We start from the raw sequence: 139,844 nt of genomic DNA, 5'->3' as shown, positions 1-139,844 counted from the left end.
TGCTGCCTCCCTGCCCCACAAGGGACTTGAGCTTGGGCGTGTGGTGCCTGGTGGGGCAGGGCAGCGAGGGGCAGTGGGCAGAGGCAGGGCTGGCGGGCAGCCCAGGCCCTGTGGGGCTGCCCAGGCCACGGCGCTGCGGCTGCGGCACCTGCTGACAGAGCGCTCTGGGCCTGCAGCGCTGCCGCGGCCATGTGGCGGGTGCTGGTATCGAAGCCCGGAGCTGCGGAGCGGGTGCTGCGGGAGCTGGTCAGTGTGCTGGAGGACTGGCCGCTGCACAGGACAGTGACCTCGGATGGGGACGCCATGGACGTCTCTTCGCTGGCTGTGAGTTTGTGAGGAAGCCTCGCTCTCCCCTAGGGCTGCGCTCGCCCCTGCAGGCGAGAGGCAGGGAGCCCTCTGCCCTTCCCCATCCACCGCCAAGCTGTGACCTCTCCCAGGGCGCCGAGACACAGCACGGGAGGGAGGGCTGCGGCTGGCAGGGCCCTGGCCAGCACCCGACATTGGCCGCGCCAGCACGCTGGGCTGCCGCGCCTGCTCTGGGCCCTCTGTGCACAGCGCCGGAGCTTGCCTGAGCGGCTCTCTGTCTTCCTCCCTGTCTGCATCTCCCTGCCTCGCTGGGCACGCTGGCAACGTGGGCTGGGGGCAGGATGAGGGTGCGGGGCATGGTTAGGGGCAGGCAGGAGCAATGCACAGGCCAGGCAGGCCACAAGGGCTGGGTCAGGGACGCCAGGGTGGCCTGCAGGCTACATGTGGCCCTCCAAGGTGATGTTCACACCGTCCCAGGAAGGCTTGTTGTGGCCATGTGACAGAGAGGAGCTGAGCCCCAAGAGCTCCCATGGCTTTGCTCTGGCCAGACAGCCAGGGCAGGCACTGCTGCTTCTCCCAAGGCGCAGGGCAGTGCCTGAGCCTCACCCCCAAGCTCGGGCAGCGCAACAGGGACGTCTCAGCAGCGAGAGGTGTGTCTGTTTTTTTTCTGCAGGCCACCAGAGCGCTACAGGAGATCCTCCAGCAGCCGCCCTGCCTGCAGGTGCTAGAGGTGTTTTTCCCCCAGCTCTTTCTGGCGCTGCTCTTCCAGATTTCCTTCAGTGCAGAGCTGACGCTGGGAGAGGCTGACATCTTCCGGAGGGAATGCCGAGGAGAAGAGTCTGCTCCCACCAGCCCCGCCAGGTGCTCCACCGCAGCCCCGCCGTCTCTGCCGTGGACCTATAGGCAGGGCCAGGGGTGCCAGCGTGACCTGGCCTTTGCTCCGCACGCAGGTTAACAGTGCGGACCATGAAAGCACTGCTCTGCCATGCTGGCTACGAGAGCCAGGTGCTGGTCCTGGCGAGGAAGGGTGGCTGGGACCTGCTGCTCCGCGCTGAGACCTACCAGAGGGGAGTGGGTTTGCTGGCCAGGTGAGAGCCCCCTTGTCCCCGCTCTGCCCCAGCGTTTCTCCGCTGCAGACAGGGTGCCCCGCAGGGGTGCCCATCCGTGCAAGAAAGGGGCTGCAGCTTCAGCACTTGTGATGGAGACATGGCTGAGTAGAGCGGCCAAGGCAGCTCCTGCTCCAGAGCTGCTGCCCAGCTCTGCGCACTGCTGGGGGAGAGGCAGTGTTAGGAGGCCCAAGAGAGGGTGACAGGCAGCAGCAGTCCCCTCGCAAAGCCCTAGAGTGCCCTCCCGAGGGGCCTGGGCTCGTTGCACTGAGAGCCCTGAGGTGTGTGTGTGCAGGCATCCCTGGCAAGGGCAGCGTAGCAGGGAAGGGGCAGGATGCCCGGAGGAACACTAGAAGAGCCCAGGGGGCATCAATCCAAAATGGGCAGCAAATGGGTTGTGTTGGAAGTCTGGACTTCAGGGCAGGAAGGGTGTCTTTCCAGTCTGCCCCGCCAAAAGGAGCCTGATGACGCTGGGCAGTGACTTTCTCATGGCGAGGTGTGGTGGGGAGAGACCATGGCTCCCCGAGCAAATGCTGCCAGAGCTGCGCACAAACGTGGCCTTGCCCTCCGTGTGATGGCCCATGGGGGCCTGGTGAGAGGGCTTGGGAGTGCAATTGGAGAAGAGGTTTGCCTGGGCTGCTGAGAGCTGACAGTGCCTTCTTCCCTGTGCCAGAGAGATGAGGAAGACCCCAAGAGAGCTGCGTGTCTTCCTCTTCCAACGGCTGACAGCGCTGCTGGAGAGCGAGGAGTCCTGCCGGGAGATCCCCGCCATGGCTTTCCTCGTGGAGGTGAGGCTGCTGGCAGGCGGTGCCTTGCTGGGGTGCCTCTAGCTCCGGTGCTCTCTTGTACCCACGGGTGTGGGATGGCCAGCAGCGAGTGGAGGGAGCTGGGGCAGTGGGTGCCGTGCGATTAGTGCCCTTGGCCTTGGCCCCTGTGTGGTGGGGTAACTCTTGTCGCCACGTGGATTTGACGCCTCCTTTGTGCCAGCTCTCTAGTCAATGGCTCCTCAAAGGCCTGAGGATAAGAGGCTGCAGCTGGTGGCAAGGAGCAGAGGAGGAGGCGAGGGATCTGCGCAGTGCGCCATGAGGCCGAGGGCAGGGAGCGTGGCCCCGGGGGCTCTCGGCACTCAGTGCTGCATTTGGGCCGGGCTTTGTGTGTGCCTGGTGGCCTTGGCCTGAGCTGTTGGTGGGATCCAGCACTGCGTGACACAGGGAGTCCTGCCGCCATTGCCAGTTTGTGTGTGCTGTGTGTTTCAGCTGCTGGCCTGCAGTGACCTTCGTGGCGACGAAGACGCTTTCTTGGACCTCTTTCTTTGGACGTCTCTGCGGAGTCGCTGCTGCGTGATGCACGGGCTGGTGCTCAGAGGCCTCGTCCTGCTGTGTGAGAGACAGGAGATGGTGAGCAGGGGACAGCGGGGTGAAGGTGTGCAGGCAGCGTGGGTCTGGGTAGGGAGTGCTGTGGAACAGGGTGGCTTGGACTTTGCTGGGCCTCTGGAGCTGTGTTAGCTAGAGATCGTGGCGCAGCACCAAGCAAGGCAGCTCCAAAGGGCTTGTGTGGCGGGAGTGCTGTGGCCAGAGGGAGCGTCCCGCTGGGAGGTGGAGGGGAGCCTGAGCACAGGGCCAGGCTTTGGGCACAGGCAGCTTCCGGGCCGCGAGGCAGCAGCCCCCACCCTGCAGAGGCCAGCACGTGCTGAGTGCTGCCTGGGGGGGGGGGGGGGTGTCTCTGCACTGCGCCGTAGCCTCTGTGCACAAGCCGTGGGTGTCCGCAGGGCCTTGGCAATGGGGCCCTGAGCCCCGGCGGGACAGGAGCCGGCTAGGGTTAGGACTGCTCATGGCCAGGGCAGGTTTCCAGGCAGCCTTGGTTACTAAGCACGGTGCCCATTCAAGTCTGGTGGAGAAGAGGGCCACTGGTCAGGTGCAGAGGAGCCTGTGCTGTGCTCTCCTCCCTCCCTATGCCTCAGACCCCCCCAGGCCCATGGCTGTGCCGATAAGCCCAGGCAGCCAGGAGGTTGCTGCAGTGATTGCCGTGCCAGCTTCTGGGAAGCCAGCGGGGAAGCTGGTGTCTGACAAGGCAGGCCTTTTGGCCAGGGCAGTCTTTATTTCTTCAGGAAATGAGGTTGTGTTTCCCCCAGGTAAGAGAACTGCAGTACCTGTTGCCGCTGCTCATGAGGTACCTGCAGGATGTGGACAGGGACATGAGCACCAAGGCCTTGCTGGTGCTCAGCCATGTGGTCCCTGTGATGGAGGGAGAGAGGATCACCCACGCGGCTCCGCTGCTGGCCGAGAAGCTCCTGCCACTCTTTGATGACGTAAGGCTGTGGGGAGAGCCGGGGGTGCTGCTGGTGTGCGTGTGAGGCTGTGTGCGGGGTCACGGCTGTGGTGTGTTCCCCTGCGCGTGTGAATTTGTGCTTCCCACCACAGGCCATTTTGCAGTGTCTGCAGAGCTGGCCCACAGCTCCTTGGTGCAGAGGGAGGCTCCGAAACCTTCATCTCCCTATCAGCCACACTGCCCCCCGTGCTCCATGTGGGCTTGGAGCAGCCAGTGCTGAGGTGCCGCCTCTTCCTTCCCCCCAGGAGTCTGACTGCGTGCGGAAGCTCTCCATCCAGCTCTTCGGAGATGTGATGGAGACTGTAGCGGGCACCAAAAACCAGCAGCTGAAGATGCAAGTGCACCGGAGCCTGCTGCCCCTGTTCTTCCACCTGCATGATGAAAGCCCAAGTGTGGCCGAGGTATGGATGTGCAACGTGAGCGGTCATTTGGGGAGGGCAATGCTGACCCCCTTTGGGTGGGCGTGAGCGTGAGGAGCAAGGGCTGCTGGCAGTGGGCCCCTTTGAACGTGGGTCACCTTGAGGCCCAGGCTGCTGAGTGCCTGAGGAGGTGCAGAGCCCCAGCTTCCCAGCTGTCCCTGCAGGTGTCCGAGGATGGGGTTTGACCCCCAGTCGCTGTCGCCCCTGTGCTCTGCCCAGGGCTCGTGGAGAAGTCTGGCCTGGGGCATGCCCAGAGCAGCTCAGCAGCTCTTGGGGCTCGCTGTTGTGCTGCCAAGGCAGGACGAGGTGCCTGAGGTGCTGCTTGCTCGCCGTCTCTGCCCGGGACGTTGAAGCCCATGGCAGACCCAGGTCCCAGCTGCTGCCTCTTCCCATGGGGGGCCAGGAAAGGCCCTGAGGCTTGCTAAGAGGAGGGGGTCGCAGGGTCTTGTCGCCTGGGCTGCGGTGGCATCTCCCAGTCTCTGCTGCTGTGCAGGTCTCTCAGGAAGCCCTCGTTGGTGCTGCCGAGTTCCTCAAGTGGCAGCAGCTCAGACACCTGGCTGAGACAGCGCAGACATGGAGGATCGGCAAGTGCCTGGTAAGGACGGCCACAAAGCGCCCAGACCCAGCCCGGACAAGGCCTGTTCGCCTCCATGGCCAGCACGTGGGGCAGGCAGCTGTGCCCCTCACCACGGCTGCATCGCAGAGCCACCTGCCTGGAGCAGCACTCACGCTGCCCTTCTCCAGGCACACTGCCCCGGCAGGCTCTTCTCCAGGCTCCTCTCCCCTTGCTGACCCATGGGATGCTAAAGCAGCCTCTGGCCCAGCTGCGCCCTACAGCGGGAGGGCACCTCAGCGTGCCTGGGGAGCAGCCTGCCCTCTGCTCCCTCCAAAGCTCGGCACTGCCCAGCTTGTGTGTGGGAGTGACGAGTGTCCTGGCAGGGGAAGGCCGGGGAAGCTGGTCCAGGGTGGAGGGACTGCCTGGCTACATGGGGGTGTGTGCGCCAAGGCCGTGCCCTTGTGCTCTCCCCAGCTGGCGAGGGGCAGGAGAAGAGTGGACGAATACCTGCGCCAGAGCCTGTTGTACTTGGAGAGCCCCCAAGAGTCCTTGCGAGAGGCGGCTGTGAGGTTCACTGGTGAGCCCCAACCGCTGCGGTCCCTCTCTGTCCCGGGACAGCTCGGCCCCAGCCCCGGCTGCTGCGCTGGCAGCAAGAAGCAGCCTTGCGACTGTGGCTGCTGCAGCCCCGAGTGCCTGCTGGAGGGCCTGGGTGCCCGGGGGCTCCGTGTCACCCTCTGCCATCTCTGGCCACACGTGTGGGGCTGGTGGGAGCCTTGTTCAGTGCCTCACAGCAAGGCCCTTGGGTGTCCCACTGGGAAAGCGCCCTGGGGTCAGCCCAGCCCGAGGGGAGGTGGGCGCATGGCCAGGCAGGCAGGGCTGGGGGCCATGTTTGCTGCTGGGGGTGGGCTGTGGAGCAGGGTTTATGAGGGGCTGTGTGTGTGCCTAGGGCTCGTTGGGCGGCGCATGAGGGGCCGGAGCAGGCAGAAGCTGGAGGCCATCTGCGAGGGTGAGTGAGGGCAGCAGGGTGTCAGGCAGGGCTGGTGGGAGGAAGACAGATGCTGGGCAGGGAGCTGCTATGCCTGCCCCAGGCGAGGAGGGCTCTGCTCGCCGTGCAGAGCAGGGGCGGTGTGGGTAGAGTAGAGAGAAGATTTCAGGCACCTTTGGGACATTCCTGGCCAGTAACTGCCAGCCGATCCATTTGTCCCCCCTGCTCCCTCCTGGCTGTGGGAAGAGCCGGATGGGACCGGCTGTGTCAGGAGGCGATGCCTGGGGCCTGTGCAGATACAGGGCCTTGATCTCTGCTCGCCTCCTTTCCCTCTCAGCCCTTCAAGGCTTGCAGGAGGACATCAGCCCGTCCATCCATTCCCTGGCGACACAAACCATCCTGATGCTGAGAGCTCCAGGGAGGCAGTCTGCATCTGGAGGCACCCATGAAGGCTTGTGCTACCGCCTGAGGAGAGCGTGGCAGCGGTGGCACTGTCCTCTGCGAGGAAGCTGCTGGTGCTCGGCCACGTCCTGATGCCAGGGTGCTCTGCGCACAGGGGCCACCTGAGTGTGCGGGGAAGTCATGGGGCCCCTGGCCTCTCTCATTGCCTGCAGGACAGCTCCAGCCCTCTAGGCACAGCCCATTGCAGACTTGTGCTGCCCGTCCACCCTCTGCTGGCCTTTCCCCAAAGAAGCAGCCCTGTCTCTCCATCGTGTGTCAGTGTCTTTTCATTGGGCAAACGAATTGGTGGAAAAGTCAGGCCGTGAAGGAATTGGTCTCACCCTCAGAGGGGAAGGATATGCCCTCCCTGCAGCAATCTGTGGCAGCCACAACGTAATCCCCCCTCTTCCAGCAGTGAGGGAAGGCCCCCGTTTCCCCTTACAAAAGGGTCAGCAATGGCTGGAAGACTGCAGCGGTCTTGCGGAGATTCTGCCTTGAAAAGCCATGACCTCTTGTGCCTGAGGAAGGGCCTGGCGCTGGGCCCTCGCCGGCGCTGGCTTCCCCTGTTGTGGCTGAGCCCAGGAGCTAGGAGGCTGCCCAGATGCTCTGGCTCCAGCAGCCAAGTCAGCTGCCGTGCTGGGAAAGTCTCCTTCGCCAGAAGGCAAGGCTGCACCCGTTGCTGTCCCCTGCAGCCTGCCCTCCTGCGCTCAGAGAGGAAGAACCACTGGGCTCCCCTTTGAACGCCAAAGGCGGTGAGTGCCTGTGGCCAGGCACCGCAGGATTTGCCCATGCAGGCACCAGTGCCCCAGGGCGCAGAGCTCTGCACAGGCACTAGAGGCTCCAGCCCCTCTGCAAAGGGAGCTCTTCAGGCTCCCTGACTGCAAAAGCCAAATGTAACAGCAGGAACAGGCTTGAGCGTGCGCCTTCAAAACGATGATACAGTATTTGCCCAGAGAGTTTACACCTTTCAGATGAGGGTTTGACACCTGCTGATTTCTCTCCTTCAAGGCTCTTCTTCTCCATGCCCACAATAGGGGTGATCCCTGCTGTAAAACCCGCATGGCCATGACTGATCAACCCAAATTCAGCTGGGAGCCCTTAAATGGCCATGCATAAAGTAGATCAGCACAGTGCAACCTTGAGGCATCAGCCCTCTGGGCCCCTTGTGCAATCAGGGTGCTCAGTGAATGAGTGCTGCAGAGCGGATGCCTCAGTATACCCCAGCTGCAGGACATGGAGCCAGGCCCTGAGCTCAACCCAGCTTCTCCCATTGCAATCCCAATGCCCCGGAGCAGGGGCCATTGGCAGCAGCAGCAGCTCTGCACCCGAGGGCTCAGCACCATGGGCTCAGTTCAGGCAGGCGGCAGCTCGCCCAGCTCTGCGCGGCCGCTGCCCTCAACCGCTCGGCTCTGGTTCTGCGCTGGGCTGTCCCCACAGCCCTCAGGGAGGGCAGAGCCAGCACCGCCTGGGCGAGCACTCAAGGTGACACCTGCACCCCACGCGCCTTCTCTTCCCGCCTTTGCCCTCTGCTTCCCTCTTCCTGCTTTTCAGGACACCCCAGCGCCTGCTGTGTCGGTGTCCCCAGAGCCCTCTGTTGCTCTGCCCTCGCTTGACCTCTGAGTCCTGGGAGAGAGCCCTGGGCACAGGAGCATGGGCTATGTGACTGCTAAGCAGTATCCCCTCATAGACTTCAGTGGAGTTGCACCTCCCGCAACTGTACAACAGCATTTACTTCCATCACAAGGACCTTGCCCATCTCCCAGTTACTTCCACATACCCTTCTTGCCATCCAGTGCCACAAGAACAATGCCAAACTTAAAAGCAAATGACTGCTCCAGCAAACCTCACAAATCAGGTCTACAGCTCAGACAGAACAGAGATCAAAACATAACCCAGCAGGTATGCTGTAAGACACAGCTTTGCTCCCAGGGCTGAGCAAGTCCCAGGGATTTCAACAGGACATTTGTGCTCCTCCAGCTTTTTTAAAAAGCAGAGGGATCTTAAACTGTGCATCTTGGCAAACTCACAGAGTGCAAAACAAACTGATCCTCTTCTCGCCTCACATCTCTCCCATTCTAAGGAGCTTTCTGCAGTAGCACAAGAGGAACATGTGTGAATGCTGCATGTGACAGTCACAATAAATGGTTCAACTGTCCTCATTATTTCAAAAACATACCTAGAGCTAACTTGAACAAGAATTAGTTGTAAACAGCCACCTTAAGATTCAAGGCTCTGCTAAGCAGGCATTTCTGAACCCTGCTCCTATAGCCACTGCACTTCCTGGCAGTTGCAAGGCCCCTTGAACTATCAGCAAAGGAGGTCAGGAGTCACCTTCTGCATGCTTGACATCTACTCAGCAACACAGTACCTTTCAGACCTTAGCATTTGCTGGGGTGGCAGCAACACAGCTGACACTTAACCAGACAAGGAGCAACCCTGGCAGACCTCACCTTTGCTTCTCTGACAGTAGAGCCCACTCCTTAAATTAGGTCACTAACTGCAGCCACCTGGTTGCAATTAATTGTTCACACACCACACAATTACCCAATTAACACACCAAAGTTAAGTAATCCAGTAAGAAAGTTTCTGATCTAGCCAACAGTTACAAATGCCAGCATCTATGCTCCACTGTGGACACATCCTGGTGCAGATAGGAGGGGAGACAGTGACTTCTGGCGAATCTGCCACACCACCAACACTCATTGATTCTAAGCCCTGACTCATTTCTGCCATCTAGTTCTCACAAAAAGCCTGTTTAAGGTGTTTTTAGGCTGCACTTATGGTTGAACTGCTCACACTGAGAAGTAGCAAGCAGCACTGCCCTAAGCACATGCTTTTAGTTCACCAGCTGCTGGCTCATGCAGCTCCCAGGCTCTGACCACACCATTAGCCTCCTCAAGCTCCAAGGCACACTTGCATGTCAGCTCAGAGTTTGGAAATGCGATGACCACAGGTTCCTGGGGCACAGCTGGAACCCTGGACCCAATTCATCAATGAACATTCTGCACGTGCTTAGCTTTAAATAGCTATGTTGTTTGAGTGACCAGTTAAGTGTTGTCTTCAAGTGGAACCAAAGCACCTCGGCTTCTCTCTGATGTCCCTGTAGCAACAAGAGACTGCTGCTCAGTGACAGCTTCAGCAGTGGTTTTCCAGTTTCCATTCAGGAAGCTAGAGCAGACTGGGCAATACAGTCATTTTGCTAATTTGAGTCCTGGCACTACAAGGACCCATTCAGCAGAAAGCAATATACTGATTACAGCTTTCCTGCAGACAGCAGGTGCACCAGGCAGTCAACCCCACTCCCCTTCCCCTCCCCCACCCCACCCCCTTTTTTCCCCCCTTCAATTACAGTTCTCTTGTCTCATAGTAAGGCTACTTTTCAACTAATTTGGGCTTGTCTGGGAAAACAGTGGTGTTCCCTCCAGGAACTTTAGCAGAGCAAAAGCTACACACCTATGAAATCTCTCTCTGCCATTATGAAGAAAAAAAATGTTAACAGCAACATTAGCCCGAGTTACTTTATTGCACACGCAGGTGAACATTTCCTGTTGAAACATTGGCTTAAACGGCTCATTGGAAAATGTGTAGCAACTCATAAAGCACCTTCCTCTTGGTATGAAACTCATAAATTCATACTGCTCTCCTAGTGAAAAAGCTTTCTTCCATCAAATATTATGCACAGACCTGGGGGGGGGGGGCGGGGATAAGGCTGGGTCTTGTTAGGTAAATATGAGTAGTTAATTAATCATTGCAAGAGTTTGCCTGGATATTTTATAACAGAAATTAATTTTTCCACACCAACAATAGGATGCCATTGGACTGGCAGAAAAAATACCTGCTAGTCCTTCTTCACTGCTGAGAAGGACTCGGGAGCAGTCCGAGAAATAGCTGGGTGACATCCACCGAGACCTGACATACGAATGGCCTCTTAGGAGGATTTCTGGAAACAAGCAGAGCTTCATTTAATGCCTATCTGTTACTTACCAACGAGAGGTACACATTAATTTTTCCAAGCGTTTAGACTCAAAGCACAGCTTTACTTGAACATCTCGAGATCTATTTCACCCTCCCAAGAAACCTGAAAGTAACCTAAGCCTAATAATCTAAAACAAGCTTTTTAGCACCTCCCAGGAAGCAACCCCCCCCCCCCCCAACACACACACACTGAAAGCAAACCAGTGCTTAAACTGAATAAAAACGCTCCCATTTAAAAGCCCCCTCACGGGCCCTGCGAGGAAAAACTGTGCAAGAGAGCAGGAGGCCGCTCCCACGAAGCAGGACCCGGGGCGGGAAATGGCGGCGCTAACGGCCGCCGGGCGGGGGGCGGGGCCGGGGGCGGGGCGGGGGGTGTCTCAGCAGCGCGGCGGGAGGGGGCGGGGCAGGGCCCGGCGGGGCGGGGCGGGGCGGGGCGGGGCTGCGCTGCGCTGCGCTGCGCTGCGCTGAGGGGGCGCGCGGAGCGTTGGCACGTGTGTCGCGCGCGCGTGGAGCGTTGGTGCTGGCAGCTTGTGCGGCGGGTGCCGGCCTCGCTTCAGGAGCTGCTGCCGGAGCCGGGCTGCTGGCGGGGAAGGAGGAGGGAGGCCGGGGCGGGGAGGGTTGGGGTGGCGGGGCGGGGCGCAGCACACACGGGCGCCGCTGAGGGGTGTAGGCCTTTTGGCGGTTAGCAGAGGCCCAGGAGCTCCGCTGAGGCCTGTGTGGGGCTGTGCAGCTGCGGCCTTCCCGTGCTGTAAAGTGCAGTGTGCGGCACTGATGACCGCTAGCAGTGAAGCCTCAGCGCAGGGAGAAGGAGGATGCCGTGCAGGCTTGGGACTGCAGAGCGGGCCTGGGACTGAGGCAGCCTTTTGTGTGAGAGACGTGCTCTAGTTGAGGCACTGGGCTGCCAGGGGAAGGAGCTGAAGGAAGAGGTGAGCAGGCTGCACGCCATGAGGGAGGGTGAAGAGGAGCTTGATGGGGTCTTTGCAGGAAGTCTGCAGAGGCAGGAGCCTGAGCCACACAAAGCAAGGAAGGAGGGACGGCTGGAGGCACCAACCTGAGTCCTCCGCGGCAGAGCCCTCCCTGCGAGCGTGCCACAGACCGAGGCACCGATCTGCCACAGAGAAGGCTGCCAGCCCTGGGGATTGAAGAGCTACATACAGCATCGGGGTGCTGCTTGACTGCGTTCCCCAGGGGGAAAACGTATTTACGTACATAGTGACAGACATATCTATCTGTGCATACACACATATTTAATTTGTCAAAAGACTTCTCCCTTTCAAATTACCATTTGATTCCAGAGAGGCCAGCGCTGCTGCAAGACCTCAGGCTGAGTCTCCCCAAGAGGCGAGGGAGGCGGGACACTGCCGTGCTGCAGGACGAACAAGGCAGCCTCAAAGGGGTTGTGAGGAACGGGAGAGCAAAGGCTGCTGAGCACATCCCTTCCTCTGACCCACTGACACATCCTGGTGCCAAAGCCTTGCGTGAGGGAGCGCTTTCTGCCCTGACATCAAATACGTTGGCTATGGATCAGAGGAGCCAAAACCTCTCAGGTCCCCCTGTCCTGCTGTGCTGCCAATTCACGCCTGTGTTGTGCTTTGCCCCAAGAAGCAGTGCTCTTTCTTCATGACACGTGGGTGTCTTTTCTTTAAGGAGACAAAGGCGAGGAGGAAAACAGCTTTCCCGTCGCTTTGGGGTCACTGCCCTCAACATCTCCATGCCCATTTCTCCCAGGCTGGGCCCATGGCTCTTTATGTGGCCCTGCCAGTGCAAGTGCTCAAGGCAACGCCTGCATCCGCGCATCTTCGCTTCCGCCCTCTTCTCTGCCACAGCTCCCTTCACTCCAGAAACGCCCGTGCACCCTAGCAGGGAACCAAGCAGGCCCACGCATAAGAGAAACGCTCCATCTGCCAAGCTGAGTTTGAAGAGAACCACAGCTGCGATCCTTCTGGAGCTTCCTGAAACGCCAGCATTACTGCCAAGAGCCCCCTTTCACCCTGCCGCTGTGCCCTGGGTGCACAGTGCTGGGACGAGAAACCTCTGCAGAAGCTGGAGCAAAAGATGAGGTGGACAAAGAGCCACAGCAGGTGAGAGCATGGGCCGCACTTCAGAGCAGGGCACTGCAGGTGCTGTTGGTCATGGCAGCCCAGGGAAGAGATGAGGAGAGCCTGTGCCAAGGAAGAGGGCTGTCTGCCTGTGAGAAAGAGGCAGCTGCTCTGTCCCCAAGAGACTGTTATTTGGAAATAAAGCAGCTTCCAGAGACACAGGGCCAGCATGGTGACCCGATGTTGCAGCCACTCCTGAAGGACTACTGGCAGTGTATTGATGGCCATGAGAAAAAAGAGGCAGCAAAGCCTTGCAGAGAAGAAAATGAAACAGAGTCAGTTCAGTTTTGTGGAGGAGGAAACTAAAATTAGAAGGGACTTGCTTCTAGTCACATTGGAAAAGCAAGGCCAGGACATAAAAGAGTGCAGAACAGACTAACAGAGCTCCTTCCAGACGCTAGTTGAAAGACTATGGAGAGAAGGAGACTTCTCCGTGTCAGGAAATTGTTCCCCAAAAGGAAGGAAGAGAACCCCCCACCACCACCACCACCACCTCTAGTTCGTCTTCCCATGCAAGGGAACAGCCCCAGCACTCAGTGCTCACCGTCTCAGCTCAGCAAGTGCCCTTCTTGCCCAGGCCAGTCCTGGCACAATTGCAGCAGCAAATTCAGCTGCTGCAGATGGAGGAAGGGGCTGCTGCCTCCAGGCCCCGCAGCAGCAGCAGCAGCAGCAGCAGCAGCAGCACTGCTGTCTCCATCCTGATGGCTGAATCTTCCGTTTTCAGTCGTCTGCCTGTCCACAAGTAGACACGTTCACTTGTACTTAGGAATTTGTTTCGCCTAAATTGCCATCTTTGAAAAATTAGGCTTTGAGTCCAAACTCAATGTGTAGGTTCCGCTAAGAGTAAGCTGAGACAGGCCTTTCTATCCTATCCTAAGAGTCACCCATGAAGGGCCTCGCACAGCTACCCTTAAGCAGATGCCCAAATTTCTTGCATTGAAAATGGGGTTGAGATGAACCTCTGCCCAAACGTGCCAGTCTAGTTTAGATGCTTCATGTCTCAAGAGCTACAAGACTGAAGTTAAAAGTGAGCTGTAAGTATAGAGATGGAATTTATTTTCTTTCCTTATTGTGGTACTGCTGGAGATGAAGGCTGTACATGCAGGCAGCGCACATCAGTCATTAGTTCCGTGGTGGAGCAGGGACTCCGTGGAACTTCTGAGAAAAGAGAGTGGCTGGAGACAAAGGACAGATGGCCTGACCCTTGACAATTAAGTAGTTGACTGCTTGTTACAAGAGCCGTCCGGGTAGAAATTTCAGACAGTTTAAGAAATGTCCCCAGGCAACTGCTGCCGTGTCTAGCTCGGTTTGTACTCTTAAATGTGTTGGTTACCCTGGTGGGTGAAGTGTCCTCCAGACTCCTGTGGGTAGGTCTTACTGCACAAGTGACCAAATTGGACACAGTTAAGCCATTTGTAAAGAGTCGGCAGAAATTGTTCTCGCAGAAATGGTCACTTAAGACGGGGTGCTCCCAGCATTGCTGGAAAGCAAGCAGGTGAATATTTTGCTTGAAGGAGCACTAGGATGAATGGCCTTTCTTTCCGCTGATCTTTTCTAAATCTCTTTCCTTGCCTGTTTTGGGGTTTGCTTCCCTGATCTAAGGAGGGGGTCTCCTCCTGATGCCTCTGTCTCTGCCCCTGCTCCCCAAGAAAGGGGAGGCAGGGAGAGCGGAGACACACTGGCCACCCCGCGGGAGAGGGCTGGGGGCTGCAGGGCTTTGCCCTGCAGCACAGCAGGAGGGCCCGGCTGCCTGGATCCTGTCACAGATGAGGTCGGGGGTTGGGGGCAGTGGGCCCAGAGGGCAAAGGGCCCACAGTCTCACAGCGTGGGGGAGATGGGGGACACCTCGTGGAGGCCTGAGTGGTGTCAGGGTTTGGGAGGGCTCAAAGGCCCCAGGGGTGTGTGAGGGCCCTGGGGACTCCAGGCGGGCAGTAGGGACCGCTGAGTTTGGCCGTGCCCCCCAGGGGGTGGCTGGTGGTGGTGATGAAGCATCCGCCAGGGTGCCGCGTGGAGGAGAGGTTTCCTTCGGGGCTCATGCCCTTCACACCTCGTCCCACGTGTGTCCCCGTGGGGCGCTCATTAGGGTGGCTGAGGGCAGGGCCAGGGAAGAGCGGTCGGGGGGACCAGGCGAGGATGGGAGCGGCCCTGAGGGGCCCAGACGCCCATCGGGGCCCCGGGGCAGCCCGAGGGCAATCAAAGGTGTCCTGGGACGGGGGGGCGAGCCGGCCCTGCGCCCCCGAGGGGACACAGCCTGCCCCTCCCCCGGCCAGTGACAGGCCCCCCTAGGGTGACAGTGGGGCCCTTTGTGACTGTGCTCCTGTGACACCCCGCGGCGTTGCCAGGCGCCGGCACGGCCTCGGCCCCGCAGTGTCCGGGAGGACGGCGACGGGAGCGGACGGGAGCGCGTGGGGCTGGCGAAGGAGCCCCCTGAGTGCACCCAGGTCTTTCCCTGTTGCCCCGGGCAGCCCCGCGGAGCCTTTGCCACGTGGCCAGGATGGCGGAGCGACCCCCCAGCCGCCCCAGGGTGGCCGGGGAGGAGGAGGCGAAGGACGACGGGGCCCTTGCAGAGGGCAGCTGCGAGCTGGAGCCCCGCGAGGGCTGGGTGCCCCAGGCGCTGCCAGCGGGTGAGTGCGGGGGCACCGCTGGGCTGGGCAGGGCTGGGCGCTGCGAGCCCTCCTGCTCTGCCCCGGGCTCCCGGCTGCCGTGGGGGCTGCCGTGGGGGTACCGGGGCCGTGGGGCCTGAAAGTGCTGTGCTGCAGCGCTGCGCCCCGTCCGCTGGGCACCTCGCAGGCCTGGCGAGCCCGGGGCAGCCGGGGTGTCCGTGGGCCAGTGCAGGTGCCTGGCCCGGGGCTGGCTGCGTGCATGGCAGCAGGCGTGCGGCGGGGCAGAGGGCTCGGCTGTCTGCTCTGCTCCCTCTGGCAGCCCTGCAGCTCTGCCTGCTCTCTTTCTGCATCAGCTCCCGGCCTGACTGTGCCCAGAGAGGAGGCGGAAGCCCTGGGGTACATGCGCGCCTTTTTGAGACGCCGAGGGAAGGTGAGTGTCGCCATTCCCTGCTGGGCTGAGCCTGCATCTCGTGGTGGGTGCCTGGGGGTGCGCCACGCTCAGAAGCCCCCGGCGGGCTCTTGGCCGTGGAGGGCTGCTCCCTTGCAGGCGCCGCACCCGTGGCTGCAGGCCCTGCAGTGCTGCGGTGCTGCTGGCCGTGCCCCTGCCCCTCTCACGCTCTCTGTTTGTCCCTCTGCTCCTGGTACCAGGAGGCGGCTGAGAAGCTGCGGTTCCTGGCCTGCGTCCGCACCCTCTGCACAGCGGCCCCCTCCAATATCTTGTTATGGCAGGAGCTTTTGCTGTGCAGGCAGGAACTGGCGAAGTCGCTGGAGGTGAGGGGAGAGGGGACCGCCATCAGGCGTGGTGGAGGGAGGGGGCGGTGGCCCAGCAATGAGGGCAGGACGGGGGTGTCTGAGCACGGGGGGCTGTGGGGCCCTGGCTGGTGGGCAGAGCCGCTGCCAGTGTGGGGCTGCTGGAGCCTCTGAGGAGGCGGGGGAGCTGGGTCCTGGGCAAGGAGGGGGCCGCCTGGGTGTCAGTGGTGGCATGGGGCAGCTGGGCTCTGGCAGCCCTGCAGGCTGCTCGCTGGGCCCTGGCAGCTGCCATGGCCCATCGTGGTTGTGCTCTGCAGGTGCTGCTGCAAGAGGAGCCCACCGACCAGCTGGGCACTGCGGTGCGGCAGCAAGTCATGCTTGCCATCAGCGCAATGAGGTAGCTGTCGCAGCCCCTGGCTTGGCCAGGGCCTCCGCAGCAGATGTGCCGGTGGCCCCAGTCCTAGCTGGGAGGCTTCCCCCATCCTGGAGGAGTCTGCCGGTGTCATCTGCTGGGCCTGTGCTGGGCCCCAGGGTGGTGGAGACGCGAGGGCAGAGAGGGCCCTGGGGCTCTCCCACATCTCCTGAGCTTTGCCCAAGGGTGAGGCAGGAGATATGGGTCCCGATGCCCTGTGGCTGCCAGGCCTGTCCTCTGTCCCTGGCCAGCATCGTGGGGGGAAGAGGTGGCTTCCCCACGTAGTGCGGGTATCCCCCGTGGGTCTGCCACGCCCGGGTCTGCATCCCCCTTGCCAGGGCACAAAGGTCCTGCTGCCAGCTGCAGGCACTGAAAGGCCCCTCTCTGTGCTTGCAGCCAAGTCGGGCTGCTTGCGAAGAGCAAAAGGAAGAGCCTGCTGCACGCCTGCTTCTGCAGCATCTTCTGCCTGCCTCCAAGGGAGGAGCTGCGGAGCCGGGCTGCTGCCCTCGACTCCCAGGTATGCGCTGGGTGGCTTAGGGAGGCGCGCCAGGCTGCCTGGGCTGGTCCCTGGCTCCCCTGTGCCGAGAGACAAGAGGGAGCTCCAAGGCAGGGCAGGCTCTCGGCTTGGCTTTGCCACCCCCATGCCTTCTTCGCCTTGCCCTGGGCAGGGCGCCGGGCAGAGCCGCCAGGCTGGGCCCTGTGCAGCAGCTCTCCTGCCCTGGGGCCTCTCCGTGGGCTCCACAGCACCATGGGTGTCCCCCTCGGGCGGGAGGAATTCAAGGCCCTCTCGGGCAGGTAAGGGGCAATGGGGAAGAAGCACCTCAACCCTCTGTGCCCCTTGCAGACCCTGGACGCTCTGGACAGCATGCTGCAGGTGTTGGCGCTCGGCTGCCCTACCTCGGGCCTCCTGGAGATGCAGAACATCTTGCAGGTGTGGTATTTGCCAAGAGTGGGGTTCCCAGGACGAGTCCCTCATTTGTAAGGGAAGATCCCCCCTCAGGTGGACCCCTCCCTGCCCAGCAGCAGCTGCAGAGAGCACGCTGCCGGGAGGGGCCTGGCTCCCTCGTGGGAGCGGGCTTGACCACGGTGCTCTGCTGTGAGCGCCGTGTCTCCTGGCAGAGCTGCCTGCCTTGGAGCAGCCGTCAGGGCCCAGGGCAGAGCAGCAGCTTTTCTCCTCCCAGGTGCTGCTGCCCTTCGCCGCGTGCCAGCCAGCAGCTGTGCGTGAGAGGGCCGTGGGACGCATTGCGAGGCTGAGTGATCTGCTGATCGGCTCTTTCTTGCTGCCGGTAAGGAGCGTGTGGTGCAGGCAAGCTCCAGCCACCCCATGGCCCCTTGTCATCACCCCCGAGTGGCCTGCAGCTGCGGGCTCCCTCCGAGGGCAGCGTGGGCAGAGGTTAGGGCCCTCGGCAAGAGCCTGCCCTGAAGCTGAGGTCTTGGCCTGTCTCTTTGGGCTTCCCCCTGTGGTCCCTGCTCTCTCAGGAGGCAGCTGTGCCGCCAGCGCCGTGCAGGCCAGGCCTGCCCTGGGTGCATGCCGTGGGCCCAGCAGGTCTGGCAGCCGTCCCTGGCCTTGGCTGCTGCTGCGCAGCTGCTTTGGGAGCCAGGGCAGTCAGGGGCCACCAAAGCTCTGGCTCCCCTGGGAATCCAGGCCTGCATGGAGCGTGGGTTGAGGGCTTTGATGCTGAGCTCAGGCCTGGTGTCAGCGCTGCCTCCCTCCCCCAGGCCCGCGGCTGCTTTGAAGGAATCGAAGCCAGCTCTGCCAGCCTCGAGCAGAACTATGTCCCCATCGTGGGGCAGCTGGTGGGGCATCTCACCCTGTGTTGCGCCTGCGAGGACGAGGGGAGCAGTCACGGGGCAGCAGATGCTCTTTGGCACCTGTACAGATTCCTGCAGCAGGAAGAGAGTAAGAAGCTGCGTCGGGTGGGTCCTTGCAGTCACGGGCAGCCAGACAGCAGGCACTCATCCCTGTGGTGCTGAGCGGTGGCCTGGGAAACCTTTGGCAGCACCTGCTGCTCCAAGGCCTCCTGTCTTGCCTCAGACCAGAGCATCCGCTCAGAGTCATTCTGCCTTTCTGTATTCTTGCAAGCAATTTGCCCTTCCCGCGCCTTGCAATAGGCCCAGACCCTCCCTGGGCGTCCTGCTGCCCAGCCTTTTCTGGCATGCCCTCTTCATCTGCCAGGGGAGACTTCTCCCGGCCGCTTTAGTGGGCCATGTCCCCCTCTGGAGCCTTCCTGCTGACCGCCCTGCGTTTCCCCTCCTGTGCAGGCAGGGAGCTGTCGCAGGATAGCCCAGAGCACCTGCAGCTCCAGCAGGCCTGGGAAGCTGCCAACACCTTCTGGCTTTCGGGGTCTAAGGACGTCAGCGAAATGAGCAGGGTAAGGAGCGCCTCGCTGGTTGGGACTGCCAGGTGTGGGGTGAGCATGGGACTTGGACGAAGAGAGGGATGGCTAACGGGGGGGGCTGATGGGGCCTTGCGGTCACTGGGGAGAGGGCTCGCACTGTGTGTGGGCTGGGACTAGCCAAAGGCTTCCCTGCTGCCACCAGCGAGCTCTGGTTCCCTGCAGGAGCAGTGCACGGGGACCGTGACCCCAGCCATGCAGCTGCAGCCCAGTGCCGTCAGCCATCCCGGCAGAGCCCCTGCTCCTGGCCCTGCGGGGGTCGCCGTGCCAGCACTGCCGCCCGTCTCTCTGCAGGGCCGCTTGCTGCTCAGCCAGGCACCGCTGTTGGGACCCTGGGTGTGACCTATCTATCTTGGCTGCCCTCCTTTCTCCCGTAGCTCTTTGGGAAATACCTTTATCCCGCTGAGAGGACAGCCGTCATCCTCACAGCCATCGGGGGCATGAGAGCCGGCAGCACCTATGACACGCAGGCAGCTGCTGCCATGCTGGATGTGCTTGTGACAGACGATGCCTCCCTTTTGGAGCATGTAAGTAGCCTGTGGGTGGCGTGGCCGGGGCTGGAGGCCTTTGGGGAATTGCTTTTCCCCTGAGTGCAGGCGTGCCAGGGACCCGACCCCCTGTGAGGGCAGCACAGAGCGGTGGCAAGGGCAGCCGTTCTCGGTGGGAGCTGGGTGAATGGCTGCAGTGTGGCAGCAGCCCCAGTGTGAGCCGTGTCCCCCCAGGTGCCGGAGATGGTGAGGTGCATGTGGAGAAGCGTGCTGTCCATCGGGGAGGTGTCTGCGCGGCTCAGCCTGGACAGGGCTCTTCTGCTGCTGACGTGCGCATCCCCCAAGGAGGTGGTTGTGAGCCTGTTGCGCTGTTCCCCATCATGTGACAGGTATGTGCCCGGCAGCCTTTCGTGCTTGGGGCCCCGCAGCCTTTCGAGCCCATCGCATGTGGGCTGGAGGCCAGGTGGAGCTTTTCAGTACTCTGCTGAGGGGCTGGGCCCTCCCGCTGTCCCCGTGTGGCAGCCCCGGTGCAGCAGGCAGGGCTGCAGCAGGCAGAGCTGACCAAGCCTGCCTGCCTTCAGCCCCTGAGCCCGCTCGCCTTGCTGCCTCCCTGCCCCACAAGGGACTTGAGCTTGGGCGTGTGGTGCCTGGTGGGGCAGGGCAGCGAGGGGCAGTGGGCAGAGGCAGGGCTGGCGGGCAGCCCAGGCCCTGTGGGGCTGCCAGGCCACGGCGCTGCGGCTGCGGCACCTGCTGACAGAGCGCTCTGGGCCTGCAGCGCTGCCGCGGCCATGTGGCGGGTGCTGGTATCGAAGCCCGGAGCTGCGGAGCGGGTGCTGCGGGAGCTGGTCAGTGTGCTGGAGGACTGGCCGCTGCACAGGACAGTGACCTCGGATGGGGACGCCATGGACGTCTCTTCGCTGGCTGTGAGTTTGTGAGGAAGCCTCGCTCTCCCCTAGGGCTGCGCTCGCCCCTGCAGGCGAGAGGCAGGGAGCCCTCTGCCCTTCCCCATCCACCGCCAAGCTGTGACCTCTCCCAGGGCGCCGAGACACAGCACGGGAGGGAGGGCTGCGGCTGGCAGGGCCCTGGCCAGCACCCGACATTGGCCGCGCCAGCACGCTGGGCTGCCGCGCCTGCTCTGGGCCCTCTGTGCACAGCGCCGGAGCTTGCCTGAGCGGCTCTCTGTCTTCCTCCCTGTCTGCATCTCCCTGCCTCGCTGGGCACGCTGGCAACGTGGGCTGGGGGCAGGATGAGGGTGCGGGGCATGGTTAGGGGCAGGCAGGAGCAATGCACAGGCCAGGCAGGCCACAAGGGCTGGGTCAGGGACGCCAGGGTGGCCTGCAGGCTACATGTGGCCCTCCAAGGTGATGTTCACACCGTCCCAGGAAGGCTTGTTGTGGCCATGTGACAGAGAGGAGCTGAGCCCCAAGAGCTCCCATGGCTTTGCTCTGGCCAGACAGCCAGGGCAGGCACTGCTGCTTCTCCCAAGGCGCAGGGCAGTGCCTGAGCCTCACCCCCAAGCTCGGGCAGCGCAACAGGGACGTCTCAGCAGCGAGAGGTGTGTCTGTTTTTTTTCTGCAGGCCACCAGAGCGCTACAGGAGATCCTCCAGCAGCCGCCCTGCCTGCAGGTGCTAGAGGTGTTTTTCCCCCAGCTCTTCCTGGCGCTGCTCTTCCAGATTTCCTTCAGTGCAGAGCTGACGCTGGGAGAGGCTGACATCTTCCGGAGGGAATGCCGAGGAGAAGAGTCTGCTCCCACCAGCCCCGCCAGGTGCTCCACCGCAGCCCCGCCGTCTCTGCCGTGGACCTATAGGCAGGGCCAGGGGTGCCAGCGTGACCTGGCCTTTGCTCCGCACGCAGGTTAACAGTGCGGACCATGAAAGCACTGCTCTGCCATGCTGGCTACGAGAGCCAGGTGCTGGTCCTGGCGAGGAAGGGTGGCTGGGACCTGCTGCTCCGCGCTGAGACCTACCAGAGGGGAGTGGGTTTGCTGGCCAGGTGAGAGCCCCCTTGTCCCCGCTCTGCCCCAGCGTTTCTCCGCTGCAGACAGGGTGCCCCGCAGGGGTGCCCATCCGTGCAAGAAAGGGGCTGCAGCTTCAGCACTTGTGATGGAGACATGGCTGAGTAGAGCGGCCAAGGCAGCTCCTGCTCCAGAGCTGCTGCCCAGCTCTGCGCACTGCTGGGGGAGAGGCAGTGTTAGGAGGCCCAAGAGAGGGTGACAGGCAGCAGCAGTCCCCTCGCAAAGCCCTAGAGTGCCCTCCCGAGGGGCCTGGGCTCGTTGCACTGAGAGCCCTGAGGTGTGTGTGTGCAGGCATCCCTGGCAAGGGCAGCGTAGCAGGGAAGGGGCAGGATGCCCGGAGGAACACTAGAAGAGCCCAGGGGGCATCAATCCAAAATGGGCAGCAAATGGGTTGTGTTGGAAGTCTGGACTTCAGGGCAGGAAGGGTGTCTTTCCAGTCTGCCCCGCCAAAAGGAGCCTGATGACGCTGGGCAGTGACTTTCTCATGGCGAGGTGTGGTGGGGAGAGACCATGGCTCCCCGAGCAAATGCTGCCAGAGCTGCGCACAAACGTGGCCTTGCCCTCCGTGTGATGGCCCATGGGGGCCTGGTGAGAGGGCTTGGGAGTGCAATTGGAGAAGAGGTTTGCCTGGGCTGCTGAGAGCTGACAGTGCCTTCTTCCCTGTGCCAGAGAGATGAGGAAGACCCCAAGAGAGCTGCGTGTCTTCCTCTTCCAACGGCTGACAGCGCTGCTGGAGAGCGAGGAGTCCTGCCGGGAGATCCCCGCCATGGCTTTCCTCGTGGAGGTGAGGCTGCTGGCAGGCGGTGCCTTGCTGGGGTGCCTCTAGCTCCGGTGCTCTCTTGTACCCACGGGTGTGGGATGGCCAGCAGCGAGTGGAGGGAGCTGGGGCAGTGGGTGCCGTGCGATTAGTGCCCTTGGCCTTGGCCCCTGTGTGGTGGGGTAACTCTTGTCGCCACGTGGATTTGACGCCTCCTTTGTGCCAGCTCTCTAGTCAATGGCTCCTCAAAGGCCTGAGGATAAGAGGCTGCAGCTGGTGGCAAGGAGCAGAGGAGGAGGCGAGGGATCTGCGCAGTGCGCCATGAGGCCGAGGGCAGGGAGCGTGGCCCCGGGGGCTCTCGGCACTCAGTGCTGCATTTGGGCCGGGCTTTGTGTGTGCCTGGTGGCCTTGGCCTGAGCTGTTGGTGGGATCCAGCACTGCGTGACACAGGGAGTCCTGCCGCCATTGCCAGTTTGTGTGTGCTGTGTGTTTCAGCTGCTGGCCTGCAGTGACCTTCGTGGCGACGAAGACGCTTTCTTGGACCTCTTTCTTTGGACGTCTCTGCGGAGTCGCTGCTGCGTGATGCACGGGCTGGTGCTCAGAGGCCTCGTCCTGCTGTGTGAGAGACAGGAGATGGTGAGCAGGGGACAGCGGGGTGAAGGTGTGCAGGCAGCGTGGGTCTGGGTAGGGAGTGCTGTGGAACAGGGTGGCTTGGACTTTGCTGGGCCTCTGGAGCTGTGTTAGCTAGAGATCGTGGCGCAGCACCAAGCAAGGCAGCTCCAAAGGGCTTGTGTGGCGGGAGTGCTGTGGCCAGAGGGAGCGTCCCGCTGGGAGGTGGAGGGGAGCCTGAGCACAGGGCCAGGCTTTGGGCACAGGCAGCTTCCGGGCCGCGAGGCAGCAGCCCCCACCCTGCAGAGGCCAGCACGTGCTGAGTGCTGCCTGGGGGGGGGGGGGGGGGTGTCTCTGCACTGCGCCGTAGCCTCTGTGCACAAGCCGTGGGTGTCCGCAGGGCCTTGGCAATGGGGCCCTGAGCCCCGGCGGGACAGGAGCCGGCTAGGGTTAGGACTGCTCATGGCCAGGGCAGGTTTCCAGGCAGCCTTGGTTACTAAGCACGGTGCCCATTCAAGTCTGGTGGAGAAGAGGGCCACTGGTCAGGTGCAGAGGAGCCTGTGCTGTGCTCTCCTCCCTCCCTATGCCTCAGACCCCCCCAGGCCCATGGCTGTGCCGATAAGCCCAGGCAGCCAGGAGGTTGCTGCAGTGATTGCCGTGCCAGCTTCTGGGAAGCCAGCGGGGAAGCTGGTGTCTGACAAGGCAGGCCTTTTGGCCAGGGCAGTCTTTATTTCTTCAGGAAATGAGGTTGTGTTTCCCCCAGGTAAGAGAACTGCAGTACCTGTTGCCGCTGCTCATGAGGTACCTGCAGGATGTGGACAGGGACATGAGCACCAAGGCCTTGCTGGTGCTCAGCCATGTGGTCCCTGTGATGGAGGGAGAGAGGATCACCCACGCGGCTCCGCTGCTGGCCGAGAAGCTCCTGCCACTCTTTGATGACGTAAGGCTGTGGGGAGAGCCGGGGGTGCTGCTGGTGTGCGTGTGAGGCTGTGTGCGGGGTCACGGCTGTGGTGTGTTCCCCTGCGCGTGTGAATTTGTGCTTCCCACCACAGGCCATTTTGCAGTGTCTGCAGAGCTGGCCCACAGCTCCTTGGTGCAGAGGGAGGCTCCGAAACCTTCATCTCCCTATCAGCCACACTGCCCCCCGTGCTCCATGTGGGCTTGGAGCAGCCAGTGCTGAGGTGCCGCCTCTTCCTTCCCCCCAGGAGTCTGACTGCGTGCGGAAGCTCTCCATCCAGCTCTTCGGAGATGTGATGGAGACTGTAGCGGGCACCAAAAACCAGCAGCTGAAGATGCAAGTGCACCGGAGCCTGCTGCCCCTGTTCTTCCACCTGCATGATGAAAGCCCAAGTGTGGCCGAGGTATGGATGTGCAACGTGAGCGGTCATTTGGGGAGGGCAATGCTGACCCCCTTTGGGTGGGCGTGAGCGTGAGGAGCAAGGGCTGCTGGCAGTGGGCCCCTTTGAACGTGGGTCACCTTGAGGCCCAGGCTGCTGAGTGCCTGAGGAGGTGCAGAGCCCCAGCTTCCCAGCTGTCCCTGCAGGTGTCCGAGGATGGGGTTTGACCCCCAGTCGCTGTCGCCCCTGTGCTCTGCCCAGGGCTCGTGGAGAAGTCTGGCCTGGGGCATGCCCAGAGCAGCTCAGCAGCTCTTGGGGCTCGCTGTTGTGCTGCCAAGGCAGGACGAGGTGCCTGAGGTGCTGCTTGCTCGCCGTCTCTGCCCGGGACGTTGAAGCCCATGGCAGACCCAGGTCCCAGCTGCTGCCTCTTCCCATGGGGGGCCAGGAAAGGCCCTGAGGCTTGCTAAGAGGAGGGGGTCGCAGGGTCTTGTCGCCTGGGCTGCGGTGGCATCTCCCAGTCTCTGCTGCTGTGCAGGTCTCTCAGGAAGCCCTCGTTGGTGCTGCCGAGTTCCTCAAGTGGCAGCAGCTCAGACACCTGGCTGAGACAGCGCAGACATGGAGGATCGGCAAGTGCCTGGTAAGGACGGCCACAAAGCGCCCAGACCCAGCCCGGACAAGGCCTGTTCGCCTCCATGGCCAGCACGTGGGGCAGGCAGCTGTGCCCCTCACCACGGCTGCATCGCAGAGCCACCTGCCTGGAGCAGCACTCACGCTGCCCTTCTCCAGGCACACTGCCCCGGCAGGCTCTTCTCCAGGCTCCTCTCCCCTTGCTGACCCATGGGATGCTAAAGCAGCCTCTGGCCCAGCTGCGCCCTACAGCGGGAGGGCACCTCAGCGTGCCTGGGGAGCAGCCTGCCCTCTGCTCCCTCCAAAGCTCGGCACTGCCCAGCTTGTGTGTGGGAGTGACGAGTGTCCTGGCAGGGGAAGGCCGGGGAGGCTGGTCCAGGGTGGAGGGACTGCCTGGCTACATGGGGGTGTGTGCGCCAAGGCCGTGCCCTTGTGCTCTCCCCAGCTGGCGAGGGGCAGGAGAAGAGTGGACGAATACCTGCGCCAGAGCCTGTTGTACTTGGAGAGCCCCCAAGAGTCCTTGCGAGAGGCGGCTGTGAGGTTCACTGGTGAGCCCCAACCGCTGCGGTCCCTCTCTGTCCCGGGACAGCTCGGCCCCAGCCCCGGCTGCTGCGCTGGCAGCAAGAAGCAGCCTTGCGACTGTGGCTGCTGCAGCCCCGAGTGCCTGCTGGAGGGCCTGGGTGCCCGGGGGCTCCGTGTCACCCTCTGCCATCTCTGGCCACACGTGTGGGGCTGGTGGGAGCCTTGTTCAGTGCCTCACAGCAAGGCCCTTGGGTGTCCCACTGGGAAAGCGCCCTGGGGTCAGCCCAGCCCGAGGGGAGGTGGGCGCATGGCCAGGCGGGCAGGGCTGGGGGCCATGTTTGCTGCTGGGGGTGGGCTGTGGAGCAGGGTTTATGAGGGGCTGTGTGTGTGCCTAGGGCTCGTTGGGCGGCGCATGAGGGGCCGGAGCAGGCAGAAGCTGGAGGCCATCTGCGAGGGTGAGTGAGGGCAGCAGGGTGTCAGGCAGGGCTGGTGGGAGGAAGACAGATGCTGGGCAGGGAGCTGCCATGCCTGCCCCAGGCGAGGAGGGCTCTGCTCGCCGTGCAGAGCAGGGGCGGTGTGGGTAGAGTAGAGAGAAGATTTCAGGCACCTTTGGGACATTCCTGGCCAGTAACTGCCAGCCGATCCATTTGTCCCCCCTGCTCCCTCCTGGCTGTGGGAAGAGCCGGATGGGACCGGCTGTGTCAGGAGGCGATGCCTGGGGCCTGTGCAGATACAGGGCCTTGATCTCTGCTCGCCTCCTTTCCCTCTCAGCCCTTCAAGGCTTGCAGGAGGACATCAGCCCGTCCATCCATTCCCTGGCGACACAAACCATCCTGATGCTGAGAGCTCCAGGGAGGCAGTCTGCATCTGGAGGCACCCATGAAGGCTTGTGCTACCGCCTGAGGAGAGCGTGGCAGCGGTGGCACTGTCCTCTGCGAGGAAGCTGCTGGTGCTCGGCCACGTCCTGATGCCAGGGTGCTCTGCGCACAGGGGCCACCTGAGTGTGCGGGGAAGTCATGGGGTCCCTGGCCTCTCTCATTGCCTGCAGGACAGCTCCAGCCCTCTAGGCGCAGCCCGTTGCAGACTTGTGCTGCCCGTCCACCCTCTGCTGGCCTTTCCCCAAAGAAGCAGCCCTGTCTCTCCATCGTGTGTCAGTGTCTTTTCATTGGGCAAACGAATTGGTGGAAAAGTCAGGCCGTGAAGGAATTGGTCTCACCCTCAGAGGGGAAGGATATGCCCTCCCTGCAGCAGTCTGTGGCAGCCACAACGTAATCCCCCCTCTTCCAGCAGTGAGGGAAGGCCCCCGTTTCCCCTTACAAAAGGGTCAGCAATGGCTGGAAGACTGCAGCGGTCTTGCGGAGATTCTGCCTTGAAAAGCCATGACCTCTTGTGCCTGAGGAAGGGCCTGGCGCTGGGCTCTCGCCGGCGCTGGCTTCCCCTGTTGTGGCTGAGCCCAGGAGCTAGGAGGCTGCCCAGATGCTCTGGCTCCAGCAGCCAAGTCAGCTGCCGTGCTGGGAAAGTCTCCTTCGCCAGAAGGCAAGGCTGCACCCGTTGCTGTCCCCTGCAGCCTGCCCTCCTGCGCTCAGAGAGGAAGAACCACTGGGCTCCCCTTTGAACGCCAAAGGCGGTGAGTGCCTGTGGCCAGGCACCGCAGGATTTGCCCATGCAGGCACCAGTGCCCCAGGGCGCAGAGCTCTGCACAGGCACTAGAGGCTCCAGCCCCTCTGCAAAGGGAGCTCTTCAGGCTCCCTGACTGCAAAAGCCAAATGTAACAGCAGGAACAGGCTTGAGCGTGCGCCTTCAAAACGATGATACAGTATTTGCCCAGAGAGTTTACACCTTTCAGATGAGGGTTTGACACCTGCTGATTTCTCTCCTTCAAGGCTCTTCTTCTCCATGCCCACAAATAGGGGTGATCCCTGCTGTAAAACCCGCATGGCCATGACTGATCAACCCAAATTCAGCTGGGAGCCCTTAAATGGCCATGCATAAAGTAGATCAGCACAGTGCAACCTTGAGGCATCAGCCCTCTGGGCCCCTTGTGCAATCAGGGTGCTCAGTGAATGAGTGCTGCAGAGCGGATGCCTCAGTATACCCCAGCTGCAGGACATGGAGCCAGGCCCTGAGCTCAACCCAGCTTCTCCCATTGCAATCCCAATGCCCCGGAGCAGGGGCCATTGGCAGCAGCAGCAGCTCTGCACCCGAGGGCTCAGCACCATGGGCTCAGTTCAGGCAGGCGGCAGCTCGCCCAGCTCTGCGCGGCCGCTGCCCTCAACCGCTCGGCTCTGGTTCTGCGCCGGGCTGTCCCCACAGCCCTCAGGGAGGGCAGAGCCAGCACCGCCTGGGCGAGCACTCAAGGTGACACCTGCACCCCACGCGCCTTCTCTTCCCGCCTTTGCCCTCTGCTTCCCTCTTCCTGCTTTTCAGGACACCCCAGCGCCTGCTGTGTCGGTGTCCCCAGAGCCCTCTGTTGCTCTGCCCTCGCTTGACCTCTGAGTCCTGGGAGAGAGCCCTTGGCACAGGAGCATGGGCTATGTGACTGCTAAGCAGTATCCCCTCATACACTTCAGTGGAGTTGCACCTCCCGCAACTGTACAACAGCATTTACTTCTATCACAAGGACCTTGCCCATCTCCCAGTTACTTCCACATACCCTTCTTGCCATCCAGTGCCACAAGAACAATGCCAAACTTAAAAGCAAATGACTGCTCCAGCAAACCTCACAAATCAGGTCTACAGCTCAGACAGAACAGAGATCAAAACATAACCCAGCAGGTATGCTGTAAGACACAGCTTTGCTCCCAGGGCTGAGCAAGTCCCAGGGATTTCAACAGGACATTTGTGCTCCTCCAGCTTTTTTAAAAAGCAGAGGGATCTTAAACTGTGCATCTTGGCAAACTCACAGAGTGCAAAACAAACTGATCCTCTTCTCGCCTCACATCTCTCCCATTCTAAGGAGCTTTCTGCAGTAGCACAAGAGGAACATGTGTGAATGCTGCATGTGACAGTCACAATAAATGGTTCAACTGTCCTCATTATTTCAAAAACATACCTAGAGCTAACTTGAACAAGAATTAGTTGTAAACAGCCACCTTAAGATTCAAGGCTCTGCTAAGCAGGCATTTCTGAACCCTGCTCCTATAGCCACTGCACTTCCTGGCAGTTGCAAGGCCCCTTGAACTATCAGCAAAGGAGGTCAGGAGTCACCTTCTGCATGCTTGACATCTACTCAGCAACACAGTACCTTTCAGACCTTAGCATTTGCTGGGGTGGCAGCAACACAGCTGACGCTTAACCAGACAAGGAGCAACCCTGGCAGACCTCACCTTTGCTTCTCTGACAGTAGAGCCCACTCCTTAAATTAGGTCACTAACTGCAGCCACCTGGTTGCAATTAATTGTTCACACACCACACAATTACCCAATTAACACACCAAAGTTAAGTAATCCAGTAAGAAAGTTTCTGATCTAGCCAACAGTTACAAATGCCAGCATCTATGCTCCACTGTGGACACATCCTGGTGCAGATAGGAGGGGAGACAGTGACTTCTGGCGAATCTGCCACACCACCAACACTCATTGATTCTAAGCCCTGACTCATTTCTGCCATCTAGTTCTCACAAAAAGCCTGTTTAAGGTGTTTTTAGGCTGCACTTATGGTTGAACTGCTCACACTGAGAAGTAGCAAGCAGCACTGCCCTAAGCACATGCTTTTAGTTCACCAGCTGCTGGCTCATGCAGCTCCCAGGCTCTGACCACACCATTAGCCTCCTCAAGCTCCAAGGCACACTTGCATGTCAGCTCAGAGTTTGGAAATGCGATGACCACAGGTTCCTGGGGCACAGCTGGAACCCTGGACCCAATTCATCAATGAACATTCTGCACGTGCTTAGCTTTAAATAGCTATGTTGTTTGAGTGACCAGTTAAGTGTTGTCTTCAAGTGGAACCAAAGCACCTCGGCTTCTCTCTGATGTCCCTGTAGCAACAAGAGACTGCTGCTCAGTGACAGCTTCAGCAGTGGTTTTCCAGTTTCCATTCAGGAAGCTAGAGCAGACTGGGCAATACAGTCATTTTGCTAATTTGAGTCCTGGCACTACAAGGACCCATTCAGCAGAAAGCAATATACTGATTACAGCTTTCCTGCAGACAGCAGGTGCACCAGGCAGTCAACCCCACTCCCCTTCCCCTCCCCCACCCCACCCCCTTTTTTCCCCCCTTCAATTACAGTTCTCTTGTCTCATAGTAAGGCTACTTTTCAACTAATTTGGGCTTGTCTGGGAAAACAGTGGTGTTCCCTCCAGGAACTTTAGCAGAGCAAAAGCTACACACCTATGAAATCTCTCTCTGCCATTATGAAGAAAAAAAATGTTAACAGCAACATTAGCCCGAGTTACTTTATTGCACACGCAGGTGAACATTTCCTGTTGAAACATTGGCTTAAACGGCTCATTGGAAAATGTGTAGCAACTCATAAAGCACCTTCCTCTTGGTATGAAACTCATAAATTCATACTGCTCTCCTAGTGAAAAAGCTTTCTTCCATCAAATATTATGCACAGACCTGGGGGGGGGGGGGCGGGGATAAGGCTGGGTCTTGTTAGGTAAATATGAGTAGTTAATTAATCATTGCAAGAGTTTGCTTGGATATTTTATAACAGAAATTAATTTTTCCACACCAACAATAGGATGCCATTGGACTGGCAGAAAAAATACCTGCTAGTCCTTCTTCACTGCTGAGAAGGACTCGGGAGCAGTCCGAGAAATAGCTGGGTGACATCCACCGAGACCTGACATACGAATGGCCTCTTAGGAGGATTTCTGGAAACAAGCAGAGCTTCATTTAATGCCTATCTGTTACTTACCAACGAGAGGTACACATTAATTTTTCCAAGCGTTTAGACTCAAAGCACAGCTTTACTTGAACATCTCGAGATCTATTTCACCCTCCCAAGAAACCTGAAAGTAACCTAAGCCTAATAATCTAAAACAAGCTTTTTAGCACCTCCCAGGAAGCAACCCCCCCCCCCCCCAACACACACACACTGAAAGCAAACCAGTGCTTAAACTGAATAAAAACGCTCCCATTTAAAAGCCCCCTCACGGGCCCTGCGAGGAAAAACTGTGCAAGAGAGCAGGAGGCCGCTCCCACGAAGCAGGACCCGGGGCGGGAAATGGCGGCGCTAACGGCCGCCGGGCGGGGGGCGGGGCCGGGGGCGGGGCGGGGGGTGTCTCAGCAGCGCGGCGGGAGGGGGCGGGGCAGGGCCCGGCGGGGCGGGGCGGGGCGGGGCGGGGCTGCGCTGCGCTGCGCTGCGCTGAGGGGGCGCGCGGAGCGTTGGCACGTGTGTCGCGCGCGCGTGGAGCGTTGGTGCTGGCAGCTTGTGCGGCGGGTGCCGGCCTCGCTTCAGGAGCTGCTGCCGGAGCCGGGCTGCTGGCGGGGAAGGAGGAGGGAGGCCGGGGCGGGGAGGGTTGGGGTGGCGGGGCGGGGCGCAGCACACACGGGCGCCGCTGAGGGGTGTAGGCCTTTTGGCGGTTAGCAGAGGCCCAGGAGCTCCGCTGAGGCCTGTGTGGGGCTGTGCAGCTGCGGCCTTCCCGTGCTGTAAAGTGCAGTGTGCGGCACTGATGACCGCTAGCAGTGAAGCCTCAGCGCAGGGAGAAGGAGGATGCCGTGCAGGCTTGGGACTGCAGAGCGGGCCTGGGACTGAGGCAGCCTTTTGTGTGAGAGACGTGCTCTAGTTGAGGCACTGGGCTGCCAGGGGAAGGAGCTGAAGGAAGAGGTGAGCAGGCTGCACGCCATGAGGGAGGGTGAAGAGGAGCTTGATGGGGTCTTTGCAGGAAGTCTGCAGAGGCAGGAGCCTGAGCCACACAAAGCAAGGAAGGAGGGACGGCTGGAGGCACCAACCTGAGTCCTCCGCGGCAGAGCCCTCCCTGCGAGCGTGCCACAGACCGAGGCACCGATCTGCCACAGAGAAGGCTGCCAGCCCTGGGGATTGAAGAGCTACATACAGCATCGGGGTGCTGCTTGACTGCGTTCCCCAGGGGGAAAACGTATTTACGTACATACTGACAGACATATCTATCTGTGCATACACACATATTTAATTTGTCAAAAGACTTCTCCCTTTCAAATTACCATTTGATTCCAGAGAGGCCAGCGCTGCTGCAAGACCTCAGGCTGAGTCTCCCCAAGAGGCGAGGGAGGCGGGACACTGCCGTGCTGCAGGACGAACAAGGCAGCCTCAAAGGGGTTGTGAGGAACGGGAGAGCAAAGGCTGCTGAGCACATCCCTTCCTCTGACCCACTGACACATCCTGGTGCCAAAGCCTTGCGTGAGGGAGCGCTTTCTGCCCTGACATCAAATACGTTGGCTATGGATCAGAGGAGCCAAAACCTCTCAGGTCCCCCTGTCCTGCTGTGCTGCCAATTCACGCCTGTGTTGTGCTTTGCCCCAAGAAGCAGTGCTCTTTCTTCATGACACGTGGGTGTCTTTTCTTTAAGGAGACAAAGGCGAGGAGGAAAACAGCTTTCCCGTCGCTTTGGGGTCACTGCCCTCAACATCTCCATGCCCATTTCTCCCAGGCTGGGCCCATGGCTCTTTATGTGGCCCTGCCAGTGCAAGTGCTCAAGGCAACGCCTGCATCCGCGCATCTTCGCTTCCGCCCTCTTCTCTGCCACAGCTCCCTTCACTCCAGAAACGCCCGTGCACCCTAGCAGGGAACCAAGCAGGCCCACGCATAAGAGAAACGCTCCATCTGCCAAGCTGAGTTTGAAGAGAACCACAGCTGCGATCCTTCTGGAGCTTCCTGAAACGCCAGCATTACTGCCAAGAGCCCCCTTTCACCCTGCCGCTGTGCCCTGGGTGCACAGTGCTGGGACGAGAAACCTCTGCAGAAGCTGGAGCAAAAGATGAGGTGGACAAAGAGCCACAGCAGGTGAGAGCATGGGCCGCACTTCAGAGCAGGGCACTGCAGGTGCTGTTGGTCATGGCAGCCCAGGGAAGAGATGAGGAGAGCCTGTGCCAAGGAAGAGGGCTGTCTGCCTGTGAGAAAGAGGCAGCTGCTCTGTCCCCAAGAGACTGTTATTTGGAAATAAAGCAGCTTCCAGAGACACAGGGCCAGCATGGTGACCCGATGTTGCAGCCACTCCTGAAGGACTACTGGCAGTGTATTGATGGCCATGAGAAAAAAGAGGCAGCAAAGCCTTGCAGAGAAGAAAATGAAACAGAGTCAGTTCAGTTTTGTGGAGGAGGAAACTAAAATTAGAAGGGACTTGCTTCTAGTCACATTGGAAAAGCAAGGCCAGGACATAAAAGAGTGCAGAACAGACTAACAGAGCTCCTTCCAGACGCTAGTTGAAAGACTATGGAGAGAAGGAGACTTCTCCGTGTCAGGAAATTGTTCCCCAAAAGGAAGGAAGAGAACCCCCCACCACCACCACCACCACCTCTAGTTCGTCTTCCCATGCAAGGGAACAGCCCCAGCACTCAGTGCTCACCGTCTCAGCTCAGCAAGTGCCCTTCTTGCCCAGGCCAGTCCTGGCACAATTGCAGCAGCAAATTCAGCTGCTGCAGATGGAGGAAGGGGCTGCTGCCTCCAGGCCCCGCAGCAGCAGCAGCAGCAGCAGCAGCAGCAGCACTGCTGTCTCCATCCTGATGGCTGAATCTTCCGTTTTCAGTCGTCTGCCTGTCCACAAGTAGACACGTTCACTTGTACTTAGGAATTTGTTTCGCCTAAATTGCCATCTTTGAAAAATTAGGCTTTGAGTCCAAACTCAATGTGTAGGTTCCGCTAAGAGTAAGCTGAGACAGGCCTTTCTATCCTATCCTAAGAGTCACCCATGAAGGGCCTCGCACAGCTACCCTTAAGCAGATGCCCAAATTTCTTGCATTGAAAATGGGGTTGAGATGAACCTCTGCCCAAACGTGCCAGTCTAGTTTAGATGCTTCATGTCTCAAGAGCTACAAGACTGAAGTTAAAAGTGAGCTGTAAGTATAGAGATGGAATTTATTTTCTTTCCTTATTGTGGTACTGCTGGAGATGAAGGCTGTACATGCAGGCAGCGCACATCAGTCATTAGTTCCGTGGTGGAGCAGGGACTCCGTGGAACTTCTGAGAAAAGAGAGTGGCTGGAGACAAAGGACAGATGGCCTGACCCTTGACAATTAAGTAGTTGACTGCTTGTTACAAGAGCCGTCCGGGTAGAAATTTCAGACAGTTTAAGAAATGTCCCCAGGCAACTGCTGCCGTGTCTAGCTCAGTTTGTACTCTTAAATGTGTTGGTTACCCTGGTGGGTGAAGTGTCCTCCAGACTCCTGTGGGTAGGTCTTACTGCACAAGTGACCAAATTGGACACAGTTAAGCCATTTGTAAAGAGTCGGCAGAAATTGTTCTCGCAGAAATGGTCACTTAAGACGGGGTGCTCCCAGCATTGCTGGAAAGCAAGCAGGTGAATATTTTGCTTGAAGGAGCACTAGGATGAATGGCCTTTCTTTCCGCTGATCTTTTCTAAATCTCTTTCCTTGCCTGTTTTGGGGTTTGCTTCCCTGATCTAAGGAGGGGGTCTCCTCCTGATGCCTCTGTCTCTGCCCCTGCTCCCCAAGAAAGGGGAGGCAGGGAGAGCGGAGACACACTGGCCACCCCGCGGGAGAGGGCTGGGGGCTGCAGGGCTTTGCCCTGCAGCACAGCAGGAGGGCCCGGCTGCCTGGATCCTGTCACAGATGAGGTCGGGGGTTGGGGGCAGTGGGCCCAGAGGGCAAAGGGCCCACAGTCGCACAGCGTGGGGGAGATGGGGGACACCTCGTGGAGGCCTGAGTGGTGTCAGGGTTTGGGAGGGCTCAAAGGCCCCAGGGGTGTGTGAGGGCCCTGGGGACTCCAGGCGGGCAGTAGGGACCGCTGAGTTTGGCCGTGCCCCCCAGGGGGTGGCTGGTGGTGGTGATGAAGCATCCGCCAGGGTGCCGCGTGGAGGAGAGGTTTCCTTCGGGGCTCATGCCCTTCACACCTCGTCCCACGTGTGTCCCCGTGGGGCGCTCATTAGGGTGGCTGAGGGCAGGGCCAGGGAAGAGCGGTCGGGGGGACCAGGCGAGGATGGGAGCGGCCCTGAGGGGCCCAGACGCCCATCGGGGCCCCGGGGCAGCCCGAGGGCAATCAAAGGTGTCCTGGGACGGGGGGGCGAGCCGGCCCTGCGCCCCCGAGGGGACACAGCCTGCCCCTCCCCCGGCCAGTGACAGGCCCCCCTAGGGTGACAGTGGGGCCCTTTGTGACTGTGCTCCTGTGACACCCCGCGGCGTTGCCAGGCGCCGGCACGGCCTCGGCCCCGCAGTGTCCGGGAGGACGGCGACGGGAGCGGACGGGAGCGCGTGGGGCTGGCGAAGGAGCCCCCTGAGTGCACCCAGGTCTTTCCCTGTTGCCCCGGGCAGCCCCGCGGAGCCTTTGCCACGTGGCCAGGATGGCGGAGCGACCCCCCAGCCGCCCCAGGGTGGCCGGGGAGGAGGAGGCGAAGGACGACGGGGCCCTTGCAGAGGGCAGCTGCGAGCTGGAGCCCCGCGAGGGCTGGGTGCCCCAGGCGCTGCCAGCGGGTGAGTGCGGGGGCACCGCTGGGCTGGGCAGGGCTGGGCGCTGCGAGCCCTCCTGCTCTGCCCCGGGCTCCCGGCTGCCGTGGGGGCTGCCGTGGGGGTACCGGGGCCGTGGGGCCTGAAAGTGCTGTGCTGCAGCGCTGCGCCCCGTCCGCTGGGCACCTCGCAGGCCTGGCGAGCCCGGGGCAGCCGGGGTGTCCGTGGGCCAGTGCAGGTGCCTGGCCCGGGGCTGGCTGCGTGCATGGCAGCAGGCGTGCGGCGGGGCAGAGGGCTCGGCTGTCTGCTCTGCTCCCTCTGGCAGCCCTGCAGCTCTGCCTGCTCTCTTTCTGCATCAGCTCCCGGCCTGACTGTGCCCAGAGAGGAGGCGGAAGCCCTGGGGTACATGCGCGCCTTTTTGAGACGCCGAGGGAAGGTGAGTGTCGCCATTCCCTGCTGGGCTGAGCCTGCATCTCGTGGTGGGTGCCTGGGGGTGCGCCACGCTCAGAAGCCCCCGGCGGGCTCTTGGCCGTGGAGGGCTGCTCCCTTGCAGGCGCCGCACCCGTGGCTGCAGGCCCTGCAGTGCTGCGGTGCTGCTGGCCGTGCCCCTGCCCCTCTCACGCTCTCTGTTTGTCCCTCTGCTCCTGGTACCAGGAGGCGGCTGAGAAGCTGCGGTTCCTGGCCTGCGTCCGCACCCTCTGCACAGCGGCCCCCTCCAATATCTTGTTATGGCAGGAGCTTTTGCTGTGCAGGCAGGAACTGGCGAAGTCGCTGGAGGTGAGGGGAGAGGGGACCGCCATCAGGCGTGGTGGAGGGAGGGGGCGGTGGCCCAGCAATGAGGGCAGGACGGGGGTGTCTGAGCACGGGGGGCTGTGGGGCCCTGGCTGGTGGGCAGAGCCGCTGCCAGTGTGGGGCTGCTGGAGCCTCTGAGGAGGCGGGGGAGCTGGGTCCTGGGCAAGGAGGGGGCCGCCTGGGTGTCAGTGGTGGCATGGGGCAGCTGGGCTCTGGCAGCCCTGCAGGCTGCTCGCTGGGCCCTGGCAGCTGCCATGGCCCATCGTGGTTGTGCTCTGCAGGTGCTGCTGCAAGAGGAGCCCACCGACCAGCTGGGCACTGCGGTGCGGCAGCAAGTCATGCTTGCCATCAGCGCAATGAGGTAGCTGTCGCAGCCCCTGGCTTGGCCAGGGCCTCCGCAGCAGATGTGCCGGTGGCCCCAGTCCTAGCTGGGAGGCTTCCCCCATCCTGGAGGAGTCTGCCGGTGTCATCTGCTGGGCCTGTGCTGGGCCCCAGGGTGGTGGAGACGCGAGGGCAGAGAGGGCCCTGGGGCTCTCCCACATCTCCTGAGCTTTGCCCAAGGGTGAGGCAGGAGATATGGGTCCCGATGCCCTGTGGCTGCCAGGCCTGTCCTCTGTCCCTGGCCAGCATCGTGGGGGGAAGAGGTGGCTTCCCCACGTAGTGCGGGTATCCCCCGTGGGTCTGCCACGCCCGGGTCTGCATCCCCCTTGCCAGGGCACAAAGGTCCTGCTGCCAGCTGCAGGCACTGAAAGGCCCCTCTCTGTGCTTGCAGCCAAGTCGGGCTGCTTGCGAAGAGCAAAAGGAAGAGCCTGCTGCACGCCTGCTTCTGCAGCATCTTCTGCCTGCCTCCAAGGGAGGAGCTGCGGAGCCGGGCTGCTGCCCTCGACTCCCAGGTATGCGCTGGGTGGCTTAGGGAGGCGCGCCAGGCTGCCTGGGCTGGTCCCTGGCTCCCCTGTGCCGAGAGACAAGAGGGAGCTCCAAGGCAGGGCAGGCTCTCGGCTTGGCTTTGCCACCCCCATGCCTTCTTCGCCTTGCCCTGGGCAGGGCGCCGGGCAGAGCCGCCAGGCTGGGCCCTGTGCAGCAGCTCTCCTGCCCTGGGGCCTCTCCGTGGGCTCCACAGCACCATGGGTGTCCCCCTCGGGCGGGAGGAATTCAAGGCCCTCTCGGGCAGGTAAGGGGCAATGGGGAAGAAGCACCTCAACCCTCTGTGCCCCTTGCAGACCCTGGACGCTCTGGACAGCATGCTGCAGGTGTTGGCGCTCGGCTGCCCTACCTCGGGCCTCCTGGAGATGCAGAACATCTTGCAGGTGTGGTATTTGCCAAGAGTGGGGTTCCCAGGACGAGTCCCTCATTTGTAAGGGAAGATCCCCCCTCAGGTGGACCCCTCCCTGCCCAGCAGCAGCTGCAGAGAGCACGCTGCCGGGAGGGGCCTGGCTCCCTCGTGGGAGCGGGCTTGCCCACGGTGCTCTGCTGTGAGCGCCGTGTCTCCTGGCAGAGCTGCCTGCCTTGGAGCAGCCGTCAGGGCCCAGGGCAGAGCAGCAGCTTTTCTCCTCCCAGGTGCTGCTGCCCTTCGCCGCGTGCCAGCCAGCAGCTGTGCGTGAGAGGGCCGTGGGACGCATTGCGAGGCTGAGTGATCTGCTGATCGGCTCTTTCTTGCTGCCGGTAAGGAGCGTGTGGTGCAGGCAAGCTCCAGCCACCCCATGGCCCCTTGTCATCACCCCCGAGTGGCCTGCAGCTGCGGGCTCCCTCCGAGGGCAGCGTGGGCAGAGGTTAGGGCCCTCGGCAAGAGCCTGCCCTGAAGCTGAGGTCTTGGCCTGTCTCTTTGGGCTTCCCCCTGTGGTCCCTGCTCTCTCAGGAGGCAGCTGTGCCGCCAGCGCCATGCAGGCCAGGCCTGCCCTGGGTGCATGCCGTGGGCCCAGCAGGTCTGGCAGCCGTCCCTGGCCTTGGCTGCTGCTGCGCAGCTGCTTTGGGAGCCAGGGCAGTCAGGGGCCACCAAAGCTCTGGCTCCCCTGGGAATCCAGGCCTGCATGGAGCGTGGGTTGAGGGCTTTGATGCTGAGCTCAGGCCTGGTGTCAGCGCTGCCTCCCTCCCCCAGGCCCGCGGCTGCTTTGAAGGAATCGAAGCCAGCTCTGCCAGCCTCGAGCAGAACTATGTCCCCATCGTGGGGCAGCTGGTGGGGCATCTCACCCTGTGTTGCGCCTGCGAGGACGAGGGGAGCAGTCACGGGGCAGCAGATGCTCTTTGGCACCTGTACAGATTCCTGCAGCAGGAAGAGAGTAAGAAGCTGCGTCGGGTGGGTCCTTGCAGTCACGGGCAGCCAGACAGCAGGCACTCATCCCTGTGGTGCTGAGCGGTGGCCTGGGAAACCTTTGGCAGCACCTGCTGCTCCAAGGCCTCCTGTCTTGCCTCAGACCAGAGCATCCGCTCAGAGTCATTCTGCCTTTCTGTATTCTTGCAAGCAATTTGCCCTTCCCGCGCCTTGCAATAGGCCCAGACCCTCCCTGGGCGTCCTGCTGCCCAGCCTTTTCTGGCATGCCCTCTTCATCTGCCAGGGGAGACTTCTCCCGGCCGCTTTAGTGGGCCATGTCCCCCTCTGGAGCCTTCCTGCTGACCGCCCTGCGTTTCCCCTCCTGTGCAGGCAGGGAGCTGTCGCAGGATAGCCCAGAGCACCTGCAGCTCCAGCAGGCCTGGGAAGCTGCCAACACCTTCTGGCTTTCGGGGTCTAAGGACGTCAGCGAAATGAGCAGGGTAAGGAGCGCCTCGCTGGTTGGGACTGCCAGGTGTGGGGTGAGCATGGGACTTGGACGAAGAGAGGGATGGCTAACGGGGGGGGCTGATGGGGCCTTGCGGTCACTGGGGAGAGGGCTCGCACTGTGTGTGGGCTGGGACTAGCCAAAGGCTTCCCTGCTGCCACCAGCGAGCTCTGGTTCCCTGCAGGAGCAGTGCACGGGGACCGTGACCCCAGCCATGCAGCTGCAGCCCAGTGCCGTCAGCCATCCCGGCAGAGCCCCTGCTCCTGGCCCTGCGGGGGTCGCCGTGCCAGCACTGCCGCCCGTCTCTCTGCAGGGCCGCTTGCTGCTCAGCCAGGCACCGCTGTTGGGACCCTGGGTGTGACCTATCTATCTTGGCTGCCCTCCTTTCTCCCGTAGCTCTTTGGGAAATACCTTTATCCCGCTGAGAGGACAGCCGTCATCCTCACAGCCATCGGGGGCATGAGAGCCGGCAGCACCTATGACACGCAGGCAGCTGCTGCCATGCTGGATGTGCTTGTGACAGACGATGCCTCCCTTTTGGAGCATGTAAGTAGCCTGTGGGTGGCGTGGCCGGGGCTGGAGGCCTTTGGGGAATTGCTTTTCCCCTGAGTGCAGGCGTGCCAGGGACCCGACCCCCTGTGAGGGCAGCACAGAGCGGTGGCAAGGGCAGCCGTTCTCGGTGGGAGCTGGGTGAATGGCTGCAGTGTGGCAGCAGCCCCAGTGTGAGCCGTGTCCCCCCAGGTGCCGGAGATGGTGAGGTGCATGTGGAGAAGCGTGCTGTCCATCGGGGAGGTGTCTGCGCGGCTCAGCCTGGACAGGGCTCTTCTGCTGCTGACGTGCGCATCCCCCAAGGAGGTGGTTGTGAGCCTGTTGCGCTGTTCCCCATCATGTGACAGGTATGTGCCCGGCAGCCTTTCGTGCTTGGGGCCCCGCAGCCTTTCGAGCCCATCGCATGTGGGCTGGAGGCCAGGTGGAGCTTTTCAGTACTCTGCTGAGGGGCTGGGCCCTCCCGCTGTCCCCGTGTGGCAGCCCCGGTGCAGCAGGCAGGGCTGCAGCAGGCAGAGCTGACCAAGCCTGCCTGCCTTCAGCCCCTGAGCCCGCTCGCCTTGCTGCCTCCCTGCCCCACAAGGGACTTGAGCTTGGGCGTGTGGTGCCTGGTGGGGCAGGGCAGCGAGGGGCAGTGGGCAGAGGCAGGGCTGGCGGGCAGCCCAGGCCCTGTGGGGCTGCCAGGCCACGGCGCTGCGGCTGCGGCACCTGCTGACAGAGCGCTCTGGGCCTGCAGCGCTGCCGCGGCCATGTGGCGGGTGCTGGTATCGAAGCCCGGAGCTGCGGAGCGGGTGCTGCGGGAGCTGGTCAGTGTGCTGGAGGACTGGCCGCTGCACAGGACAGTGACCTCGGATGGGGACGCCATGGACGTCTCTTCGCTGGCTGTGAGTTTGTGAGGAAGCCTCGCTCTCCCCTAGGGCTGCGCTCGCCCCTGCAGGCGAGAGGCAGGGAGCCCTCTGCCCTTCCCCATCCACCGCCAAGCTGTGACCTCTCCCAGGGCGCCGAGACACAGCACGGGAGGGAGGGCTGCGGCTGGCAGGGCCCTGGCCAGCACCCGACATTGGCCGCGCCAGCACGCTGGGCTGCCGCGCCTGCTCTGGGCCCTCTGTGCACAGCGCCGGAGCTTGCCTGAGCGGCTCTCTGTCTTCCTCCCTGTCTGCATCTCCCTGCCTCGCTGGGCACGCTGGCAACGTGGGCTGGGGGCAGGATGAGGGTGCGGGGCATGGTTAGGGGCAGGCAGGAGCAATGCACAGGCCAGGCAGGCCACAAGGGCTGGGTCAGGGACGCCAGGGTGGCCTGCAGGCTACATGTGGCCCTCCAAGGTGATGTTCACACCGTCCCAGGAAGGCTTGTTGTGGCCATGTGACAGAGAGGAGCTGAGCCCCAAGAGCTCCCATGGCTTTGCTCTGGCCAGACAGCCAGGGCAGGCACTGCTGCTTCTCCCAAGGCGCAGGGCAGTGCCTGAGCCTCACCCCCAAGCTCGGGCAGCGCAACAGGGACGTCTCAGCAGCGAGAGGTGTGTCTGTTTTTTTTCTGCAGGCCACCAGAGCGCTACAGGAGATCCTCCAGCAGCCGCCCTGCCTGCAGGTGCTAGAGGTGTTTTTCCCCCAGCTCTTCCTGGCGCTGCTCTTCCAGATTTCCTTCAGTGCAGAGCTGACGCTGGGAGAGGCTGACATCTTCCGGAGGGAATGCCGAGGAGAAGAGTCTGCTCCCACCAGCCCCGCCAGGTGCTCCACCGCAGCCCCGCCGTCTCTGCCGTGGACCTATAGGCAGGGCCAGGGGTGCCAGCGTGACCTGGCCTTTGCTCCGCACGCAGGTTAACAGTGCGGACCATGAAAGCACTGCTCTGCCATGCTGGCTACGAGAGCCAGGTGCTGGTCCTGGCGAGGAAGGGTGGCTGGGACCTGCTGCTCCGCGCTGAGACCTACCAGAGGGGAGTGGGTTTGCTGGCCAGGTGAGAGCCCCCTTGTCCCCGCTCTGCCCCAGCGTTTCTCCGCTGCAGACAGGGTGCCCCGCAGGGGTGCCCATCCGTGCAAGAAAGGGGCTGCAGCTTCAGCACTTGTGATGGAGACATGGCTGAGTAGAGCGGCCAAGGCAGCTCCTGCTCCAGAGCTGCTGCCCAGCTCTGCGCACTGCTGGGGGAGAGGCAGTGTTAGGAGGCCCAAGAGAGGGTGACAGGCAGCAGCAGTCCCCTCGCAAAGCCCTAGAGTGCCCTCCCGAGGGGCCTGGGCTCGTTGCACTGAGAGCCCTGAGGTGTGTGTGTGCAGGCATCCCTGGCAAGGGCAGCGTAGCAGGGAAGGGGCAGGATGCCCGGAGGAACACTAGAAGAGCCCAGGGGGCATCAATCCAAAATGGGCAGCAAATGGGTTGTGTTGGAAGTCTGGACTTCAGGGCAGGAAGGGTGTCTTTCCAGTCTGCCCCGCCAAAAGGAGCCTGATGACGCTGGGCAGTGACTTTCTCATGGCGAGGTGTGGTGGGGAGAGACCATGGCTCCCCGAGCAAATGCTGCCAGAGCTGCGCACAAACGTGGCCTTGCCCTCCGTGTGATGGCCCATGGGGGCCTGGTGAGAGGGCTTGGGAGTGCAATTGGAGAAGAGGTTTGCCTGGGCTGCTGAGAGCTGACAGTGCCTTCTTCCCTGTGCCAGAGAGATGAGGAAGACCCCAAGAGAGCTGCGTGTCTTCCTCTTCCAACGGCTGACAGCGCTGCTGGAGAGCGAGGAGTCCTGCCGGGAGATCCCCGCCATGGCTTTCCTCGTGGAGGTGAGGCTGCTGGCAGGCGGTGCCTTGCTGGGGTGCCTCTAGCTCCGGTGCTCTCTTGTACCCACGGGTGTGGGATGGCCAGCAGCGAGTGGAGGGAGCTGGGGCAGTGGGTGCCGTGCGATTAGTGCCCTTGGCCTTGGCCCCTGTGTGGTGGGGTAACTCTTGTCGCCACGTGGATTTGACGCCTCCTTTGTGCCAGCTCTCTAGTCAATGGCTCCTCAAAGGCCTGAGGATAAGAGGCTGCAGCTGGTGGCAAGGAGCAGAGGAGGAGGCGAGGGATCTGCGCAGTGCGCCATGAGGCCGAGGGCAGGGAGCGTGGCCCCGGGGGCTCTCGGCACTCAGTGCTGCATTTGGGCCGGGCTTTGTGTGTGCCTGGTGGCCTTGGCCTGAGCTGTTGGTGGGATCCAGCACTGCGTGACACAGGGAGTCCTGCCGCCATTGCCAGTTTGTGTGTGCTGTGTGTTTCAGCTGCTGGCCTGCAGTGACCTTCGTGGCGACGAAGACGCTTTCTTGGACCTCTTTCTTTGGACGTCTCTGCGGAGTCGCTGCTGCGTGATGCACGGGCTGGTGCTCAGAGGCCTCGTCCTGCTGTGTGAGAGACAGGAGATGGTGAGCAGGGGACAGCGGGGTGAAGGTGTGCAGGCAGCGTGGGTCTGGGTAGGGAGTGCTGTGGAACAGGGTGGCTTGGACTTTGCTGGGCCTCTGGAGCTGTGTTAGCTAGAGATCGTGGCGCAGCACCAAGCAAGGCAGCTCCAAAGGGCTTGTGTGGCGGGAGTGCTGTGGCCAGAGGGAGCGTCCCGCTGGGAGGTGGAGGGGAGCCTGAGCACAGGGCCAGGCTTTGGGCACAGGCAGCTTCCGGGCCGCGAGGCAGCAGCCCCCACCCTGCAGAGGCCAGCACGTGCTGAGTGCTGCCTGGGGGGGGGGGGGGGGGGGGTGTCTCTGCACTGCGCCGTAGCCTCTGTGCACAAGCCGTGGGTGTCCGCAGGGCCTTGGCAATGGGGCCCTGAGCCCCGGCGGGACAGGAGCCGGCTAGGGTTAGGACTGCTCATGGCCAGGGCAGGTTTCCAGGCAGCCTTGGTTACTAAGCACGGTGCCCATTCAAGTCTGGTGGAGAAGAGGGCCACTGGTCAGGTGCAGAGGAGCCTGTGCTGTGCTCTCCTCCCTCCCTATGCCTCAGACCCCCCCAGGCCCATGGCTGTGCCGATAAGCCCAGGCAGCCAGGAGGTTGCTGCAGTGATTGCCGTGCCAGCTTCTGGGAAGCCAGCGGGGAAGCTGGTGTCTGACAAGGCAGGCCTTTTGGCCAGGGCAGTCTTTATTTCTTCAGGAAATGAGGTTGTGTTTCCCCCAGGTAAGAGAACTGCAGTACCTGTTGCCGCTGCTCATGAGGTACCTGCAGGATGTGGACAGGGACATGAGCACCAAGGCCTTGCTGGTGCTCAGCCATGTGGTCCCTGTGATGGAGGGAGAGAGGATCACCCACGCGGCTCCGCTGCTGGCCGAGAAGCTCCTGCCACTCTTTGATGACGTAAGGCTGTGGGGAGAGCCGGGGGTGCTGCTGGTGTGCGTGTGAGGCTGTGTGCGGGGTCACGGCTGTGGTGTGTTCCCCTGCGCGTGTGAATTTGTGCTTCCCACCACAGGCCATTTTGCAGTGTCTGCAGAGCTGGCCCACAGCTCCTTGGTGCAGAGGGAGGCTCCGAAACCTTCATCTCCCTATCAGCCACACTGCCCCCCGTGCTCCATGTGGGCTTGGAGCAGCCAGTGCTGAGGTGCCGCCTCTTCCTTCCCCCCAGGAGTCTGACTGCGTGCGGAAGCTCTCCATCCAGCTCTTCGGAGATGTGATGGAGACTGTAGCGGGCACCAAAAACCAGCAGCTGAAGATGCAAGTGCACCGGAGCCTGCTGCCCCTGTTCTTCCACCTGCATGATGAAAGCCCAAGTGTGGCCGAGGTATGGATGTGCAACGTGAGCGGTCATTTGGGGAGGGCAATGCTGACCCCCTTTGGGTGGGCGTGAGCGTGAGGAGCAAGGGCTGCTGGCAGTGGGCCCCTTTGAACGTGGGTCACCTTGAGGCTCAGGCTGCTGAGTGCCTGAGGAGGTGCAGAGCCCCAGCTTCCCAGCTGTCCCTGCAGGTGTCCGAGGATGGGGTTTGACCCCCAGTCGCTGTCGCCCCTGTGCTCTGCCCAGGGCTCGTGGAGAAGTCTGGCCTGGGGCATGCCCAGAGCAGCTCAGCAGCTCTTGGGGCTCGCTGTTGTGCTGCCAAGGCAGGACGAGGTGCCTGAGGTGCTGCTTGCTCGCCGTCTCTGCCCGGGACGTTGAAGCCCATGGCAGACCCAGGTCCCAGCTGCTGCCTCTTCCCATGGGGGGCCAGGAAAGGCCCTGAGGCTTGCTAAGAGGAGGGGGTCGCAGGGTCTTGTCGCCTGGGCTGCGGTGGCATCTCCCAGTCTCTGCTGCTGTGCAGGTCTCTCAGGAAGCCCTCGTTGGTGCTGCCGAGTTCCTCAAGTGGCAGCAGCTCAGACACCTGGCTGAGACAGCGCAGACATGGAGGATCGGCAAGTGCCTGGTAAGGACGGCCACAAAGCGCCCAGACCCAGCCCGGACAAGGCCTGTTCGCCTCCATGGCCAGCACGTGGGGCAGGCAGCTGTGCCCCTCACCACGGCTGCATCGCAGAGCCACCTGCCTGGAGCAGCACTCACGCTGCCCTTCTCCAGGCACACTGCCCCGGCAGGCTCTTCTCCAGGCTCCTCTCCCCTTGCTGACCCATGGGATGCTAAAGCAGCCTCTGGCCCAGCTGGGCCCTACAGCGGGAGGGCACCTCAGCGTGCCTGGGGAGCAGCCTGCCCTCTGCTCCCTCCAAAGCTCGGCACTGCCCAGCTTGTGTGTGGGAGTGACGAGTGTCCTGGCAGGGGAAGGCCGGGGAAGCTGGTCCAGGGTGGAGGGACTGCCTGGCTACATGGGGGTGTGTGCGCCAAGGCCGTGCCCTTGTGCTCTCCCCAGCTGGCGAGGGGCAGGAGAAGAGTGGACGAATACCTGCGCCAGAGCCTGTTGTACTTGGAGAGCCCCCAAGAGTCCTTGCAAGAGGCGGCTGTGAGGTTCACTGGTGAGCCCCAACCGCTGCGGTCCCTCTCTGTCCCGGGACAGCTCGGCCCCAGCCCCGGCTGCTGCGCTGGCAGCAAGAAGCAGCCTTGCGACTGTGGCTGCTGCAGCCCCGAGTGCCTGCTGGAGGGCCTGGGTGCCCGGGGGCTCCGTGTCACCCTCTGCCATCTCTGGCCACACGTGTGGGGCTGGTGGGAGCCTTGTTCAGTGCCTCACAGCAAGGCCCTTGGGTGTCCCACTGGGAAAGCGCCCTGGGGTCAGCCCAGCCCGAGGGGAGGTGGGCGCATGGCCAGGCGGGCAGGGCTGGGGGCCATGTTTGCTGCTGGGGGTGGGCTGTGGAGCAGGGTTTATGAGGGGCTGTGTGTGTGCCTAGGGCTCGTTGGGCGGCGCATGAGGGGCCGGAGCAGGCAGAAGCTGGAGGCCATCTGCGAGGGTGAGTGAGGGCAGCAGGGTGTCAGGCAGGGCTGGTGGGAGGAAGACAGATGCTGGGCAGGGAGCTGCCATGCCTGCCCCAGGCGAGGAGGGCTCTGCTCGCCGTGCAGAGCAGGGGCGGTGTGGGTAGAGTAGAGAGAAGATTTCAGGCACCTTTGGGACATTCCTGGCCAGTAACTGCCAGCCGATCCATTTGTCCCCCCTGCTCCCTCCTGGCTGTGGGAAGAGCCGGATGGGACCGGCTGTGTCAGGAGGCGATGCCTGGGGCCTGTGCAGATACAGGGCCTTGATCTCTGCTCGCCTCCTTTCCCTCTCAGCCCTTCAAGGCTTGCAGGAGGACATCAGCCCGTCCATCCATTCCCTGGCGACACAAACCATCCTGATGCTGAGAGCTCCAGGGAGGCAGTCTGCATCTGGAGGCACCCATGAAGGCTTGTGCTACCGCCTGAGGAGAGCGTGGCAGCGGTGGCACTGTCCTCTGCGAGGAAGCTGCTGGTGCTCGGCCACGTCCTGATGCCAGGGTGCTCTGCGCACAGGGGCCACCTGAGTGTGCGGGGAAGTCATGGGGTCCCTGGCCTCTCTCATTGCCTGCAGGACAGCTCCAGCCCTCTAGGCGCAGCCCGTTGCAGACTTGTGCTGCCCGTCCACCCTCTGCTGGCCTTTCCCCAAAGAAGCAGCCCTGTCTCTCCATCGTGTGTCAGTGTCTTTTCATTGGGCAAACGAATTGGTGGAAAAGTCAGGCCGTGAAGGAATTGGTCTCACCCTCAGAGGGGAAGGATATGCCCTCCCTGCAGCAGTCTGTGGCAGCCACAACGTAATCCCCCCTCTTCCAGCAGTGAGGGAAGGCCCCCGTTTCCCCTTACAAAAGGGTCAGCAATGGCTGGAAGACTGCAGCGGTCTTGCGGAGATTCTGCCTTGAAAAGCCATGACCTCTTGTGCCTGAGGAAGGGCCTGGCGCTGGGCTCTCGCCGGCGCTGGCTTCCCCTGTTGTGGCTGAGCCCAGGAGCTAGGAGGCTGCCCAGATGCTCTGGCTCCAGCAGCCAAGTCAGCTGCCGTGCTGGGAAAGTCTCCTTCGCCAGAAGGCAAGGCTGCACCCGTTGCTGTCCCCTGCAGCCTGCCCTCCTGCGCTCAGAGAGGAAGAACCACTGGGCTCCCCTTTGAACGCCAAAGGCGGTGAGTGCCTGTGGCCAGGCACCGCAGGATTTGCCCATGCAGGCACCAGTGCCCCAGGGCGCAGAGCTCTGCACAGGCACTAGAGGCTCCAGCCCCTCTGCAAAGGGAGCTCTTCAGGCTCCCTGACTGCAAAAGCCAAATGTAACAGCAGGAACAGGCTTGAGCGTGCGCCTTCAAAACGATGATACAGTATTTGCCCAGAGAGTTTACACCTTTCAGATGAGGGTTTGACACCTGCTGATTTCTCTCCTTCAAGGCTCTTCTTCTCCATGCCCACAAATAGGGGTGATCCCTGCTGTAAAACCCGCATGGCCATGACTGATCAACCCAAATTCAGCTGGGAGCCCTTAAATGGCCATGCATAAAGTAGATCAGCACAGTGCAACCTTGAGGCATCAGCCCTCTGGGCCCCTTGTGCAATCAGGGTGCTCAGTGAATGAGTGCTGCAGAGCGGATGCCTCAGTATACCCCAGCTGCAGGACATGGAGCCAGGCCCTGAGCTCAACCCAGCTTCTCCCATTGCAATCCCAATGCCCCGGAGCAGGGGCCATTGGCAGCAGCAGCAGCTCTGCACCCGAGGGCTCAGCACCATGGGCTCAGTTCAGGCAGGCGGCAGCTCGCCCAGCTCTGCGCGGCCGCTGCCCTCAACCGCTCGGCTCTGGTTCTGCGCCGGGCTGTCCCCACAGCCCTCAGGGAGGGCAGAGCCAGCACCGCCTGGGCGAGCACTCAAGGTGACACCTGCACCCCACGCGCCTTCTCTTCCCGCCTTTGCCCTCTGCTTCCCTCTTCCTGCTTTTCAGGACACCCCAGCGCCTGCTGTGTCGGTGTCCCCAGAGCCCTCTGTTGCTCTGCCCTCGCTTGACCTCTGAGTCCTGGGAGAGAGCCCTTGGCACAGGAGCATGGGCTATGTGACTGCTAAGCAGTATCCCCTCATACACTTCAGTGGAGTTGCACCTCCCGCAACTGTACAACAGCATTTACTTCTATCACAAGGACCTTGCCCATCTCCCAGTTACTTCCACATACCCTTCTTGCCATCCAGTGCCACAAGAACAATGCCAAACTTAAAAGCAAATGACTGCTCCAGCAAACCTCACAAATCAGGTCTACAGCTCAGACAGAACAGAGATCAAAACATAACCCAGCAGGTATGCTGTAAGACACAGCTTTGCTCCCAGGGCTGAGCAAGTCCCAGGGATTTCAACAGGACATTTGTGCTCCTCCAGCTTTTTTAAAAAGCAGAGGGATCTTAAACTGTGCATCTTGGCAAACTCACAGAGTGCAAAACAAACTGATCCTCTTCTCGCCTCACATCTCTCCCATTCTAAGGAGCTTTCTGCAGTAGCACAAGAGGAACATGTGTGAATGCTGCATGTGACAGTCACAATAAATGGTTCAACTGTCCTCATTATTTCAAAAACATACCTAGAGCTAACTTGAACAAGAATTAGTTGTAAACAGCCACCTTAAGATTCAAGGCTCTGCTAAGCAGGCATTTCTGAACCCTGCTCCTATAGCCACTGCACTTCCTGGCAGTTGCAAGGCCCCTTGAACTATCAGCAAAGGAGGTCAGGAGTCACCTTCTGCATGCTTGACATCTACTCAGCAACACAGTACCTTTCAGACCTTAGCATTTGCTGGGGTGGCAGCAACACAGCTGACGCTTAACCAGACAAGGAGCAACCCTGGCAGACCTCACCTTTGCTTCTCTGACAGTAGAGCCCACTCCTTAAATTAGGTCACTAACTGCAGCCACCTGGTTGCAATTAATTGTTCACACACCACACAATTACCCAATTAACACACCAAAGTTAAGTAATCCAGTAAGAAAGTTTCTGATCTAGCCAACAGTTACAAATGCCAGCATCTATGCTCCACTGTGGACACATCCTGGTGCAGATAGGAGGGGAGACAGTGACTTCTGGCGAATCTGCCACACCACCAACACTCATTGATTCTAAGCCCTGACTCATTTCTGCCATCTAGTTCTCACAAAAAGCCTGTTTAAGGTGTTTTTAGGCTGCACTTATGGTTGAACTGCTCACACTGAGAAGTAGCAAGCAGCACTGCCCTAAGCACATGCTTTTAGTTCACCAGCTGCTGGCTCATGCAGCTCCCAGGCTCTGACCACACCATTAGCCTCCTCAAGCTCCAAGGCACACTTGCATGTCAGCTCAGAGTTTGGAAATGCGATGACCACAGGTTCCTGGGGCACAGCTGGAACCCTGGACCCAATTCATCAATGAACATTCTGCACGTGCTTAGCTTTAAATAGCTATGTTGTTTGAGTGACCAGTTAAGTGTTGTCTTCAAGTGGAACCAAAGCACCTCGGCTTCTCTCTGATGTCCCTGTAGCAACAAGAGACTGCTGCTCAGTGACAGCTTCAGCAGTGGTTTTCCAGTTTCCATTCAGGAAGCTAGAGCAGACTGGGCAATACAGTCATTTTGCTAATTTGAGTCCTGGCACTACAAGGACCCATTCAGCAGAAAGCAATATACTGATTACAGCTTTCCTGCAGACAGCAGGTGCACCAGGCAGTCAACCCCACTCCCCTTCCCCTCCCCCACCCCACCCCCTTTTTTCCCCCCTTCAATTACAGTTCTCTTGTCTCATAGTAAGGCTACTTTTCAACTAATTTGGGCTTGTCTGGGAAAACAGTGGTGAACTCCAGGAACTTTAGCAGAGCAAAAGCTACACACCTATGAAATCTCTCTCTGCCATTATGAAGAAAAAAAATGTTAACAGCAACATTAGCCCGAGTTACTTTATTGCACACGCAGGTGAACATTTCCTGTTGAAACATTGGCTTAAACGGCTCATTGGAAAATGTGTAGCAACTCATAAAGCACCTTCCTCTTGGTATGAAACTCATAAATTCATACTGCTCTCCTAGTGAAAAAGCTTTCTTCCATCAAATATTATGCACAGACCTGGGGGGGGGGGGGCGGGGATAAGGCTGGGTCTTGTTAGGTAAATATGAGTAGTTAATTAATCATTGCAAGAGTTTGCTTGGATATTTTATAACAGAAATTAATTTTTCCACACCAACAATAGGATGCCATTGGACTGGCAGAAAAAATACCTGCTAGTCCTTCTTCACTGCTGAGAAGGACTCGGGAGCAGTCCGAGAAATAGCTGGGTGACATCCACCGAGACCTGACATACGAATGGCCTCTTAGGAGGATTTCTGGAAACAAGCAGAGCTTCATTTAATGCCTATCTGTTACTTACCAACGAGAGGTACACATTAATTTTTCCAAGCGTTTAGACTCAAAGCACAGCTTTACTTGAACATCTCGAGATCTATTTCACCCTCCCAAGAAACCTGAAAGTAACCTAAGCCTAATAATCTAAAACAAGCTTTTTAGCACCTCCCAGGAAGCAACCCCCCCCCCCCCCAACACACACACACTGAAAGCAAACCAGTGCTTAAACTGAATAAAAACGCTCCCATTTAAAAGCCCCCTCACGGGCCCTGCGAGGAAAAACTGTGCAAGAGAGCAGGAGGCCGCTCCCACGAAGCAGGACCCGGGGCGGGAAATGGCGGCGCTAACGGCCGCCGGGCGGGGGGCGGGGCCGGGGGCGGGGCGGGGGGTGTCTCAGCAGCGCGGCGGGAGGGGGCGGGGCAGGGCCCGGCGGGGCGGGGCGGGGCGGGGCGGGGCTGCGCTGCGCTGCGCTGCGCTGAGGGGGCGCGCGGAGCGTTGGCACGTGTGTCGCGCGCGCGTGGAGCGTTGGTGCTGGCAGCTTGTGCGGCGGGTGCCGGCCTCGCTTCAGGAGCTGCTGCCGGAGCCGGGCTGCTGGCGGGGAAGGAGGAGGGAGGCCGGGGCGGGGAGGGTTGGGGTGGCGGGGCGGGGCGCAGCACACACGGGCGCCGCTGAGGGGTGTAGGCCTTTTGGCGGTTAGCAGAGGCCCAGGAGCTCCGCTGAGGCCTGTGTGGGGCTGTGCAGCTGCGGCCTTCCCGTGCTGTAAAGTGCAGTGTGCGGCACTGATGACCGCTAGCAGTGAAGCCTCAGCGCAGGGAGAAGGAGGATGCCGTGCAGGCTTGGGACTGCAGAGCGGGCCTGGGACTGAGGCAGCCTTTTGTGTGAGAGACGTGCTCTAGTTGAGGCACTGGGCTGCCAGGGGAAGGAGCTGAAGGAAGAGGTGAGCAGGCTGCACGCCATGAGGGAGGGTGAAGAGGAGCTTGATGGGGTCTTTGCAGGAAGTCTGCAGAGGCAGGAGCCTGAGCCACACAAAGCAAGGAAGGAGGGACGGCTGGAGGCACCAACCTGAGTCCTCCGCGGCAGAGCCCTCCCTGCGAGCGTGCCACAGACCGAGGCACCGATCTGCCACAGAGAAGGCTGCCAGCCCTGGGGATTGAAGAGCTACATACAGCATCGGGGTGCTGCTTGACTGCGTTCCCCAGGGGGAAAACGTATTTACGTACATACTGACAGACATATCTATCTGTGCATACACACATATTTAATTTGTCAAAAGACTTCTCCCTTTCAAATTACCATTTGATTCCAGAGAGGCCAGCGCTGCTGCAAGACCTCAGGCTGAGTCTCCCCAAGAGGCGAGGGAGGCGGGACACTGCCGTGCTGCAGGACGAACAAGGCAGCCTCAAAGGGGTTGTGAGGAACGGGAGAGCAAAGGCTGCTGAGCACATCCCTTCCTCTGACCCACTGACACATCCTGGTGCCAAAGCCTTGCGTGAGGGAGCGCTTTCTGCCCTGACATCAAATACGTTGGCTATGGATCAGAGGAGCCAAAACCTCTCAGGTCCCCCTGTCCTGCTGTGCTGCCAATTCACGCCTGTGTTGTGCTTTGCCCCAAGAAGCAGTGCTCTTTCTTCATGACACGTGGGTGTCTTTTCTTTAAGGAGACAAAGGCGAGGAGGAAAACAGCTTTCCCATCGCTTTGGGGTCACTGCCCTCAACATCTCCATGCCCATTTCTCCCAGGCTGGGCCCATGGCTCTTTATGTGGCCCTGCCAGTGCAAGTGCTCAAGGCAACGCCTGCATCCGCGCATCTTCGCTTCCGCCCTCTTCTCTGCCACAGCTCCCTTCACTCCAGAAACGCCCGTGCACCCTAGCAGGGAACCAAGCAGGCCCACGCATAAGAGAAACGCTCCATCTGCCAAGCTGAGTTTGAAGAGAACCACAGCTGCGATCCTTCTGGAGCTTCCTGAAACGCCAGCATTACTGCCAAGAGCCCCCTTTCACCCTGCCGCTGTGCCCTGGGTGCACAGTGCTGGGACGAGAAACCTCTGCAGAAGCTGGAGCAAAAGATGAGGTGGACAAAGAGCCACAGCAGGTGAGAGCATGGGCCGCACTTCAGAGCAGGGCACTGCAGGTGCTGTTGGTCATGGCAGCCCAGGGAAGAGATGAGGAGAGCCTGTGCCAAGGAAGAGGGCTGTCTGCCTGTGAGAAAGAGGCAGCTGCTCTGTCCCCAAGAGACTGTTATTTGGAAATAAAGCAGCTTCCAGAGACACAGGGCCAGCATGGTGACCCGATGTTGCAGCCACTCCTGAAGGACTACTGGCAGTGTATTGATGGCCATGAGAAAAAAGAGGCAGCAAAGCCTTGCAGAGAAGAAAATGAAACAGAGTCAGTTCAGTTTTGTGGAGGAGGAAACTAAAATTAGAAGGGACTTGCTTCTAGTCACATTGGAAAAGCAAGGCCAGGACATAAAAGAGTGCAGAACAGACTAACAGAGCTCCTTCCAGACGCTAGTTGAAAGACTATGGAGAGAAGGAGACTTCTCCGTGTCAGGAAATTGTTCCCCAAAAGGAAGGAAGAGAACCCCCCCCCCCCACCACCACCTCTAGTTCGTCTTCCCATGCAAGGGAACAGCCCCAGCACTCAGTGCTCACCGTCTCAGCTCAGCAAGTGCCCTTCTTGCCCAGGCCAGTCCTGGCACAATTGCAGCAGCAAATTCAGCTGCTGCAGATGGAGGAAGGGGCTGCTGCCTCCAGGCCCCGCAGCAGCAGCAGCAGCAGCAGCAGCAGCAGCACTGCTGTCTCCATCCTGATGGCTGAATCTTCCGTTTTCAGTCGTCTGCCTGTCCACAAGTAGACACGTTCACTTGTACTTAGGAATTTGTTTCGCCTAAATTGCCATCTTTGAAAAATTAGGCTTTGAGTCCAAACTCAATGTGTAGGTTCCGCTAAGAGTAAGCTGAGACAGGCCTTTCTATCCTATCCTAAGAGTCACCCATGAAGGGCCTCGCACAGCTACCCTTAAGCAGATGCCCAAATTTCTTGCATTGAAAATGGGGTTGAGATGAACCTCTGCCCAAACGTGCCAGTCTAGTTTAGATGCTTCATGTCTCAAGAGCTACAAGACTGAAGTTAAAAGTGAGCTGTAAGTATAGAGATGGAATTTATTTTCTTTCCTTATTGTGGTACTGCTGGAGATGAAGGCTGTACATGCAGGCAGCGCACATCAGTCATTAGTTCCGTGGTGGAGCAGGGACTCCGTGGAACTTCTGAGAAAAGAGAGTGGCTGGAGACAAAGGACAGATGGCCTGACCCTTGACAATTAAGTAGTTGACTGCTTGTTACAAGAGCCGTCCGGGTAGAAATTTCAGACAGTTTAAGAAATGTCCCCAGGCAACTGCTGCCGTGTCTAGCTCGGTTTGTACTCTTAAATGTGTTGGTTACCCTGGTGGGTGAAGTGTCCTCCAGACTCCTGTGGGTAGGTCTTACTGCACAAGTGACCAAATTGGACACAGTTAAGCCATTTGTAAAGAGTCGGCAGAAATTGTTCTCGCAGAAATGGTCACTTAAGACGGGGTGCTCCCAGCATTGCTGGAAAGCAAGCAGGTGAATATTTTGCTTGAAGGAGCACTAGGATGAATGGCCTTTCTTTCCGCTGATCTTTTCTAAATCTCTTTCCTTGCCTGTTTTGGGGTTTGCTTCCCTGATCTAAGGAGGGGGTCTCCTCCTGATGCCTCTGTCTCTGCCCCTGCTCCCCAAGAAAGGGGAGGCAGGGAGAGCGGAGACACACTGGCCACCCCGCGGGAGAGGGCTGGGGGCTGCAGGGCTTTGCCCTGCAGCACAGCAGGAGGGCCCGGCTGCCTGGATCCTGTCACAGATGAGGTCGGGGGTTGGGGGCAGTGGGCCCAGAGGGCAAAGGGCCCACAGTCGCACAGCGTGGGGGAGATGGGGGACACCTCGTGGAGGCCTGAGTGGTGTCAGGGTTTGGGAGGGCTCAAAGGCCCCAGGGGTGTGTGAGGGCCCTGGGGACTCCAGGCGGGCAGTAGGGACCGCTGAGTTTGGCCGTGCCCCCCAGGGGGTGGCTGGTGGTGGTGATGAAGCATCCGCCAGGGTGCCGCGTGGAGGAGAGGTTTCCTTCGGGGCTCATGCCCTTCACACCTCGTCCCACGTGTGTCCCCGTGGGGCGCTCATTAGGGTGGCTGAGGGCAGGGCCAGGGAAGAGCGGTCGGGGGGACCAGGCGAGGATGGGAGCGGCCCTGAGGGGCCCAGACGCCCATCGGGGCCCCGGGGCAGCCCGAGGGCAATCAAAGGTGTCCTGGGACGGGGGGGCGAGCCGGCCCTGCGCCCCCGAGGGGACACAGCCTGCCCCTCCCCCGGCCAGTGACAGGCCCCCCTAGGGTGACAGTGGGGCCCTTTGTGACTGTGCTCCTGTGACACCCCGCGGCGTTGCCAGGCGCCGGCACGGCCTCGGCCCCGCAGTGTCCGGGAGGACGGCGACGGGAGCGGACGGGAGCGCGTGGGGCTGGCGAAGGAGCCCCCTGAGTGCACCCAGGTCTTTCCCTGTTGCCCCGGGCAGCCCCGCGGAGCCTTTGCCACGTGGCCAGGATGGCGGAGCGACCCCCCAGCCGCCCCAGGGTGGCCGGGGAGGAGGAGGCGAAGGACGACGGGGCCCTTGCAGAGGGCAGCTGCGAGCTGGAGCCCCGCGAGGGCTGGGTGCCCCAGGCGCTGCCAGCGGGTGAGTGCGGGGGCACCGCTGGGCTGGGCAGGGCTGGGCGCTGCGAGCCCTCCTGCTCTGCCCCGGGCTCCCGGCTGCCGTGGGGGCTGCCGTGGGGGTACCGGGGCCGTGGGGCCTGAAAGTGCTGTGCTGCAGCGCTGCGCCCCGTCCGCTGGGCACCTCGCAGGCCTGGCGAGCCCGGGGCAGCCGGGGTGTCCGTGGGCCAGTGCAGGTGCCTGGCCCGGGGCTGGCTGCGTGCATGGCAGCAGGCGTGCGGCGGGGCAGAGGGCTCGGCTGTCTGCTCTGCTCCCTCTGGCAGCCCTGCAGCTCTGCCTGCTCTCTTTCTGCATCAGCTCCCGGCCTGACTGTGCCCAGAGAGGAGGCGGAAGCCCTGGGGTACATGCGCGCCTTTTTGAGACGCCGAGGGAAGGTGAGTGTCGCCATTCCCTGCTGGGCTGAGCCTGCATCTCGTGGTGGGTGCCTGGGGGTGCGCCACGCTCAGAAGCCCCCGGCGGGCTCTTGGCCGTGGAGGGCTGCTCCCTTGCAGGCGCCGCACCCGTGGCTGCAGGCCCTGCAGTGCTGCGGTGCTGCTGGCCGTGCCCCTGCCCCTCTCACGCTCTCTGTTTGTCCCTCTGCTCCTGGTACCAGGAGGCGGCTGAGAAGCTGCGGTTCCTGGCCTGCGTCCGCACCCTCTGCACAGCGGCCCCCTCCAATATCTTGTTATGGCAGGAGCTTTTGCTGTGCAGGCAGGAACTGGCGAAGTCGCTGGAGGTGAGGGGAGAGGGGACCGCCATCAGGCGTGGTGGAGGGAGGGGGCGGTGGCCCAGCAATGAGGGCAGGACGGGGGTGTCTGAGCACGGGGGGCTGTGGGGCCCTGGCTGGTGGGCAGAGCCGCTGCCAGTGTGGGGCTGCTGGAGCCTCTGAGGAGGCGGGGGAGCTGGGTCCTGGGCAAGGAGGGGGCCGCCTGGGTGTCAGTGGTGGCATGGGGCAGCTGGGCTCTGGCAGCCCTGCAGACTGCTCGCTGGGCCCTGGCAGCTGCCATGGCCCATCGTGGTTGTGCTCTGCAGGTGCTGCTGCAAGAGGAGCCCACCGACCAGCTGGGCACTGCGGTGCGGCAGCAAGTCATGCTTGCCATCAGCGCAATGAGGTAGCTGTCGCAGCCCCTGGCTTGGCCAGGGCCTCCGCAGCAGATGTGCCGGTGGCCCCAGTCCTAGCTGGGAGGCTTCCCCCATCCTGGAGGAGTCTGCCGGTGTCATCTGCTGGGCCTGTGCTGGGCCCCAGGGTGGTGGAGACGCGAGGGCAGAGAGGGCCCTGGGGCTCTCCCACATCTCCTGAGCTTTGCCCAAGGGTGAGGCAGGAGATATGGGTCCCGATGCCCTGTGGCTGCCAGGCCTGTCCTCTGTCCCTGGCCAGCATCGTGGGGGGAAGAGGTGGCTTCCCCACGTAGTGCGGGTATCCCCCGTGGGTCTGCCACGCCCGGGTCTGCATCCCCCTTGCCAGGGCACAAAGGTCCTGCTGCCAGCTGCAGGCACTGAAAGGCCCCTCTCTGTGCTTGCAGCCAAGTCGGGCTGCTTGCGAAGAGCAAAAGGAAGAGCCTGCTGCACGCCTGCTTCTGCAGCATCTTCTGCCTGCCTCCAAGGGAGGAGCTGCGGAGCCGGGCTGCTGCCCTCGACTCCCAGGTATGCGCTGGGTGGCTTAGGGAGGCGCGCCAGGCTGCCTGGGCTGGTCCCTGGCTCCCCTGTGCCGAGAGACAAGAGGGAGCTCCAAGGCAGGGCAGGCTCTCGGCTTGGCTTTGCCACCCCCATGCCTTCTTCGCCTTGCCCTGGGCAGGGCGCCGGGCAGAGCCGCCAGGCTGGGCCCTGTGCAGCAGCTCTCCTGCCCTGGGGCCTCTCCGTGGGCTCCACAGCACCATGGGTGTCCCCCTCGGGCGGGAGGAATTCAAGGCCCTCTCGGGCAGGTAAGGGGCAATGGGGAAGAAGCACCTCAACCCTCTGTGCCCCTTGCAGACCCTGGACGCTCTGGACAGCATGCTGCAGGTGTTGGCGCTCGGCTGCCCTACCTCGGGCCTCCTGGAGATGCAGAACATCTTGCAGGTGTGGTATTTGCCAAGAGTGGGGTTCCCAGGACGAGTCCCTCATTTGTAAGGGAAGATCCCCCCTCAGGTGGACCCCTCCCTGCCCAGCAGCAGCTGCAGAGAGCACGCTGCCGGGAGGGGCCTGGCTCCCTCGTGGGAGCGGGCTTGCCCACGGTGCTCTGCTGTGAGCGCCGTGTCTCCTGGCAGAGCTGCCTGCCTTGGAGCAGCCGTCAGGGCCCAGGGCAGAGCAGCAGCTTTTCTCCTCCCAGGTGCTGCTGCCCTTCGCCGCGTGCCAGCCAGCAGCTGTGCGTGAGAGGGCCGTGGGACGCATTGCGAGGCTGAGTGATCTGCTGATCGGCTCTTTCTTGCTGCCGGTAAGGAGCGTGTGGTGCAGGCAAGCTCCAGCCACCCCATGGCCCCTTGTCATCACCCCCGAGTGGCCTGCAGCTGCGGGCTCCCTCCGAGGGCAGCGTGGGCAGAGGTTAGGGCCCTCGGCAAGAGCCTGCCCTGAAGCTGAGGTCTTGGCCTGTCTCTTTGGGCTTCCCCCTGTGGTCCCTGCTCTCTCAGGAGGCAGCTGTGCCGCCAGCGCCGTGCAGGCCAGGCCTGCCCTGGGTGCATGCCGTGGGCCCAGCAGGTCTGGCAGCCGTCCCTGGCCTTGGCTGCTGCTGCGCAGCTGCTTTGGGAGCCAGGGCAGTCAGGGGCCACCAAAGCTCTGGCTCCCCTGGGAATCCAGGCCTGCATGGAGCGTGGGTTGAGGGCTTTGATGCTGAGCTCAGGCCTGGTGTCAGCGCTGCCTCCCTCCCCCAGGCCCGCGGCTGCTTTGAAGGAATCGAAGCCAGCTCTGCCAGCCTCGAGCAGAACTATGTCCCCATCGTGGGGCAGCTGGTGGGGCATCTCACCCTGTGTTGCGCCTGCGAGGACGAGGGGAGCAGTCACGGGGCAGCAGATGCTCTTTGGCACCTGTACAGATTCCTGCAGCAGGAAGAGAGTAAGAAGCTGCGTCGGGTGGGTCCTTGCAGTCACGGGCAGCCAGACAGCAGGCACTCATCCCTGTGGTGCTGAGCGGTGGCCTGGGAAACCTTTGGCAGCACCTGCTGCTCCAAGGCCTCCTGTCTTGCCTCAGACCAGAGCATCCGCTCAGAGTCATTCTGCCTTTCTGTATTCTTGCAAGCAATTTGCCCTTCCCGCGCCTTGCAATAGGCCCAGACCCTCCCTGGGCGTCCTGCTGCCCAGCCTTTTCTGGCATGCCCTCTTCATCTGCCAGGGGAGACTTCTCCCGGCCGCTTTAGTGGGCCATGTCCCCCTCTGGAGCCTTCCTGCTGACCGCCCTGCGTTTCCCCTCCTGTGCAGGCAGGGAGCTGTCGCAGGATAGCCCAGAGCACCTGCAGCTCCAGCAGGCCTGGGAAGCTGCCAACACCTTCTGGCTTTCGGGGTCTAAGGACGTCAGCGAAATGAGCAGGGTAAGGAGCGCCTCGCTGGTTGGGACTGCCAGGTGTGGGGTGAGCATGGGACTTGGACGAAGAGAGGGATGGCTAACGGGGGGGGCTGATGGGGCCTTGCGGTCACTGGGGAGAGGGCTCGCACTGTGTGTGGGCTGGGACTAGCCAAAGGCTTCCCTGCTGCCACCAGCGAGCTCTGGTTCCCTGCAGGAGCAGTGCACGGGGACCGTGACCCCAGCCATGCAGCTGCAGCCCAGTGCCGTCAGCCATCCCGGCAGAGCCCCTGCTCCTGGCCCTGCGGGGGTCGCCGTGCCAGCACTGCCGCCCGTCTCTCTGCAGGGCCGCTTGCTGCTCAGCCAGGCACCGCTGTTGGGACCCTGGGTGTGACCTATCTATCTTGGCTGCCCTCCTTTCTCCCGTAGCTCTTTGGGAAATACCTTTATCCCGCTGAGAGGACAGCCGTCATCCTCACAGCCATCGGGGGCATGAGAGCCGGCAGCACCTATGACACGCAGGCAGCTGCTGCCATGCTGGATGTGCTTGTGACAGACGATGCCTCCCTTTTGGAGCATGTAAGTAGCCTGTGGGTGGCGTGGCCGGGGCTGGAGGCCTTTGGGGAATTGCTTTTCCCCTGAGTGCAGGCGTGCCAGGGACCCGACCCCCTGTGAGGGCAGCACAGAGCGGTGGCAAGGGCAGCCGTTCTCGGTGGGAGCTGGGTGAATGGCTGCAGTGTGGCAGCAGCCCCAGTGTGAGCCGTGTCCCCCCAGGTGCCGGAGATGGTGAGGTGCATGTGGAGAAGCGTGCTGTCCATCGGGGAGGTGTCTGCGCGGCTCAGCCTGGACAGGGCTCTTCTGCTGCTGACGTGCGCATCCCCCAAGGAGGTGGTTGTGAGCCTGTTGCGCTGTTCCCCATCATGTGACAGGTATGTGCCCGGCAGCCTTTCGTGCTTGGGGCCCCGCAGCCTTTCGAGCCCATCGCATGTGGGCTGGAGGCCAGGTGGAGCTTTTCAGTACTCTGCTGAGGGGCTGGGCCCTCCCGCTGTCCCCGTGTGGCAGCCCCGGTGCAGCAGGCAGGGCTGCAGCAGGCAGAGCTGACCAAGCCTGCCTGCCTTCAGCCCCTGAGCCCGCTCGCCTTGCTGCCTCCCTGCCCCACAAGGGACTTGAGCTTGGGCGTGTGGTGCCTGGTGGGGCAGGGCAGCGAGGGGCAGTGGGCAGAGGCAGGGCTGGCGGGCAGCCCAGGCCCTGTGGGGCTGCCAGGCCACGGCGCTGCGGCTGCGGCACCTGCTGACAGAGCGCTCTGGGCCTGCAGCGCTGCCGCGGCCATGTGGCGGGTGCTGGTATCGAAGCCCGGAGCTGCGGAGCGGGTGCTGCGGGAGCTGGTCAGTGTGCTGGAGGACTGGCCGCTGCACAGGACAGTGACCTCGGATGGGGACGCCATGGACGTCTCTTCGCTGGCTGTGAGTTTGTGAGGAAGCCTCGCTCTCCCCTAGGGCTGCGCTCGCCCCTGCAGGCGAGAGGCAGGGAGCCCTCTGCCCTTCCCCATCCACCGCCAAGCTGTGACCTCTCCCAGGGCGCCGAGACACAGCACGGGAGGGAGGGCTGCGGCTGGCAGGGCCCTGGCCAGCACCCGACATTGGCCGCGCCAGCACGCTGGGCTGCCGCGCCTGCTCTGGGCCCTCTGTGCACAGCGCCGGAGCTTGCCTGAGCGGCTCTCTGTCTTCCTCCCTGTCTGCATCTCCCTGCCTCGCTGGGCACGCTGGCAACGTGGGCTGGGGGCAGGATGAGGGTGCGGGGCATGGTTAGGGGCAGGCAGGAGCAATGCACAGGCCAGGCAGGCCACAAGGGCTGGGTCAGGGACGCCAGGGTGGCCTGCAGGCTACATGTGGCCCTCCAAGGTGATGTTCACACCGTCCCAGGAAGGCTTGTTGTGGCCATGTGACAGAGAGGAGCTGAGCCCCAAGAGCTCCCATGGCTTTGCTCTGGCCAGACAGCCAGGGCAGGCACTGCTGCTTCTCCCAAGGCGCAGGGCAGTGCCTGAGCCTCACCCCCAAGCTCGGGCAGCGCAACAGGGACGTCTCAGCAGCGAGAGGTGTGTCTGTTTTTTTTCTGCAGGCCACCAGAGCGCTACAGGAGATCCTCCAGCAGCCGCCCTGCCTGCAGGTGCTAGAGGTGTTTTTCCCCCAGCTCTTCCTGGCGCTGCTCTTCCAGATTTCCTTCAGTGCAGAGCTGACGCTGGGAGAGGCTGACATCTTCCGGAGGGAATGCCGAGGAGAAGAGTCTGCTCCCACCAGCCCCGCCAGGTGCTCCACCGCAGCCCCGCCGTCTCTGCCGTGGACCTATAGGCAGGGCCAGGGGTGCCAGCGTGACCTGGCCTTTGCTCCGCACGCAGGTTAACAGTGCGGACCATGAAAGCACTGCTCTGCCATGCTGGCTACGAGAGCCAGGTGCTGGTCCTGGCGAGGAAGGGTGGCTGGGACCTGCTGCTCCGCGCTGAGACCTACCAGAGGGGAGTGGGTTTGCTGGCCAGGTGAGAGCCCCCTTGTCCCCGCTCTGCCCCAGCGTTTCTCCGCTGCAGACAGGGTGCCCCGCAGGGGTGCCCATCCGTGCAAGAAAGGGGCTGCAGCTTCAGCACTTGTGATGGAGACATGGCTGAGTAGAGCGGCCAAGGCAGCTCCTGCTCCAGAGCTGCTGCCCAGCTCTGCGCACTGCTGGGGGAGAGGCAGTGTTAGGAGGCCCAAGAGAGGGTGACAGGCAGCAGCAGTCCCCTCGCAAAGCCCTAGAGTGCCCTCCCGAGGGGCCTGGGCTCGTTGCACTGAGAGCCCTGAGGTGTGTGTGTGCAGGCATCCCTGGCAAGGGCAGCGTAGCAGGGAAGGGGCAGGATGCCCGGAGGAACACTAGAAGAGCCCAGGGGGCATCAATCCAAAATGGGCAGCAAATGGGTTGTGTTGGAAGTCTGGACTTCAGGGCAGGAAGGGTGTCTTTCCAGTCTGCCCCGCCAAAAGGAGCCTGATGACGCTGGGCAGTGACTTTCTCATGGCGAGGTGTGGTGGGGAGAGACCATGGCTCCCCGAGCAAATGCTGCCAGAGCTGCGCACAAACGTGGCCTTGCCCTCCGTGTGATGGCCCATGGGGGCCTGGTGAGAGGGCTTGGGAGTGCAATTGGAGAAGAGGTTTGCCTGGGCTGCTGAGAGCTGACAGTGCCTTCTTCCCTGTGCCAGAGAGATGAGGAAGACCCCAAGAGAGCTGCGTGTCTTCCTCTTCCAACGGCTGACAGCGCTGCTGGAGAGCGAGGAGTCCTGCCGGGAGATCCCCGCCATGGCTTTCCTCGTGGAGGTGAGGCTGCTGGCAGGCGGTGCCTTGCTGGGGTGCCTCTAGCTCCGGTGCTCTCTTGTACCCACGGGTGTGGGATGGCCAGCAGCGAGTGGAGGGAGCTGGGGCAGTGGGTGCCGTGCGATTAGTGCCCTTGGCCTTGGCCCCTGTGTGGTGGGGTAACTCTTGTCGCCACGTGGATTTGACGCCTCCTTTGTGCCAGCTCTCTAGTCAATGGCTCCTCAAAGGCCTGAGGATAAGAGGCTGCAGCTGGTGGCAAGGAGCAGAGGAGGAGGCGAGGGATCTGCGCAGTGCGCCATGAGGCCGAGGGCAGGGAGCGTGGCCCCGGGGGCTCTCGGCACTCAGTGCTGCATTTGGGCCGGGCTTTGTGTGTGCCTGGTGGCCTTGGCCTGAGCTGTTGGTGGGATCCAGCACTGCGTGACACAGGGAGTCCTGCCGCCATTGCCAGTTTGTGTGTGCTGTGTGTTTCAGCTGCTGGCCTGCAGTGACCTTCGTGGCGACGAAGACGCTTTCTTGGACCTCTTTCTTTGGACGTCTCTGCGGAGTCGCTGCTGCGTGATGCACGGGCTGGTGCTCAGAGGCCTCGTCCTGCTGTGTGAGAGACAGGAGATGGTGAGCAGGGGACAGCGGGGTGAAGGTGTGCAGGCAGCGTGGGTCTGGGTAGGGAGTGCTGTGGAACAGGGTGGCTTGGACTTTGCTGGGCCTCTGGAGCTGTGTTAGCTAGAGATCGTGGCGCAGCACCAAGCAAGGCAGCTCCAAAGGGCTTGTGTGGCGGGAGTGCTGTGGCCAGAGGGAGCGTCCCGCTGGGAGGTGGAGGGGAGCCTGAGCACAGGGCCAGGCTTTGGGCACAGGCAGCTTCCGGGCCGCGAGGCAGCAGCCCCCACCCTGCAGAGGCCAGCACGTGCTGAGTGCTGCCTGGGGGGGGGGGGGGTGTCTCTGCACTGCGCCGTAGCCTCTGTGCACAAGCCGTGGGTGTCCGCAGGGCCTTGGCAATGGGGCCCTGAGCCCCGGCGGGACAGGAGCCGGCTAGGGTTAGGACTGCTCATGGCCAGGGCAGGTTTCCAGGCAGCCTTGGTTACTAAGCACGGTGCCCATTCAAGTCTGGTGGAGAAGAGGGCCACTGGTCAGGTGCAGAGGAGCCTGTGCTGTGCTCTCCTCCCTCCCTATGCCTCAGACCCCCCCAGGCCCATGGCTGTGCCGATAAGCCCAGGCAGCCAGGAGGTTGCTGCAGTGATTGCCGTGCCAGCTTCTGGGAAGCCAGCGGGGAAGCTGGTGTCTGACAAGGCAGGCCTTTTGGCCAGGGCAGTCTTTATTTCTTCAGGAAATGAGGTTGTGTTTCCCCCAGGTAAGAGAACTGCAGTACCTGTTGCCGCTGCTCATGAGGTACCTGCAGGATGTGGACAGGGACATGAGCACCAAGGCCTTGCTGGTGCTCAGCCATGTGGTCCCTGTGATGGAGGGAGAGAGGATCACCCACGCGGCTCCGCTGCTGGCCGAGAAGCTCCTGCCACTCTTTGATGACGTAAGGCTGTGGGGAGAGCCGGGGGTGCTGCTGGTGTGCGTGTGAGGCTGTGTGCGGGGTCACGGCTGTGGTGTGTTCCCCTGCGCGTGTGAATTTGTGCTTCCCACCACAGGCCATTTTGCAGTGTCTGCAGAGCTGGCCCACAGCTCCTTGGTGCAGAGGGAGGCTCCGAAACCTTCATCTCCCTATCAGCCACACTGCCCCCCGTGCTCCATGTGGGCTTGGAGCAGCCAGTGCTGAGGTGCCGCCTCTTCCTTCCCCCCAGGAGTCTGACTGCGTGCGGAAGCTCTCCATCCAGCTCTTCGGAGATGTGATGGAGACTGTAGCGGGCACCAAAAACCAGCAGCTGAAGATGCAAGTGCACCGGAGCCTGCTGCCCCTGTTCTTCCACCTGCATGATGAAAGCCCAAGTGTGGCCGAGGTATGGATGTGCAACGTGAGCGGTCATTTGGGGAGGGCAATGCTGACCCCCTTTGGGTGGGCGTGAGCGTGAGGAGCAAGGGCTGCTGGCAGTGGGCCCCTTTGAACGTGGGTCACCTTGAGGCCCAGGCTGCTGAGTGCCTGAGGAGGTGCCGAGCCCCAGCTTCCCAGCTGTCCCTGCAGGTGTCCGAGGATGGGGTTTGACCCCCAAGCGCTGTCGCCCCTGTGCTCTGCCCAGGGCTCGTGGAGAAGTCTGGCCTGGGGCATGCCCAGAGCAGCTCAGCAGCTCTTGGGGCTCGCTGTTGTGCTGCCAAGGCAGGACGAGGTGCCTGAGGTGCTGCTTGCTCGCCGTCTCTGCCCGGGACGTTGAACCCCATGGCAGACCCAGGTCCCAGCTGCTGCCTCTTCCCATGGGGGGCCAGGAAAGGCCCTGAGGCTTGCTAAGAGGAGGGGGTCGCAGGGTCTTGTCGCCTGGGCTGCGGTGGCATCTCCCAGTCTCTGCTGCTGTGCAGGTCTCTCAGGAAGCCCTCGTTGGTGCTGCCGAGTTCCTCAAGTGGCAGCAGCTCAGACACCTGGCTGAGACAGCGCAGACATGGAGGATCGGCAAGTGCCTGGTAAGGACGGCCACAAAGCGCCCAGACCCAGCCCGGACAAGGCCTGTTCGCCTCCATGGCCAGCACGTGGGGCAGGCAGCTGTGCCCCTCACCACGGCTGCATCGCAGAGCCACCTGCCTGGAGCAGCACTCACGCTGCCCTTCTCCAGGCACACTGCCCCGGCAGGCTCTTCTCCAGGCTCCTCTCCCCTTGCTGACCCATGGGATGCTAAAGCAGCCTCTGGCCCAGCTGGGCCCTACAGCGGGAGGGCACCTCAGCGTGCCTGGGGAGCAGCCTGCCCTCTGCTCCCTCCAAAGCTCGGCACTGCCCAGCTTGTGTGTGGGAGTGACGAGTGTCCTGGCAGGGGAAGGCCGGGGAGGCTGGTCCAGGGTGGAGGGACTGCCTGGCTGCGTGGAGGGGTGTGTGCGCCAAGGCCGTGCCCTTGTGCTCTCCTCAGCTGGCGAGGGGCAGGAGAAGAGTGGACGAATACCTGCGCCAGAGCCTGTTGTACTTGGAGAGCCCCCAAGAGTCCTTGCGAGAGGCGGCTGTGAGGTTCACTGGTGAGCCCCAACCGCTGCGGTCCCTCTCTGTCCCGGGACAGCTCGGCCCCAGCCCCGGCTGCTGCGCTGGCAGCAAGAAGCAGCCTTGCGACTGTGGCTGCTGCAGCCCCGAGTGCCTGCTGGAGGGCCTGGGTGCCCGGGGGCTCCGTGTCACCCTCTGCCATCTCTGGCCACACGTGTGGGGCTGGTGGGAGCCTTGTTCAGTGCCTCACAGCAAGGCCCTTGGGTGTCCCACTGGGAAAGCGCCCTGGGGTCAGCCCAGCCCGAGGGGAGGTGGGCGCATGGCCAGGCGGGCAGGGCTGGGGGCCATGTTTGCTGCTGGGGGTGGGCTGTGGAGCAGGGTTTATGGGGGGCTGTGTGTGTGCCTAGGGCTCGTTGGGCGGCGCATGAGGGGCCGGAGCAGGCAGAAGCTGGAGGCCATCTGCGAGGGTGAGTGAGGGCAGCAGGGTGTCAGGCAGGGCTGGTGGGAGGAAGACAGATGCTGGGCAGGGAGCTGCCATGCCTGCCCCAGGCGAGGAGGGCTCTGCTCCCCGTGCAGAGCGGGGGCGGTGTGGGTAGAGTAGAGAGAAGATTTCAGGCACCTTTGGGACATTCCTGGCCAGCAGCTCCCAGATGTTCCATTTCTGCCCTGGCTCTCACCTGGCTGTGGGAAGAGCTGGGTTGGACTGGCTGTGTCAGGAGGGGATGCCTGGGGCCTGTGCAGATACAGGGCCTTGATCTCTGCTCGCCTCCTTTCCCTCTCAGCCCTTCAAGGCTTGCAGGAGGACATCAGCCCGTCCATCCATTCCCTGGCGACACAAACCATCCTGATGCTGAGAGCTCCAGGGAGGCAGTCTGCATCTGGAGGCACCCATGAAGGCTTGTGCTACCGCCTGAGGAGAGCGTGGCAGCGGTGGCACTGTCCTCTGCGAGGAAGCTGCTGGTGCTCGGCCACGTCCTGATGCCAGGGTGCTCTGCGCACAGGGGCCACCTGAGTGTGCGGGGAAGTCATGGGGCCCCTGGCCTCTCTCGCTGCCTGCAGGACGGCTCCAGCCCTCAGGCGCAGCCCGTTGCAGACTTGTGCTGCCCGTCCACCCTCTGCTGGCCTTTCCCCAAAGAAGCAGCCCTGTCTCTCCATCGTGTGTCAGTGTCTTTTCTTTGGGCAAACGAATTGGTGGAAAAGTCAGGCCATGAAGGAATTGTTCTCACCCTGAGAGGGGAAGGACATGCCCTCCCTGCAGCAGTCTGTGGCAGCCACAACGTAACCCCCCCCTCTTCCAGCAGTGAGGGAAGGCCCCCGTTTCCCCTTACAAAAGGGTCAGCAATGGCTGGAAGACTGCAGTGGTCTTTCCGAGATTCTGCCTTGAAAAGCCATGACCTCTTGTGCCTGAGGAAGGACCCAGAGCTGGGCCCTCGCCGGCGCTGGCTTCCCCTGGCGGGGCTGAGCCCAGGAGCTAGGAGGCTGCCCAGATGCTCTGGCTCCAGCAGCCAAGTCAGCTGCCGTGCTGGGAAAGTCTCCTTTGCCAGAAGGCAAGGCTGCACCCGTTGCTGTCCCCTGCAGCCTCCCCTCCCGCGCTCAGAGAGGAGGAACCGCTGGGCTCCCCTTTGCACGCCAAGGGCGGTGAGTGCCTGTGGCCAGGCACTGCAGGATTTGCCCATGCAGGCCCCAGTGCCCCAGGGCGCAGAGCTCTGCACAGGCACTAGAGGCTCCAGCCCCTCTGCAAAGGGAGCTCTTCAGGCACCATGAGTTCAAAAGCCAAATGGGGCAGCATCTGATCGATGGCTTTAAATATCTGGAGGGAGAGTGTCAAGAAGACGGAGCAGGACTCTTCTCAGTGGTGCGCAGTGCCAGGCTGAGGGGCAAGAGGCCCAAAGTGAAGCGCAGCAAGTTGTGTGGGAAGCTAAGAAAAAGCTGGTTTACTGTGAGGGTTCGTGAGTGCTGGAGCAGTTGCCCAGAGCGGTTGTTTGGAGTGATGCTGTGGTGTTGCAGTGAAGTGTGAAAAGCCCCTGGTGAGGGGCAGAGGCCTGCCCAGGATGGGGAGGGAGAGAGGACGCAGGTGCAGGAGGGCATGTGGCTAAGTGCCCCAAAGCAGGGAGTGAGCAAAGCTCAACCCCACTCTGGAGGCACAAGCATCCTGGGAGCATCTGCATCTGCAAGGGGGTGTGTGTGTGCAGGCAGCCCTGGCAAGGGCAGCCTAGCAGGGAAGGGGCAGGATGCCCAGAGGAACACTAGCAGAGCCCAGGGGGCCTGACTCAGATGTGGGGAGGAGCAGATGGGTCGCCTTGGAGCTCTGACTTCAGGGCAGGAAGGGTATTTTTCCATTCTCCCCCGCCAAAAGGAGCCTAATGATGCTGGGCAAGGGCTTTGTCATGGCGAGGTGTGGTGGGGAGTGACCATGCTGGTTCTCCGTGGCAGGCCAGGAGCTGTAGTTCCTGTGCCTTCTCAGCCCTGCAGCAGTGGCCCGTTGTGTCTGTCCTTTACTGGACATGTGCCGTTCACACCAGAGTCCCTGTAGGTCACTGGAGACAGTGGAATTTCCCTGTTTTTCCCTGGTACAGGGTTAGGGTTTAGGGTTGTGGCCATTTAGGGTTAGTGTTAGGGTTAGGTTAGAGGGTTAGGGTTAGGCCCATTTGTTGGCCCTCTAGACCCCTTAGCACCCTCCTAGTGCACTCTGGACTACTCTTTCAGTCTTCCTTCTGCCCCAGAGCTGCATCTCGGCCCTCTAGACTCCTTAGGACCCCTCTTGTTCCCCCAGAACCCCTCCGGAGACCTTGGTTGTGCCCTAGAGCTGTCTTTTGGCCCTCCGCACCCTGCAGAATCTCTCTTGTCCCCTCAGACCACCTCTGCAGGTCTTCCTTGCTCCCCAGTTTTTACTTTTTTGGCCCCCTAGTTCCCTTAGGACCTCCCTAGCGTGTTCTGGGCTACTTTGGGGGCCTTCCTTGTTTCCCAGAGCTGTACCTTGGCCCTCTAGACCCCTTTAGGAGCCTGGTAGTCCCCTCAGAATCCCTCCGGAGGCCGCCTTCATGCCCTGGAGCCCTCTGTTAGCCGTTTAGCACCTTTAGCAGCCCTCTCTTCTGCTTTGGCCCCTCCTTTAGCCCGTTAATTTCCCCCTGCAGGCCTCTGTTGGCCCTCTACACCCCTTAGCATCCCTCTAGTGCACTCTGGACTATTCTTTCAGCCTTCCTTTGTGCCCCACAGCCGTCCTTTGGCTCTCCAGCCCCTTTAGCTGGGGCGGCCCTGACAGTGGGACGTGAAAAAGACACTTTTGACTACATCCAGCTGAAGAAATGTAAGCCGAAGGATCAGAGGAAATAACTGCTTGCCTAGGTTTGTTACCTAGCAACACATTGTCAAAGTTTTTTATGAACAATCATACTTGATCAGGTGCCTATTCATTCCATGAATATTAGCGCAAAAATGCGTACGTTACCGATCCTCTAAAGCAAGTCCATGTCACTGGGGTAGCATGTGTAGTAAATCCCATAATAACACATTTTGATGTTGTTCTCTTACATGAAAGCACTTGGAGCAGATTAAAACATTTATCGTACTCTTTTGTTTGTTGAATGGACCACGATACGAAGAGAGACCTGCAGTGAAGGAGACATAGTAGCCAGTTTCCTTAGAGAAGGTGTCTTGTCCTGTACTTTAGGGCTTGCTGTACATCTTGAGAGATAGTAGTGAATGACAGGTCTCCTTTTAACCCCTGGGGAGCAGAAAGTTGTGACCTGAGGGCAAATTGTTTCTTGCAGCTGGGTTAGAAGGAGCTGGCTACCAATCAAAAGTAATGACAATTCTGTGGAGTCCCTGGAAGTTTTGAAAAGACCGTATTTACCTTTTAGAGAAGGCTATGCACTTTCATTACTAATACCTGTGGTAATCAAGCCAGGTAAGTGGTACACAGGTGATCAAGCCATTAGTCTTTTGCAGAACGGCACCGGGGGGGGGGGGGTGCGCATGCGCACTGCGTCCCGCCGTGCTTACTGCTGCCCTCGCGTGTCGAAAAAGTAGTACTGCACCCGCAACACGCGCACTGCTTCCTGCCGTGCTCGCAGCTGCCGTCGCGTTCCGAAAATATCAGTCTCTCCGTGGACAGCGTCGGGGGAGTCCCGGGCTGGTGTTGGGGGTCGCGAGGCGGCGCTCCGGGCTCTGCGGCAGCATCCGGGTCCCGAGGGCGGGCGTGCGGCGGGAAGAGGGGCGAGAGGGAACGCAGTCGCCACAGGATCAAACACTGCAGCATCCCGCCCCCCCCCTCGGGCATGCCGGGAGCAGTAGTCTTCCGTCACTGGGCTTCCAGGCGGCCATGTTAGTCTGCAGGGCATGCCGGGAGATGTAGTCTTCCCATAGGGGGCTTCTGGGAGACCATGTTGTGCCTTCCGAGGTGGCGGGAGGTTCAGTTCTCTGTCAGCGAGGTTCCCACCAGCCGGCCGCGTTGTGCTCTGTGGCAGGCCTGGAGCTGGAGTTCCTGGTGCCTGCATTCTGGATCAGTAATTTTCATCTGTTTCTGAAGCACAAGACCTTGACAATATTGCAATATGGTGTCAGCCACAATAGCCCAGAACTGCTCAAAAATTATGTAAAAGTTTTACGTAATATATTTATCCTGACACATGCTACATGCTACACACATTCATTTGCAGTTATCTCAATCCTCCCATCTTCCCTTGAACTTCCCCTCCCCACACACAATCCTTCAAAATCCCAGCAGCACAACCACCTCACTGTCTAAAGAGCATCTAAGATTCTGTGCTTCCCGGGATCAGCCTAAATACTATTTTCCTTTACTTACTAGAAATATTGTCCAGACATGTAAGTCACATGTGGAAATCTATTACCCATTCAGCATGTACAACAAAAGGCAGTGGGGCCAGGGACACAGTCAAAATAGTGCAACGGGTTTTATTGTTATCATGCTAATTAATAACATGATAATTAAGTACAAAAAGCTCATTACTGGAGTATCAAGGGTAGGGGCAGAGGTAGGGATGTAATAAGAGAGGGACTGAAGGGAAGGGGTCTGCTTTGCTGTCAGGTCCCATCTTCCCTCAGACTCCCATCACTTGATTCCAAATATGAGCTTATTAAGCTCGCTCTTAAAAACAGTGGGTTTTTTCCTTCCCCCACTTCTCAGGGGAGACTGTTGAAGAACTTCCCTCCTCATATATCAAGGAATCTCATCCTTGCCAGCCAGAATTTCTCCTCGACCAGTTTGTTCTTGTTTCGTAGCTGAAGTCGTCTCTCCCTCACTAGGGTTCATCTCCCTCATGAACAGCAATCATCTCCTCTCTTCTCCACTGGCAGTTAGTGCCTAAACATGTTTCATAGGCCACGTCCCCCCACTCCCCAGTGGCTTCTTTTTCCCCCTATATCCTCACCACTTTTCCCTGCAGCTGTGAAACTAAAACTGTCTGTGCAGAAATTCAGCAGTGATATGCACTTTGCATGCTGCGAGGACACCCTGGGCTGCAGTCCCCCTCCACGTAACCCAGCGCGCAAGAGCTCTGACTGTCCAGCAGACTCCAAAGCCAAAATCAGCCAGCAGCAGCAGCAGGGCAAGGACACCTGCAAGGAACTGATGACAGGGGCATCCAGGCAGCCACTCCAAATCATTTGTTTTCAGAGTGGATTCTGCCTGAGCATGAGTGGAGACAAACCAAATGATACCAGCTCATTCCAGCTAATTCTGGACACGTGACAGGAGGCATCATCACATCTGGATGTCAAAATGACATTTCAGTCAGGCTAACGGGCCCTAGGAGCATTCCCTTCAGCAGACACTGTGTCAGCACCTCCATGACAGCCCACAGTGCAGTGCCAGTGCAGGTTTCCAGGGGAACCGTCTCCTAACGGAGGTAACACAGCTCTTTTTTCTGTGTCTTCCTTTCTTTCTCTTCTTCCCCCACTTCGCTTTACCTAGAAACTGGTGAGATTCTCAGCAGCCCCTCAGAAGTGCAAAGCAAGCACTTGATGATGATACCCACCTCAGGCCACCAGCAGTGGATCTAGAAGGAAGCTGACAGGTTCTCTATCATGTGCCGGGAGTCTGGATTGCTAATTCACAATGCAGTGCACAGAGCAACATCACAAACAGAAGCCCTAATGGATGCCAGGAAATTCTCTCATTCTTTGTGTCTTTATTAACTACATTTATTTAACAGAAAGACAGCCATGTGCAGCAGGTTTGAAGTTTGGAAGGCCACACAGAGATCTCTTTTGGCTTGCCTTTCCCTGTTAACTGTGTTATCCCAGGAACTGCTGAACATACAAAGATATCGTAATTCTCCCAGTTTGAATTTGTGCTGTCCCACTGCCAAGCTGTCAGCAAGACCAGAAGATCTTGCATGAAACACTGACTCAGCAGACTAAGATTGCGGATTCACTCAAAAGAGCTCTGCTCCTCGCAGTCCATGTTATGTTAGACCAGGTTAGGTATGTATCAAGGTCCTTGATAATATTTTTATTGCAATCCTAACTGGAAGGTCAGTTCCAGCCACAGGTCCAGAGGACTAGTCTTCCTAGTCTTCCCTATAGGGCATACCAGAAGGAGGAAGCCACTTGCCCTAGATGAGGAGAAGTCTGTGCTTCTCCTCATTGCATTGAAATCATTGGTATGAGAAAAGAGAAACCGGTACTTTAATACTTGCTCTAATCCCATTCTGCCTGGCTGATTCAACGCTGTGCAGATTTTCCTAGTGAGGAATGCTGAGGTTTTCCCATGCCCATGAAACTCCAGCCAGAGCCAGTCTGCAAAGAGCTGCATCTCTCAGGGATACGCCAAAGCTCAGATGATTCACTCACGTTGGCCAAGTGTGTGCTGCAAGACAGGTGGTACCTGGCTCAAGAACTGGAGAAGATTGGAAGTCCTTCCAAAGCAAACACAGACAAGGTGGCAGACGGGACCTTCTGTGCCATCCAGTCGGTCCCTAGTGGGGCCCTCAGGACACCAGGAGGGCACAGCACACTGTTAAGCAGTTTTGCCCTTTAGAAACTCAGACCAAGTGACTCAAAGCTCCTGGGACAGGTCTTTGGTAACAGCCAGGGGGAGACCTGTACAGCTCCCAACAGGCATTGGCTTTCAAAGGAGTGCCAGCAGGGAAGGTAAAGCTGCTTTAAGTCTTCTCCCACTTAGGATAGTTATCTGTGACTTCCCTACAGGCCATAAGAAAGATCAAGGACCTTTGGGACATGAAATACCTCTTTTCTTTGGCCATTTCTTACCAATCAGCTATGAGGAAACTGAGGAGTACAACCACTTTTATGCTGGTCCTTGCCAGTCTTGGGGGCATAACAGTAAAATAACAAAATGCCATAGCGTAGGGGATGATCGTCAGATATAGATCAATCCCATATCAGTGTGGGCTGGACCTGGCCATGCTATGTATAATGACAGACTCTAAGGCTGTAACCACCTGACAGGTACATGCACGTTACATGCAAGCTGCAACCACAGTACCAGATAAATACAGGCTCCAGCTATACAAGCCCTGCTCATTGTATCAAGACAGAGAATACCTACATGGTTGCTCTAGCTGTTTTCTCTACATGATCTACAGGTAGAAACCAATGAAGCTTTTTAGATATTTATCCATATGTCTTTTAGCTTGCATCAAAGATTAAAAAATAGGACTCTAGACGTAAGAGTTCAATAAGTGTGTTAAAGAAGGGTGTTCTGGTTCATCTTTAACATGGACATATTGTTCCCATTAACAGAGGAAGAAGAACAATTAGCCTTATAGAGTGTTACTGTGTTGAATGTGCAATATAATAAGGATTTTTATGTCAGATCTCTGTATAAGACTCCAGCAAAGTGAGACTGGATTTTCCAAGGTATTTGCAATGCTAATGCTTGGCAATACCATGTATCTGGTGATATTGTATGACAGGGAGAGATATGGGTACAACGTTAACCAAAGGAAGAAGAGTTATTAAATAGGGTATAAGGTCCATAGCAAATGAGTCATTTACAAATGCATATGTAATGTAAATGGTTCAAAGATTAAAAAGAATATATTTTTGGAGGGTTTTGTTAGAGGATGACTTGTTGTCCTGGGAAGACATCTCTGATCTCTCTTACTCATCTTGTTTCTACTAAGTCAAAGGTGTTGTAAGTTTGATAATAAGCCGCCAGGATTTTCTTGTTAGAAGATGTGATATTAGCAATAAAGAGTACTAAATGCATGTCTGGTTGCTTTTGCTGTTCAAGGAATAAAATACTTCCTTAATAACCATTCTTTGACTGTTTGGAAGGATGGACCTTATTAAAGAACTGATATTTAAATATCTTCTCTTTATCCAACAGCTTACACTCCACCACTGCTAAATCCACAGGAGTCACTAATGATCAAAAGGCGCTGTTTTCTGATTTTTGGTGGTCTATGCAACATGATGGAAGGTGCTAATCCAGTACCCATCAGACAAGTGCCCACACAGTTCAGTCCACAGCAGACTCTAGTGGCTGTAATGACATTTGCATGCTTAGGAAGAAGTGGATTAAGGAAGCTCCATACTGCTGCTCTCGGTGTATATAATTTGCAAACAGAGATAGCTGGACATTTTCCAAAAAGCCATTTCTTCAGTGAAAAAGGGCAATTCTTCAACAGAAGCCCAGACTCCCCTGTAAGAACCAGCTCAACAGCTGTATTCACCAGGGCTTACAGGTTTTTATCTCCTTGGCGGATCATGCCATAGGCTGATCACCTGAAGGCAGTGTGCCGTAGGAGATCAAACTCAAGTTTCTGGGTCTGGACTCCCACATTTCCCAGCTGTTGAAGACAGCACATCCAGGAGACTGCCCTGGAGCTGGATCAACCTCAGTTTCTAGGTACTGGCTAAGCAGAAAACCCCTTCACCTCTCAAATCACCTCCTCTGCTCCTCTCACAACAGCCTGGGCTCCAGGAAGTCTGGGCAGCCTCCAGAAAAAAGTTTTAAAAGGTCAAAAATGAAATGTCTTCTTTAATATTTGCAAAACAACCAAACAAAAGACTTCTCTCTCATTGCAAGACAGAAGCTTTCATTCAATTTTATAATATAGATATCTTTTAAGTTCTTTCAGAAGGGAAATTCCCATCTCCAGTCATCTGTAGTGGCTGTAAAGATGTCAGTCTCAATGGATTTTACCTGGCAAAATTTCACCAGTGCTGATTTCCATGAGCCAGTCCAAACCCCATTGAAATCAGTGGGCAGTGAGCTTAATACGCTTTGGATTTTTCCTTAAAAAGGAAATTAAGTATTACGATTGCTAAAAAAAGCCAGACCCTTCCATTCCACTATTTACTTCTCTGTTGTCTTTCCATGCACAGAATTGAAGTCATTCATAAGGCGTTAATTATTTGTTTTATGTATTCCCTTATCCCTTACTTACCTTAGTAGGAAATTGTATTTAAATAGCATTTTCTTCAGCACTGTTATCACAAATGCACTATAAAGTAATTTGGTGTGCCCTGTTTCCAGAGGCGTTCTGAGAAACAATTTGTGACTCCACGCTACCGACTAGTATAGCGGCTCTGTTCATACCTTACTAAACTAAAGTCTGCAGCTAAAAATAAATAAATAAATAAATAAAATTCAAACCTACAGACATCCCCAGCTGGTTGCATTCACAGATCTGGAGATTCATGAACCAGTGAATGCTCCCAATTTGCCAAGCAGATGAATTTGAATGAGTGTGCAGAAGTTCACCCCATAAACTGGGTAATGGGAGCCAGTTATTGTGGTTCATGCAGTAAATGCCCCCAATTTGCTGCCACATGAAAATAGCTCAAACCTTTCACTGCATCTGTGCTGAAGAATAGAGTTATGTGAATTCCAGTCACTGGTGACGTAAAAGTTTTGCCCATATGCGGCTGCTTTGCAGTTTCCTACCAGTGACTCAGCCAGTTTTGCTGGTCTTTTCAAATTACTACAATTTGTGTGTCTTATTTAATGAAAGCATCAGTAAGTCCTCCTCCCGTGCCTACCCGCGCATCCCATCTGCCCATGTTCCCCAGACATAGCCAATATTGAGATACAAAGCTGCTGAGGCAAACAGATAATGATGCTCAAAATTTTTGATCCCGTTTCTTTGCAGAAGGGTCACCTTTTTCTCACATGTGATGTAAAATTAGAAAATTATGCTCTTCAGGGATCCTTTGCCAATGTGTAAAGGAACAGCCCAGGCACTTTCTGAATCTAGCTGGTAACCTTTTGATCTTTCCTCTAATCTTAGCAGCATAAAATATTTTTACTTCCTGTCCTGACCTACTATGTAGGAAGACAAAATAGTGTAAAGAGCTGTAATTTTCAAGAACATGGGCTCTTCACAGATGTCTAATACACAGACACATTAGAATCTCTCCAGAAAGGGAGAAGGCATTGAAAAAAATGGTGACATTTCTCTTTATGTTTACTTCCAGCTTTCAGTGGTGTGGGACACAGCTGAGACCAATGGGTTGCATTGGCTTGGCTTCACGTCAGGGCTTGGCAATGTGTCTTAGATGTGCTGCCTGCAAAAATGTGGTTACGCCGTACTTTTAATTAGAAGAAAAAAATGGTCCATGAGCTTGCTGTTGAAAATGAGTGTTGCAAGAATGACAGGGATTGTTTATGGCTGGACAAATCAGAGTTCCGCTATTAGCAGAACTTCAGTTCCCTCATGATTCATGGAGCAACCCTGGCTCACTGATTTTTACCATTAGAAGTCAGCTGGATTCAGGCAGTTGTGGTACAGAAGAAATAGAAAGCAAGACAGGGAAGAGAGAAATAAATCCAGACAAGTCCACCTCAGTCCGGCTCTTAGCTTTATTCGCTCCTGTCTGTAACACGTTTCACCAGACAGGCTTGACAATAGGCCACTGAGCCAAACTCATGTTTCACCATGCATTCCTGCTACTAAAAGGTGGAAGGAAAGAGATAAATATTGGTGAATGGAGAGCAAAGGCAGAGACAGCGAAGAGGGGAAAGCTTGACTTGATGTGTGAAGCAAAAATGGAAGAAGAAAAATTTTTCTTCCCAGAATGACTGGCAGTAGAGTTCTGGACCAGTAATTTCCTACTTCTTACAAGTTATGTCTGCACTGTGTTTTAGAAAACCTTAATTCACTGACTACTCCTGGACAGGCCAGAGAGTTGGGTGGAGAGGAACCTCATGAAGTTCAACAAAGGCAAGTGCAGGGTCCTGCACCTAGGCAGGAATAACCCCATGCACCAGGACAGGCTGGGGGTTGACCTGCTGGAAAGCAGCTCTGCGGAGAAGGACCTGGGAGTGCTGGTGGACACCAAGTTAAGCATGAGGCAGCAATGCGCCCTTGTGGCCAAGAAGGCCAATGGTATCCTGGGGTGCATCAGGAAGAGTGTTGCCAGCAGGTGGAGGGAGGTGATTCTCCCCCTCTACTCAGCCCTGCTGAGGCCACATCTAGAGTACTGCGTCCAGTTCTGGGCTCCCCAGTGCAAGAGGGATGTGGCAGTACTGGAGCAAGTCCAGTGAAGGGCTACTAAGATGATTAGGGGACTGGAGCATCTCTCTTATGAGGAAAGGCTGTGAGAGCTGGGCCTGTTTAGCCTAGAGAAGAGAAGGCTGAGAGGAGATCTTATCAATGTGTACAAGTATCTGAAGGGAGGGTGTCAAGAGGATGGAGCCAGACTCTTTTCAGTGGTGCCGAGCGACAGGACGCGAGGCAACGGGCACAAACCGAAACACAGACACTTCCATCTGAACATGAGGAAAAACTTCTTCACTGTGAGGGTGACAGAGCACTGGAACAGATTGCCCAGAGAGGTAGTGGAGTCTCCTTCTCTGGAGATATTCAAAACCTACCTGGATGCAATCCTGTGCAATGTGCTCTAGGTGACCCTGCTTGAGCAGGAGGGTTGGACTTGATGATCTCCAGAGGTCCCTTCCAACCTCAGCAATTCTGTGATTCTGTGATTACCGCTTCTAGTTAAATGGCCTACTTTGTGGCTGTGAGGATAACAGCTCCAGTGCTGAGAGAGCGAGGAGCTCTCTCTTCCGTCCACCTCAGGTGTTTCAAACTCAGGGTGAGGCATGGAGTTCAGCCTGTCAGCTGGATGCATGTGGCTGTGGTCCGCTTTCCCAGCATGGGCAAAGCTGGCCAAGTCTGATCCCAGTGCGCTTTGCTCTGAGCACCTCTGGAGAAGCAGTTCGTTAGCATGGTCGCCTCATTAATGGGTTGGGCTGTGGCTGTTCCCCACACCTGTGCAGCACCTTTGTCCTCAGCTAGGGAAGGTGGATTGGAAGTGGTTGGAGGGGCAGGACAAGAGCTTGTGGTCACGCGCTGTGGTTGGGAGTCTGTGGTTGAACGGGCAGTGCTGTCGTGTGGAGCTGCACTGTGGTCCTGGCAGTCAGCTGCAGAGGTAGCAAAGAGGTGATGGGAATCAGCTGGGGTAGGGAAAGCGGTGGAGCAGCGTATGCTGAGACGGGAACAGTGGAGAAGATCAGGAGCAAACCAGATAGCACAGTCCTTGTGTGATGTGTCAGGTGTTTTTCTGGGCATTCGCCTTTCCCTGAGCAACTCCTGAGTGTGTTTTGCAAAGAGCAGAGAAGCTGGAGGCATTTTGACCTTGGTGGCCTTTGTTTCGGTTTCGATAACTCGAGTGAACAAACAGGCTGAGATGGTCTCTGCTGCGTTTGTACTGCGAGGGGAGGGAGCAGGAGCACTTGCCTAGCTCTCTTCAGGGACTGCTGCACCCTGGGCCTGCACAGGACTTGGCATTTCAATTAGGAATAAAAGCTAATGACTGTCACTTAGTGCCATAAATCAGCTGCCACGTTTTCCCTGGAGACTTCCTCTTCCCTGTCTGAAATGTTAGCTGCCATCCCACCCCTGTTGTTGTCCCACCTCTAATGGCCTCTTATCGTGTGGCTGTAAAGCTCTTGGATCCCCCCTCAGGACCTAGTGCTGATCTGGGGGACAGCTGAGTCTTATTTCAGTGCCAAATAAACCCTACTTCCAGCTCTCAGTGGCCTCACAGCCAGGTTGTAGGGCTCCTTGGCACTCTCTATCTTTGCCCCCAGGGTCTTTGATGCAGGTTACTGTCCTGTTGATTCCTTCTCCAGTTTTCTTTCCTTAATGGGCCTTCAGGTTCTGGACTCCTGCTCAGTGTCTCACTGGTGGGTGTTCTTGCAGGTCAGATGGGTGCCCTGGGCTGGGCTCCTCGGGAGCAGCGGATGTGGGTGCTACGAGTTGTGTGCCAGCCTGTCTCTCTGTTATGGAGCTAGGAGCCCCTGCCTGCCTTTCGGTGGGAGGAGGTTGGTGCCCTGTCTGTGTGTTTTGGCAATGAAGAACCGGTGTCTCCTAGCCAGCCTTGCCCTGGAGGTTTTTGCCTGGGCTTATCTTTTTCCTCCTTTTCTCTACTGTACACCTACCCAGCCTGCAGCCTTCGTTATACTCCGGCATGGAAACCCGTCAAGCCCTCCTGCAACACTGCTGCTCCTCTATTCCCGGCCAGAGCCCCTGCTGCACCGTCGGCTCTGGTGTCCGGAGAGCACCCCCATCACCCCGTGACGGGGAGAGCGCCCTGGGCATCGCTGGTGCCAAGCGAGTGTTCAGCGGCACGGGGCATCAAAGAGGCAGAGCGGGCTCCAGAGCCCCTTGGCCGCGTGAGGGCCACGGTGCTACCTCACTGCGGGGGTCTTTGCACAGGCTCTGTGGTGGGGAGCTCAGTGTTGGGGATCACTGCGAACCCAGACAGGAGCCTCGGCAGCACGGACGCCCGAGCGTGGGTTGTTCTTGGGCTGCTTGGGTCTCCTCCACCCTTGCCTTGGATGCAGGGAGCTCAGGAAGGGCAGGGGACGCGCAAGGGACGGGCGGTCTCTCCGTGGCAGTCCTGGGGTGCTGGCACCAGCCCTGGGGAGCACCTGGGAGTGCCAAGGGCTTGTCCACATCTCTGCCGCACTCCGGCATATGGCCCGGAGTGTGACAGCCTGTTTGGTTACTATGGCAATGTCAATTTATCCCCAGAGATACTGCTCACTGGTTGCAACTCTCACTAATCCCTTTGCAGATGTATATTTAAATCTCAAAGCTTCCATTAAAAATGATCAGCTTATTGAAGCCTCTGAATGTGGAGTATTTATGAAATTAGCTTGCCTATAAGAATGAGTTTCTTAGTCAAGAGGTGTAATACCACTAATCGATATAATAGGTTAAACCCTTTTATTATGGCTCTGCTGGGAGAATCTGGAGCTTGACATTTGTATGCTGCGTGCTCAGCTCCCTTTCTCCCCTGCTAGTTATTTTTATCATTATTTTGGTCCTCATTACAAAATTGCACTCTGCTCATCTGGAAAACTCTTCCCTTCTAAATCCTGCTCGTGTTCAGCTTATGCTCAACCCCGTGGCAAGGAAAAGAGCTCTCTTGATTTAATTTTTCAAACATAAAGGTCCATTAAATCAAAGTGATGCTTTCCAGATCTTGCGGCTCTCAACAGCCCACCCCCTTCCTCCCTCCTCTGGTTCTGGGCATTTCAGCTCTGCCAGCTGTCTTTGGAGTCTGGAGCTGGTGAGCTGGCAGTATTTGGAGATGACCCTTTGGAGTATTATCCGAGGCTTCCCCTTGTCTGGGCTGTGTGATGGGAACCCTGTGATGTCCTTGCACGTGTCATCTTGGAGCTGTGGCCAAGAGCATCCCTTGTTGGCTCTCCTGGGGCGGGACCTTGCAACCCTGGCTGACGCAGAAGAGGAAAGTTCCTGTGCATGAGGTGCAAAGCGGGGACACGTGGCCGGTTCCAGGTGGGTCTAGGTTCAGCTCCTGACCCTTTCACCCTGGCCAGCTCACATCACCCCTTCCAGACCTTTCTGGGTTTCTCCAGCCCTTTTGTTTGTAGTTACTTGCCCCCACTCCTCGTTACCTGCTAGGCTAACGGGGTGAAGTTCACCGTCTTCCTCCATGATTCCCCCCACCCTGTGCACATGACATGAGGGAGCTTGGCCAGGAGATGAGGAGAGCGTTCAGCAGACAGGAGGGATGCAACACGCAGGGCTGAGCAGCTCGAGAGGGGAGCACCGGGAGCCCAGATCACCCGCATCCCCGATGAGTTCCCTAAAATCGGCTGCCTTGGCCTTCCTGGCGGGTGGGGATGGCTGTGTCGAGGGGCTTAGGTAGTGGCACCAGAGAGATGGCTTCAGGGTGGTGGTTTGGGGGTCAGGTGGAGCAAAGGCTTTTATGCCTTTTGGGGGCTAGGACAGGCTTGGGGTCCCAAATGTCCCAGGCACCAGTGGGGCCTAGGCTGGGCTATGAGGCACAGAGATGCAGCCCAAAATGTTATACGGCTGTCCAGTGCTCTCTGCTGTGCGTGCATGCACACTTGCACACGTACATGCACACACACCACCCCTCTGCGTGCTGGACTCAGCCGAGCGCGTGAGCGGTAGTGCACTCTGTAAGAAGATTAAATCGGCTAATACCATCAAAGTGCAATATTGTACTTGAACGCTTGGAGGCAAAACTGCACCTCTGGACGCACAGCCGATGCCACAGCCCACCGCGCCGTCTCCCATTCCCGCCTCCCTGCTCCGGCCGGGCTCCTAGTGTGGCCGGCAGGGCTGGGGGGTGCACGTGTGGACCGAGGGACCCCTTCCTGGGCTCTTTGCTCTCGTTTTGGGGGAGGCACTAACCCTCAGCTGCCGGGTTCTGCTTGGGAGCAGGGTGCTGGCCGAGGGGTCCTGCTCCGTCCCCCTGCAGCGATGGGCCGGGACTCGGGCACCGGAGCTGGTTTCTCTGCCGCCATGGTGCTCTGTGAGCAGCTGAGCCGCTGCCGTGTTTCCCGCTGCTGAGTGGGGAGGAGGCAGGGGCCGGGGCAGCGCTGCCTCCGTGAGCTGGGCGAGTGGTGCTCGCTGTGGCCCAGCAGCCAGACGTCCCCCTGCTCCCAGAGGCGTCCCCAAACCCTATTTGGAACTGTAAAATGTTAAAATGTTTTCCGTGTCTTTTCTGAGCAGCGTTAAGTTTTTATAAATTAGAGAATAATACTTTAAGCAGGGCTAGTGGCGGAGGAGAGATTCACCAGCCACCAACTGTTAATTAAAACTGTTCTTTTTTTTTTTCCCTCTTCCAACTTCCCCTTTCTCTCTGGACGTGCCCCTGCAGAGCACAGCGCGGCTGCTCTCCACCTCTGCCTTCCTCCGCCTCTGCCCGCCGGGCTCTCGGCCGCCTCCCGCACCACGAGCTTGCCGCAGCGGCAATTGCCGCGTGAGCGCCCCAGCTGGGGCTACCGGAGCCGCTGCTTGGGTCCGGCAGCCGTCGGGCACAGGGCACGTGTCCTGCAGCTCCCACCGTTTGCTTTTTTGTGCCTTCCCCGCGGAAGCCACGCGAGCGAAGCCCATGGGAGCCGGCGGGGGAAGGAGCAGCGAGGTCCGAGCCGTGACGGCGGGCTGGTGGCTCCGTCGCGGAGCGCCGCAGGAGCCTGGCCGCCCCTCAGCATCCCACGGGGCTGAGCGCACGGCTCTGCGGGAGGCGCGTCCTGGGGAGGTTTGCAGCCGAGGCTCGGCGAGGCGAGGTGCCGGTCGAGCGATGGCTGCTGCCCGCGAGGCCCAGCTCTCCTCTTGCTCTCCTCTTGCTCTCCTCTTGCTCTCCCGCTGTGCCAACGAGTGAGGATGGTGCTCCGCATCCCTGGGGAAGGCTCCTGGTGGCCGGTTTCTCCAGGAGTGCGTGTCAGCAGAGGGCAATGCCGTGATGAGTTTCCGCCTCGGCGCAGCTCGGCCGGCTTGGAGGGGAAGGAGGTGGCGCGCTGGGACCGTGCACTCCCGGCAGCCGTGGCCTCCGCCGCCAGCCGGGCCGCGGTGTCGAGGTGACTGGCGCAGCAGCCCGGCCACGTTGCAGCTGCGGGAGGCCGACATGGGCAGGAGGAAGGTGCAGACTGGTTTGGCTGGGGAGCCTGGCCGCAGCCAGGGAGCATGAGCCTGGCGCCAAAAAGCCTGCCTTGTCCCTTGCCCACAGCACGGAGGTGGCTGGAGCCTGGGGACAGCAGGGACACGGCGGGTTGCGTGGGCCTCTGCTAGGGGCCGGGTCGTGCGACGGCTCTGCGCTCCCGTGGGAGACAGCACGGGGCTGGCAGGGAGGCACCGGCTCGGGGCACAGCGGGCAGGCTGGGCTGTGGCCACGCTGTCACCTCGACCCCTTCATGCTGCCCCGGGGAGGCTGGTGGCACATGGGACCTTGTCCTGCTGGGGAGCAGTGGCGATTGCAGCTTTAGCCCAAGAAGCGGGCGGCCGGGACTTTGCTCCTTGCCCATGTGCTCGTGCATAGCGATTCCGGGCAGCTCTGGAGCAGCGATGCTGGGCCCAGCTCTCCTGCCGGGAGCGTGGTGCTAATTGCACGAGCCTGATTGCAGGGAACGATGTTCAGGACGGGTCCCCAGCGCCTCCCTCCCAGCTGCTCGTGCAGGGACACCTGCTCCGTTGCGTGCCGCCTCCTCCCCTGCTCGACGGCGGCACCTGCTCCCATTGGGACGAAATGCCTGGCACGTCTCCCAGATCACCAGCTGCCTGGTGCAAGTCACAGAGCTTTGGAAAACCGGTGCTGGCGAGGCGACCACCTGAGCGGGGCAGTCCTGGCTGGGACTGGCTGGTGGAACGGGGCAGGAGATGCTCCAGAGCCTGGTCCTTGCTCGTGGTGAGCACCGCAGACACCGAGGCGCGCTGCGCTCCCCGGCACCCTGCAGGGCCAGCGTCTCCCTTGGGTGCCTGGCGGTGGAGAAAAGCCCTGGGCAGTAGAGGTCAAAGCTCAGTGGAGCAGGGAGGAACGGGGCTTGGCTTTGCATGGCGGTGAGTCTCCCGCTCGGGTCTGCGCTCCCGTGCTGTTGGCGGAGTTGACAGCATCCTTCCAGCTGGCAGGGATAAGCGCGGCCTCCCTGCTTGGCACGCCAACAATCTTATCCGCCGCGCCGGACGTTTGTCCCCTGGGCAGGGACAAGCCACGTCGCAGGTTGCTCCGCAGGCTGCAGCTCTGCACTGATGCCCAGCCGGCCCCACGGACGCCGCGTCTCCGCGATGCAGCAGCTGGGGCTGCTCCGGGTTTGCACCGTGGTGGGGCGAAAGGCCAGAGTGGGAGGCGAGGACCTTCCCTGCATCACCGTGCGCGTCTGGCTCGTGCTGCGGCGCGTGGGCAAAGCAGCGCTGGTGGGAGGCTGGGAGGAGGCGGCCGAGCGGCATTCGGCATCATGTGTGATGCGTCTCCTAGTTAAACCCACACCAGTCACTAGTTGTTTCCAGACACTGGCAAGCACGCTGCAATCCTGTGACCTTAGTTACAAGCGCACTGGTACATGTTTTTTTGCTATATTCACGTGATAGTGAATCAGGTTTTATCAGCAAAGGGTATAAACCACTGTTTCACTTTGCTGTCCAGGCAAGCGAGGTGTGCACACGTGGTATGTCCTGGCGACGTGCTAGCTGAGCTGTGCAGGGACGCATGCGATCTTGCAAAAAAAGTGAAATCAGCTTTTGTGAGCAACGCTGCACCCACAGCTCACACTGAGGTGCCTGGCGGTTGCCCGTGTCCTGCAGCCCTGCCATGCCTGCCCGGGATGTGATGCTCTTCTGCAACGCTCGTGATCCCCATCCGTGCTGCCAGCCAATGCTCTCTACTCCCTCCTTGCCCTCCTCCCAGCTTTCTGTCTTGCCGGGAGATTTGGGAGGCTGCATTTTTACCCAGGTTTGAGCTTGTTTTTCCCCTTTTTGCTGCAGTAACCGTGCAAAGCAAGGAGTGCTGGAGCAGCAGCTTGCATTTCCCTGCTCTTACCGGCCACCTCTGGAGGTGACAGAGGGCAAATGCAGCAACAGCAGAACTGGGAGCGCAGACACCTCCTGGCCCTTCCATTTTTTGGGAGTGCCTCGGTGTGGATGCGTGCACAGAGCAGGTCCTGAGCAGCTCCGCTAGCCCCCTCGGGCTTTCTCTGCCGAAGCGCCCGCTGGCGTCGCAACACCAGCCCCCTCCGCTCAGCGGGCGGCTGTCGCCTCAGCTTTGCAGCGGCATGGCGAGGCAGCGAAACCCTGGCCGGCCTTGCCAAAAGGGGGAGTTTGGGGCGATTTGGTAGCCCCCGGCTGGGCTCGGGGCTGCGTGCATCTCGGCGAGGCCAGGGCAGCCGAAGGGGAGCCGGGAGGCGAGGTGCCTGGCGGCTCCAGGCGCGCTGTGCTGCAGAGCAGCCCTGGGTTGCGGGCACCAGGTTGGTGATCTGTGGCTGCTCCACCCCTGCTTGCTCCTGTCTTAAGCAAAGCCCGTTATCTCTTTACATTTAGTTCTTTTATTTTGCCCCTCAGTAAAGCTGCAGTTCTTAATGCTGACACAAGCATGACCCTCTCCCCAAGGCCAAGAAACCCTGGCTGGACTCACAATCTGCATTTTCCGAGATTATATATATATATATATATATATATATATATTTTGCTTCCAGGGAAGAAATTTGCCTCGTTCTTACAAAAAGACCTGGACAAGGAGGCCTGTTTCATCATAAATAAAATATATGCTGTCTCTATTATTAAATATATGCCCGCTCCAGCATCAGTTATGGATAAGGAGCATTATTGGCCCTGATGTTTGGGGCTGGAGTCGAAAGCTTGCTCGCTGGTTAGAAAATGGTCAGGGTAAAATATCCCGAGCCCTCATCCTTGGCCATTCTGGGACGCAGTCTCTGCCTTCAGGAAGGACCATCTCTAACATGCCCTTGCTCCTCTCTGTGCTGCTGGAAGGTGCTGGGGGAAGATAGGCAGCTGCAGAAGGGTTTCTTCTTGGGAAGAGCGGGGATTGCTTACACCTGGCCCTAGTGCAGGGCTGGCACTGGCGAGGGAGCCAGCAGGCTGGTGGGGAGATGGCCAAGAGCAAGCCTCAGCCTGGCTGGACTGGCACCGGCAACACAGAGCGATCCCGCAAAGGAGCAAGATGCTTAATCGGCTCCAAGGCACAAGAGCGAGCTGTGAAGCTCCCAACAATGGATTTAGCTCCTTGCTAGGTGGAAGCGAAGCTGGGCTTAGGTGGCTGCATTCCCAGGTGTGTGCTGTGGCTCATCTTCAACCCACAAGTGCTCCAGCCCAGGAGCTGCGTGTCAGCACAGACCCTGGCCCAGGACGCTGTCAGAGAGCTGCTTTCGCCATGGGCCTTGCTGGATTTGAACCCCCGAGTGCTAGCTGGTGCCTTGATCAGTCTCCTAAGTACACTGGGTAATTAGTCATGGAAGAAACCCCTGGTGGAGAGCTCAGCCTTGGGAGCTGCTGAGAAGTGCGGAGCCAGGGACAACCCTGGGTCCCCCAGCATCTCCAGTGTTGTCAGTCATATGGGCTTTTCTCGCTGTTCCTGACCTTATTTATTAGTGCTCTGGTCTGAAATGTCCTCACTGATTTATGACTAGCAATCTACGTCCAAACATCTCTGAAGGTGGTTCACATACCCTGAAGACAGACCTGCCTTGCCCCTACCCTGCACAAAGGTGAATCCTGGCTTGATCCCTCCTGCAGGCAACGTGAAAGCCCTGCTGCTGCCTTGCTGGGTGCTGGTGGGGAGCAGGCTGCTGCCGTCCCCCCGTGCACCGCTCCAACTCCACCTGGTGCAGGTGCTTGCTCTTAAGACTGCTCATGGCTGATGTGGGAGACACAGACCTAGGCGCTCCTGGAGGGATGTGGTATCCCCGCTCTGTGGGAGAGGTGAATTTCTCCAGGGAAAGGAAGAGATGTGGGCAGAGACAGCAGATTACATAGCAACAGGGAAACCTTATCACAGAGGATGTCTTCTCTAAGGGAATCACAAAAGAAAGAGATGGTCCAAGAAGTGGTCTCATGGACACCATGAGAAGGATGAAATTCCAGCTGTTTGGCCACCTCTGTCAGGGAAACATGATTACCTGCTACTGGCTGAAGCACACAACAGAGAAGAGGGGAAGGAGAGCAGGTCCAGAGCTGTTTTTGTCCCTTATGAGGTCTCATAGGCTCTATTAGGAACCACAAGTCTTAGAGAAATGACCTGCACCACTTCTCCCAATCTAGAGTTCACTCTGAAGCCTAATGATGGCAATGTAAATGATAACAGCCTTGCAGAGCTGGTGCTCTATCAGCAGTATCCAAAGGCTCTGTGTCTGTGCACTGAGCGTGGGACTGAGAAGAGCCTGGAGTGCTCGTTTTGTCTGAACCTGTGTCTTGAGCAGCTCTTTTTCCTTTGATAATCATCTTCCCAAGTGTAACACCCCAAGAATAGTGCTAGGTGCTCCATGCTTTGGTGGAGACTCTTCCTGCTCTTGTGTTCACCCATCCCAGCCCTGCTCCCTCAGGGCCAGAGGGTCAGGTCTTGGTTGTGCCCTGGGGGCAGGAAGGACACCCGCGTAGCTGGTGGGGCTGGGTGCACCTGCCTCGGGCGGGCGGGCTCAGCACGGGCGTATTCGCCATGGCCGAGCTGTCCCCTTCCTGCTAGGTGTGAGATGAAGCTTTAGCAACACTGCCTGTCCCACCACGTGTAACCCTGTGCCAGCCTCCCTCCGCGCCTGCGTCCTGCCCAAGGGGCAGGGTGCTCTCTCTTCGAACCCCCACTGCCAAAAAACCCTCCGGCATGAGAGCTGCCCAAGGGTGAAATTCCTGGGCACAGAAAATGCAAGTGGTTCTTACTTGTCTCTGTTAATGAAAAGCATCCCTATATCCTACCCCTGCTCTGGGTGCATCGTGACCGACTACATCGAAGTAAAACCTTCGGGCCCTGTCGCTACTAGCAATGACACTGAGATACAATGTAAAATGCACTTGTTTCTTGCAGGGAAGATATAATCCGAGGCTCTTCTTTCCCACCCTGGCAATGCATCTCAAATTTACACCTCCTTGAAGGCTGGAGGACTATAAAGAGACTTTGGTGCAGATAGGAATCTGGCTCATGCAATAAATCCCAGGCAGGGTTGTTAAGCGCTGGGCAGATCCGGGTGGCCTTTCGGGACATGGCGCATCTCTCCCATCCTTCCTTGCCAGCGTGACTTGGAGGCTTCCTGACGCCAGGCTCGGCTCTCCTGTGGCGTGCGTTGAACATCCATCTGGCTTCACCGTCTCCTGCTTTGGAGGGTTTTTAACACGCAGCCAGGGAGGTCCAGCTGCCACCAGGCAGCGATGGGCTCTGGTTTGACTTGTTGGATATGAGCTTGCTGGTGTGAAACAGAGCAGTTCTTGGTGCCGGGGTGACCTTTCTGGAGGGTCTATATCCTGCAAGACCTGGGCTGTCACATCTCTGATAAGAAAAAGATCAGTTTATTTAGAGGAAAGCAAGTCAAAATTGCTCGAGGCCAGGTTTTCCAAGGCATTAAGACTGATGCTGGGATGTTCGAAGGCTTCGCGGGGGGTTCCCACTGAGCACGTGACAACCCCACGCGCCTTTTACACCTGCAGCTCCTCCAGCAGTTTCACCATCCCTTTCTTGGTTATGGGGCTGGGAAAGACACAGGGAGAAGCAGGCACGTAGACAGAAGTGGTGCCGCGGAGGCTAGTTAATCATTTCTGTTTTATAGATGGGGAAACTGAGGCACGGAGCAGCAGCGTTGCCCAGCGGGACAGGTGAGTCAGCCGGAGCAGCCTGTGCTCGGTAAGGCCCTGCCTGTCTTGGGATGCGCGGTGCCTCTCCAGGCGTCAGGGTCGCCTCGCGCCTTGTCGGCATCCTGCCGGGCAGCACGATTCACCCGTGTCCCTAGTATTAGCGTTACTGAATCGTACCTGCAATCCTTCCTCTCCTTCACCTCTCATGGAAGATTAGAGAGTGGAAATTCACCATATGGTTTCTTTACGGCCCGTTGCTGTAAGTGGAGCAATTACAGATGCAAACGAAGAGATTTAAACAGTGAATGTGAAACTAAACGGGAGCGGGAAGCTCTTTGCCTCCATGATGCTTTTAATTAGGCACAGTTCGGAGCAGCCGCGGGCCCCAGCCGGGGGGCTGGCGGGGCACAACGCAGATCTCAGCAGGGCCGTAGCTCCCCTCCGGGCCCTTCTGCTCGCGGCCGAGCGTGAGGTGGGAGCGAGGGAGCGGCTGTGGGTGCAAACGGGGCTGCTGCGCCTGGATAACAGCTTTTACGGCACCCTCCTCCCCTCCAGCCCGCTAGCAAACGCACGATATTGTATCTGCCTCGGTCCTTGCATTTTCTCTCTGACTCTCTTTACGCCTCGTCGCCGGCAGGCACCGTCGCTGTGGGGGAAACGGCGGCGGCAGGACGGGCGCAGGCTGGTGGCGGCTGTCAGCGCCAGCAGGCGGCGGCGGCCCGGCCCCGGAGGACGCAGAAGGTCTCCCAGCGCCGGGCGTGCGGAGGCAGAGTTTCGGGTCCGCAACCTCGCGTGCAAGGCGAGCGGCCCGGCCGGTCCCCTCCTGCCGCGCATCCGCAGCGTTTCAGTGAGCTCGGGCTCTGCAAGCGGGACGTGGCGGCAGCAAGCGCCCGTCCCCGGGTCTCTAACCACTCGCAGCAGCATCTTGCAGCCCGGCAGGCGCAGCGGGCGAGCGCAGCACAAGGCAGCGCTGCCGGGGCCGCCGCGTCCCCCTGGGGAAGCATCTCAGCCGGCACCTCAGCGCTGCCTCCCCAGCGGGCACGAGCCAGGGCGCAAGCGTCGAAACTCCCCAGCGCGACCTGCTCTGTCTACCAGGAGACACTGACACGCCGCCTGCCGAACGGGGAGGATGCGTGGCCCGTGGCGGGGTTTGGCCGTCTGCCATTCCTTTCTCGTCAGCGCTAGGTTTGCTATGATAATTAGATCTGACTTGTGCATTAATTTGTGCTAGTTATTTACAAAAATGTTTTGGATAGTTGTCATCGTTTTGCGCCAAAGTGCTATCCGGCGGCATCTGTCGGGTGGTAATTCTCCACGTGACGGCGATCCCATCCGCACGGCGGGCCAGGAGGAAGACGCTGGCGAGGAATAGTCTCTGAGAGCTAACGACTTCCTTGGGAAGTTATTCCGGGGTCCATGGGCCATTGAGGGACGCGTCCGCCCAGTGTTCCCGGCTCCGAGGGGCGCCGTGTCCCCAGGGCCACCCGCGGGGCAGCCGAGTGGCTGCCAGTGCCACCGCCCCGGCCGGCTGTGGAGGCTCCGGGGAGGCCGGGACCGGCTCCCGCCCCGCTGGAGGTGCTGAGCGGCGGCGTGCGACGGCGGAGCCGCCGGGGCCCCGGGTGTCCCGCCCGCCAGACGGGGGGAGCGGGCACGCCGGGCGCCGCGGGTGTGTGCCACTCACGGTGGGGGCGACCCGCGCGTCTCCAGACCCACGGCTCGCTCTTGGCGGCCGAGTCCCCGTTTCGGCAGCCCGAGGCTCCTGCCCATCCTCGCGGCCGGAGCGGTACCTGAGGGAGCAGAGCAGGATGCGGCCTCGGGGGCCGGTTCCCCCGGGCTGGGGCAGGGGCGCGGGAGCTGCCGGGGAGGGAGGCGGGAAGCTCTCCGCGGGCTGCAGCGGAAAGCGCCCGCTCCCGACGCACGACTCGCTTTCGAGCATCCGGGGAGGAGCGTCTCGGGCTGCTCTGGCCAAACACCCAACTCCAAGCCTCGTTGGCGCGAACTGCAGAGACTCGGGCCCTCGGGAAGCCGAACCTGCGCCGCCGCCTTGGGCAGGGGCCGGGCCGGGCCGGCTGGGCACGCCACCGTGGCAGCCCGCAGTGCGACGGCAGGAGCCCGCGGAGGAGAGCAGCTCCGAGGCAGCAGCCTGGGGTTTGCGGTGAGACCGGCGCTCCAAACCGGGTGTTTTTTGTGCAGCACAAACCGCTGCAGCGCTCATGGCTGAAAACAAGAGCATTAGGGTGAGCCGTGCTCTGGGATCCTTTGCATCCCGGATAACAAGGTCCTCTTTCATCTCCAATGAGGTGCAAAAGCCTGGGAGAACAGGAAGCATTTGCAGCCCCGGCTCTGGCGGGAGGAGCAGGTGCGCGAAGCCGCGAGTTACGGAAGGAGCCCCGGCCCGCGGGGACGCGGGGGCAGCAAGCGCAGCGCCGGGGCACCCGCCGCGCAGTTGCGCCAGCCGCTTCGGAAATGTCAGCCGCAAACAAGGTGCCTGACATTTCAAAGCGATGACATTTGAACCAGTTGCAATAACGAAAGCTGCTTGTGTTTGGGGTGCACGGGGAGGAAGGGCGGCGCAGGAGGGAGCCGTGGGGCTGAGCGCCCCGGGCCCTGGCTTTCCCGGGCGGAGCAAAGCTGAAGACGCCCTTCGGAGCAGCAGGTCCGCACAGCTGCTGGGGGCAAAGCGGGCGCCCGGGGCCAGCGGCTGGGCGCAGGCAGGGGCTTTTGCGGGCCTGCGGGCCGGAGCACGTCCGGGGCCTGCGGACAGGGACGGCGGGCTGCAGCGGTGTCCGCCGGGGAGGAGCGGAGCCGTCGCTGCGCTGGGAGAGCCCCGCTGCCTCGGGGCTGCCGGCGGCCCGGGGCCACCATGTTGGCGTTTGATTTTTCAGCTCGGCTGGCGGGTCGTTTCTGGGATGGAGGGTTTGGTCTCAGGGCAGCGTTCGGAGGCCGAGGGGGCAGCGGCGGCTCTGCTGAGCACTGGCGCACATCGGCACACTCACGACAGCACTGTGTGCAGCAGTGTGCCCGTCCCGGCACGAGCCGCCCCAGGAGCGGGGCACCGCAGCACCCGGCCCCCGGCCCCGAGGGGCCCCTGGGCGCATGTCCAGCATCGGCATCCCGGCATCCCGGCCGCTGTGCGGGGCGGCTCTCCCGGCTCCGTCCGCCGCCCAGGGCAGGCAGGAGCCCCCTTCCCACCGGCAGATTAAAGCTGGGCAGAAGAGCTGCAGGTGGTTTGAGCAAGGTTCTCCTTCACAGGGGCTCATTTTAGGAAAGGCACGTTTACGTTTAAAGCTGCGGTTCGCATGTGCTGCCCACGGCCCCTGCTGGCAGCCCTCTGGGGCCGGCTTGGCGCGGGGGAGAGCAGCCCCGGCCCCGGGGACGGGGGTCCCACAGCGCGTCCCCGAGCTCGGGGGTGCCCCAGCGCAGGACCTCTGCCCTCGGCCTGCACCCCGCCGGGCGCCTGGGCGTTTCGTAGCGCGGTGGTCGGCTGCTTTCGGGGTTCGCCCGGCCCTTTCGGTGCTGTTGGAGAGGCGGGTGACGGAGCAGCGCGGGACTGAGCCGCGGAGGCTGGAAATGCACCCACAGGGCTCCGGCTCCTTTGAAAGCACCGCTGGCCCACCCTGCTGCAAAAGAAAAGAAAAGAAAAGAAAAAGGGTCGAAAAGACGCACCGGCAGCCTTGTCTGACGCCGCTTCCTCTGGTGGGCGCCAGCTGCGAAGGGACGGAGCGGTGTGCCGGGTGCACGGCAGGCCTGCCGCGCACCTCCACGGGGAGACGGGCCTTTGCCGCATCATCAAGGGGGTTGGGGCGTCTTGGTGTTTTCGAGGTGCTGGACGCAGCTGCAGCACCGAACTGGCTCGGTGCTGCCGGGCTCGGCTCGGTGCTGGGCTGGCGCAGGGTGCAGAGGTCCCACAGCGTTTGCACAGAGCCGATGGCCGTTTCGGCGACGTTCCTCACCAGACGGCGTTCGGACTGCGGTGCTTGTCCCTCGAGCGCGAGGGGTGCCCAGAGCGGCTGAGTCCTGTCCAGCCCGTTTTGGAGGTGACTCTGCGCCCTGACGGCTGCACCTGGCTCGGGGAGCGCCGGGCCGGCGCGCGAATGCCGGAGGTGAAATCGCAGCGCTTGAACGGGAGAGCTCTGCCCCTAGGGACCGTGGGCTCCCCCGGGGGCCGCAGCAAAGCCGGGCTCCCCCGGACCCCACGGCAAAGCTTGGCCCGCGGCGGGGCCCAGCGGGACCCTCCTCTCCCGGGGCGGCTGCTGCGGTGCCGCCGCCGCCCCACCGCCGCGACACGGGCGAGCGTTCGCGCACCCCGCGGGCATTGCCCGTCCAACGGCTGCCGGCGTTCCTCGCTGCCGGAGCGGCGCTGGAGCGGAGGGCTGACGGCACCCGCACGCCGGGGAGCTGCCTCGGCGGCCGCAGGCAGAGCCCAGCGGGGGACACCCTGCCCTCCAAACTCCCTCTCCTTGGCGTGCAGCACATTCAGCGGCACTGAAAGCTTTTGCCGGTTTGTCTTCTTATGGTGCGCTTTTGAAAAATAGTATATTTGACAGGGAGGAGCGAGGGGAAGCCAGATTCCTACAGGTTGAAGCGTTTAACTTCAGTTCGTCACCCGACATGATAATTTTGTTTGTAGAAAAGTTTTCTAATTTTATACTTTAAAAGTGCTAAAAATGTTCCAAATAACGCTAAAGTGGCTCATTTTTGCCGTAAATAGAATATCCGGTCCAACCCCAAATATTTTTTTCCATCCAGGTCACAGCGCCTGTGGCCTGAATGCACCAGCCCGAGCGCCCCGTGCCCCTGCCTGCACCCCCAGCCCTCTCTGCGCCGCCGGGTCTCCGTTCGCGGGCCGGCCGCCCGCTCGGTCAGCGCGAACGCTGGCGACTGCATGTCTGGGGCTTGCACAGCACACGGAGGGGGCAGCAGGAGGAGACCCCGGCTCAGCGGTCGCGGCATGGAGCTGGGCGGCAGGGGGGCAGCCGCGATTCGGGAGGGACTGCGGCGCCCCGGACCGAATGGGTTGACCTGGCTGCAGCGTTCGTTTCCTAACAGGAGGAAGGATCCTGTTGCCGACTTCACGGCAATGCAAACGCCGTGCCCTGCTGCTCGGCAGGACGCGGTGACACGTGGCCGGAGCAACACGAGGCGCTGACCCCCCCCCGTCCGCAGCGGGGTGCCTCTCGCCGCGCAGAGCCAGCCGATCCAGGCGGACGGCGTGGCTGTGTCAGTGAAAGTCAGGGAGCCGTGATCTGAATCAGGCCCTTGGAGAGAGCCAGCGGCAAGCAATTCCCACCCTTGCGTTGCTCTTCTCAGCTTTGAGTCCTATCCCTCTGATTAAGACGGATTGCTTCTCTCATCGCTTATCTACGGTGCATATATTAAAACACTTAACATAATTTAATCTTTTAAAAGTTCCACTGCATTGCTTGTTGAAATGCTTGGCATTATTGCTAATCTTCCTGATCTCTGCTCATTTAACTATTTTATCCCACACTTCACACTCCCCTGGCACCACCCCTAGGCTCTGCAGAGCCTCGAAAACAGAACCTGGGGTGGCTCTCGGAGTGGGGAGAGTGAGAAAAAAGCAGGTTACCCTGTCAGCTGGATACAGCGAGGGCTTCACCTCCCGCTGGAAACCTTGTCTTTAAAGTCGCCCTTGAAAGCCTCACCTTAATTTAAAGTCTCCCTTCTGCCTGCCTGCCACGCCAGGGTGACGCTGGGAAGACTTGTACATTAGTAAGTCTGTTGCAGAGAATTTTCCAGCTCATGACACTGGTGGCTGTGATATAACAGCTTGGCCAGGAGCTGAGGGCTACTCCTGGCTTGAGCACATGTTTATTCTTCTGAGACCAAACAAGCAGCCCAACCATGGTGTTTGCTTGCACCTGTATCTCCCCTGTTAGAAGAAGGGTGGCTGTCAGTCAACTGATTTTGCCCTCCAGTGTCGTGGGAGAAGGAGCAGCGGAGGGTCACGATTTACCGTGATTAACTCACGAGGGCTACCTATAACTGCAGGTGTGGAGCACTTGTGCCTCAGCGCTGAAAGTGCTTGACCAGGCCCCGTGGGGGATCCCCGTTTCAAGTGTCCCTGTTTTACAGCTCCAGCACAGAGCGGTCCCGGGGCCGGGAACGGGTCTGGCTCGTGCTCAGCCGAGCGTCGCGGGGATGCAGAGGCTGTGCCGCGCGGGGCTGCGTCGGGGCTGGCGGCGGTGTGCCGTCCCCGCGCGCGACCGTGTGCCGCTCAGCCTGGCCGTCTCCACTCGCCCCGTTCTCCCTGCTCACGCCCCGATCTCCCGCCCGTCCCCTCCATGCGACGGGTGGCTGTCCCCATCCCCTTGGGCGCCAGCGCGAGGCATGGTGAACAGTGAAGCAACAGGGATTAATCCACAGGTAAAGCAACCCTGGGAAAAAAGGTATCCCCCAAACCCAACAACCTGATGCCCAGCTCCTCCAGCGGCCCCGGACCCGCCTTGGTCATGGGTTTGCGGTGCCAGAAAGACTCGCTTGCTGCCCTTTCGTCTGCCGTCACTTAGGGCAGCCCTGATGCCCGCCCCGGGCCACGCGCTCCGACCTGCTCCGGCGCTTGGCCAACCACCATCCAGAAGCTAAAACCAATCCAGCAAAGGCGAGGAGCAATGGGAATCAGCCCCATTGCTGGCAATCCCACCCTGGGCACTGGCCAGGTCCAAAAAACCCAGCAGAAAATAACAATAATGAAATCCTGCCTTGCACTGACTTTATAACTTATTTATGGTACAGGTGCAAAAAAGTCTCCATATTTAATCAGCTCATTGCAAGCAGCCCAGTTGAGATGGGTTATACTCTTTCAACACCTTGGGCTCCCAGTTATGGAAATGTGGTATTATACACGTGGCGAGGAGCTGCCCACGGAAGAAAATTCTCTTCAGTGCGGCGGTGCATGGTAATGCATACTAATTAAGACAAATGTAATTACCCAGGCTGCAACTCATGCTTAACAAATTAGAACCGAAACATGGCAAACATGGAGAGAGAGGAAAAAGAGGCTCATGGCTTTGAAAAGCTATGAGCCCTAGGCAGGAGCTCGGGCATCTTTTCAGGTCAGCAACGTATGAAATCGCCAAGGTGGAGGAGAAACTCCGCAGAGCTGAGCCTGACGGCCGTGTCCTCCATGCATCCCCTCGGAGACCCTATGCAGAGTCTCTTAGAGTTTGTCCCGTTCACAAGAGGTGACTTTCCAGCTTTCTTCGGTATTGAAAAGCCACTGCCACAAATTAAAGGGGCACCAAAAAAAAAAAAAAAAAGTGCATTTATTTACATACTGGGAACTTGGAGCTTCAAAACCAAACCAGGCATTCTCAAGTCCCGCAGAGAACCGCGAAGCAACACTTTGCGAGGAGCTAATGACAGGGAAAATAAATCCATGTTCTTATCAGATGCCCACAGGGAGCAGCCCCCATCCGTGCCCCCCGGGCAGGGAGCGGCGGTGCCCGTGTCGCTCCGAGAGGCCGTGGCCCAGCCGGGGGCTGTCATTTTGCAGGCTTGCTAGCCTGGGTGAGACCCCTGCTAGCTGGGGAGCTCGACTGATTCGGAAGGGCAGGTTTGCAGGCAAATACCACCTGGGAGCGCTCCACGGCGGGCTAGGGGCTGGCAGCGGGGCAGCCGAGGGCGTGCTGCCCTAGATGCTGCAGGGACTTGATGCTCCCTCTTTGCACAGTGCGTTTCTTGCCCCCTGCTCATTTTCCAGCCGGAGGCTCCTCCATGGTGTTGTGGCATTCCTGTGCTAGTCATAAAATAAGTTTAATGCAGGCCGCATTAAAAATTCTCATTTGTCTTTATGCACAGCCATAAACTAATCAAGGAGAGCTGACCTCTTGGTAAAATCCTGAGCTAAATCGCTTTAGGTTTCCCCTGGTAAATCAGGCTTTAATTGTTCTCCGAAAGGAGCTGCTGGTGAGAGCTTAATGCACTGATTCACCGGACAGGTGATAACGAGGACAGCGCAGCCGAGCTGCCCAGATTTCATACGGGCACATTGCCCCAGCCCAGGTGCTGCGTGTTGACACGCGGGAGCTCCCGCGCCAGCACAGCTGCGCTCTCCTCCCTTGCCTGGGTATTTGCAAGCTGAGCTCAGGGTCCCTGGCGAGTGTCTCGCTTGGCTGTTTTTGGTTCCCCAGTTCAAACAAGCTGCCACCCATTGGCAGTTCAGTCTGGTGCAAACGTGCTGAACCAGAGGCCTGATTCCAGGAGAAGCGGTCTTGGGAAACCAAGTTTCGGTGAAACCTTGCCACGTTTGGTATGAACGTCAGGAAGGGAATGAGACGGTGACTGTTACTCACTTCCCTGGAAAAGCGAAAAGAGGTTTTTGAGCATGCAGCTGAGGATGAGCAAACTCAACAGGGCAGTGGATCCTGCCACAACGAGCGGGGCAGGGCAGGACCTTGTGCTTCTGCCCTCACACGCCGGGGGAAAACTCTGGTGGCTGTGTCAGACCACCAGAAGGACTCAGCGTGGTTTTCTGCATGTAGACATGGCCCTGTCTGCAAAGATGTTCCTGGCAGAGGTAAAAGCACTTCCCGCAGCAACGTGGCATTGCCAAACCCTTCCGACCACTTCCAGAGGAAGCAGCTTCTGGAAACATCTTCCTCTGGAAACACCATCCTCCACCCACTCCCTGACCTGGGTAACGTTTGCCTATTGGAAAAGTGCAAGGTGAAGGTCAGGCCCAGCTGCCTGGAGGCAGGTCCTAGTCAGAGGAACCAGGGTTGCTCTGCCTGGAGCCTAGCTTGTCTGAATCCGCTTAGCAGGAGCGAATGTATTCATTACCTTGTGTTTTCCACTCACAAAAGGATATTTGCAAAGGGATGCTAAAAAGCAGATTAATGAGCAAGACATTAAGAATTAAAACAACAAAAATCTGCACGGTAAGTAGAGCTGCTGTCAAATAGTGTTCCCGAGGGAGATAATGCCCTTCCCCCTTAACTTCTTAATAAATCCATGATGATTAATGCCATTACAGAGGAAATACTATTATTACAAATACATTGATGATGGCAGAGCTGCAGAATTAATAACACTGGGTATCACTTAACTAATTAGCTGGTGTTTTCAACAGGCCCATTATTCAGATGCATTAAAACTGAACCTTACATTGTATCGTCCTCTGGGCTGTCTCTGTTGCAAGGGGACGAAATGAGAAGCGTCCCCTTCTTTTCGGCCAGAAGCCCTCTCACCTTGGCACTGTTGTTCAGCTGAGCTGCCCTCTTTTTGGCGGCGCCTCTCGAAGCCATGGGAAGCTGGTGATGGAGTGTCCTGTGGTGCCTGAGAGGAGTAGCTGCAGAGGGCAGAGAGCGGGACCAGGACCTGGTGTCTCCAGGCTGTCCTCAGTCCTCCAGGGCTGGCTGGCCCCAAGCTTGCAGCCAGCTCAGACTGTGAGCAAAGGCTTCGACTGCTTGGAAACCTGCTCATCGCTCCCCTCATGATTTCAGGGCTCTGCTCTTCTAGTTAGATTTTTCCAGTGCCCCTTTTTGCTGCCCTTCCCATCTAATGCAAAAGAGCAAAAAACAGCAGATCCTCATTAGCTGGGTGTTTACTTTGCACGTTGCTTGTTAGCATTTACATGCTGGGAAATCCTGATAGCTGGCTGTCCATCAAAGTTAACTGTGTGAGTGGTACGTGTCTAACGGACTAACTGTATTTGAGCAGGAGCTGGAGGGAGACGAGCTGGCTGAAAGTGCTTGATACATTGATGCTGCGTTGGTCACCAAGATTGTGGGGACCACTTTCTCACCTTGGGAAAGCTGCCTCCTGTTGTCAGGTCTCAGAGCTGTGGACAGCCTTGGGTGCGATTCAGCTGGTGGTGATGGAGGGGAACCAGGCTGGAGGGGGAGGAAAGGAGTGAAAAAAGCATCTCTTTGCCCCCAGAGTTCCCTCTCCCTGCCCCAGCTAGCTCCTCTCCTCCCACCTCCAGACTCCCCCTCTGCAGCACTGGCCCTTAGCTCTGGATCCTTGTTCTCCCAGCGTTTGCTTTCTATCTGCTGCTCAGCTGTTGCTCTCCTGGGCCTGGTCTCTCCATCGGGTAGATCCCTCAGCTGGTCGTCTCCAGCCAGGCAGAAAACAGGCTGCCTTCCCCTGTAACACACCAGTTAGTTAGCAAGGTGGGTTTAATGGGTGAGTATCTACCAGCACGGACTTAGCATGGCATTGCCTGCACCGAGGCCGTGGCACTGTCTCTTCCCATCCTCCACCTTTCCTGATCCCGTCCACTGCTCCGCGCTGAGACAAATGAATCCTGACACTGCCAGAGGGCTCCTTTCAGTGCCTTCAAATTAACACATACTTAAAATTCAAATGCAAATAAATTTTTAATTCCCTTAATTAAAATTATTTTCTCGTTAGAGCTGAATAATGGGATTTGAATATTAGAAATAATGGGATGTGCCTGGCTTCCTGGGACACGCATCGACCCCGTGTTGGAGCGGGGTGAGGCAGCGGCCAGCGGAGTGAGAGCCTGGGACGGCCGGGGCGGCGCTGCCCTTGTCCGGGGAGCCTGAGCGCGCCGGCGCTCAGCCGCTCCTTGTGCCTCCCGGCAGAGGTGGCAAATCCCTCCTGGGGTGTGGGGCAGCTCCAGGGACATCGGCACGGTGCTTCCCTCTTGCAGGGCATGAGATGTGCCGGGAGGGACCCGCCGCCCCCGCGCTACTCCCTGGCCCGAGGGACGGATCCTGGCTCTCGTTCGTGCTGCAGGGACCGTGCGAGCTTCGGGCCGGGGCTGCCGTGCAGGGTCTTGGGCAAGCGTGGAGCGAGAGCGTCCCTGCACCAAACCGCTGCAGCCCCACGACAGGCGGGTGAGCAGCGGCGGAGGCTCCCTTGGTGCCCCCGGCCCCGAAACGCCTCTGCCCCGGCCCTGCCGGGCTGCTCTCGCTGGCAGGTTGTCACCCGCTTCGGCTGTGGCGCTGGTGAGATGCGCGAGATCCACGAGATCCACGTACGGTGTCCTTGGTATTCATATGAATGCAAAAAAAGGGAAAATAGATGGCAGCGCTATAAACAGTGATACTTTAATCAGCTCTTGCTGCCCATACACCACCCCAGCGCCTGGACTCTTGGACGGGAGATGCAATAGCAAAGAGATCAGATTGGCTCTGATCTCGCCTGGTTCAGCTGAAGGACTGATGCGTGGAAGCAGAGATGGTTGCACTCAGGGTTTCTGAAACGTCCCCTCTTGCACCTGTGCCGTCTGTGATGCTCCCGTCTGCTCTCAGCCTCTGCCTCACGTTTTAGTGTCTTTGGAAGCTTTTAATGCATCTTTTAAAATTAATAATAATATACCCATTAAAAGACTGCAGGATCAATGAGTTATTCTTGAATGAGGTGAAGAGCCCTGCGTGTACGGCTTGGTAGAATTTATTAGCGTGTGTATTTGCATTGCTTGCAGAGCACTTGTTAGATGCTGTACACAAAATGATTTATATAGATCCCTGCCACTTGCAGCAATCCAGCCCGGAATCATTAAAAAGCAATTGCGTTAATCATTTATTAATTATTACTGAAGTATTTATGCGGTTAAATGGTGCCTTCATTTCAATTGTTGTCAATTTTTTACCAGGCTTTGCTGTGTCAATGAAACCCAGAAGTGCCCAACGCATCCTGCTGACAGGTCGGAGGCTGCGCAACAGCTTTGGGTGCATCCCCAGGGCCCTCTGCGCACCCCCGAAGAGGAGCCGTCCGCGGGACGGGGGGCGGCAGGGGGACGCGTCGGCGCGGCCTGGGACGTCTCAGCTCGCGGCACCGGCAGCACTTGGGGCGCGAAGGCGCCCGGCAGGGCTCAGCTCGGCTCGGCTCTGCTCGCTCGACCCGTCGGCCCGTTTCCGGCACCGCTGCCCGTGGCTCCCGGCCCCGCCAGAGGTCCGGGCACGCTGACGCTCGCCGCAGCCCCTCGGCCCTACGGCTCTGGCGCCTGCCTGCACGCTCGCTCGCTCGCTCGCACACCAAGGTGGTCGTCTCATTAATCCCCGTTGCCACCCGCCGCCGAAAGGAGCTCCGCTACGAGCGCAGTGGCATCCGGCGCAGATGAACTGGGCTTTGGTGGGAATTCAATTGCACAGCTCTTTCTCGCTGAACATAACGCATTTTGGCGATACAGTAGCTTCAGTGCTAATGAGATGCATTTTAACTGCTGTGAAGACTGTATTTTCCCCTACACTTAGTAGGCAGGATCCACATTAATTACAGTTTCAGTGCAGAAAAACCCACAGAGTTACTACCTACATTTTACTACTGGTAATAGCAGTTTCTTTGCATTGCTGGGGACATTATGGATTCACTTTTAAGCCACATTTTATACCAAACAACTTGATTGTGATAGCAAGGAGAAAACAATTCCACTTTACTTAGACCGCTCACACTGTGTTGTAAAAGTGTCATTTACAGCAGGGAGATGAATCAGACGCGTTTAAGTCGGAACATATTCAGAATAAAAGCGTTTATAGGAGTTGTTTTAAGAGCTGTTTTAAGTCATGAAAAACTCAGGGCCAAATTAAAACAGCAGCTCGAGGTCCTGCTGGGTCTCCTGGAAGTCGACAGGCACTGGCTTCCCCTCTCGAGCTCCCAGGATCTGCTTGCTGGGCCCGAAGAGGAGCCGGCCCCGGGCAGGAGCCGGGCGAAGGCGGCATGGCAATGCTGGCGGAGGCCTGCGAGCGGGTGGCAGGAGCAGGGCACCGCGGCGGGCAGCGGCTGTGGGACAGCACGTGGGCTGAGCTAGAGGGTGCCGAGGGATTGCGTTCTTCCAAGGAAAAAATGCATTTGCTCTTTGATATATTTTTGAAGGGGGGGGTTGAACTCTCTGGCCCAGCAGCGCTGAATTTCCCTGGTAATAATAGGGAAATATCCCTGTAAAAACCCTGTTTCGACCCCCTTGCCCCTAAAGCTGTCCCTCCTTAGCAAAAGCCGGTTCGTATTTCCAAATGGCTCAGCACAGACTGTGGACGGGAGCCAGCCTCGTCTGTGCCGCTCGCATCCATCCGAGGAAAAATCCCTTCCTCCTCGGTGAGGGCATTTCACGGGGCCTTCCCCAGTTTTGGTCCAGTGGCTGCGGTGGGAATTTGGACTCGGCGCGGAGGAGCTGTGCGCAGCAGCGGCGTAACTGCTGCCCGCTGCCACTCTGCCGGCGTTTCGGCACTGTGGCGAAGCGCACGTCGGCCGCGCGTTGTGTCTCCCCCAGTTACGCTGCAGATCGACCCCGCAGCGTCTCGGGCACACGGCTCCCGGCTCCCAGCAGGGCAGCACACCGGCGGCAATGCCGGCCGAGGGAGCCGCCCCGGAGCTCGGTGTAGCTCTGCAGCGTCGTTCCTGCTCCTGCGCAAGTAAGCTGCCCTGCTGCAGGCGAGGCGCGGGAGCAGGCTGGCTCGTCGCTGCACCCCCCAGGTCGGCTCCGAGGGGCGACGCAGGGAGCGGGCTGGGGGTACGGCTCGGCTCCCGCGGGGTGGGAGAAGCCGCCCGTGGGGGACGCTGATCCCTCCGCACTGGCGCCGTGGAGCCCCTGGGTGGCATCCAGCTAGAGCAGCCTTGGGGCTGCTCTAAAGGCCAGCTCCGAGGCATTGGCCTTGGGTTTGGGACTTTGCGAGTTTTTTCTTTATAGCCGTTTCCCTCTCTGTATCCTCCATGCGGTGGTTCGGGCTGTAAGACTGAAGCAGACAGCTTGAAAAAGTTGAACAGTTGTAAGCTGCGTGAAGCACAAGTGTTCGATGAGGAGTTAGCAGTCCAAAGCACTGCAGAGGTATTTAATAAAAGATTGATCAAATGAGCTGTGGCATGCTGTATAAATCATTTTGTGACCTTCACTTAACGCCGAGGCCTCATCTGCTAATAGCTGGAAGTCATTTGTAGCCTTCTATAATGCATCTTGGAAATTTTCATGAAAAAATAAAAACAATTATTTCTGTTAATCATTCATGTCTTTCTTTAAGTATTTATACGTGTTCCCTTCATTTAAAGTTCCCTTCACTTTCAGCACAGGGGAGCGCCCAAACCCATCTGTGCCAATGAACTGCAGAGCTCTGTAACCTTCCTGTGAACTGACATTAAAGCAGGTGACAAATAAACAAGTCATTCCCCAGCACAGCTAGACAATTAGATTCTTGCTTTTTTGGCTGGAGGAAATGGCTGAACAGACACAGATGTATTTGCTTTTGAAATGCTTTGATTATTGGGCATGGCTAAAAATTTAGTATCATGCACAAAGTGGGAAGAAGTCTTATTTTTCTATTTAGCTTCCCTGAGGAGCGGCAGTGCACGAGGAGGAAGAGCGGATGGTATCCTTAGCTAGCTGCAGTGGGATTAGCAAGGAAAGGAGAGGGTCTTTTGAAAATGGGTTGGCATGTAGAACTGAGGAGAGAAATACATGGTCTCTGTGCAAAGTAAAGAGTGCATTTTGGTGAAAAGCAGTGAGAGGGATCTCATCCTGCTTTTTCCTTCATTCCCTCGTTGCTTCTGAAACAAATGCTGATCTTTTTCCAAAATGTTTGAGGTTTTTGGGTGGGTATTTATGGATAAAACAGAAGCAGGGGCTCACAGCTCTGTCGTACCCCTGTTGCAGGCTCCCTGTTTACTGAAGCTCACAGGAAGAGGTTGGTTAAGGGGGGCCAGGCTTCCTAGCGTCCTTTGCACCTCAAGCCTGCTGGATGCTTTTGAAGATGTGACAAGCAGGCAGGTGCTGAGACCCCAAAACCTGGGTCCTTCTGAAAAATCAGGCCTGTGTTTCAGGCAGTCGTACCCTGATGTCTGATGCCGCTCTGGACTTTGTGATGGCCCGTTGTGCTGGGTGCCCTCGGGGTGAGGGCAGAGGCTAGAGCGCTGGTGAGCAGTGCAGGCTTTCACAGGGCTGCCAAACCCAAGTATTTGCAAATGGGAGCCCAATTCCCAAAGAATCATCAGGTTTCTTTTATTTGGGACAGGATTAAAAAAATAAACAGAGACTCATTGTCCTTTTACTTTCTTGCTGGTTCCAGGTGCACCTGAATTGCAATTTTTAGGTGTTCTCTGCAGTAACAATGGCTGAAAATGTACCAATTTTAAAAACAGGAGTGCAAGAGTCTCTGATAATCCCGGGATTCCAGGAGCCAGGGCTTTCAGAAACATGGAGAGGGGGATAAAATCCCTGTGCTGTCTGTCCGCAGCCACAGTGCACTAGATGGAGCTACAGGATAGCCGGCTGCCCAGTGGCGGCCCAGCTGCTCTGGATCCATAACCCATCAGAGGAGGATGGCTGGACACAGGGAGCTGATTAGGGTGACCCGAACTGAAGACATCTGTGGGCACCTCACTCATCCCAGCAAAGCCCCCAGGATGCGTTAGGCTGACCACATCTGATGCCTGCTCTCCGGTTTTGCTCCTTGCACGCGTGAACAGTTCTCGGTGCACAATCCAGAAACGCCCACATGCCAAGAGCGTTCTCCCAAACTGCCTAGCGCACGGTTTGTGGGGGGTGTTGGTGCTCACCCACAGGCTGTAATGCAAATCGGTTTATCTGTCTACTTGATCCTTTCCTCAGTCTCCCTCACTAGGATGGGCAGCACCAGGAACCCTCTTAGAAGCCCTATTTCAGACACTGTAGGGTAACTGCTCACTAATAACTCCTGCTTTGAGGAAGTACTTCAGGCTGGGAGCAAGTGCTGAAGGCCATCGCATCTTGTAGCAGAGGGAAGGGTGGGAGCTCTGCTCTCCTTGTGATCCCAATATTATCCTAAAGACACACTGGGAGTTCAGGTGCCTGGGGCTGCTCCTGAGCATGTGGGGGACAGTGACACTGCTGGCAGTGATGGTCAGGAGAGGTTTAGCTTATATCCAACACTGATTTATTGAAACCTGCCTTTTTGTTTGTATGAATATTGTTGATTTTCTACCAAAAAATGTTGTCAGGAAGGTTTCTTGGGCTTGGGATGGGGCTTCTGATCTAAGAAGAGAACCGTTACCCTCCAGAGTCACTGCCACCAGGGTGCTAGAGTACAAGGACTCCAGGCTGAACTTCTACACTCACAAGGCCATGAATTTGGGTCCTAAGAGGGTGCTCAGAAATCCCAGCTACTTGGGCTGTGTATCTCTGGAGACCTCCTTTTTTTCCCCAGAGTGGAACAGGATAACCTTAAAGAAAGACCTCCAAAATGTCTGAGTTGAGAAAAATCAGTTTGTGGGTGCTGTGAGGCACCAATTTTTTTCACTTCAGCAAGAGTTGCTTGAGGATGTGAAGGCATTTGTCTTGCCCAGATTTATCTGGCCTCTCAGCCTTTTTTACTGGGAAAGTACCACCATTCTCACTTTGCCAGCTGGGGCTCAAACAAGGTCAATGTTAACTCTTTGCACTTAGCAGGTGAGGCCAGGCCAGGCCAGGAGCACCTGCTGTCCGCCTACTCAATTAAATGCTCTTATCTCACTGCCTCAATGAAAAATTGCTGGATGAGTCAAGGACCATTTTCTGGGTCAGATATGCTATCTAAAATGCCACTTCCCCTTCTTTCCTCTACCAGCAACCAATCTGCCTGTCTCTTCCAACAGCCCCATGTGAGAAGCAGGCATGTACCCTTCTCTTCAGTCTCTGGACAGCAAGGTGGTGGTAGATATTCCTTGCAGCTGGCCTCAAGGATGACAGTCCCCCAGATGTGGTGTCGGAAATGCTGGCTCCAGCTCTGTATGTCCAGGTGGCAGCAGCAGCCTCCAATTTTAGCAAGAAAGTCATCAAAGGACCTAATGATTTTACACTGTAGCAGGTACCCTTTCCTAGACTCACTAGGGGTACCCAGCCCTTCCTGGGCAGCCGCAGGGTTGGGAGAGAGGCTGGGTCCCTTGCTCCAGCTGACACATGGCTCCCATGTTGCTCCAGCTGGGAGGTCAGCCTGGGCTCTGCAGGCAGATGCACTCTTGGTGGTGTCTTGGTCTGCTGCCCTGGCTGCGCTAGCACTGAGGCTGTGTGAAGGGTACAGCTGTCCTGCCCCAGCAATCAGGAATAGTGGGAATCACAGTTGCTGGAGAGGGTTGCAGCTTGCAGATGAAAAGGAGAATGGAGGGGAACTCATTTCAATTGTCAGAAAGGTAGAAATACCTATCAGAAGTGGGGAAAAAAAAAAGTAAAAAAATGAATCTGGAGGAATTTGTATGAGGGTGGAGATTTCACCATTTCTTTAAATGAAACTTGCTCCCAGGTTCAGGTGGCCTAAATTCTTAATTCTTCTGGTAGACACCTGTGAAGGTTAAATGGAAACCAATAGGAAGCACTGGGTCCAGTTATTAAGAGGGAGGGAAAGAAAGCATGCTAGAGGAGTGGTTCTGGTGGAGCTTTTTGCTATCTCTGAAGGTTTTAGCTCTTCAGCAAGATCCCTGTTTTCAGTGATTTTTGAGTTTATTTAAGAAAAGAAAGATTTTATTTAAAAGCCTATTTATAAATGGGACTAGAGCCCTAAATGTGACTCCAAAAAAACCAGACTGCTTTCTCTTGAACTGGGAAGATGATGAAGATGGGGCTACTAGCAAGTTCCATCTGGTTGTTATTGCTTGTGGGGAAGGGCCCTTGTGCTGATACTCTAAGCTTAGCTGCTCTGCTGTGCTTGTGGCCCTCACTGTGGAGTCTCAGCCTGGGCTCTACTTCCAGGTAAGGCTCTGCTGTTAGGAATTTCCAACTGTTTGTTACTTTTTGCATGAAAACCTTGCTGAACTTGTGGCTGCTGATGTGAGCTGCTGAAAGCTTTCATGGGAACGTGTCAGCTGGTGAAATCTTTGCTGGGAGAGAGGTCTGTGAGGCTGATTTCAGCCCTGTGTCACAAGTTATCACTGACTGCTCTGCTTCCCTCTGCCCTTTTTTGCCCCAAAATGTAGATCTACTTTGGGTTCTTTGCTGCAAAGAAATGGTACCCATCTGTTCAGCCTGTGTGGACTTCTACTTTAATTCTCATTTCTGTGTCCTCTGCACTAACTGTATCAACTGGGAAGAGAGACTGCCTTGCAAATGGTGTATGCTCATAGCTGTTCTCACTGTAGTTCCCCAGAAGCACTGAAAATCTCATAAGTAGCCTGGCTTAGCCTGAGTATTAGCCCAGTTTTATTCACCAAAGGGGAATGGATATTTTGCATCTGTTTCAGAGAAGCGATCATGATTTTGATTCTTTGCGATGAATTGACCATGACAACTTTTCTGGTTCACTAGCTCCACAGGTCTGGCCACAGAAATTGTTCCTGTTCTACTACTTGAAAGCAGATGGCAATTTATTCTGTAGTCATGTTGAAATAACGTGTATTTCTGTGTCTCAGTAGATGGATGGTCAATAGGGAACAGTCCATCTTCATGTAATTTTAAATATCTTCCAGCTAAATAGAGGATCCAAATGCAAAACCCCACACTTAGAGGCTTACAAATCTACATGAAGTCCCCTTGGAGGAGCTGGGCTCCGTAAAGTAGTGACTGGAATCGAGAGACACAAATATCATATTTTCATCTGTGGCAGCTATAACCTTGCTTGAAAATTGTTCATGCTATTTAGAAGGAATAGAGACTCATTTGGCTTGTTCCATCAATCTAAAAGTTGCAAAGACAGGACTGAGGGAGTAGTTCTGATCATGAAATAAACTGTGCAAAAGACTTGAAAAGGCAGCTGGATGTCATCAGACACCAAAAATGTTATTTTCAGGTCTTTCTAGCAGGTTATTTATGAGGAATGGATGCTCCCATACTCTTTGGAAAAGAGCAGAGCTGGCGGGAAGAGACGTCTTTTTGCATTCATTAGAAAATGATGTGCCATGTTTTGCTGACCCTTTTATTTGGGATGAGCTGGGAACCCCACTGGAGCAGCAGGAAGTGATGGTGTCCACAGACAGGAGAGTAACACTGGGACACTCGGGAGGCTTTTATCCTGGAGTGCAGAGCTGGAGAGTCTCAGTTATGGTGCCAAGCAACAAAGTGCCTCACGCACAGTCTCAATAGGTGTATTTTGGGAGTCTAGGCTCAGACTGGGCCTCCAAGTATGGCCATATACCATGCAACCGTTGTCGGGTAAGCAAAGGTCTGATCCTCCATAGTCCAAACTTATCACAGTGATGGTAAGCTCAAGGGAGGTGCAGTAATAATGCTTCTTCCCCCACTCCCTCTCCAAGGTCAGCTATCTATTTTTGGTTTTTAGGGAGTCAAATCATATTTATGAATAATTTATTCTACAAACTTTTTTGACTGTCAACAAAGTGATTTGTGAATAAATGTTTTCATTACTTGGCTGGCTCTGTGGATGGATGAATAATATCTATCAAATAAATTATTCATCTCTCTTTCTCCTTGCCATCATCAGATAAATTCCTTGTGATTTATATTTGTTCATTATTCATCTAGCTACAAGAACCAGACATTGGAGATGGTTTAAGGGCTAGATCTGCTTTATTGAAACCAATGGCAAAGTTATTGAAACTGGAGGCTGTAGCAACAAAGATCTCATCCCGTGTAGTCTGAGTGTCCTCAGAGCAGTGGTGCTTAGAGCTGCTACATAAGCAGCAACAGCCCTGGAGCCCATGCTGAGGGCAAAGCCACGCTCTCCTGCTCTGATACCTGAGCCCCGACTTTTTGATTTCTCCTGAAATGTCAGAGGGGCCCGTGGGCTACTTCTTGCCAGAAACCAGGGGCCATGGGTTAGGGGTGCCCCTCTGGATGGCTGATAAAATGTCTCCATTGGCCAGGTTGTGGTTGCAGCAAATGGCCACATGCCCTCTTGGAGGGTGTAATCCCCCTAAGGCGCCTGGTGTATTGGAGTCCAGGGATAGCAGAGACTGCATCACCTAAACTCTGGAGGGAGATTATCAGTCCTTGTAGCAGCTTTTGCAGTATTTCTCATAACATGGGGAGCCTGAAACCATAATCCCCCCCTTCCCTGGGCTCCCACTCTCCAGCCTCCTCAGGCTGCTTTTTGTTCCCTGACAAAGCTGTACCAGCAGCCTGGTCTAGAATGCAATGAGATGGAGGCAACGGCCATGTGCCAAAGGCCAGGGAGGTCTGCACATGGTGTCGCACCCTCCAGAATCAGGGTGCTGCTGGACTCAGGTGGGCACTTCGATGAGGGTGATGAGAAATGAGCCCAGTTCACCTCCTTGGCTCCTGGTGCTGATGGGACTCTCTGGGTGACTGCCACTGAGATCAGGGCACCAGGCCTGCAGGGGTTCACTTGGGGCAACCCCTGCAGGGGTAGATTTTTCCAGTATCTTCTCTTCTAGCTCCATCATCTTTTAAAACAGGTGAGTGAGCAGAGGGGAGGCAGAAAGGTATCTGTTGTTTTCCCTTCTGATCAAAGGGCTGGTACTTGATGTGCTTGGGACTTTGCTGCTTCCTAGCAGTCTCTTGTTTAAAATATTCCAGCAACAAGAATGCAGGCCATGCACCAGTACAGGTTGGGGGCTGACCTGCTGGAAAGCAGCTCTGTGGAGAAGGACCTGGGAGTGCTGGTGGACACCAAGTTAAGCATGAGGCAGCAATGCGCCCTTGTGGCCAAGAAGGCCAGTGGTATCCTGGGGTGCATCAGGAAGAGTGTTGCCAGCAGGTCGAGGGAGGTGATTCTCCCCCTCTACTCAGCCCTGCTGAGGCCGCATCTGGAGTCCTGCGTCCAGTTCTGGGCTCCCCAGTACAAGAGGGATGTGGCACTACTGGAGCAAGTCCAGCGAAGGGCCACAAAGATGATTAGGGGACTGGAGCATCTCTCTTATGAGGAAAGGCTGTGAGAGCTGGGCCTGTTTAGCCTAGAGAAGAGAAGGCTGAGAGGAGATCTTATCAATGTGTACAAGTATCTGAAGGGAGGGTGTCAAGAGGATGGGACCAGACTCTTTTCAGTGGTGCCGAGCGACAGGACGCGAGGCAACGGGCACAAACTGAAACACAGACAGTTCCATCTGAATATGAGGAAAAACTTTTTCACTGTGAGGGTGACAGAGCACTGGAACAGGTTGCCCAGAGAGGTGGTGGAGTCTCCTTCTCTGGAGATATTCAAAACCTGCCTGGACGTGATCCTGTGCAATGTGCTCTAGGTGACCCTGCTTGAGCAGGGGGGTTGGACTAGATGATCTCCAGAGGTCCCTTCCAACCTCAACCATTCTGTGATTCTGTAACTTTCCAGTGATGCTAGAGGAGGCAGGAGGACAGGACTGCATTTGGCTCCACTACAAAAAGAAGCAAAGAAAACTTTCATACAGAAGCTGACCAAAGGAATAGAAACATGGGAGATGTCTCTTGCTCTTGCTCAGAAGTGACCTTTAGTTTGTCCATCTGGTTTACAAGCATTATGTTATTCCCCAGTCCTGCCATTGCAACAGTTTCAAACTTTTGCTTTCTTGCTTTATTCCAATTCAGAAAAGTGTCTGCAATTATTTTCTTAATAATGGGAAAAGCATCTTTCAATCACTCTTCCACAGCTCAATGGCAAGTGAAAATGTTCTTCAAACTCCCCTTCCTCCCCAAAAAACTTCAGGCAGAAAACAAAGTTTCACCTTTTAAAAAGTGAATAGCTTGGAAAGTTACCTGCATGTGAACGGCAGAGGCGATAACAGAGCTTGTTTTGTAACCTTAGGGCTAGTGCGCTTTGCCAAACACCTGCTTGTAGTAACAGGGTGATCTACACAACATGTTTGCAGAGAGCCTTAGAAGACTAGAAAAGCTTTGATTTTTATTTATTTTATTTTTTTTCCCCGTTCACGACATCTAACACGACAATCTCAGCTGAATGATCAAATACAGACATAAGCATCAAGATTCAGCTGGAAAGAAGAAATGACAACTGAAGAAAAAAAATGTAACTGAGGCAGGTGAAAGGAAATCCATCCTCCACAGACAGAGAGGAGGCAGAGAGTGCTGGTTATTCTTCGTTTAGCGTTTCCTGGCCTGAACACACAATGCATTCAGGCAAAGGCTGGACTCCAGCTCACAGGCCACCCGTCTCCGAGAGAAGTCAGAGTGCCATATTGCAGCAGAGGCTTTCTCATGTGGTGTGTGGGGTGGGAGCCTCACAAGCCTGCAGTCCCTGAGTTCTGTGATGGAGCTTGCTTTGCAGCCTGGTTTGATCAAAGTGACGTAGGTACCTCATGTAACAGTACCTGACTTTTCAGGAGGCTTATGCTTGCAGGTAGGGCTCTGTGGAAGACTTGATCCTTCTGTTTGCGTGCTAGCTGGTGCTAGTAACCTCGGGGAGACAGAAGCCCCTGTCTCTCCATGTTCCTGTTTGCCCAATGTCATGCTGAGGGTGTAGCACAGACACAGCCCTTGCTCCGAGCCTTCGCTACCCACTGTGAACCAGCACAGCTCTGCTGCCTGCACGCTGGCGCTGCATCCCTCAGAGACGTCTGTTGCCATGGCTAATGAGGGCTTCTTCCCACATAAAGAGCTCGGGAAGGCTCATTCAAAAGTTTTTCTCTTCAAAACCTTGGACTGTTTCTCTTTTTCTTTCTCTCCAGGCTCCACTTGGGACTCTCCTCTGACTGGCTCCAGTGAACACGTACAGGCAGGTCTTGTGCCAGCTTTCATGATAAAGACTCTATGCAGGCTATCCCACTACTATGCATTTCCATCCTTTGGTTCTCTCTTCAAGAGTATTTTGAATACACTGGCCCTGAATACTTGGTGTTTTATCCTGTATTTGCAGCATATAGCCCACTGGGTTCTGGTTTGCGACTGGCGCTTCATAAAGCTGAGTCATAATCTGGTCCCCTGTCCTGCAAAAGCAGCCAAGCAAAAGATGCAGACTCTGGGCTAAAAGACCATCCTTGGCAATTCTGGTGCCAAATTCTCTCAGGGAAGCAGAGAGGAGATGTGGTCCAGGCTTTGCCCTATGGAAGAAGCCAGGCTGCGAGAGGGAGCCTGGTATTACACTCCCCCAGAGGAGGTAACGATGGAAAGACTGCTAGTCCGCATCAGTCTGGCGCTGGCTTTGCTCCTGGGCAGTCCTGCTCAGCTAGAGCCTGGTCAGAGGGGTGGCACAGGCCTGCTCTGTGACACTGGGTGCTTGAGCCTGCGGCTCCCCTCCCTGCTGGGGTACCCTGCAGCAGTACCCCAGTGTACTGGCTTTGGAGGCTGTCATGGGAAGAGTGCTTCAAAATGCTTGCTCAGCTGCTGTAATCTGTATATCTGCTAGAGAAAGTTAATATAGCAGTGAGCAGGAAACCTTCATGCCTAAAGGACGTCTTGGAATATGATTTCTGGAGTGATTTTCTTCTTCCTGTCAACTGTCTAATCCAGGGGACATATCAACCTTTGAGTCTTTTCAAGCTCCGAAATGTATTTCAGCAGGAATCATTTGTCTTGTGCTCCTGTTTGGAATGGGGTGGAGGCTGGAAGAAAAAGGAGCATGGGGTCTGCTCTAGAAAGGAGTGCTGAAGGATGATATTCTCCCTTGTTTTCTGCTTGCCTTTTGCCTGGCACCCAAAGCACCTGCTGCTTTCCTGGGGTGTGTAGGACCCTCACCCAAGAGCTGATCCATTGAGAGCTGGTGCTGTAGAGGCTGCAAGAGTCTTTTGCACAAAATTAAGACCTATTTGAGTCTCATTTTTCAAAGCCCAGAGGGTCGCAGGAGCATTCATGGGGGACAAGCAGTCTTGCTCTCAAGGCTCAACCAGGGAGCACACCTCTTGCTTGGGCCTCCTCCAGGTTGGCACTGCCAATGTGATCAGAGAAACTGCTTCTTTCCTTCTTCCCTTCCTTCCATCAAGGGCAGGGAATGGCCTTTGCCACCAACTTTCCCACCTGCAGCTCTGCGTGGGACTGATGGGTGAGGGGGTATCAGGCTGTCCTATGCCAAGGAGGTACCATCCCACTGATTGAAGCCAAAGGAGGCCTGGGGGTGAGTGGCTGGATTTTGGGGTCTGCTCAGGCTGCCCTCCCTGGCACCCAAGATCAATTTAGCACCTGTATTTTTGCTGAAGGTTAGAAACATTCCTAATCTTCCCTGGGTCCCACAGAGAGCAGAGGGAGGGAGGGATGGATAGAGCAGCGCTTGCTTTAGGGCACTGACCTCTTCTGGCAGCTGAAAGCTGTGTGTGTGTGTCTAAAATATGTGCAGCTTGGCTCTGTGGCCTACACAGCTGGCTCTCTTTATCCTTGATCTCCCTAACAGGCAATTCTGATTCACTGATACTCTCCCATGAATGTCATCAGAGGAGAGCAAGCAGAAGCACTTCACCAAGGTTCTGGATGAGGGAAAGAGGAGGTGAAACCAACCCTGCATCAGGCCTGAGGCATCCAACCCAAAAGGAGGCTGACTCCACAGTCTGGCAAAGGGCTTCAACCTGTTTGGGAGCATCTCTGTAAGGGGAGCTGCTGTTCCCGTTGTAAACTGTTACTGATGAGTGCCCTGAAATTCAGGCAGACAGACATAAACAAGTAGGTACGCTGGCTTGATCTGCACTGATTGGTTCCCCTCAAGCATATGTACTGCGCAAAGGATTTGAATGTGCATAGGAGAGCAGAGCTGCCGGTATCTGATGAGCTGCAAAGGTTGTGTTGCCTCATGGCTTTATGCTCCCTGAGCCCTGGATTTCAGGATGGGTCATCTTGCTCTTCTGAGATGTAGCTGTTGAGCTGGGGTGCAATGAGCTCAACACACAGACCAGGAGCTGCAAAGGCAGCTGTGAGCCTGAATCCTATCAAATCAATGGGAATTAGATATGTGTATTGTTCTGCAGCTCTGCTTCGCAGTGATCTTGGCATATATCAATAGTAGAGCTCCAGGGACAAGTCAGCAGGATGGAGGACCACATGCCACCTGTATTCAGGCAAGGCTGCTCTGGCTTTAGATGGGCAAACTTTTCAATGTGGTGGCTGACCTGGAACCAGGGGGAAATTATTCCAGGTAGGACAAGTGCAGACACGTCTGCCTTTTGTTGTGCTTGTTGTTCTTTCAGCAGATAAATGCAGTGGGTGCATTGATATGCTTGCTTCAGCTCCCTTGACTCAGGTTGTGAAAGGTGAAACCTCTTATACCTGTGCTCTGGAGACATCTGCCAGCTCTTGGCCGCTGTTTGAGCAATAGCATCAGGCACTCCTGGCTGCCTCAGTCCTGTCGTAAGCTTGTTTGGACTTCTGTGAGCTTGCAGTGGTGCTTAAAACATGTATGAATGTTTCAGCCGTTATTCCCTCATTTCAAAAGGTCTCTAGACAAAGAAAAGGCAATGACATGTCTCCTAGACCTGTGCAACTAAGGAGTCTTATCCTACAGGCCAGACTAACAGCATCTCAGAGAAACCAGGCTTATGATGGTGGGTGAGACCTGGCTCTGTGTGGGAACTTTGGTTCAAGCGTGCAAATAGCTGCCATCCATGCAACAGATCAAAGTTGCTCTGCAGAGCTGTTTTTTGGGGGTACTGAGTTCTCGTGGTTGCAGTCCTTGCTAACAGCTGTCAGTCTATCAAAAAATGTGGAAAAATAGTCATTCATGGTTATGGCAAACAATCTCACAGGAAGTTAGGAGTTGCATTCGCTCATTTGACTTGCATGATAAGGTTCAGAGCTATCTTGAACTTCAGCCTGAGGTTGTCTCTCTGGCCAGCATTGGGAACCACATTGCTAAGGTGTTCCCTTGGGTTACTTGGCCTCTCAAGATATAGAGGTGACACTGAAAAGTTTTGGGCTAGAAACTTTACTGTCTGCTCATCCTATTTATGGTTCCCTGCAGTCTCAGTTTGTTACTGCAATTTGCTGGGATATTTTCTGATCACCTCAAATTAACCAGGAGACAGTTGCATTGCTCTATTATTAGCTGCTGTGTCTCCTGCAAATGTTGGAAACAGGCACCACAAATGCAGGTTGGCAGGTGGATGGCTCAGGAAGATGAAGACTAGTGGGTCAACTGCTGTGTGTGTTCCTCCTGACAAAGATTTGCAGACCTCTGTCTTTCAGCATCTCTGGCAGAGAGGCCCAGAAAAGTGCCTAAGAAACATGCCTGGTCTCATGATGTTCAACAAGACAGTGCCTGTGGAAAAGCAATAATGGCTAGAAGTAATGATGCTTGCTGCTTCCAGAGTCTCTTATCTGTGAGTGCTTTGTAAAAGTGTCACCTCCCTACCACCAAGAGAAAGTTGATTATTAATCTGTCCTCCAGAGCTGAGAGGGCAATTGGTGTCTGGACAGGCTTTGTGCCTCTCTAAAGGTCACCTGGAAAGCTGCTGAAGGGAACCCAGGGGCCTGACCCTCAGCTGTAACTGATAGGCCAAACTTTCTGAATTCCCTTTGCATGACTTTGTGTGTGTAGGTCCTTGATTCAACAATTTTTCATGGTCCGATTTCCAGTAGGTATGCACGAAGCTCTGCGCTTGGCTGTCAGACTCCATCCTCTGAAGACAGCTGTTAAGGGCAGCCTGGTTATCACCTTGCTGGTGATGCAGACCCAAAGCTTCACCTGAGTATGGCTGGGTACAGGTTAGAAAACCAGGTCGCTCCACCAGTCTTGTCTCCCTTGTTTCATTGCCTCCTGCTTGTTCTCCCGTGCTCCCCAGGGAAGAGCTCCTCCCTGATCAGGGTAGTTCTGGATGCCTGGGTGGAGCAATGTCATGGGTCATGAGATCAGCACCCTTCAGCTGTTGAGGGCCATGGGCACTGGCCATGGAAGTGCTCCTTGCTGATCTTTCCAAAGCACAGGGCAAAAGCTGCTGTGCAGGGGCTGCTACTAGAGCTAACCTGCCCCAGAGACTGCTCAAGGCTGCTTGCTCTGTCTTTGGATCAGACAAGAAGATTTTTAGATTTTTTGCTGCTGAATGGTACAGGCTAGATGTGCTATTGCACCTGAGGATGATGAGAGGCAGTTTTCCTGTAGGCAGACTTCAGGCCTGCTCATTTAAAAACTTCATTTCCTTTTGGCTTCAAAGAAAGTTTTCCAAGTGGGGCCTGTTTGGGGGTGGGGGCAGTTTAGCAGGAGCTCCAGGAGGTTTCCACTGAAATGTCTCTCTCATGGTAAAGCACAGGTGTCTTTAGCTCAGCTGCTGGAGCTTTCAGTTCACCAGTAAGTTTTTTCTAACATTCACATTTTACACAGAATATTCTGCAGCTTGCTTGAAATTAAAAATGTAAGAGTTGGGCAAAATAAATTGTATTTAATATCAAATTAAATAGTCCAATGGATTCTGCACTGATGGTATTCTGAATTTTCATATTTTATTCAGTAAACCCCTCTGTTCATGATAGTTTATCTGAAACTGTGGCAGAACTTCTTTCTAGTAGCACTGAAATGGCACAGAATTTAGTAGACTTGTCTCAGCTTTTAGGCCAGGCTCTCTGCAGTGCAGAGAGGGCCTTGGCTGTGCTGCAAGTATACTTGGTGGGGCCAATTCTGACTCCAGATGGACAACAGTAGGTAAGGAGAATGTCCACCTGGAGTCAAAGTTATGTAGGTATAAAATTGGTTGATGGAAGATAACTTGATAGGGACCAGATGATAAGCAGTCTTTTAAACAAGAAAGGTGGTAAGCCATGTTTCTTGGAAACCAAGCATAAACTGCAGTTTCTGCAGGCAGGTGAAATTGTTAGTCAAGCAGTTCATCTTTCCTTTTCCTAGCATCATCTTTCAGCTGTTTTCAGCATCACTTTTTAAATGAAGACCAAGTGAACAGATTTCCCAGGCTCTCTCCCTTTCTGCCTGATAACACGGTGTCCCTGAGAAGTGGTGCCTTGGAACTAGGGGCCATCTGCAGCTTCTGGGCAGGGATAACATCTCCCTTGGCTCCAGGGGGCACAAGATGAATCTCAGCCCTTGGCACTGCCTCACTGGTTTGGTGCATTGCTGATGGGAAGATCTTTTCTTGTGAGCTGGGCAATGCACTCCTTTGCTCAGCTTAATGGCATGGATGGTGTTGAAAAGCTGAGGCCAGCTTGTCCTGGAGCAGCGCTGACTCGTTCTCTCCAGCTCCTCTCAGTCTGGGCCTCTCCATGCACTGCCAGGTCTCCTGCCTGCTGTTTCCTGGTTCTCCTCTCTGGGGTGACTCCATTCCTCCTGGCCCTGCCAGTTGCCCCAGGTACAGGGGGGAAATTGCAGATTTTTTTCAAAATTGTTTTCCTCTCAAGGACTCTTGGCTAACTGATCAGGAACACTGACCTCAAAGCCAGGAAGGGCTGTTACCATGACCTGAACTGATTTCTCACATAGCCAGGAAATCCTCCCGGTGACTTCTGCCTCAAGTCTAGCATTTTGTCTTAGAGAAGACTCTAGACTCTCTGGCCAGCCTTGATCTAAAGACCTTGCATGCAGTGAGGTCTCCGTACCCACAGATGAGGCTTTCCAGAGGGAATTTCCAATGAAAATGGGGCCAGCTTTCAGCTGTTTTTCTGCAATGTTAAAGAGTACCTCTATTTTGGACAGTAAGGAGACAGTTGTGACTTCCACATGGGCAAAGACATGGGTTGATTTTGGTGCAGAACAGATAACATTTGGGCTGTCCCATGTGACCAGGCAAAGGTCCTGCCTATGTGTTGCGGGGCGGGTATTAACTCTGGGTTTATTGCAAACAAGTTTATTGAAGATGGCTATACGGTGTGGTCATAGCAAGCGAATCTTACTGCACACTTGTTATTGTCCGAGTTTCAGTTTCTTACCTCTCCAACAGTTTCTTGTCAGAGGTTCTCTTAACTCCTGGAGAGTAACCTTGAGAGGCATCCCAGCTCAAGGGGAGATTCACTGCTGTGCAGCCCACTGCTGTGCAGGAGAGCTCAAGGGGCTCTAGGCTGCAATGCTATTTACGGGCACAGAGTTTTACTCATGGTCATACCACATTTGGTGTGGAGACATACCTTTTTTGCTGATCTCATGCTGTGTTGGAGAAAATGTACCCTTTTTGCTGATCTCATGCCCGTTTCTGGTCTCGCCAGTTGCAACCAGTATCGCCAAGTTCCTCCTGCTCATCACTGGGTGCTGTCAGTTATCTGTGGTCAGCTGGGCCTGAGATCTGTTGGGGGGTGGGATGGGGGTAGCTCTGCTCTGCCGCACTACAGCTGCCACGAATTCCGGTAATGAGGAAAGTCTTCTGTGAGCTCATCTCCCACAGGACAGGGAGAGCTGTCAGATGGCAAGTCCTCAAGCCATAGTGATGAGGTTGGTGTTTCCAAACACGCGTGAGCCTGTTGCTCTGTGGATGTGTCGAGCCAGGCAGCTAGGTAGGGTGGGCAGGGGAAGGCCTCAGGACCCACTTGCACTGGGGCTGAGACTTCCCTCCTGGGAGCAGGGACAGTGAGACTTTGGCTTTGCTGTGGGATCTCTCGTGCTGTGGAAACCTTGGAGCTACTCTGGAGAAAAGCAAAAGGGAAAGTGCATGATGTGAGTATGTGTGACTTGGGAAAGGTGGGGCAACTTAAAAACCTGAATTCCCTTGAAACTTCTCAAGCTGATGCAGGGGGACGTTTCGCTCTGTGCCTTGTCACATCACATCTGGCCATCCCCAGGGTGTTTGAGATGTGAGGAAACGTAATGTTACTGGATAGGATGTACTCCAGAAAGCCTTTCAGCTAAGGGGGATCAGTAAGAGACAGCTCAGGAGCCTGGGTGGAAAAGCAAACTTCACTGCTACCCAAGACCTTGCATTTCACACATGACTCCTTCATCTTAGAGGAAGGACAGATATGCTGCTGTAGGTGGATTTGGAGCAGGCTGAGAAGTTGGTGCCTCTTGATGCTAGATCCTGCCTGCAGCTGGGGACTGCATCCCCGGAGCTGAGGGTGAGCAGACAGGCATGTACCTCCTTACAGCCAGGAAGCGAACATGGTTCCCTGTGCATTGTCAGGTAGCGTGTTTCAGCTGCTGCAGCTGTGATATCTTGTTGATGGGTGGTAATTAACAGCTGCCAGAAAGAGTGGGGGGGATACTAACTTCTGAACCTGCTGAGATGTGATCCACAGATGCCCATCTGTTCAAATCCTTAATTAATATCCTGCTGTGTGTCTTCTAAGTTCTTGACAGACCTTAGAAGTTGAGCAGAAGTGGCTCATGGTCCTGTTTGGGTATCTAAAGTCTAGGCACTGTTAGATGTGTTAAGGGATTCACTAAGCAAAGTATTTCCAGAGTCCTCTAGGCAGCACTAAACATGACAAGCTAAGACTTGGTTTTCCTGGCTTGTTATTGCATTTATGCTCTTTCTCTCCCCATTCAAAGCTGCTTTTTCACCCCCTAAAGTTCCACCTTCAATTGTGCATCTTGTTCCGGAGATAAAGGACAAAAATGCTCTTTTTTTGGAGGCTTAACTGAAATAACCTGTTCTGATTCAGCACATGGCGCCATGGTCAGCTGTATCATACAGTAGAAGAGTCATTTAACAACAGGTAAAATGAGAAAACGAGGTCAGGAGCTGCTTATGCTGACAATGTGGCCAGACGGAAAAACTGTGGCATTGTGGCCTGATGGAGGTGCACAGTGTCAGCCTCCAAGGAGCTCATTTGGGCTGATTATACTTTGTACCCACACATCTGCCATGCACAGGCTGAACTTGCACTGCCTGAATGAATCATACTCAATTCAGCATGTTCTGTCCCAGGTCTTGGAGGACACCTAACCTTCAATCACACCTGCTCCTGCTGGGTGCCACATGTCAGGACTGCAAGAAGGCAGATGGTCTCTTTCAGGCTCACAAAGAAGGCAGGGCTGCGAAGAAGAAGGGAAAAACAGCCATGACCTGCTCAGAGGCACAGGGTGAGAGGCGAGAACAAGGAATCGTACAGGTTGGCAGCAAAGGACAGGGCTAAGGGGACATGTCAAGGTGCCAAAGCAGAAGCACGCTGGGAGAGATGAAGCAGGGGTCCTGCACCCTCTAGCCATGCTCCTCTCTGGACCTTAGACCAGCATCTGGGAGGTGAGTTCCAGGATTACTTTGGTGTCAGCAAGAGCTGTGAAAGTCCCTGTCAAAACACATCTCTCTTCTCAGAGCATGCAGCAGACCAAACCTATCACTGCTACAGTTACCCCATTAGCTCCAGGGATGTCAGCTCATCTGTGTAAGAAGGTTTCCGTTTTGCTGCTGACTCAGTCCAGTAGGGCAGAATCTTTTTGTTTTCAGGGTATGGCTTTAATTCTTTCGTATTTGTTTTTCCTGGATGTTTCAGTAGTAAAAGTCCACCTTTTTGTTGCAGAGTCAAGTGCCAATATTGTGTGTATTCATGTTAACGGCATTTTTCTCTGACCACTACCTTTTGCTGCTGCTGCAGACACCTCTGGCCCTCAAAATCACATAAAAAGCAGCTCCTAACAGCCTTGAAGAGCAGACAAGAATTAGTCAAGTTGTGCTCTGACTTCCTTTATTTAGAGACAGTTTGGTGGCTCCCTTCTTTTGAGTATTTTGAGTGGCAGAGAAAGGCCTGACAAAAGCCCTGGAGCCATCTCTCCCCTCAGAGAAGCAGCAGAGTTCAGGCCTCTTTTCTACTGCCTTCCTCAGTGTATTAATCTATGAGCTATGGAAGTGTATGTAGGAACAATATTTGGATTTAATCCTTGTTAACCTCCCAACAGTAATATAAGCAAATGACTTTCTGTTGAGCATTTTTAATGATGCCACTGTGTTTGACATAGGCCATCAAACCAATCTTGTATTGTGCCTATGCCTGGTAATAGCTCATTCCAAACTTCAAACTAACTGGATTCAATGGGACTCTTTCCCTCAGACGGGGCCCTTTCATTGCCCTAAGCTAACTAATCCCTCTGATGCTTGGTGGACTGAGCTCACCAGCATCGACCATCTGAAGTTTAAGCATCTCATTGTAGCTAATATTTTAGGCTTTTTGCAGAGGCAGTGGAGAAAGGTGGTTGCCCTGGAGGGCAGTCCATCTAATTTGGAGGTTGGTACCTGAAGACAAAGGCTGGCAGGCTCTCGGGAGGCGTTGTCTTCGCTGCCTCTACAAGCCCAGGGTGACTAGGTTAGATTGGACACTGAGGGGAGATTCATGTTATCCAGCTTCACACTTCTCCAGTACAGACAGCTACATCTGTGCATGTTTTACAGGCTTCCCTTGGAGCCAAGAGAGAAAGAAGTTCTTCTAGAGTGTGATTCACCTCACCAGATTTAGCTGTCTGAATTAGGTGAGAATACCTGTCCCTGAAGAGTATATTTTTCACCACAGAGGATTTTAAAAGGAATCTGAGTGACTAGCTTGGACAGAGACACCTGAGCTGTTTATACCTAAATTTGGACAAATGAGCTTCTCCCTTATTTTTGTTTTCTTCACCCTCACCTTCCAGCAGTAAGTTATTTAAATCCACCTAGGTAAAGCAGGCTTAAGTTCTCTGCTCTTTCTACTCCCCAAACATGGTATGAAATGCTATTTTAAAATGTTTTACTCTGTAAAACAACATATTGCACTGTTCTCTATTCACTTTCAATTTTATGTAACTTTCTTCACTGAAATGGGCTCAGTGATCTCAGGAAATAATTGGTGAGCTTGTTAGACTAATGGGATTTTTATTTCCAAGGCTATAGATCAAACAAGTATGCCTGAAAATTCATTATACATGCAGTGTGCACTAAATAATTATTCTTGCCCATGAAAGCACTGGAGGAGACTATGACAAGGTATAGCTTTAAAAAAGCTGTTTGATTTATCATTTATAAAGCAAAGTTCATATTAGATGTGCTAGCTAAATATTCAGCAAATAGTCACTTGATTAGCCAGGGTGCAGGAGGAAAGCTTGGCAAGAATGATGACTTTTCTTATTTGACTTTATTTTTTGTCTGAAACTGAACAAAGGAGAGACATGGAGCCTCCTTCTGGGTTCGCTTCTCTTCTGCTAGCAAAGACAGCCCTTGAGCTTGCTGGAAATGGCACAATCTTGGGCCACGCACATGGTGGCCAAGGGTGATGCTCTCCTGCTTTGCCGTGCTCCAGGACTCAGGTCTCCGTCCCTCTTCCTCTCTGCTCTTGTTTGCACCTGGACAAAGCAAGAGCAAATCTCAATCCTCAACTAGGAGGGGAGCGTTTTGCCCAGCTCTGCGTGGACACCTGGAAAAAGGGAGGGAAGCAATGGTCCTTTCTTTCTGAACCAACCACCTGTACTATCATAAAAAGACGAATGTTAGCGACTATGGTATGTCTCTGAAAAACTGAAATGGCCTTGCTGTCTCAGCTAACAGCTGCTCTGTTTCAGGCGGTACCTGTAGTGTTGCTTTCCTTGTTTGCTGCTAATGATCTTTGCATTATCTTTAACCTCTATGGGTGACCAGGATAAGAGGTGGCAAGAAACAACTGACCTTACCATTCTGAGCATTTTGTATTTAAATTTAAACATTTGGGATTGTTCTGGCTGAGATTGCTAGGAGGGTGTTAAACTCGGATCTTGCCTGCTAGCCGGGCTGGAGTGACTCGTGCTGTGCTCTGTGTGGAGCCAGGTGAAGATGGTTATGTCTGGCCATGTGACATCCTGGGCCAGCAACCCAGCCCAGCTCTGGCTCTAACTATATTTCAGCCTGGCTAATACTGGTCTCTGTCCTACACCTCTGCCTGACCAACACGTGCTTGGCTGTTCATTAAATAGCAGTGAGCAGCTTTTCTCACTGTGCCAAAGGTGGAGACAAGAAAAATGACGTTTGGGTGGAATTGCACATAGCTCATGTTGAAAACTGCGTACTACACAGACAACTTGAGGGTGCTTATTACCCTGGGACCCAGCCTCTGCTGCTGTCTGTTGGGAATTACTGCTTCCACCGGTGCGTCAGGGAAGTGCTGGTCCAGCCCCAATGAGATGGGCTAGCAAAAGCTTCCTGTTACACTAGACCATGCTGGGCATGGGCTGGGTTCAATAACTTTGTGTTTTGGCACAGCTGGATACAGGAGAGATTTTTTCCCACTGTAGTAATTCTTGCATTTGTTCCTAACTTTTTTCATGAGTTTTGCCTTCGGTGTATTTGCAAATTGCAAATAACTGCAGAGTCTGCAACTAATTTTCACAGCTCTGTCTGTGAACTGAATGGTCTGAAGGATATTTTGTCTGTCTATGCAGGATGGAGTTGCCCACTCTGTGTTTGCTATTCTTTCATCAAGTATATGGTATTTTTCATTTGTACAGTTGGTCAAAACTGCTCATTGAGAAAGTCCGTAGAAATGCCTTTTTAAAAAAAAAATCAAAAGTGAATGCTCCTTCTGTGGGAAAATTGATCAATGTTTGGGATATGACAGGAAAAAGACAAATATTAATCTTTCTTTGTTTTTCTAAAAAGGATGAAAAGCATGCTCTATGAAAATGCTTGATACAGTTCAAGCAAACTTGAAAATGAATCCCAACCAAAACTCAAAAATAGGAAAAAATAGTTATTCTCATTTTGCAGCCACAGAAAATAATTTTGAAGAAACATAATTTGAGAATGTTTTTGCAGTCTGTCTTATTCACTTAGTACTTGCCTTCCTGGTCCTCCATTGTGTGGCATTGCTTCTCCTCAGGGATGGGATTGTTCTGTGAACAGGGAGGAGGAAGACTTTATTTAGCTTCCTTGCCTGAGACTGGATCAAATGCTCAAAGGAAGAGACTCCTTTTCTGGCTGAAGATGCCAGCGGAGATCTGGAGGAGACTCCCGGGGCTCCCAGCACATGATCTTCACGCAACAGGTACCCTGAGGGATGTCCAGCCTCCAGGCATGAATGGGGTGTCTGCCTCTTGCCCTGCCATCCTCCCCATGGGCTCTGGTAGTCCAGGCTGGGACCTGCAAACCCACGTTGGGAGGACATGAAAAGACAGACCTTTATGGCATGTCTCAGCTTTGTTCACACCCTCTCACCTGTGACAGAATCACTGTTAGCTTTTGGGCCACCAGCAGGTCTTTGCATGGGCAGTCACATGGATGCCCCTCCATTGTCTGGGTTCAGGGCCATGCTCAGGTGTATATTACCTATCCTCTTCCCACACACCAGGGGTTGTTATGGATTTTGTTTGTTTCTCATGTTGATGGGGTGGAGCGGAGCTCTTCCACTATCTTTAATCTGGATTTGTGTGTGCAAAAAGCAGAGGAACCCCTCCCTAAGCCTAAATGCTAGATCCTTAAAGGTATTAAGGCACCTAACTCCTGTGGCTTTCCCTGGGAGTTAAGTTCCTAAACCCCCAAGGTCACATGCACAGAAGCACTTACAGCAGAGCAAGGACTTGAACTCAGGCTTTCCAAGCATAGCACAGAACCATTCTTCCATTCTGCGCATGTGCTATTAATTTAATAAATGATTTAGTCACTAATGAGTGCCTGATAGGAAAAAAAAGTGCTCTTGAGAGCTGTCTCCTTGCCAGTGGCCACCTGGTAGCCCTCCAGGTCCAGCCTAGATGATCTGCTTGGAGCAGGGAGGGTTGTAGCATGTTGCACTGGTGTTGCCCGTGGTGAAATGACCTTTGCAGCGCTCTCTGAGATGTCTCCCAGCTGAACTGTGCTGAAGGCAATGTCAAAATGAACATCATGATGTAGAATGAATCTTCTTCCTGATTAATCCAGCATTTGTGGAACCACAGTTCATCAATCATGTTAACCATGGGTGTGCTAAAAGAGGGAAAGGGCGTGGATTTGAATGACGAAATGCACATAAGGGTACACAGAGTAAGTGGATAACGAATAGGTAAGCTGTACACTTTTGCTGGAGTGTGCCCACTGGGATGGAGGGGAGTGGTTGCATCCATCCATTCAGGAAATACACTTGCTGTCTCATGATGGAGGTGTTCAGTTCCTGCTTCTACTAAATGTTTGCAAGTGTTTCTTCTTGGGCAAGTTTTTCCATGGCAGTTTTTCAAAAGACCACAGCAGCACTTTTCAGAAAGCTGTAGAGTATGGGGTTGGTTTTTTTTTTAATAAGATGCACACAATTGCTCTGCATTCATATGAGAAACAAGCAATCAAGCATGCTAACAACCAGTTACATTAATAACTAGCCGTTTGTTTCAGTTGTTTCTAATCTCTGGTCACAGCTGCAAAAACAGTTCATATTGTGTGACAATTGTGTTGAGAGGCCCCAGAACATCCCCGACCTTTCACGCACTGTATAAAAGTGGGATGATAACATGTAGCCCCACAGGGAAATAGTAAAGTTTAACTAATTAATCTACAGGTGACTGTGAAATTGTCAGCTGCAAGATGCTGTGAGAGTGTGAAGTATTGCTTATGATGTTTTAAGACTTATGTTGGTTTTATATGCTGTGCTTCATAAAGGAATCTAATTTCCTGTAGTTCCCTCTAATGCCAAGAAGGTCCAATGAATGAAAAGCATCTTTATAGCTCTATTTGCCAAATTTCAACACTGGAAGCCACAAACAAAGCCTAATGGAAATGGGGCTCCTAATCAAGTTGGCCAGAAGGAACATTTCCTCTCCTGCTTTCATTTATTGGGCAAGTATTACTAGAATGCAACATGTTAGTAGAATTAAATATTTATTTGGACTTGGCTTCTCATGTACTTATGGGTGACAAATTAATTTTAATATTATTTATTCTGTGGTTTTCAATAATTCATTGGGATATGTTCATACTGGTAATTAGAACATGTAAAGTAAGAAACAGAGCTCACATAAATTATTCCATGGCATTCATTATTTATTTGGCCATTTATAGCCGTGCAAAATTTACTGAGAAATTATGTACATTACAATTTCATTAGTCCTACTGCATTTTTTCAGCAAGATTTGGGTGTGCGAATAGCTAGAAAGGTTTTGCTCATGTCTTTTAAATTATTTACATTTAACAAAGAGCTCTTTGATTGGGATCTGGGAAGAACAGCTCATGGTCAGTGTTTCTGCTGGCCTACATGAGCAATGAGAAAGTTGTTTTATCAAAAGCATCCCTTTGTGCTGAGATTCCTGGGCCAGTCTAAGAGGTGGGTGTTTGCCTGTGTTGTACAATCGCTACTGCTTGAGCTGGAGTGTTGAACAATAAAGTCCAACATTTCAGACCCTCTGCTTTAATTCCCTATCATGGAGGAGTCTTATGGTAGTGTGGGTGCAATTGGCACGGTGATTCCATTGCACTCGCTTGGCTACTACATGTCTGATGGCTGGGGCCCAAGAATAGACCCCTGAGAAGATTGCCAGAGAGATGCTGGGGGTATCACTGACCCCTTCTCCCAGCTCTGAAGACCTTGCTTGAGCTGGTTGCTGTACAGTCACTGCAGTTTCAACAGTGTCTTTCTGAAAAGAGTCTCAGAACTGAGTTACAGCTCAAATGATGAGGAAGTTGTTTATGCCAAGTGGAGTAAAAAAATAATCATAAATTCTTTAGCAGTCTGGCAGGGAAGAGAAACATTTTTAATCAGTGCCATAAAACTGATGCCCACTCACCTTTTTTACACCATAAATGAGTCCAGGGGAGAATGCATCAGGAAATTTCCACATAAGCAAACTCAACCCAATGTAAAAAGGTTTAGATTCACCCCTATAATTTAATGGTTCAGATCACACAGGCAAGCTGTTATTTTAAGTTTTAATTATTAAGCACAAATTCAATTTTACCTTTTGGAGCAGGCAGCTCCCTCCCTCTGCAGATTCCAGCCGAGGGCTTTCTCACTAGGGAATATTGAAGAGGATTTTGGTAGGTCCACTTAAAATAACAGCACACACAGAGGGACGTGTGCCTAACGGGAGCTTCACAGACAGGAGCATATTCAGAAAGCACTCAGCTTTGGACAGAGATAGTGAACTATTCATGAGGAGTAATTTATCTGAAGAATCCCAAATGTGTTTTCTGCTTATGAATTACTAACAAAGCTCATGATCAAAACTGGCTATGATCTTACTCATAGATAGCGGTGGTCAAGAAGCCTGTGAAATTCCTGGTCAGTCTGCTTTGTGCTGCTGGCTTGTTTCACACGGTCGTTCCTGCTCTACATTCCCATTGTGTGCCTCCTGTTACTCGCCCACCAAAACACCCTGCTTGTGGAAACACTAACACTGAATGTCCTGTCTCTAATTTACTTTAATTGTCTTTGAACAGACACACTTTTTTTCTATTCCGGCTAGTGAACTTTGAGTATCCAGGTGTGGCTGGAAGTAAATAGATGTTCTGTTTCAAACATGGTTGTGTTGATTCTTCTTCCCTCTTGGGGAGCTTTGGTTGTCCTTGAAATGTGTGGAAATGGTGTTCTTGCTGTGCATGGAGAAGACTCCAACCAGTTTGGGCACTGGCAGGTAGATGAGGAGACTCATGAGAACAATGATACTTCAGAAACTCACTCTCTTTCCAACTAAACCTGATCCCAGAGAAGTATGCTTGTGTGCTTCTGTAGTTCTTGAATCAGACACAAATGCTTCAAGGCATTTTAGGTTTGGCCATACATGCAGTCAATGGGTGGAGAACATAGAGGGATACCAAAGGTTTTGGGAAGCGGAATAGGAGAAACCAACCATCTGATTCCTTGCAGGTCTGCAGTGTGAAGGCCTTCAGTAGAAACCTTCCTGCTTCCTTCTGTCTCTCATGGCAAACTGATAAAGAGTCCCAGGGCTCTGGGGCATCCTTCCCCAGATTGCTGGGGGTTAGGAACTCCATGTCTACTGAGCTCCTTCCTACAGACAGGCAAAAACCAGAAACCTCGTAGCATTCCCTGAATGCCTGTATTCAGGGGTCTCAGGATCTTCCAGCAAAGGCTGAGGCAGGACTGAAATTAGGGATTTTGTTTGTCTTTACGGTTCAGTTGCTAAACTGCCAAAAAATAGGTATTTTCTCACTGCCTCAGCAAACATTTGAACAATGTCCCATTTGACTCAATAGTCTGCTCTTCCTGCAAGTGTCTCATAATGAATGGAGACAAAGGAGAGGATCACCAGGCTGTCAGGGGAGGAGCTGTCCTCCTCTTCCTCCTAGGTAACTCAGAGGTTAGGGCACTTCACTAAGTGAGGGGAAACCCAGGCTCTGTTCTGCCTGCTTTCCTAGTCCAGGTGCTGAAGGCAGGTGCAGAATGTTATGCTCCTGTAGCAGGCTGTCATTTATAAATACTTCATGGGTGCAGCTACTACAATCTCAGTGTGTCTTGTTTTGAGGTCTGTGTCTCAACTACCAAGTTAGAAAGCAGACCACTCCCCGCTTCTCTTATAAATTAATGATGCTAACATTGCAGAGAGAGATGCAGCCCAGATGAGCCTGTTGCTTCTCATGGCAGATGGTAGAGAGGGACAGAAGTCCCCTTAAGGAAAGAGGGAGAGGTTTGAGCCCACATTACCATCGACCTCAGCGCAAAACTCTAGGTGGGATTATTCTGTGCATTCAAAAGTGCATGTCCAGAGTTGAGGCTGGTCTTGAAAAATGGCAGTTTAGCTCTTTAAAGAGTCACACTTATTTTTCACAGCAAAAAGACTCATCTGAGTATCATGCTGAGACAGAGTTTGAAAAATATGGTGCCTTGTCTTTTGAAAGTGTTCTGAGGAGCTAGTGTGTGGTTTCAGATGAGGGCCATGATTATGCTCTGGAGGTTGTCATTCGGAAGGATAATGCTCACTCTTCCTTTTTTCTTTTTTTTTTTCTTTTTTTTTTTTTAAACCAGAGCTGGCATGAAAATGAATTATTCTAAACCATCGCCCTATCTTGCCATCCCATTTGTCAGGTTCCTGCAGTCACACTCCCTGCTTGATGTTTTCATAAACTGCGTTCCTTTTCCTTGGGTTCTGGTGATCAATTGTAATGATAAGTGGAAATATTCCAAAATAAATCTATTCTCATGACCCTCTGCAAACTCCACTTTTAGAATTCTTCATAGATTTACCAGTTCAGAGAGAGGTGAGAAAGCACAAGATTTATGTCACAGCAGTTGTCCTGTGCTGCCCCTGAACTCTGGGGACATTTAGGTAGGGACAGTATTTTCCCTGAAGGGGCAAATAATTATCATTCAACCCAGGAAACTATAAAAAAAATGAACAAAACTGCTTGTCACAAACTCCATGGACATGCAGAGGCCAGCAACAGCTCCAAAGCTGGTCACTGACAGAGCAGAGTTGGGGTCAAAGACAGAATTACTCAGGGTGATTTCTTGCAATGACTTTCCCATGATCATATTTTTATTTTAAAAATATTTCCATTAAGAAGATTGTTCTTCTCTCTGGGAAAGTGCCTTTCCAGTTTTGAAACTGCCTCTCCACTGGAGGAAGTCCCATTGTGCAGTACATCCTTTTGCCATCAAGAGTGCCCTTTTCACGCATCCTGGACGCTGCACAGATGGAGCCCTCCACCCCTCGTTTTAGCTTTGTGTGGCTCTGCCACCATCCTCCAAAGCAGTGCCATCTGCACCCCCAGCTTTGCCTGTGTCCTTGCATGCTATGTCTGATCCCAGAGGAAACCCTGTTCCTGACAAGGAAGATCTGCAGACATCTTGGTCTCCATCAGCTTGGTGTAGGTGGGATATTTGGCAAGGAGGGGGTCCTTGGCAGTAGTGAAGTGCAAATAACTCCCTGGCAGCATGCTGGGGCTTTCAGGACGTTGGCGGCTGGGCTCAGACACGGAGGATCACTGTTCCTGGGTCTTAGAGAGTGAAGGCAGGGATGCAGAGCAATCTGCAGTATGGGGCAGTACATCTGTGGGCCTTGCAGCTGCTTCGTCAGCACTGTGCTAAGATTTTCTTTGCTAGGTCACACGTGAGCTTAAAGGACTGTCTGACCATATTATTTGCTTTCAGCACTGTCTCCCATGACATCCTCATAGGCAAGCTGATGAAGTACTGGCTAGATGAACAGACAGCGAGGTGGATTAAGGACTGGCTGAATGGCAGAGCTCAGAGGGTTGTGATCAGTGGTGCAAAGACTAGTTGGAGGCCTGTAGCTAGCGGTGTCCCCCAGGGGTCAGTACTGGGTCCAGTCTTGTTCAACTTCTTCATCAGTGACCTGGATGAAGGGACAGAGTGCACCCTCAGCAAGTTTGCTGATGATACAAAACTGGGAGGAGTGGCCGATACACCAGAGGGCTGTGCTGCCATTCGGAGGGACCTTGACAGCCTGGAGAGATGGGCAGAGGGGACCGCATGAAGTTCAACAAAGGCAAGTGCAGGGTTCTGCACCTAGGCAGGATTAACCCCATGCACCAGTACAGGTTGTGGGCTGACCTGCTGGAAAGCAGATCTGCAGAGAAGGACCTGGGAGTGCTGGTGGACACCAAGTTGACCATGAGGCAGCAATGAGCCCTTGTGGCCAAGAAGGCCAATGGTATCCTGGGGTGCATTAGGAACAGTGTTGCCAGCAGGTCAAGGGAAGTGATCCCTCCCCTCTGCTCAGCCCTGGTTAGGCCACATCTGGCGTGCTGTGTCCAGTTCTGGGCTCCCCAATAGAAGAGAGACATGGAGCTACTGGAACAAGTCCAGTGAAGGGCTACAAAGATGATTAGGGGACTGGAGCATCTCTCTTATGAGGAAAGGCTGAGAGTGCTGGAACTCTTCAGCCTGGAATGAAGACAAGACTGAGGAGCAATCTTTTCAATGTGTTTAACTATCTGCAGGGAGGGTGTCAAGAAGATGGGGCCAGACTCTTTTCAGTGGTGCCCAGTGACAGGACAAGAGGCAATGGGCACGAACTGAAACACAGGAAGTTCTGTCTGAACATGAGGAAAAACTTCTTTGCTGTGAGGGTGGCTGAGCGCTGGAATAGGTTGCCAAGAGAAGCTGTGGAGTCTCCCTCCTTGGAGATATTCAACAGCTGTCTGTACAGGGTCCTGGGCAACGTGCTGTAGGTGACCCTGCTTGAGCAGCAGGGTTGGACTAGATGATCGCTAAAGGTCCCTTCCAACCTCTGTGATTCTGTGATATGTGTTTTGAGACATAGGTGGCCAGAGGGGATCCAGGAGGATAAGCAGCAAGGTTAGCTCATGTAGCAGCAATCAGCCTTAAGTGGTTTTGGCTTTACCGTGCAGTCTGGTCTGCGGTGAACAGTCACTAAAAAATGAAAATGAACTCTAAGAATCGCTTTTAGCTGCAGGAGAATACAGATGGGCAGGTTCTTCTGCTGAGATGCCCTTCAGCTTGGCACCCGAGACATTGTACTGCTGAGGTAGAATGATTTTTCCCTCTCCAGGTTAAAGAAATGAAATAAACTAAGACAAAAGAACAGAGAGAGAATGATAAAGTGAGAGACTAGATTTGAACTGATATAAAACCCAGGAGCTGGCGTGCAGCCCAGTAATTATTGGAATGACATTACCTGAGCTTAAAAAAAAAAAGATAAATTTTTAGGCTTAATTTACATCTGTAGTGGAACTGGGGAAGCAAACACCATGGAGATATAATTATTTCTTTTATTCATTTTCTTTGGTAATGGAATCAGAAGGAAACAGCTCTGGAGAGACTCTTATTATATTTTCCCTCCTCTGTCTTTTTTTTCTGATTCCCTCCATTGTTTCCAGCTCTGTCGAGATTGTGGCAAACTTAATTACCAGCAAACAGTAGGAAAGACATGTCACTTTTTTCTTTCTTTCCACTTAATAAAAGCTTTCTAGTCTTTAATGTAAACCAAGTAAGGACGGGGGCCAGATGGTGCTGGTGTCCAATAACAGAAGCATCTGAGTCCTTCTTTCCTTGAGATCTTCTTCCATGTCAAAAAGCCAAAGATGAGGACAATAAACCCTCTAGGGGGCTGCATGGATGAGGGCTGGAGTTTAAGAAGCTGCATCATTCACAGTCAGGGACAAACTCTCAGAATAGGTCTGCTCCTGTCTGTGAGAACACTGCCTGCCAAACTCTTCTGGAAAAGAAGGACTAATTGCACTAATCCCAGGAGCGCTCACAGCATGCAGCAAGTTCAGTGTACTGGGTCCTTGCCCTCAGCCACCACAGAGCTCCTGGTCTCTGGTTGAGGCACACACGTGCCTCCTACATTGGCAAAGTCTGATCCTTGGTTGACTGTAAAACAAGGGCTGGTGAAGTGTCCCAGTAAACAGGGTATTTGCCCCCAAACACTGTTTCTGGGGGAGTAAATTGACTTGGAAACTCAAAGTGGGGTTCAGTGAATAGCTTTCAAATGAGAAAAGAGAGTTTAACTCCCACTCCCCATAAAATACTTTGAGCATTTTTAAGTTTTTCCCCTTTGAGGTTTTCAAAGGCAGCTTTTCTGTCTTGCTCTTTCAAAGACATTTTTGACTTTAATATCTGGCCGAACTCAAAAGAGAAATAAGTGAAAGGAAAATGAAAAATAGAAAAGGGTTGACTAGGGACTAAAAATGTCAAATGACCTCAGATGGAGACATTTTTCCACACTTCTGAGGACTAGAAACTTTTTATACTTATTTTTAATGAATTCTAGTGTGAACTAGGACACCTTTTGCAGAGCAGTTTGTGCTGTGATGCCTCGGTGAGGTCCAGCTATGGAGGACAAGTCGAGATTTGTACTCCAGTGAACAGGGGCTTTGCAGGGTTCATCAGGCCCCATGTGCAGCACCACAGTCAGGTTTCCTTACTCTCCCTTTCCTTGCTATTAAAAAAAAAAAAAAAAAAAAAAAAAAAAGTTATCCATGCTAGAGGGCCTATCACTCAACAGTTCTGACAGGGACTCTGGTAGACTTAGCTGGAATCATTCAGGGTATTTCCAAGTAGCCCCTCTGATGACCAGCTATGAGTGTCCCACATTTCACCCTTAGCTAAAAGATACAGGGATCTGCCAAAAGCCAAAATGCTGCTGCTCTTTTTTTCAAGGGGGAATAAACAGAAAAGAGAATTTAATTCCCAACCTCAAAGCAATTTTCTCTTTTCCTCTCCCATTATCTAAACAAATAGTGAAGTGCAGGAGCTGAGATAGCTTTCAACAGAGCCATTTCTCTCAACTGTAAACTAAAACATGGAGAAATCACTAAACATCTCATTTACTCATCACTGTCAAACAAAAAGCCAAGTATAGTGATAACTGCTCCCAGTATGCTGCTTAATATGGTGACTTTCCAGGCAGCATAGATGCTCCTGAACAACTCACCAGATCTGGAGACTGATCTGAGGGATGTTAAACCTGAAAAGGTTGACAAGCTTATCTCACTCAGGGAGGATGCAGCAGCCTGCCATATAATAGCATCCCATGAGTGTGCAAGCAGCTGTGTGCTGTTAAATGTTGATAATAGCTGAGTGGATGTTAAGCTTTGAGGAGACAGCTGAAGGAAGGCAGTGATAGGGAGACTAAGCCAAGTGAGTCCTAATAAGATGGAGCCTGGTGCTGAGCTGGCACTGGTGCTGGGTGAGTGGAAGCAGGTGAGCAGCCAGAGAAGGAGAGCAGTGAGGATGGAGGCCCATGTAATGCCTCATCTGATGCCTAGCTTAGCAGAGTGGAGGAGCAGCTGGCGGGGCTTTGGGTGAGTGCTCCTGAGGGTTTGCAGGTTGCTGGAGTGGTTCCCTGCTCTGTAGAGGGGTGGCTGCAGGCAGGTGGGGAAGCCCAGCAAGGACAAGTGGGACCTGGTATCTGAACCCCTCCTGCTTGTCCATCCCAGTGCAGTTGTGTTGCCTGTGCGGTTCCTTGCTGTGAGCACGGTGCTTTTGGTAGCATGGGATCTCTCCCCTCATTCTGGGGCTTGGTTGTCCTCCTGCTAAAGCTCCTGTCAGGGCTGTGGGAGTGGGATTGCTGTTTGGGTGTGCTGCACCATGGGGCAGGGGAGTGTCTGGAGGAGTGAGCCAGCTTCAATCACAGTGGAGACCCAAGGCCATACTCATGGAGTCAATCCTATATAGACTTTAGGTTAGGGACCCCCAAAGAGTTGAGACCTGAGGAATCTCTGAGAAAGGAGGTTGGGGAGGCAAGGGAGTGAATACTGAGGCCTTGGAAGGGAAGGAGCGTTACTGTGAGTAGAGCATGTCTGAGCTGACTGGAGTCCTTGCTGGAAAAATCAGTCCTGCTAAAGGTAGGAAAGATACAGCTGCTCCCATCTCTATGCTGAGACCAGGAAAACAACCGATGAATGTGAGGCAAGCAGATTCTTGTGCTGCAGGAAGAGAGGAAGGACTCGGTAGCTGCTGAACTTCAGCCTATATGTTGACATGGTGGGCTGACGCTCCATCCAAGAACCAGCCAGCCCCCCTGCCAGGGGCACTTTCCCCATGAAGCGATAAGTTAGTTAAGTTTACAGCCCTGCAAAGGTCATTTTCACTTCATAGCCACGTGGCAGTGCAGAGGCCAAAAGCATAAATTTCTTAAAATTAAGCTACAACCTACAACAGCATAAGCTGCCTTCCTGGTATAACTGGGCTCTGGCTACAGGAGCAATGGACAGAGGTGCTGGGGGCTTACCTGTGGGAGCTGATAGTGAGGAGGGACAAGACAAATGCCAATGTCTGGGAAGAGAAGGTAACGCTGAACCCTCACAGCCTTGAGCCTGGCAAAGAAGACATCTGCAGAAGGCTGGAGTCATGTGCTAACAGTACAAAGGTGGCATTTGCAGAGAAATGGGACGTTGTCTTCAATAAGAGGTGGCAGGAGAAGGCTCAAAATTGTCAGAATTTCTAACACACAGGCAGACTTTAAACCAATCAGGGAGGGAGCCTCCGTCACAGTCCATGCACATACTTTTAGTCTGAATAATGAGGAGAAGGAGGTCTCTTCTGCAGCAAAAGGCAAATCATCAGCGTATGAGATACACGGCTGTGAATGAAAGTCTTCGCTGACCACAGGAGCATGTGAAAGAGGGCAGAAGTTATGCAGAAAGTTGAACCAAATGACCCCCTGAGATCCCTTCCAATCTGATTTTACAAAGGATACTGGTTATTGTTGATTTAGCACCCATTTCACCTGACAGTAGCCTTTTTGGTGGCAGCGTAGAACAGTAACCAACTATGTGCTCAGCAGGGCCCCTAGGGGGGCTTTTGGCCCCTGGGAGTGATACAGGTGAGTCCAGCCTGACAGGTAGAAAGGAGGGAGAAAGGTAGAAGGCAGAAAGACCATCTATGTCCATCTACATGGAAATATTACTGTTATTGTCTTTTTTTCAAGGGGAATTTCTGGGAATGCTTTTGGGCAAGGCAGGGGCTATATATTTTTTTTGTTGTTGAAGCTTAATATGTGGAATAGAATTTTTTACTTCAACCAATAAGCAAAACAAAGGCAGCTGCTGCATTGGGGGATCAAATGCTGCAGGTGCCTGAAGGAGTCCGTGAGCACAGGGCTGGAGGTGCTAGAGTCACTGTTGATCCGGTTTGTGGAGTCCACACCAGTTTCCCAATCTGTGTGAGCCAGCCAAGGTTTTGGGGAATTTGTGTTATGCAGCTGAGCAGAAATCCTAGTCCTGCAGAAGTAGGGAGCGCTTGGCTCCATCCTGCTCCTGCCTGCCTGACATCCTGCCGTGCCTGATTTATACCATCTGCAGATTCTCCTACCCCAGGGATGTGCTGTGCAACACTGATGCTTGCACAGCTTTGTACAAAAGGGCCTGGGATTTTCTTCCTTTTGCCAATGAAGACAAAGCTAACGATAAAGCACAGCACTCTCAGTTCATTGCTGCCATAATTTGAGAGTATAGTGCCATGTATTTGGGCTTCCTGTTTATTTACAAAGAATCTAACAAACCGAGTAGCAATTACCAGCTTATGGCTGGGAGCCAAGAACTGTGTTGGCCGTGGAGGTCTAAGTCTTCCATTTGGTGGTGATGGAGCGGGCTTGCTGACATGCATTTCCCAATAGCTCAACACACTCTGCTGCACTCTGCAATGAGATACGGCCTGAAACGTAACTTGGTGTTTTTTTGTATTATATGGTCAATACTGGAGTATGCTGTAGCTACATACTTGGGGGGGCTGCTGAAGGCTTTGTAGGTCTTCCTTGGGTGGGAGGTGTGCCCTTGCTCTCTGCTGGAGGTGTGTTAGGAGCATTCCCATGGGATCGGCTTTGCATCAGGGAACTGGGCTCAAAAATTCAGAGATTCAGTTTGTAGGGGACTCCGTAATGTTTTCAACTTCTCTCTGCATTCAGAAGGTCTAGAAGTTCTCTACAAAGTGCTGGAATTTGCCTTGGCCCCTTGCTTAGAGGCAAGAGGCCCAGTCTGGGGGTCTTTGAGAAGCTGGTCTGTAGCAGGTCGAAGAACTCTTGTCCGAGGCCTGTGGACCCCACGTCCCCACCTGTAATGATTGTCACACTTTGACAACAGTCCTCAGGGACTGAGGGGAAGATGAGGGTCTTTTCAGAACATGAGAAAAAGCCTGTTCCTGACCTTGAGAGCTCACAGCTCCCTGGCAGAGCAAAGGGGTGCTACCAGCACTGCAGGCTGCTGAGACACGTGGGGGAGAGGGACCTTGGGGGGGTGAAGAAATTGGGGAATCAGCTGAGGGCTGCAGCTAGCCCTACTCAGCTGTCCGGCAGCATCTGGATGCGCTGCAGCTAGGATGGGGCTGAGGAGGAAGAGAGGCCTCAGGGATCTGAATTTCCCCATGCAGAGAGGGCTGGGGGCAGACAGGCGAGTGTCAGAAAGCCAAGGAGGTCCTGCAGGCTGTCTGCAGAATGCAGTGAAGGTCACTGAGCTTCTCATAGTCTGTGTTAGCTCACCTGAAATGCAGAGAGGGGAGCAATTGTCAGCCACAGTGCTTGGCTGGATTTATGGCTAATTGGTTTGCTTTCATGCCTGCAAAGGAGTTTTAGACTAATGAAGTTTTTTTTCTGTGAAATTTATACTGCTTTCCCCCTATTTTCAAGCTGCTCCTCACCAGCACTCTTACAAATGAAGTGAAGCATGTTCACAGGTGACCTAACGAGTAGCTGTGCTAGCTCACAGCCAACACATGGCACTGTTACTACTATTATTTTAATAATACAGCCCAGGCAAATCATTTGCTGTGCAGGAAATGCCAGGGTTTGCCAAAGGGACACCCTGGGCTCCCTCCCCTGGGAGGTGGAGAGTGGTTGCATAGCAGAACAGTGCAGTTCTCTGCAAGTGGCTACGGGTGCTTGAACCAAGCCACAAACTGCTCTCCCAACACAGGGGCTTTGCAAGCGTACTCCAAGCATGGGAAGATTTGTTTAAAACAAACAAACAAGCAAACAAAAAACTGCACGACTGCGTTCCCTGCATTCCTTCCCGCAATATTTTCCCCAAGAGAAAATCCTTCCTTAAAAGAGAGTCTCTGAACTCTGTGAAAGCAGAAAAGCCAAAATCTTTGTGAGGGGAAGGTGAAGGCTTTTGACGTTTTATATGAAAGGCTTTCAGGTACAATATAGACAGAAAGATTAGTGAATGTCCCCTCCTGCAGTGAATCCTGGAAGCAAGGCAAGTGCAGAGGACCTGCAAGTCTTCACGGTCTTCTCTGGCTGGCATTTCAGCCCTGTAGCAACCTTACAAGTTGAATACCTCCAGGGCTCCAGCCTGGGGAGTGGCCTCTGCCTTTCTAACTTATGGCCCAGCTTCCTTCTCCTCCAGCAAATCTGTTTTCTGCCAGTGTTTGTTTTTCTGGGCACTGATGTAGCTGAGAGCATGGTTAGGGCCTCATGCCAGCTGCAGTTCAGTAAATCATTATGCTAAGCAGGATGCAGCAAAAAGTTAGGACAGAGAGACCATGGACAATTTTGGCTTTAGGCTGCTAGCTTCAGAAGCCTCTCAGCTGAAACCACAGTGTTAAAATTAAATTTTGGTTGAAATCTTGGACTCTTGAAAGTGAAGAGGCAACCCTGCAGTGAGCAATTGGCAGGACTTAGCGTGTGTTTCTCTGCCTGTTAGTTTGGGCACTGGAACACCTGAAGGAATAAATCGTAGAGACGTTGGGCATGGCTGGGGCCTGTGCCACCCCTTCAGGCTTTACAAAGCTTTTGTACTTTGTTTTGTTACTTTTTTCTTTTTACTTTTTGCTGTTACTTACAATCAATGCAATGAGGCAGCAGATGTGCAAAGGAAGAAAACAAACATTAAATTGTCTCCTGAAGAAATAAGTTACATCTTATGATTTTACAGAATCTTTTTTTTTTTTTTTTTTTTTTTGGTCTCACTGGAGTCCACTCTGACTAGTTACATACTTTTCTCTCCTTCCATCCCTCTCTGTCCCATCCTGGCTATTCACAGCCCAGCCTGAGCCCAAACCTGACCTTCTGAAAAAGCAAGACACTGCCTTTCCTGCTTCCTTAATGTTAAAATGAGATCTGTATGTCAGGGAACAGTCTGATCCTATAATGTGCTTGAGCAGGGCGGGCATTTCAGGAACCACTTTTCTTTTGAGATCTGGGACTCCAATTTTCAGAATGAGCCTATAGCAAGTTTGCTTTTTCATTGTCTTTTCTGTGAAGTCATGCTGATTTTTTTTTTTCTCTCACTGGAGCAGATGGCAAAATCTCTTTGTTTCAAGGCATCACTGAGAAGGAGGCTGGAAGCAGTCCAACCCCTCCAGCCCCAGGGCACGAGGAGCTGTACTGTGTTATACCTGACATATCTCTACCCTGTTCTTAAAGACCTTCAGTGGTAGAAACTGCACCTTTCCCTGGGCTTCAGTCTCCTACTGTCAGAGATTTGTTCTACCATATAACTTTGTTGCTCGCTTGCCTCAAGCTAAACCCACTGCTTTTTGCTCTAGCCCTTGTGCAGGAATTTGTTACTCATTTGAAAGCTGCAGCCACGTCCGCTGTTGATCTTCTCTCCTCGAAAGTAAGCAGCCTTCAAATCTCTCCTGCTAGGTCATGCTTTTGACTCTTACTGCAGCGTGCTGGATTTCTAGACACCTTGTAGCTTTCTTGTGCTGATATTTCAGGGTTTGTTTTCAGAAGTGGCGTCTCTGTGACCCTACAAGCAGTTTGTCACTCCTGATGGTGAGCCTGTGTGTGTGCGTGCCCAGGGATGCTCCACTTTGCCCTGTATCTTTAGCCCCAGAAGAGCTGGAGCCCACCGGTCCTCTGGGGTGTTCGTAGGTGAGCCGAGGAGGAGGGATGCTCCCAGTCATTCCTGCAGCGACCGCACGTAACCGGGAGCAGCCCTCCGGCATGCAGGCACCATGCTGGCATGTTAGGCAGGGGCAGACAGATGTTTGCACCTGGACACGTCCAACAGTCTGGGGAGCAATGGGGAGCTGGAGCCTGCACGTGTGATGGCCATGGCTGAACCGGAGAGCCAGGAGCCAGGTGGTGGCAGCAGGGATTTGTTTCCAAGAAGTTTGGACAGATTGGGCTGCTGAGCTGCAAGGCTGTATTGCCTGAATGATGCACGTGAAGTTTAAACATGATTAGCTTGGGAGCGTGCTGGTGGATACACTTGTGCCAATATAATCATTTTTACGCTAGTTTAACTCTGTACAGGAGAGAGAATAAATTCCATGCGTCTTCATGCATATTAAGAGTTGTGCTGTGCTAGTGATTGTTTCAATGCATACAGCTGAATTGACGTAAATGCTGTGGGTCTAGCCCATCCTAGTGGCTGGACGTGAATGCAGAGACACTGCCCAGCACGTGCAGCCCCGTGCTCGTTCTCACGCTCGCTGCTGCTGCCGACATCCCTCTCCCTGACATCTCACTTGTATCCCCAGCACATATAGAGCAAATGGAAAGGTCGCAGAAGAAGAACATCTACTCTCTTGAACTTGTCAAATGCAACATTTATTCTTGCTTTTTTGATATGACCATAGTTAGGGCTAGGCTGGACTCCCCAAGGTACCTGGAGCTGAGAGAGTGAGTGAGACCTCTTGCAAGTGGTGTCTTTCAGCAGAACTCCCTGAATGTTACACGTTCCTGTGATTTTCTCCTTTATTCTGCCCTGAACAGCTGAGTTATATGGCTCTTAAAACAGGCTCATAAATGAAAAAGTAAGAAATGGATCTAGGCTGTGCCTGATCAATAGCAAGTATTACTTGGTAATACTTGAACATGAGGAAATACTTTTTCACTGTGAGGGTAACAGCGCACTGGAACAGGTTGCCCAGAGAGGTGGTGGAGTCTCCTTCTCTGGAGATATTCAAAAAGCGCCTGGATGAGATCCTGTGCAATGTGCTCTAGGTGACCCTGCTTGAGCAGGGGGGGTTGGACTAGGTGATCTCCAGAGGTCCCTTCCAACCTCAGTGATTCTGTGATTCTGTAACAGTGATTCTTAGAAATGGAGAAAAGGCCTCATGATATTCCTGCTCTTCACGGAACAATTTCTCTCTGGCTAGCTCTGTTTCCTTACACAGAAAACATTCCTTTTAAAAGGTCAGATAACTACTCCATTTTACTGTTGGGCACATGGGGATTTCCCCCTTCCTACAGACGGAGGGGGGTAAATCATTCAAAATTAGCAACCTTTGAGCTAGGGAGGCTCTGGGGAGGCTGTGGTGAGGCCTGGCTTTGCTAACCCCTTCCAAGGGAAAGCTGAATACTGTGGAAAAAAGGAAAAAAGTTGCACATCTTTCTTGGCTGTCTTTAGAGTAAGGAGGGCAGTGACACCACAGGAGGGCCCAGGAAATTGCTCTTTTTCCTTGCTGCTCCGGAGGTGGCATGCAGACAAGGCAGTCCTGGATTCATGTCCTTCCTGGGAATCCCCTAGGCTGTAGCCTCACTGTGAGCTCGCCTTTGCATCTCTCAGGCCACTGGCAGGCGGTGGTGCTGTCCCCAGCCTGCCTCGCATGTATGGCTCGCCCCAAACCCGGTGGGAGCAGCCAGATGCTTCCTCCACTGCTTCCAAGGAAGAAGCAGACCTGCAAAGACCGTCTCCTCTTGCCTTAGCCCTCAGTTTGGCCGTGATGTTGCAAAGCCCTCTGCCACACGCTGGCAGCTTGGACCGTTGCTAATTTTATTAGCGATGTCTCATGGTTTTCTGACATCTCTCCTGCTTGCTACCTGCCCTACTCTGGCTGGAAGATCGTTGCAGCAGAGTCTCACTTCTCATTTGGGATCATGGGTATATGCACCGCACACCATTGCCAGAGCCCTCAGTTAGACCTCAACAGCAATGTTAAAAACCGATTCTATTAGTTAAATAGAAGCAGCAGAAATGCCTTGAGAGAGTCCCTCGTTGAATCCTTGGCTGCTGCTCTCCACCCCCAGCAGAGTGGGAAACTTGCCGTGGCAGTGCAGTAGCATCAAGAACAGATACAGTGAGAACAGCGTGGGACATAAGAAATTGAAGAAACAAGAAGAGCGTGAGAAATGTAAAAAACAGCAGCTGAATACAATTCATTCCAGCCTTTTTCGGTATCTGGATATGTTTTTCTAAATTGCTAGTTAATTTTTTACATCAGTGCTCAGCTGCTATATTACTGTCCCTGAATTTTCACCCTGCTATATAACAACACCCTTTTGAATTCTTGTGGAAAGACAGTGAAAAGATGCACCTCTATCCAGACTTCAGAATATGCCATACATCACCTTCCATTGACAGCCAGAATCTGATAGAAATAACTTCATTTCTTCTCCTTAAGGAGATCCACCTTCGAGAGCAACTGCTAATTTATGTCCCCAACAAGGCTTGGCTGGATCCACAGCTAGATGCTGTTCTTCTTTGGAAGTCACTTATGTTTGTGAAATACATTACTTTTCCATTAAAAGTAAGCCCCAAGTCTGCTCCATGGGCAGCGCAGTGGGTGACCATCAGCTCTCCGGAGGCATCACTCACATCGTGGCTGCTGTTTCCTAGGGGTTCATCTCTTGGGGATGGTTAAGAACATGTCATTGGTCCTCCACCAGCTATGCACAGCCCAGAGTTTAGGTCCACAGTAAGAGGAAGTGTCACTGAAGAAAAACAAGGATTACTGCACTACTTCAGAGCACCAGGACCCTCTAGGTCTAAAATCTTCTACCAGACGGAGTCCAGCATCAGCTGTTACAGAAGATGGTACAACTCCCCCCCCCCCCCCCAGGGATATAGGTCTTTAAAGTGATCCTTTCCGCTCTCAGCACTAACCTTACGGTTTTAAGCTGCCTTCACAGATTTCATTTTGTTAGTTACACCAATTATCACCTATACTCATATAACAGACCTATCCCATTTTTCAATATTACACTCCTGGGCTAAAGGCCTCCCCATGACACCGAGTTCCACATTTGATTGCCGAGAAGAAAAACAGGATTTTTTTGCTGTTTTGGAGTCTGTTGCTCTTTGGCAGCACTGAAAGCCCCCACACTCTTGCTCTGAGGAATGGAGGAGAGAAGTTCATAAGATCCCGTCATCGTGATCACTGCTGAGGTTTTTACAAACCTCATTCCCCTACCTGGTTTTGCTGCTGTAAACAAACTGTGGTCATTTCAGTGTCTTTGCTTTAAAATTTTCAGAGGCTTCTTCCTGTTCTTGTCTTCCTATTTGTACTCTTGTCCTGGGGGCTGAGACCACCCTCTCCAAGAAGATCCCAGGGAGAAGCAACCCTGAAAGGAGGCATTTTGGGGTGATGTCAGGTGGAAAGAGGGCCCTGTGGGCCAGATGGGAACAGGTAGATTTTACACACCATGTTTTGGTAGGTTTCAGAGGTGTTCCTGTTAAAAAAAGTGAAGCATATCATGAAGTGCCTTGTTAAGCAACAACCTCTTTGAGAGAAAATTGAGGCATCCAAAATGTCGCTGAATTTGCTGAGGTTTCTGCATGGGAATATCAGCCAGCGTTTTCTTAGAGGCTCCTTTAAATTTGAACCTGGCCCTTGATGCTGTCAATACAAACCCCAGATGACCTGGCTGGTTGTGCACATGGTGCTCCCAGAGTTCTCTGATGGCAGGGAGATGCAGTGGTCATCTCTGCGCTGCTCAGAAACTCCTCCTTGCAGCGCTAATAACATCCTTGTTCGCTTACTGTGATGCACACTGAACAGAGCTGCATGCTCTGGCATTTAGCTCCCCTTCCATGGCTTCCTAACAGCCAACTCAGAAATCTATTAATTAGATTTATAGGAAGCTTGTTTTTCCCATTCCTTCTATCTCTTTATTAGACAGTTAAACTAGCATAAAGTC

The sequence above is a fragment of the Apteryx mantelli genome, chromosome 13, assembly GCF_036417845.1.
Source record: "Apteryx mantelli isolate bAptMan1 chromosome 13, bAptMan1.hap1, whole genome shotgun sequence".
NCBI lineage: Eukaryota > Metazoa > Chordata > Aves > Apterygiformes > Apterygidae > Apteryx > Apteryx mantelli.
The sequence above is the reverse complement of the archived record's forward strand: the minus strand, read 5'-3'. Positions refer to the sequence as shown.